Raw genomic sequence first — 121,896 nt, 5'->3', positions numbered from 1 at the left:
GGCCAAATATAACATACCGTTAATGGCAGCAGTAAAGCAAAACTATATGCAATTGACTTGCGGGCACGAGTGTTCAAATTAATACCTAACTTTTGAATACTTCATTTAAACAAAAGCAGATTCGTAGCAATATATTCACTGTTTCAGAATTACGTGTCGTGGGCTTTGGATCTATATTCGTATGCCAAAGAAGGTGCTTTGATTATTATTTTGTTTACAGTCCGTGTGTAAACATCAAATGTCCCGGGTATAGCATTTCTGTGCATGTGGAGAAGTGTGTGTGTTTTTAATGTAGTCGCCAAATTAGATTCCAGTGCACTGTGGACAAGAGAAAGTGAGGAGTTTCCACGGAGACAGGGGCTGATCTACATTCAGTTCACACGCACTGGTTGCTTGGTAGCCGCCTCAGTACAATTCGCTCCAATTGAAACAGGGCAGAATCCCATATCAGCCGCAGAAACCGGAATATTGGACTGATGTGCAATCAGTGACACACGCAGGGTAGCAAGCGTGCGATGAACTCGCAGCGAAACTCGGCTCTGGAACTAATAAAAACGTTTAACTCCTCTATTCCTAAAGCGGCAGCAAAACTTCTACCTGATTGTAAAACTGATATAGCAAGCTTATCAGTCATTGAATATCCAAGATCGATTGGACTCTGGTAAGTTTATTACTGTTTATTAATGGTTTAATGGTGAAAGATTTTCTTTTCTTTCCATCCCACCCCCCTCCCCCGCTAAGATAATCTTACAAAAGGAGGTAAGAATTTGAACAGCCGCTCGACTCTTAAACCGAGCAAAACTACTCGGTTATTTTGCATCTCAGGTACAGTATTTTGGTCAGTGGAGCGTTTTTCAACAAACATTGCAGAGGGCGCCAAAGAACTTCGGTAATGCAGTAATGATGTTTTCAGCAGATGAAGAAACACGCATCCTTTGGTTTAACAAATGCCCAGTATTTAAGAATAATTGCTGCTATATTGTAACGGCAGCAGTCGCCCCCTTTCAACGAATACCGTGGTAAGTTAAAAAGATCCATTTATAGCTTGGCTCCATTTCGCCTCACCCCTCCTCTGGATGCGATGGTGCCCATACAATCAAATCCACAATTCTAGGGTTAAACATACAATTTAAAAAAAAATGTCCCTGAAACGGCACACTGTTGATAGCAAACACATTTTAATACAGTTCACTGGGCATGGTTCACTACGAAAATTAATTACATGGGACTTATTTAAGCAACGTTAAAATTTCAGGGATTTAACTTAAAATGTCATCGAGGGCTGTATATTTATAAAAGAAAAAAAGCGTGCCACATCTTTAATTAAACGATGTATTAAAACACTTCAAAGCTGTCTATTTCTTTTAAGTTGGGATTTGGAAGTGCTTAAAGAACACGTGATGGCGGCCCCATCCTGGAGTTGTGTCCAATTATGCTCACAGCGCCATCCCAGAGTAACGATATTATTTTACAAATGGGCTAAGGTTTACTCGGTTCCTACCCACACTCTCAGGCGAAATGCAGCAGCAGCAGCAGCAGAGGAGCGTCGCGTAGATCTCTCTTCCCCCCCCCCCCCCAGCTCCCCCTCCCTCCCTCCTCCCAAGTTAGCAGTCAGACACGAGCAGTGCAGCGAAGTCCAGCTTAAGATCGGCCACCAGAAAAAAAGGCGATCGGAATAACGGTAAGAGACGGATAACCATGAGCGGACGTGGGGGGCGAGCCTCTCGATATAGAAATGTACCGTCCCGTCTATGTGTGTGTCTCTCTCAAAACGTTTAAAACGTTTTCGTCCGCTGGGGCGATCGGGAGGGAGCAGCCTTTTCTCTTTTTTTAAAACAAAAACAAAAGCAGCGACTTGAATTATTTGTAGAAAAACGAGAAGTGTGTGGAGAAGGGGAAGTGGGTGCGTTTTTACAGGACTGTGGCTGCGATGTGTGAATGGAATATGTGTGTCACGTCAGATGACTGCATTTTTTTATAGACTACAATTAAATGTTCTTTTTTTAATATAAAGCTTTACGAAGGTGGTGTGAAATGATCTGGAAGGGGGTGGAAGTCAACAAGTCTTATTCATTTAACTGACGAACCTGTCGCGAATACGAGGGACAAACTAGCATGTCCATGTATACGTTTTATTTGTCAAACCGATCTAGCGACAAAAGGACCACAGTTCCATTCAATTGATTATTTCGTTGTTATAGATTTCATGTTATGAAAATTACTGAGGTTTATATTTAACAGCAACGAATCCAGTCTGAATCCATTTACATTTTAGATCCAAGAACCATTATTTTAGATTACCAAAATAATATGAAATGCAATTTTGTGTGTGTAAATACATTGCTTCCATGGTGTCAGAGGATAACATCGTTGCAATGGCGATCACTCGCTAAGCAAGAGACTTGTCATGAGGAAATGACTTTACTGCTTTGATGAAACCTGTGGTTTTATGACTTTTATGACTGTTATGAAGGAATTTACTGTAAACGATTAACATCTTTTAGGTCGAGCACATCTGGAAATGTTATACCGATCGACTGGCTCGGTGCTGACGGGGGAAAAATTGCACAGTTCTTGGGGAAAATGCATATTGTAATGAAATTATCATAAATTCTGCACATGTGGATTATTGTCCAAATGTTGGGATTTAGGATGCAGTTTTTTTTTTTGCTCCGTAAAAAAATTACAACCAATAGCACAAATTCAATAGAATAGATTTCCAGCATAAATTGGCCCTGCGATACTCGTAGAGACTGCAGTGGATTTAATGCATATAGTAATTTCTTTCCTTTGTTTCCCCTGACGCATGCGCTTCACTGCAGGGTGGGGAACGCAGGCATCTCCATAAATCATTCTGTCATTTCTGCCCAGTCAGTAGGACAATAGGAATTCTTACCTGATTAAATTCCATAATTCCCACCAATGTATGGAACGATACATTATTTATTTACACTTAGTGGTCTTGTGGTTTCTACGTTTTTTTCTCCTAATTCCATAAACATTTAGCTGTGATCTATTTTTCTTCTAATGAGCAAAAAGAAGCCTGCAAGAATGATCAAGAGAAAAAAAAATGTTGAAACCACAAGACTTCAGCACAGGCAAGCCTGGAGATGTAGTCTGGCACCAACTGAGAATTCCAGGGTGCTTCAGGGAAAAGCTTGGCTGTAAATGTATTGCAAATGCAACAACTGTTTGAAACCATTTTGAATCAATGCTCACTTGTTACTGTACTATTATTTTAAAGCTATTGTTGATGGATCTATATGTGGAAAGAATATTAAAGCAACAATATTCATCCTAAAAATGTATTTTTTTCGATATTGCTGGTGCAAATAGGAATAGACTATAAAAGGTGTTGGCGATTGAGGAAGATGTCCCTGTCTTGTGTTGATTCCTCTACCTTCATCTGTAAGCATGTGACTTATCAGACTGAGACATTTCATTATCCACAAATCATTTTAAGGTTAGACACAAGTCAACTGACCATTCTCTAGGTATGTTGCGGCTGGTTATTGCTTTGAAAACATTGATCACATTAAAAAATGTTGCGATTTACCAGACATTCATTGCTGCTTTACAGAGGGAAGGTGAATACAATGACAGTATTCAATAAGATCTGCAATGTTATGCTTCAGTGCTGATACGGTATTTATGCAATGCAAATTATGCCATTGTTTTACATAAGAAAAAGAAAACTTTGTGATGACCCTCCTTTAAAAGCACAAGCATTCAGTCCTACTTTCATAAAAATAATGGGTAACTCATATGGCCTGATCTTCAGTTTTTTCTTCCTCCAACCTTGCAATGTTAGAGAAAAAAAAGTATGGAAATAAAAAAAAGTATTTGTTGGCTAAATTCTCTTCAGAAACTACGCTGTTCTGTGACAATTCGGTCATGTTGTAGACTACATAATAGTGTCGCAACCAGTGCAGTTTTCAATAATATTTGTTGCCTGTACGGTTTAGAGGCATTTTTTGCATGGTATATTATCCTTTATTGAGTTTCTGTATAGATGGAGAATAGGGTAAAGTGACACAATCAGCATTTTACCGTATTATGATCAGTACTTCAAATTATTTTTATGGCAGTTTGGAGTAAGAACTAAAATTTAGAAATTTGAAAACATTGCAAAAGTTTGTGGTTTTGCACCATAGAGGCCAGCATGATGCTATGTTTTGCGCAAGCATTTTCAGTGTGGGCAGATCCTGGCTATTGCAGGAACTGAACCTTTCTGAAAACTCCAGCATGGTCATGATGGCCCTTTAATTTGTTGCTAATTAAACTTCATAATATTAAAGAACATTTCTTAAAACTGTTTAAAATCTGTACTGTAAATTTGCCTGCTTAAATAGCTTCAAATTAAACATTCTGCACTAATGGCATTTAACATTTCGTGTAAAGGGCACAATTGACCTCTCATTGGGTGGAACCTATAGGTTATGGGTGAATGTTCACTTATAACCTTGATTTTCAAGTTGACTTGGATCAGGTGAGCAAGAAATAAGCAACGGCCTTGGCCTTGTGACACATGAGAAATTTTGTAGCAGACAGGAATGGCACTACAAAACCATGGTTTCATCTGCCAAAAAATAAAACTGTATGACTGCTGATGGATTAGAGGGTTCTGAGCAGCAAATAAAAAGTTGCCATAAATTAAATAAACGACAGGTGCTCACAAACTAAACTCAGTGACCCATGTCTAACGGTTGGGTTTGCATTAACAAATGAAGAAATATCCCACTGAACTCTGCAGAACCAGGTGTAGCAGATAGAAATGGCAGAAATGGTCCCAAGTCTACCTCAATGTCATCTGTACATGAACTCAATTGGCAACTGCAGCAAAGAGTATAACATAGCACAGTATAGTATAGCATAACAGTATAGCATAGTTGTTTATCTGCATCTCTAAGAAACCATTGATATTTTTTGTTACTGCCAACAATTCAGTAAGTTGTAGGGTCTGAAACCAGAGCATGCAATTTGTTTGTCTGCTTTCAATTCTCAAAATTCTGCTTCTGCCACTACAGTCTTGGCTAAGAGCTGTAGCTGTTAATCTTAACTGTTTGCAAGTTAGTAGGTTCAAATCATTCCATCCGCTACAACAATGGAGAGATATTGCTCGGCTGTCAGTGCTCCACATGACTATGACCGGAGCAGCGCCACATGAGTTACTAATGCTTAAATCAGACCTCCATATTTATGAGTAGAACACAAGAGCAGCTGTAGCTATACCTCAGCATTCTGAACCAATTTCTAATATATCAGAGGCAATGCTTCACACAGTGCTTCTGCCTGTCAAGCTATCTTCCAGACTGTGTTGTCACCAGGAGCTCTGCTCTTTGTACATAGCAGTTCAAATGTGCAGTTACCCATCATTGGCTGAACCAGGGTTCCTGGAGCATAGCGTATGGGAAATCTGTGACTTGCCAATTAATAACTCAGTACTTTTTAAATCTAACAGTGCTGTGAGCAGCACTACAGTCAGTTTCATGAGACATTTATCCTTGTTACAGTTGTCATCAGTTGTATCCTGTTATGTCATCCAACATACAAATCAAAATGCTTAGTAAATACATTTGGTTCCTTTTTTCCAACACTTCTGATTGGCAGTATAGGGAAGTTTTGGTCATTGGTTAACCCATGGTTTTAAAAATCTCTCGCTAATGCAACTAGGAGTTGGCAGTTTCAAGATTTAACAAGGTAAAAAATGCAAATGCTGGAAATTTGCTTGTAAATTCTGGAAATAGACATTGACCCAATTAACAAAAGCAAAATACTGCAGATGCTGGAAATCTGAAATAAAAACAGAAAATGCTGGAAGCACTCAGCAGGCCGGGCAGCATCTGTGGAGAGAGAAACATAGTTAACGTTTCAGGTTGATGACCTTTCCTCAGAACCCAATTAGCATCTGTGAAAAGAATAGATACGTTAATTTTTCAATTTTAGACCATTTGTCAGAAAAATAGATTCTTATCTGTGATATGTATGGAATTCAAAAATAACTTACTGCCTTTCTCTGTTGTCTTTCAACCAAGATAGCTTGAATTACAGCTTCTCTCAGAATAGTTATCTGTGATGCTCCGAATTAACCTGCTTTTCAGGTGAAATATGTACATAAACGTGAATAGGAATATATAAGAAATTACAAACCAATTGGCTACAATCGACCTGTTTAAGCTTTTGAATATTGTACTCCCTATATTGCTAACTGAATTACTCTGGTTTATGTTGTACATCACTGGCAATTAACTGGATAATAACAATTTAGTTCAATAATAAAAACAGAAAATGCTGGAAATACTCAGCAGGTCAGGCATCATCTGTGGAGAAAGAAACAGAGTTAACATTTCAGGTCGATGAACTTTCATCATAACGTTTCTGACTTTAGTTCAGTAGGTAGAGTATTAAGAAGTGAAAATATAGCACTCATGGAGCAGACAGTCAGCAATCAACCTTTGTAATTGCTAGTGAGGTTCGAAAGAAGCTGAACATTTTCCAGCAAAGCAAACTGGTAGGAACTTCTGAACAATGTTAGGATCCATTAATTTAAAACATGGCCAAATGGCATTCCACTAAATCACAAATAACGTCTCGAAGAATTACCTATTCTGTGCTGCTGCAAGATTTGCAAAAAAGAAAATCCAAAGGTTCAAAGACTGCACAAAAGAAACATTCCTTACTGAGATCTATGGGATTGTAATTACATTTCTCACTAAGTTATTAGCCTGCCATGATCACTTAGTGCAAAGGCATTTTGGACTACGTGTTTGAAACTGCTTCATTCCTGCCAACTTTTCCAATATCTACTTGAAATAGTGCTAATTTTGGTGTAGTAGGCATCCTCCTGCAAATGTATTACTAAAGTTAATCATTTAGCACTCTAATTTGTTTACTTAAGTTCATCTTAAAGCATCCCATTCGAAAAGGAATACAGCCAACTGGAAGTCAAGAATGCTTTAGCTGGAATATTAACTGTTTAAGGATTGCACTAGCATTTCTGCACTAAAGTTAATAAAGATTGACTTTTATTTAGTTTATTCACAAAATATGATAATTGAAGTCTCCCTAATTCCACTTTTATTTAGCAGAAAATCCTTATCAGATGTTGATGAAGTTAAAAAATACATTCTGAAATAAAAGGCGTTTTCAAAGGGTTACTTTGAATAAGTATATTCTGCGTATACTTTACATACATCAGACAATAATTGTCATGAACTCAGTTTTGCAAAGTAAATGCTTATGGCTAGTTAGTCCTGCAAGCTAACCAGATATTAAATTGGATGGTAGCCCAGTGTTATACTGGCATGTAGCATAAAATACTAACTGTAATCCTCAGATCCATTTAGTACTCCAATAATCCTATTAAATACAAAAAGAATTTTATGATTGAATTTCCATGTTCCGATACTTTTGGAATGATGACATTTTTTCTCTTGCATGTAATCTGTGCCTTAGCACACTTTCCAGTTTATTTAAAGTGGAACTTTGAATATCTTTTTAGTAAATCTAGAACAATTTTCCCACATTTCAAACTATTCCTAATTATTATAGTGTGGCCCAAAGGCATGCAAGATTACTTTCATAAGATCAAGTAACTTAGTTTGAATTGTTGAAATCACAATGTCAGTCCCAAGGTTACTTATGATTAAGTACCGCACTATCTTTCCCATAAACAGTAGCTTAATTATGTTCAGTTAATTAAATATTTCACTTACCTAAAATGGGGAGACAACATATTTGAAATCTTATATCACATGTGATAGTGCAGAGACCTGCAAGAAATGGTTTTTATTACAAATACTGAGGTTTTTTTTACAAATGGTCTTATAGCTACCTGGCTTTAATGATTTTATCCTTTTAGCTCTGTGAAATTCTTTGGAAATTTACATTCTTACTGTCTGTAAATTTATAACAAATATACAAAACCCTTGCTCAAATTATCAGAAAAAATGGTGATGGAATGGGGTCTCTGATCTTTCTTTCAGATGAAGGCCTTTTCTGTCTTTGCAGAGGTTGGGAAAATCAGTTGGTTGAGCACTGGACATAGGGCCAGCAGGTCTCGGGTTTGATTCTTAGCAAAGTTCACAGCCTTTCTTGCTTCCAAGGCGGATAAAATAAATACCGGGGGTGAAATTGGTCTTGGGCAGTACTGCAAAATGGGCGCTAGTGAACTGGCCAATGGAAATGAAGATCGGGTGGGGTGTAGAATGGGCTGCTGATTCGTTATCTACATTTTGTGCTACTGCCCAAGAGCAATTTCACCCTAACCATGTCTTAGAATGTGAAGGAAAAAAGGAGATTTCAAGGATTGAGCAGTGCTTGCCACATTGTTGCAGTACCTCCTGATTGTTTGGCAATGGGAATGAAGATCAACACTGCACCCAAAAGGCATTTCATGCCTAATAAAGATTGACCTTCACTGGAAATATTTTTTTGTCCAAAAAAAGTTTTGAGACTAAATTAATTTTGCTTACTTGTTTCCAATGAATGAAATGAATTGGGGGAGAAATTGGCCACAGTTCAGTATTATGTGGGAGATTGTAATTCATGAGGGAGCAATTAGGTTCAATATTGGAGCAGTGCCATAAGAACTGGATTTAAGATATAAAATAACCTGACCTACCAATCCTTCATACTAACTTTGAGTGCACAGAAGAAAAACATTCCATTATCCAGCAGATTATTATCCATCATCACAAACACATAATTCACAAGTAGCTTCTGAAAAAAAAGCATGCTGAAAGAAAATAAATAGTTAGTTGTCTGCTGTGGTTTCTTTACCAGACACTTGCTTTGGTCTGGAGAAATTCAGTGATTACATCCCTTAATGATGGGATGTCATCTTTTTCTGAAACTTAAAGGTGGATGGGTTTCTCTGTAAAAATGGTCCCAGGTTGAATGCATTGATTCATTTGCTTGTTTCAGGTAGCACCAATGTTTCTCCTTAATAACTAATTCTTTAAATTATGCAGTGTTATAAGTATTTTATTTGCTCTGTAGCAGGCACAATCAGGGAGTTGGTCACAAATCAAAAATCGTCATTAAAATTTGTTGAGGCAAGACTTCTTGCATTATCTTGTTGATAAATATGGAAATTAACCATTAAGGTAAGCATTAGATTTTCTGGCTTCATATATGCCCTAAATGTCTATTCACAGTGCTAGAAATCTAGTCTTAGTGCATGTATTCTTCTGTATTTAATGATTGGAACTAAGCAGCTATCAACTTCATGTCATTTTGGTCACTATCCAAAATATTAGGTTTAATAAGACATTAATAAGTTGGAAGCAAACACTCAATAATGTCTTCCACCCGGGAATTCCTTTCCCTCTTCTCCCTATGAGAAAACCTGTGTGCTTTCTCCTCTTCCTCCCCTCCATTTTACAGGTTTGGTAAGTAGGAGAAAAGCTAATGCTATTGTGGAGAGTGTAGCAAGCAAAATTTTTCCAGACCAAAGCAGAAGTCCACAATGCCACTATTGTAAAGCAGTATGTTGGTGAGTAAATTACTGACATTTTAGCTGATAGAAATTGCCTTTTTCCTTTTAAAATCTTTTTACATGTCAATGAGCATCTTCAGGATCTTATTCATAATAACTTGCAGTAATCAGGGATGTTCTGTATTCCACCAAAAAGATGACCAGTGATTGCATGAACTTCATCTGGCTGCCAAAATGCTAATTTCTCTCTTTCATACACAAATTGCATCTTGTCCTAAGAAATTGTTAATTTTCTACACCTATGTCACTTACTTCATTTTGCTGGTGATCCACATTCTGACAGCAATGCTACCAGCTGAGCAGGGAAAACTACTGTGTTGCTTAAAGTCAATAGAGAGAAGAATTAATAAATCATACCACTTACAATTTATATTTATTGTATATTGGCATGTGGGCCCTGGGAAGAAAGAAAAAGGTTGGGAGGAGTTTTTATGCATTGTACAAATGCGCTTCCTGATGGGTTGACCAAGAATTGCTAACTGCAGATATGGTTGGGGCAGGGGAGGGGTTTGGTAGGGAACTAAAACTTGCAATTACCTTTTTATTGTAACAACTGGGAAAATGTGACAACTTATCTATAGTATTGTAACATGGAATTTTGAGAACCGTGTGAAGTAAAATTTAGCTTTTATGATGGGATGAATTAATTCATGGATAATGAGCATATCTGATTGTAGAAATTAAAATAAACTCAAGAACTTGTACTGATGCAGCTAATTAATACTCTGGTTAGTTCTAGACACTAAACCCTGACACGCATCACAAATTAAAAAAAGTATTAAGTTTACAGAATGCTCACTAAATATGAAAAACGAGCAAGTGGAATTTAAAAGAAATGTATATTTACTATATTTGACCAAAGGGAAACAGTTCTATAACGCAGGGCCAGAAGTTCATCATTTACTGCACCAAAATTGCAGCCAGTGTTTGTTGCATTATAACATTTGACAAAGTAAGGATGCTTTGACGAAATTTTAACTCTTCTCAATCGCTTTGAGTGGGAAGATAGTTGAGAGGCTGAATATTTACATAGAATTAGTTAGAATATACAGCACAAAAACAGGCCATTCAGCCCAATGGGTCCATGCTATGTTTATACTCCACACGAGCCTCCTCCTACCCTTCCTCATCTAACCCCATCAACATATCTTTCTATTCCTTTCTCCTTCGTGTGTTTATCTAGCTTCCTTTTAAATGCATCTATGCTAGTCGTCTCAGCTATTCCTTGTGGTAGTGAGCTCTACATTCTAACCACTCTCTGGGTAAAGAAGTTTCTCCTGAATTCCTTATTGGATTTATTAGTGACTATCTTATATTTATGGCCCCTTGTTCTGATCTCCCCTGCAAGTTGAACCACCTTCTCCATATCTACCCTATCAAACTCTTTCATAATCTTAAATATCTGTATCAAGTCACCCCTCAGTCTTCTCGTTTCTAGAGAAAACAGCCCCAGCCTGTTCAATCTTTCCTGATAGGTATAGCCTCTCAGTTCTGGTATCATCCTAGTAAATCTTCAGTGCCTCCATCTCCTTTTTATAAATGGAGATCACAACTGTTCAGAGTACTCCCAATGTGGTCTAACTGAGGTTTTATACAAGTTTAACATAATTTCTCTGCTTTTCAATTCTATTCCTGTAGAAACGAACCCCAGTACTTTGTTTGCTTTTTTAAAAATGGGCTTATTAACCTGCATCGTTACTTTTAGTGATTTGTGTATCTGTACCCCCAGATCCCTCCACTCCTTTACCACATTTACACTCTTATTTTCCAAGGAGTGTGGCTTCCTTATTTTCCCTACCAAAATGTACCACCTCACACTTATCTATATTGAAATTGATTTGCCAATTACATGACCATTCTTCAAGCCTATTAATGTCTTCCTGTATTTTGTCGCAGTCCTACTCAGTGTTAACTATACCCCCCAATTTGGTGTCATCTGCAAATTTTGAAATTGTACTTCTGATTCGTGAGTCGAAATCATTTATGTAAATGGTGAACAACAGTGGTCCCAACACCGATCCTTGTGGAACACCACTTCCCACCTTTCGCCTGCCTGAGTAACTACCTTTAACCCCTACTCTGTTTTCTGTTTTGTAGCCAGATTGCTATCCATTCTGCTACTTGTCCCCTGACTCCACATGCTCTGACCTTAGTCTTGAGTCTACAATACGGTACCTTATCGAAGGCCTTATGAAAATCCAAATATATTCCATCCACTACATTACCCTTTCTGTTACTCCTTCAAAGAATTCAATAAGGTTGGTCAAGCATGACCTTCCCTAATGAAATCGATGCTGACTATTCTTTATTATATTTTCAGTTTCTAAATGTTTTTCTGTTACATCTTTGAGGAAGGATTCCATTATTTTTCCTACCACTGACATTAAGCTAATTGGTCTATAGTTTCCTGGACTTGTTCTATCTCCCTTTTTAATATAGGAATCACATTAGCTGTCCGCCAGTCCTCTGGCACAATTCCCTTTTCGATGAATATATATATATATATATATAAATAATAGTTCCTATGTTATCTCTTCCCTAACTTTTAATATGCGCGGATGCAATCCATCTCCGCGGACCAGGTGTTTTATCCTCTCTAAGTATGATTAGTTTATCAATTAACTCCCCCCTTTCTATCTTAAATGTCTTTATATCTTTTTTAAATCTCTTTTTCTAATGTCATGCCCACCATATTAGTCTCTCTGGTCAATACTGAGGCAAGGTAATTATTTAATATTTCTGCCATTTTGCCGACATTACCTCTGACTTTATCATGTGTACCCATTGTGGCCCTATCCTTATCCTGATTTTTAAAAATTATTTATGTGTCTTTAGAATACTTTAGAATTTCTTTTTATATTCCTTGATAATTTAATTTTGTAGTTTCTCTTTGCTATCCTAATTTTTTTTTTGACCTCTTGCCTAACCTTTTTGTATTCCATTTTGTCATCCTCTCCTTTGTTGTCTATATACATAGTGTATGCCTTTTTCTTCTGTTTCAATTTTGCCCTTATTTCTGTATTCATCCATGGTGTGTCTTTACTGGCTAGTTTGTTCTTGCTTTTAATGCGATATATTTCTCCTGGACTCTAAAAATTTGAACAATTTTGTTTTTTTATTCCACTTTGGTGCTCTCTGTCCCTCTTGTCGACTACTTCATTTTATAAAACCCGAAGAAGAGGAATACAGTCTCTCCTAAATCTTTACAAATTGTGGCTGTTTGATATCATTGCACGGAAAACCTATGCCCTGCTCTGCAAAATGCCCTCCTTGAAAGAGAAAAAAAGAGTGAAATTGCTCTAGTTGATAAATTTACTTTAAAAAAATCAGTGTTAATACACAGCAGGAAATCCTGTTTTATATTAACACCAAATTTGGCTAAACATTGACAAGAGAAATTTCACCTTAAAGTGATAGGTTCAGAAATTCATGGTAGATAAAATTAATTTCACATTTAGCTGGATTTGGTATATGGCACAGGAAGGCCAGAGAGAAGCAAAAAAGTTACATGGAACAAACTTGCCAATGACTAAGGCAAAACTTAAGAACTATATAGATGTAGGACTATGAAGTTATGGAACTTATGCTATGAATTGCGGTGGGGTCAGTGTTGGACTGGATCAGCAGGCATATGTACCAAGTCAGTAGCAATGGGCCACATGCAATTTTGGGGCTGTAATGTTTAAATTAATGATTCCATGTAACTGCTTTTTTCTAAAGATTGCTGATGGTGAAACTCTTTAATTTAGTTTGAGTTAATAATCAGTAACTGAGGAAGATTTTTGTTTTTAAATAGAAGAGTTTTTAATACATTGCGTTTTCTTCAGTAATTAGTGTGTTTTTGCTCTGCTTTAAGGTTTGGAACATTTTAGTTGATGTATATTTACCAAGCTATCTTTTGTAATTCATCTGCTGCAACAGCAAATTCCAGTGAAGCTTCTGTATAAAATCTTTGGCCCATGGGAACAGCAAAATAAAAATCCCCCTCATTTAAATACAGCCTATAGATGGAACTCGAGATTGATTTATGGAACTTGTTTATTCTTATTCTGGTCATATGACCAAAACTTTGCCTTGGACATGTCAGAACACGCTAGACATCTCATAAAATCTGATTTTACTGGAAAGTATTTTCTTCACTGTTGTCTCAAAATGTATTCAATTATTGAAGAGTGAGAATCCTTCTTTAATTAAAGGTATATTTTATATTTTAATTCCTTACCCTTTCTATCAGCCTCACTGTGCTATCTTTGGTCAGTGAACTATTCACAGCTCTCCCCCAACACTTTATAATTAGCTGCTGGGAGGTGTGCGAGAGTGACCCTGGTATCTCATCCATTGTTTTTCCTTTCTTTTTCTGTGGGGAGATGTCTTGTCTCTGCTCTGCACCTCTCACTAAAGAAATAACAGAGTTTGGTTACTCAGTGTATTGTAGCTCTTGACTCCTTAAATTTATAGTAATATTTTCTTCCAAAACTATCTTCGAGAAGATGGATTGTGATCTAAGGCATACATAAAAGGATTGCAATAAAGTTATGTTCTTTGTAAACATATATCCATGTAATTTGTAAACTGATAGAATTGTTTAAGGGGGTTCTACCTTACTTTTCTTGGTAGCTGCCTTTGACTTCTTGTCTAGTTTTACAGGTAATAGTTTTCCCCAGGGCAACTTGAAGAATTGAAAGGTATTTTCTTGTAGTTGATTAGACTACAAATTAGAATGGTGAATAAAGTATTCATAAAGGAGCTAAGCCCAGTACTATTGAAATGAACACTAGAATAACTTTCATTCTTCAGGTTAAAATGGGTGGAAAAGAGAATGTTGGGCGTGAATAGACAACAAAATGAAAAGCAAATCTAAAGTTTTCTATTAACACAGAAATACGATCAGTAGGATCCTTCTGTATAGAGTAATGCATAATGACTGTGAATGTTTCAGTGACAGCAAGATATCTGGATAAATAATTGGTTGTGCTATAGCAATCTATCATTGGTTTTGTTTGTTTGAGTAGATTTTGCAACTGTTTCTATGAATGTAACTGTTCTACATATTGAAGATGTACATTTATAACCTGTTTGAAAGGAAGAGCCCACTGGTTCTGTGGGGAAAACACTTTTCGGAGTAGCTCGTCAGTTAATGTGGGATTTGTAGTAGTGATATAACATTGGTGTTCTTATATTTCTGGAGATGGTATAGTTGATACATCAACCTTGTGACATGGGTTGGTAATTGGTTGGGAGGTAGGAAACAGAGAATAGGGATAAAAGGAATGTACTCTGTCAGAATGTGACAAGTGGTTTTCACCACTATTCTTATTGGGGCCTCAGCTTTTTACCGTATAGATCAATGACTTGGATGAAGGAAGAGAGAGTTGTATATCCAAGTTTGCAAATGACACTAAATTAGGAGGCACAGTAAGTTCTGTAGATGAGAGCAGGAAGTTAGAAAGGACATAGACAGTTTAAGTGAGCGTGCAAAACTGTGGCAGATGGAGTTCATTGTGGGAAAGTGTGAGGTCATTCACTTTGGATCCAAGAAAGACAAATCAGAATATTTTCTTAATGGCGAGAGACTAGAAACTGCGGAGGAGCAAAGGGATTTGCGTGTCTCTGTACACAAATCATGAAAAGCTGGTGGACAGGCACAAAAAGTAATCAAAAAGACTAATGGATTGTTGGCCTTTATCTCAAGGGGGCTGGAATACAAAGGGGAGGAAGTGATGTTTCAATTGTGTGGAGCCTTGATCAGACCCCTATCTGGAGTACTGTGTTCTTTTTTGGGCACCGCACCTCAGGAAGGATATACAGGCATCAGAGGGGGGACAGCGCAGATTCACCAGAGTTATACCAGGGCTTAAAGGGTTAAATTATGAGGAAAGGTTGCATAAACTTGGGTTGTATCCTCTTGAGTTTAGAAGGTTGAGGGGTGATCTAATTGAGATGTTTAAAATTACAAAAAGTATTCGATAGAGTAGATACAGAAAAGCTATTTCCTCTGGTGGGGGAATCCAGAACAAGGGGGCATAATCTTAAAATTACAGCCAGGCTATTCTGGGGGGGGGGAATAAGGAAATACATTTTCACACATAGGGTAGTGGAATTGTGGAATGCTCTCCCCCAAAAGGCTGTGGATGATGGGTCAATTGAAAGTTTAAAAACTGAGATCGACATTTTTATTACATAAGAGTATCAAGGCATATTTTATGGATCAAGGGTGGGTAAATGGAGTTAAGGTACAGACCGGCCATGATCTAATTGAATGGTGAACAAGGGGCTGAGTGGCCTTCTCCTGTTACATTGTTCCTATGAAGAGAGGGGACCTTGGCTGTCCTGGTAAGGTCATTGAAATTTTTTCTGCAGTGGGTTGCTGTGCTGGAGGCCATGGATGTGAATTCACCATCTTCCTTCATTGCACTTGCAATGCCACTTTGATTGGTTTCCTCTAACAATATTTTGGATTATCATTTCTCCACCGATGAAATTGAGAATATGGGAGCTCTGGAGCTGGAAGAGGCTGTAGAGGATATTGTGGCCACCTTTCATTGGTTCAGCAATGCCAGTTCAGCAGGGCCAGTTCCAGGCTGCAGTTGTAATGATGGCCTGTTCCTTTAAGTGGATGCAGCCATTTAAATGCTGCAACATCTTGTAATTCCCCACCCCCACCAGTGGTAAGCTCACAATGGCAGATGGTATTACCACTGGAGCCCAGCCAAAATAAACAAATGAGGCTAACTCTGGAAAATGGGACAGGCTCAGTGCCAGGTCATGGCTATCTTGCACTTGCAGTGGCAATATGTATCAGAGTATCCAGGCCATTGCTGAGAACTACTTAAAATGATGATAGGTCAAGACTACCTTGGACCACAGTTCCCAGCATGGGTACTCAGTGCACCACTTGAACAACTGCCATGTTACCTTGTCTAACAGTTTTTCATTTCTAGTATTTTTGTGTGATATCACATCAGAACTTAATCTGAAATCGATGAATGTGATTATCAAAAGGCATTAAAGCTCCAACTCTTTATTCGTTCATGGGTGTCACTGGCAGGGCCAGCATTTATTGCCCATCCCTAATTGCCCTTGAGAAGGTGGTGGTGAGCTGCCTTCTTTAACAACTGAGTAGCTTGCTAGGCCATTTTCAGAGGGCAATTAAGAATCAACTACATTGCTGTCAGTCTAGAGTCACATATAGGCCAGACCAGGTAAGGACAGCAGGTTGCCTTCCCTAAAGGACATTAGTGAACCAGATGGGTTTTTATGACAATCTGATAGCTTCATAGCTACCATTACTGATATTAGTTTTTTTTTAGTCCAGATTTTTATTATTTAATTAAATTTAAATTCCCCAGCTGCTATGGTGGGATTTGAACTCATAACTCATAGAATATTAGTCTATGACCTCTGGATTACTAGTCCAGTAACATAACCACTATGCTACCATACCCAGTATTCAGATAAACAACCACAATTGATGCACTGGTATTGTAAAGAAAGTTCATTCAAATGGTCTACATTTCACTAAAGTCAGCCAATTATTAGCTTAATTTTTTTAAAGTCATAAATGATTGAATCATATGAATGCTGTCCCTCACAATCTACTCTACATTTAAGTGTCTAGAACCCATTGATGATAGCTAAGTTGTTTGATATTTTCCAAAGAAGGTTTGATGGCAGTAAATTCCCATTTATTGTAATCACCTGATGAAATTAATTCAGCTGCAAAATATTGGCAGTTGAAAATCTGTACTTAAAATTCTGCTTCAGAGTCACAAATTTAATTTCTCAAAATCTGTGCTTTGTGGATGTGTAGGAAGTTGCATTCCTCAACCAACCAGGAACCTGTATGCATGATCAGTCCACAAGTCCAGAGGCACTTTCCAATTCTCGGTATATATAAAACCTACTGTCTTATAATGTTTTCACCAAAGCTCAAGAGTTTCAGTAATGTGCCAGCCCTAATTTATCAGATGATTCCTCACTATACAACTATTAGAATCCTTTCTTCCTTCTCCTTCCACTGGACAATAGGTAAGATTTTTTTTCAAAACGTTATAAAGAACTTGGCCACAGTCACTTACTGAATAACCATGATAACAATCAAGAATCTTTTTGGTTGGCCATGAATAGCTACACTTATTAAAGGTCAGAAACATCTAGGCCTGAAGTGGACAAATTGATTTCTTTACCTAGCCCAGTTTGAGACTACAGTTTGCTCAATGCTTACCCATATTGGAAAATTATTCCAAGAAAGTGACCTTGGACATGTAATATTTACAACCATTGACATGCTATAATTCAGGCAATCCACATGTAATTGGTTTCATTATCCATGTTGTAGTAACAGCACTGGTAAAAGCACTGACATATAATACTATGAAGTTATCTGGAAACTAAAATGATTCATATTCTAATCCAGATAATCTGAGTTATGGTATTCTTGTAGAAAAGCAACATCTGTAAACTTATTTATATATTCGGAGATTTATTCAACTTCCAAGATTCCATTTCCAAGACCCCTGAAATTTTGTTGAAAAAAAAGTTCGTGGAGAATATTTATATTTCATTTTGGTGGACCAGAGAGCTTTGTAATGTCAAGAGTTGCATAATTCACAGAAAAACAAAACAGAGGAAACTCATTAACAGGATGCCTAAAAAGCTGACCTGATATGGCTGTCATTTTGGAAAAATGCCTGGCTTCTTGAAATGAATGTCCTTGAACTGTATGAAAGCTCCTGTGTACTTCCAGTTCCAGCAGCTGCGATAACCCAGTGTGTCATTTTCTATGTAGATTTGATTTGTTTATCATGCAAAATTTGCTGATCTTAAATTTCAGGAAGATTGTCAGAAATATTTCCTGCATTCCTATTGCACTGATTAAACTCCATTGACCATTTGGAAAATAAAAAAGTAATGTATGGTTCCTTTTGCTTAGCCAGGCCATATTCCTTAAATTCCTTCTCTGTGATACTAGGAAAATAACTTTATTTTCTTGGAAGAGACAACAGGAACCTTTCTCTCGTAATTACAACTTTGCATAAATGTCTTTGAAAAAAATAATAAAGTGATTTTGGAAGAAGCAGCACTGACTACATCTATGGAGATGCCTTGGTCAGGGGCACAGGGGATAGTTGTGGGAATCAAAATTGAATTGTGAGAAAATGTGCCAGATTTCTTTTTAGCATGTGTTATAAAGAGTAGATGTGTCCAGATAGATCAGCATATTGCATTACCAGCTTTTTAAATTCTATTTTGCATTGCAGGTGTTTATCCAGTAATTTGGTCAACTGTATACTGTCTTAATAGATACACAAATGATTACATTGCTTCCTGATGTCTGGTTAGCCTTGCCCTATCATTTGGGATGCTACTTTCATTCTGGTGCTGCTGATATGAGACTAGAGACCCAAAATTCTTGGGGTGGGGGAAAGCACAAATTGGGCAGATCACCCACGCCGGAAAATGAGTTTCACCCAGACGCATCAGGGTGCGTGCACACTTCGGAAACCCGGAAATCCTGCTGGCAATTAAAACCAGCAGGATGACATTTAAAGGGGGAATTAAGTTCGTTTAAGTACTTAAATCAATTAAATTTGTGGGGATTGAGGCAGACAAACGACTTTATCTCTGTCTGAACGTGTCTCCTGCGGCCTCTGAAACACGCCATGGAAATGGAGGCGAGTTGCAGCCGGCAGCCATTTGGACATTCAAACCAGTGATTGACAAATGAGGATGAAAGGTGAGTTTTTGCAGCAGGGCAAGCAGTTCTCTCAGACAAACATTTAGCTGGGAGTTCTTAATGTTTAGACTCAGATTTCTTTGTTCACACTCAGAATTCTTCTGTTCAGACATATTTACCTGCATTTTGGACCCCCTCAAACTGACATCATCAGGATGGGGGCATGGCGCAATGGATGTATTCAGCATTACATCTGAGGAGGAGGCACATCTGCGCCAGGCACGGCATGCAGTTCTGGGAGTTGCAGCTCCACAAGACAGAGGTGCGCCACAGGGACCTGCAGAAGAGCAGAGAGGGGAACAACGGAGGGCCTGATGTCGCAGGAGGCACTACCCTTGTGAGAGGGTCTACAGGCAGAGGCTGAGCTTCCTGGACCTCTCTGAGGAGCAGTGCCTATGAAGGCCAAGATTGAATGGCCAGTTGGTCGCAGACATCTGCAGGCTCCTTCGTGCAGAGCTGCTCCCGACTGGGCCTGGTGGCTATGCATTGCCCGTTGCAGTTAAAGTCACCACTGCCCTCAACTTCTTCACTTCCGGATCCTTCCAGGGTGCCACCGTGGCATCACCAGGATCTCTCAGTCCTCTGCGCATAAATGTATATGACAGGTCACGGATGGCTTGTTTGCCAGGGCATCTCAATGCGACACCGACGACATCAGCCAGACAGAAAGGGCAGTGGGTTTCCATTCTCTGGCTGGCTTCCCACGGATACAGGATGCAATTGATTGTGCATACATAGCAATCCGAGCACCCACACATAAGCCAGGAATGTTCATCAACAGAAAGGGACATCACTCTATCAATACTCAGCTGGTTTGCGACCACCGGAAGAGGTTTCTGCAGCTGTGCGCCAAATTCCCGGGCAGCTGCCATGATTCCTTCGTTATGCGCGGATCCAACATCCTGGTCCTCTTCCACGCTCAAGATACACTTAAGTGATGGCTCCTTGGAGACAAGGGATACCCCCTACAGACGTGGCTCATGACACCCGTGAGGAACTCCACCAGTGAGGCACAGAAGCATTACAATGACAGTCACAGCACCACCAGGTCTGTCATAAAGCAATCCATAGGAATGCTGAAGATGCGCTTCAGGTGTCTGGATCGATCTGGGGGGCCCTTCAGTACTCACCGGCGAGGGTGTGCAGAATAATACTCATTCTGTGCTGTGTCCTGCGCAACATTGCTTAACAGAGACGGTTACCTGTGGATGAGGTCCCTTGTGCTCCAGAAGCAGCCACACCTGCCATTAACAATGAAGAAGGTGAGGAGGAAGAGGACGATGATGTGTGAACCATCGGCAGAGCAGCATCTAACCTGGCTGCTCGTCATGCCAGGGAGTCACTCATATTTGATAGATTCTCAGAGAGAGATCTGCAAAGTGACTACAGTCAAGTACTCAGACCACCTGTAATGACCACCACAACCCCACCCCCCCACCAGGTTGCACAAAACAGTCATACAACGACACATACACCCAATGCAAACGCACCCAATAGGTGACATCAAGTCTCGTCGTTCATGAGCAGCCACATGTAAGGGCGCTTTCACAAAAGGGACTCAAGAATGGGCAAGACGTGGCAGTGGTGCTGAGAATCATAACATTTAATGTGAATTTAACATAAACCAATATAAATGAAAAACATGGCAGTCTGTCAGACACCCTGTGCATACCCTTGGTGATTACAAAACTTCGACTTCCTCTTCCTACAGCTTCTTCCTAGAGTTTTGAGTGGAGTCTCCACTTCCACGTCCCCTTTCGCCATCATCCCTCTCTTAGGCCAGGCCCACATCACTCCTAACACTCTGCTGCACAACAGTTTGTAGGAAATGTGTGATGCCTTGTAAGGCTAGTGCTAATGTATCTGCCTGTCTAAGGCAGGAGAATGTAGTTTGCCCTGAGTCCACACAGTTATTGCCAGGGCCTGAATGGACTCATTTATGAGCCGGGCTTGAAGCTCAATGGAGGCTGCCATTCTCTCCATCGCAGACATTCCCGCACTTACCTGTGCCACCATTCCACTAATGCTGGAGTTGGACTCCTCCATCCTCTCCGCTATTGTGGAGAGTGTGCATGGCACATTTTCCACTCCCTCACAAAGTTGCTCCTGTTCCTCTATCATTCTCCTTCTCAAGGATGGTTCCCGGGGTTCAGCATCTATGCCGAGCTGAGTGGAGCTTGGAGAGGAGTGCGCCCACCGACGTGGTCTTTCCACCGCTGCCCCTGCCACCTGTGTCTGCTCGTGCTCACTTGTGTGTGTTGATTCACCAGGTGACAACGCAACTACCTCTTTAATAGGACCCACTGAGGTGTGAGTATCTGCGTTGGTGGATGGCTCGCTATGACATGACAGTGCACCCTCAGAGGCAGGGAGCTACTCTGAGGAATCGCCCTCAACCACGACTTCAGTCCGTGACGGCCCTGGAAGATAACATAGAGCAATATTAATAATGATCGCAGAAGTAATGTTGCGATGAGCATACTGAGGTGTGCAACAGGCCAATCATTGATAACATCAATCCATGTGTGTGAGAGATATTCAAGTTCTGTCACCAAACATTTGTTGAGTGCAAGTCTCAGCATCCCCCGCGGCCAGGCACTTCACCGTCCGGTTTATCTCCAACGCCTTCTCCTCCGCCTCTGTGAGGGCCACGATTTGTGGATGCCCCCCTCCAGTCCTCGCCCTCTCCCTTTCCCTTTCATTTTGCGCTCTCTTCTTCTACAAGGGGAGAAAGTACAGACGCGTGAGTGAGTGAGGGTGAAGTGGTCACCCAATGAATGCATTGCTTTGGGCCAGGATGACAATGAAGCAGATTCTTCAGAGGGTGACTATCAGACAGATTGATCATATTGGATCAGGATTGGGGTGAGTGGGCAAGGTGGGTGCACAAGTTGGGGGGGGTGAAGAAGTGCACAGAAAGTGAAGGTAACTGAGCCTTAAGTGGGTGTGAGAAGTGATGTGATGGCGTAGGCTTCGCAGGGCAGTGCGATGAGGGGTAATGTTCACCACAGAATGCACGTCAATCAGTAACTACTCACTTTTCCTGACCTGGTTAGGTCATTAAATCTCTTTCTGTATTGCAGCCACGATCTGGACACTGTGCTCCTGCTGCTGACCTGGTCTGCTACTCCTGCCATACCTTCTTTGTGACAGAAACAGGTCTCTTACTCTTGTCTGGTGGATAAAGCACCTCCGTTCTGCTTCTCACTGTGCCCAGCAATGTCTCCAGGGTGGTGTTGGAGAACCTAGCTGCTGGCTTGGCTCTGGAATGTTGCAGTCATTGTAGCCTCCTTTCTCCTTCAAATTGCATTGCTGGAGTGGCCCTTTAAATAGTGGGCTTTAAACGCGTCATGCGGGTGCGTAGTCCTTCTGCTGCGCAGCTTGAGGACGTGAAACCCAGAAGTTGAGTTAAGTAGCTTCAGGTGAGGCTCGATCACGCGGGAAACTGCATGATTCTTTTCTCTGGGTTTTCCATCTGATTATTGACCCCGCTGCTGAGATCCCACCGCTATATTAAAATCAGGCCCTTAGTATTAAACATCTAGGTTGTAAGGAAAGACTGGAGAAATTTGGGCTTTTCCTCCTTGAAAGGAAGTATGAGAGGTAATCTTATATAGATATATAAGATAGTTAACATTATGGAAAAGGTTAAGCTGGAAAATTACTTTCAAGTAAATTGTGTGAGTAAAATAAAGGGACACTGGTTCAAACTAGTAAAAGGTAAGTTTAGGATTGATATCTGGAAATTCTTTGCACAAAGAGTGATCAATACATGGAATGGACTTTCAGATAGGAGTAGTGGTGGCAAAAGCCTGGAAACATTTAAGAAACAGTTAGATGCTGCAATGGGAGGAGTTTCAGTTCTTTCTGGATGGATGAGCTAAGATAAGCTGAGTGGCCTTTCTCAACCGTCATTATCTTGTGATCTTGCAAACTTTAATAATGTTTTGAAGTGAAACTTCATATTAAGAGAGAGAATATTGTATAATCTAACATGACATTATCTTTCTTCCTTTTTGAAATTCCCAAAATTTGGACCATTGTAACAAAAATTTCTAAATACTCATCTATGCCAGTTGTGTCCACCCTGCGGGAACTTGAGCTCAGGGGCAATCTGGTCCATGAAGCCCAAGCAACGCAGTCCTATTTGTACTTATATTTCTTATTTTCTGTTTTGTCCTGTTTGAATTTTGTGATAAATGGAGTTTGGCAGTCACGATCAAATCACCACAAAACTGTCAGTAATTTAACACTAGCTATAACTGAGACTGGGTAGTATGGTAAATGAAAATGTCATACTTATGAAGTAAAGGCTATTCTGAGATTGGGGTTAAAGCATATTCAATGGGCAGTATAGCAAAAGCTTTGCTTATCACCCATCACGTGCTAAAGCTCACCTGATGCCTAATGCTGGCACTTGTTGGAAGAATGTTGCTTTCCCCAGCATCTATCTTTTCATCTAAATGAGCACAAAACTCAGCTGAAACCTCCTTTGTGCAAGCAGCTCTTAACTGTGATTCTGAGGGCAAAGGAACACATACACAGCTAATAACATCAGGAAAAATTTTCAGCACAAGTTTAAGGATTATTCCTTAAGTAGACCATAATTATTTAAACATCGCAGGGATAATTTTACGAAATTTTAAGACGGAAAATCATGAAGAGCATGCACCTAAATTCCCGATATTTGCTCTTGGCGAGCGAATCTCGCCACTGGAAGCCTGATTTCATAAAATCAGCCCTCACAAGTCAAACTCAAAGTGCTGGTGAAGTGAATCCATCAGTTTTTAAAAAAAACAAACAATCTATGGTATACACACTGTTCATGCTAAATGACCAACATTGCCTCTTCCTATACCTTCAAACCTCAATGTGGATCGTTGTCTTGTCCATAAGAACACTCAGAGAGTTGATATATGTTAATTCCCTTTGTTTCTGAGACCTGTACATTAGAAAGCGATGCATTCCATTGTGTATGTCTAGAAAAGGTCAGATTTAGTTGCTCTGTTGGCTTCGTTGGTAGTCAGTGCGTAGCTCAGCCTTAACTGATCTGTGGTGAGTGAGAAGACCTTAGATCTCCCAGCATTTGGGGGGATGTTAAAATTGGCTTTAATCTTCCTATGATAGGAGCGGAAATCATCCAGGGATCTCAGTCCAAGTGGCTGTTCAGTGACACTTGCTGGAAAGCGTGGCTGTCAGGTGTAGACTGGGCTGCGGTTGGCTGTGATGCTCTTTATGGTTTACTAGCCTGCCGACATCCATCACCGAGAATGGCCGTTTGGGTGAGGTACTAGAAGGTTGCTGGTTTCATGGGATCACATGACTTCAGGAGAGGAGGACCGAAAATTGGAAGAGGCGGGGGAATTTTTTTTAAAGAGAATACGCTGACATTGATAATGTAGAATTTGTGTTGTAACGCAACAGAGTAAACTTTATAGACCTCATAATGTAAAATTATGCTTTGAGTTTCCTCTAGTGCTGCTACAGTAAAAACCTTGTAATTCCTCTTTCCCAAAGCACTCCTATTAAGAAAACATCATCCAATATATCTCTACCAATCACAATCAGTATCAAACATGTTCAAGAACTGAAATTTATTAATGCCTCATAATGAGTCAACAGTATTGGAGCATTGAAGGTTTAAATAAAGTTTGCACTCCATCATAACAACACAGAAAACTGGTTCTTTAGTTTAAGGTTAGGACTCTTGCAACAAATGCAATGTGCCCTATTCAAAACCATTGTTGTGCTGAACAAGGATCATTCCTGTAAAACAACAAGTCTGGTCAAAATTATTTGAGAGATCAATGTGTCCAATATAGACATATAGGAGTACATTTGGGCTGAAATTACCCGAGGTCCCATTCCAACGGGGCCGTGCATGCAAGGGATGGCTTTTTGTAAATGAAGGGGGAGATTTTCACTAGGCATAAACGGGACATGAGTGACCTGAAAATCAGGGAAGAAAACTTACCGGCCAACGGCATCCAAAAAGGGGGCTGGCACAGGGCGGCCAGAGCATCCACCTGTTTCAGATGGCAGGCTCGTTTAATAAGCAAATTAGGGTCCTATGACGTACATAGAACCTGATTGCCATTTTGAGAGATAACTGAGTGGACTGTGCGCTGTGCATGCTCCGCCCAGTTTTACCCTGCGGTACAGTTGAAGAAATGTAAGGAATCTTACAACATCTCCGAAAGCTTGTGATTTTAAAATAAAATTGTTGGACTATAACCTGGTGTTGTAAGATTCCTTACATTTGTCCACCCCAGTCCATCACCGGCATCTCCACATTACAGTTGAAGAGGCCTACAGCACTACAGCTGAGGAGTGCTCCTCCGGGCCACCCGACACTGACCTGCAGCAGAGCGCACGTTTGGTGCCTGCCAGGGGCATGATAATGAGGCCCAGCCCTTGAAATGGATTGGGCCTCCTGCAGGCACTATCAGGCAGTCAAAAGATGAATTACTGTGCTGTCAAATCTTTACGATTCCTTTTTTCTTGGATGTCAATAGTATAATTCCAATGTAAGAACCAACTTGTTTTTTTAAATGACAATATGAAATCCTTCTATTTTGCTCACTTTTTCAGGTATCACAGGGCCATGTGTTGGCTGTGACTGAGAAGTAGGGTGGGTAGGTGACTTGCTTCTATGCCTTTACTAAAGAGTACTAACGAAGCTGTTTGGTCATTTGCCAGGAGGTGTATGATGGCAGTCGATGATGATTGTCTTACACTTCATCTCTGGCCTGCGGGGAGGGATTCAGGACCTCTTTCGAGTTGGTAGATTTGGAAACTTTGAATCAATGACTCCCACACTCTGTAACACCATACTTTGACAATTACACCATTATAGTGCGGTATACTCTTAGTTAATGTTATTGTTGCCTTTATATGGATGTTATGATAGCTGGCACTGATTTGGGAATCTGCTGTGTATTGTGTAGGTATCTATCCCCTTAAGCAGGGAGGAGACAGAATATTTCATACTATAATCAGAGTAATGAAACCTGCAGCACAAACTAATGAAGCTGCAAATTCTTACAACTAGCATTGCACAGATAACACTTTCAACAGAACAAATGTTGCAACATTTCCCGTTTGAGATGACACTGTAAGAATTAGAGATAGATTTCAGGGCTAGAACTGGAAACATCCTCCAGACACGATTGACCCCATACCTGCTGACTAAAGAGGAACCATAGAGTAAGTACAACAAATAGTAACGAGAATGCTGAGGGTTTAAATAAATTCTGGAAGCAAGAGGTCAGAGAGAAATTTTCCACGCTAGATATATTTGTGAGCTGTAGAGAGATCAAACATTGAGCCTGCCTGAGATTAGCAAAGGATTCTGAAACTGTACTTGAGAAAGTATTTTTGTGTGGATAGTGGTTGGGGAGGGGATGTGACGAACTGAACGACATTAGAAGTTTGCAACAGATTATGTATCCATGAAGACTTCTCATCTCAAGAGCAGTGACTGTTCAGTATGACTGGCACATACTGGAATCCATCAGCAGGATTGTACTTTGAGGGTATTTTATAGTTAGTTTCACTGATCTTTTACGGATTGAAATGTCTTGAGTGAATCACATTGAGGAATAAAACGTTGATATATAGGGATTTTATTGTGCAACTTTTGTTTAAAACCTTTTTTTTGTGGAAACACACAATTAGGCATAGCAACAGTTCAAGCTTACAACACAGAAGTTGTATTGTTGAAAGAAAAGGATTTGTTAAAATGTCAAAAATTCCATGGTATAAAAATGACTCCAATATCTGGTGCCTTGGCCCTAACTACAAGTTCTCTGCAGCCAGGAGCACGAGTTCCGAAAGCTATGTTGCCTACCCGGTGCCAGGGTTAAGGGCATCTTCTCCGGGCTGGAGAAGAACTTGGAGTGGGAGGGGGAGGATCCAGTTGTCGTGGTCCACGTAGGTACCAACTACATAGGTAGGACTAAGAAAAAGGTTCTGCTGAGAGAGTTTGAGCAGCTAGGGACTAAATTAAAAAGCAGAACCACAAAGGTAATAATCTCTGGATTATTACCTGAGCCACGAGCAAATTGGCATAGGGTCAATAGGATCAGGGAGATGAATGCGTGGCTCAAAGATTAGTGTGGGAGAAGTTGGTTTCAATTTGTGGGGCACTGGCACCAGTACTGGGGAAAGAGGGAGCTGTTCCGTTGGGACGGACTACACCTGAACCGTGCTGGGACCAGAGTTCTAGCGAATCAAATCAATAGGGAGGTAGATAGGGCTTTAAACTAAATAAGTGGGGGGGGAGGGGGAGGGTCCCAGTAGAGAGAAATCTAGAATGCTCAAGAGAAAAGACAAGGAAGCAGTGCAGGAAGGTGATTGGGGTAAGGATAAACAGATTGTGTCAGGAAGGGACAGAACGTACAAACAAAAGAGTGCACTAACAAATAGGGCCCGGATAAGAAAAAATGGTAAGAAGACAAATAGGGCCATAGTACAAAAAAATGTTAAGATGTCTAAAAATGTTAAAAAGACAAATCTAACCGCATTCTATCTGAATGCACGAAGCATTTGTAATAAGGTAGATGAATTAACAGCGCAAATAGATGTAAACGGATACGATATAATTGTGATTACAGAGACATGGCTGCAGGGTGACCAAGGCTGGAAGCTGAATATCCAAGGGTATTCGATATTTAGGAAGTTCAGGCAAAAAGGAAAAGGAGGTGGGGTGGCGTTGTTAGTAAAGGATGAAATCAGAGCAATAGTGAGAAAGGGTATTGGCTCAGAAAACCAAGATGTAGAATCAGTCTGGGTGGAGTTAAGAAGCACCAAGGGGCAGAAAACACTGGTGGGAGTTGTCTATAGGTTTCCAAACAGTAGTGGTAATGTAGGGAACGGCATCAAACAGGAAATTAGAGATGCATGTAACAGGGGTATTACAGTAGCCATGGGTGACTTTAGTCTACATATAGACTGGCCAAACCAAATTAGCAATAATACTGTGGAGGATGAATTCCTGGAGTGTGTACGAGATGGTTTTTTAGACCAGTACCTTGAGGAGCCAACTAAGGAACAGGCTATCCTAGATTGGGTATTGTACAAGGAGAAGGGGTTAATTAATAATCTTGTTGTGTGGGGTCCTTTAGGGTAAAGTGAACATAACATGGTAGAATTCTTCATGAAGATGGAAAGTGAAGTAGTCCAATCTGAAACTAGGGTCTTAAATCTAAACAAAGGAAACTACGAAGGTATGAGGAGTGAGTTGGCTATGATAGATTGGGGAGCTTCATTAAAAGGTGGATTGGCAATGGCTAACATTTAAGGAAGGATTGTACGAATTGTAACAGTTATACATTCCTTTCTGGCACAAAAATACAAAAGGTAAAGCGGCCCAACCATGGCTAACAAAAGAAATTAAGGATAGTATTAAATCCGAAGAGGAGTCATATAAAGTTGCCAGTAAAAGTAGCAAGCCTGAGGATTGGGAGCAGTTTAGAATTCAGCAAAAAAGGACCAAGAGATTGATTAAGAGGGGAAAAATAGAGTATGAGAGTAAACTTGCAAGGAACATAAAAGCGGACTGTAAAAGCTTCTACAAGTATGTAAAAAGAAAAAGATTAGTGAAGACAGATGTAGGTCCCTTACAGTCAGAAACGGGAGAATTTATAATGGGGAAGAAGGAAAGAGCAATTAAACAAATACTTTGGTTCTGTCTTCACAGTAGAGGACACAAATAACTTCCCAGAAATGCTAGGGAACCAAGGGTCTAGTGAAAAGGAGGAATTAAAGGAAATTAGTATTAGTAAAAAAAAGTGCTGGAGAAATTATTGGGACTGAAAGTCGATAAATCCCCAGGGCCTGATAATCTGCATCCCAGAGTACTAAAAGAGGTAGCCATGGAAATAGTGGATGCATTGGTTGTCAACTTCTAAAATTTTATAGATTATGGAACAGTTCCTGCAGATTCGAGGGTGGCAAATGTAACCCCACTATTTACAAAAAAGGAGGGAGAGAGAAAACAGGGAACTACAGATTGGAGAGCCTAACATCAGTAGTAGGGAAAATGCTAGAGTCTATTATAAAGAATGTGATAACAGGACACTTAGAAAATATCAACGGGATTAGACAAAGTTACCATGGATTTATGAAAGGGAAATCATTTTTGACAAACCTACTGGGGTTTTTTGAGGATGTAACTGGTAGAATAGGTAAGGAAGAACCAGTGGATGTGGTGTATTTGGATTTTAAGAAGGCCTTTGATAAAGTCCCACATAAGAAAAATTAAAGCACATGGATTTGTGGGTAATATACTGGCATGGATTGAAAATTGGTTAACAGACAGGGAACAGAGAGTAGGAATAAATGGGTTTTTATCGGGGTGGCAGGCAGTGACTAGTGGGGTACCGCAGGGATCAGTGCTTGGGCCCCAGCTATTCACAATATATATCAATGATTTGGATGAGGGGACCAAATGTAATATTTTCAAGTTTGCTGACGACACAAAACTAGGTGGGATCGTGAGTTGTGAGGAGGATGCAAAGAGGCTTCAAGGCGATTTAGACAAGTTGAGTGAGTGGGCAAATACATGGCAGATGTAGGATAACAGGGATAAACGGAAGGAAAAAGAGGAAGGCAGAGTATTATTTAAATAGTGATAGATTGGAAAATGTTGATGTACAAAGGGACCTGGGTGTCGTTGTACACCAGTCACTGAAAGAAAACATGCAGATGTGGCAAGCAGTTAGGAAGGCAAATGGTATGTTGGCCTTCATTGCAAGAGGATTTGAGTACCGGAGCAAGGATGTCTTACTGAAGTTATACAGGGCCTTGGTGAGACCACACCTGGAGTATTGTATGCAGTTTTGGTCTCCTTACCTTAGAAAGGATATACTTGCCATAGAGGGAGTGCAGCGAAGGTTCACCAGACTGATTTCTAGGATGGCAGGACTATCGTATGAGAAGAGAATGGTTTGACTATACCTGTATTCATTCGAGTTTAAAAGAATGAGAGGGGATCTCATTGAAACATATAAAATTCTGACAAGGCTAGACAGACTGGATGCAGGGAGGATGTTTCCCCTGGCTGGGGGTGTCTAGAACGAGGAGTCACAGTTTCAGGATACAGGGTAGGACATTTAGGACTGAGATGAGGAGAAATTTCTTGACTCAGAGGGTGGTGAAGCTGTGGAATTCACAGAAGGCTGTGGAGGCCAAGTCACTGAATATATTTAAGAAGGAGCTAGATAGATTTCTAGACACAAAAGGAATCAGGGGGTATGGAGAGAGAGCGGGAATATGGTATTGAGATAGAGGATCAGTCATGATCATATTGAATGGCGGAGCAGGCTCGAAGGGCCGAATGGCCTACTCCTGCTCCTATTTTCTATGTTTCTATGTTTGCAGAGATTCCATAAAGCCTTGAGCAGTATGTGCTGGGCCAACTAGATCATATAATAAGCTGCGCTTTGAGAAATTATTTTGCACTAGGTTATATCTCCAGTGGTAAGATGTTTAATTACCAATTAGTTCAGTCCCACAAGGAGTTTCATTTTATTTAATTTTTAATTATTTCTTTCTCCAGTCCTTGGGATTTTATTACCTTTTGTACATTTTTCAGTTTTATTCGAGCCTTACATAATCCACCTGCCAATTAGTGCAAGTGCGATTAGGCAAACTAGATGCAAACGAGATAAGAATGAATGAAGCCACAATTAATTTCCTACTCTAAGTTAATTGCCAAATTACGACAATCCTATTCAATTAGGAATTAAGAGTACACACCTGATATTTTAATTTTGGCACTTTTAAGAAATAGAATGTTCATTGAACGTCTTGTCCCAAATATTAAGGCATTTTAAAAGGAGCATTAAGTATTCGTACTACTGAAATTTCAGAAATAGCCTGCTTTGAAAACTCCCTGAAAATTCCCGATATCGACCACTGTATGATTTCCTTTGGTAATTTTTCGTGAGTGCATGAAATCCTTCTTTCTTCACACTTACTCCAGACACTTAAGCATATAATCTAGGCGGAGGTGCCGTATTTTGGATGAGACGTTAAACCAAGGCCCCGTCTGCACTTTCAGGTGGACATCATAATTCCCATGACACTATTCAAAGAAGAGCAGGGGAGCTCTCCTGGTGTCCTGGCCAACATCTATCCCTCAACCAACACCTAAAACAGATTATCTGGTCATTACCACATTGCTGTTTGCTGTGCGTAGATTGGCTGCCGTGTTTCCTACATTACAAGTGACTACACTTCATTGGCTATGAAGCACTTTGGGACGTTCCGAGGGCGCTATAAAAATGCAAGTCTTTTCTTTTGTTTCCTTACTTTTTAGGTCAGACACCATCTGTGTGCCAGAGGATGCATGGGTGGCCTGATCTTACTCCACTGCCTCTGATGCTTTGAATTTGCGACTAGAAGGCACATGGCAGCAAGCCAGGGAACAATTCTCCCTTCAATTTTACCTTCTTTGTGTGGGAACATCCTGCCCGCAGCAGCAAGGGTTAAATTGGAAACTCAGCAGCCTTGATGATTGAAACGTGCGCCCCCATTGTCGTTGGCACTCCAATGCCCCGTGCAGTAAAGAACTTTCTTCCCCTCAATTTGGCATTGTCAGTGGAAATTGCGAAAATAATACACTCTGCCAAGTATTTATTTATTTGTTGAGGCCTGTAAATCTTGCTATCTGCTTAGGCCAGCATTTTGCAGATGGTTGGGCTAAAGAGTTCAGTTGTGCTGGCGATGGGCAATGATTTGAAAGGTATCATGACTCGAATGGCAGCCTCTTAACTGCATTTGCACTCTACTTGAGCTGACAGCTCACTTGACCTAGATGGAAGAATTTATTCCTTTATACTCTACCCAATTTTCCTAAAGAATAATTTCTTTAATTGTGTTTAAAAATAAACTTCCTAGAAATGTAACAAAGAAGGGTGTAATAAAAATAGAAAATGTCAGAAGTACACTGCAGGGCCATCAGCAACTAACAAGGGAAAAGATAGGTTAACTTTTCGAATATAGCCCCTTTGTCAGAACAGTTCTGGTCGAAGGAATTGAAATATTAATCTATTTTCTCTTTACAGATGGTGATGGATCAGCTATGTATTTCCAACATTTTCTATTTTTAGTTCTAATTTCCAGCATTTGTAGTTTTTCAAATTATTTTAACTGAAAATTGCTGTTAGATATTACTAGTTAGCACAGTACTATGCTGCAGATGTTCTGAATATAATGACAATATATGGCAGTGGTTAAAGGGTATAGCATCAATAGTACAGTTGCTGTTTGTGACTTACTTTAGTAATCTTGGGATAGTTTGTTCACAAATTAATGTGATATGAGAAGGAGTGCATAAAGCATTCATAAAGAGGGATTGCCACACTTTTGGAGAAGGAAGAATCCAGAAAAGTATGTCATTTCTGAAACGTGGTATCACGTACAAACTGCACAATGAAGTTTCCAACATGAATGGCACAATTGTGTTGCATGTCTACAGTCAGTAATCCAAATGTTTTCCATACAGCTTTCTGTCTCACCAGCACTGAAGTTACCAGTGCTGGAGCTGCTAAGATTCCTGAGTGAGGCAGGCTCCGACCCATGCTCTGCTCATGGGAGACAAATTTCTAAAAGGCATTAGGCCCCTCATTAACACATGCAAAGGGCTTAACATCTGTTTGAGGCATCTGCCTGGGACGTCTAAAAAATGGGCCCCACGAGTTCATCAGAGAGGCCAACGCCTGTGAAGATTGGGCACATGCCGTCCCACTGCTAAATTGGTATGTTTTGCACCATTTTACGCCCAACAAATAGGCGCAATGCATATCAATTTCGACACCTATATGTCCAAAATCCCTTGATTAGATTAATCTTTATAGTCTCTGCAGAATACCTATTACATATGCTTCTTTGATGCTGGGATTTTCACATAAATTCAACATTGTTCAGGTAAAATAAACATAGACAAAGCTACGCAGATGACTATCATCTTGCTGTCATGTGATGAATTGGTGTCCACTTGTTGAAAAGCTTAAAAACAAGTTTAGAAACTTTTAAAGCTTGCAAGTTGTTGCTCAACTGTATTCTCTGTAATCTCTATCACAATCGTACAAGTAGAATGTTTCTTCATCATTGAGCTTTTATTTAGGCTTACCTAGCAAATATGATCATTTGTGCTTATTTTGACACTGGAGTGGCACTCTTGCCTCTGAGTCAGAAAGTCATGGGTTCAAGTCTCACTCCAAAGACTTGAGCACATAGATTAAGCTGACACATCATTGCAGTCATGAGGAAGTTCTGCACAGTCATAGAATCATAGAATCATAGAAGTTACAACATGGAAACAGGCCCTTCGGCCCAACATGTCCATGTCGCCCAGTTTATACCACTAAGCTAGTCCCAATTGCCTGCACTTGGCCCATATCCCTCTATACCCATCTTACCCATGTAACTGTCCAAATGCTTTTTAAAAGACAAAATTGTACCCGCCTCTACTACTGCCTCTGGCAGCTCGTTCCAGACACTCACCACCCTTTGAGTGAAAAAATTGCCCCTCTGGACCCTTTTGTATCTCTCCCCTCTCACCTTAAATCTGTGCCCCCTCGTTATAGACTCCCCTACCTTTGGGAAAAGATTTTGACTATCGACCTTATCTATGCCCCTCATTATTTTATAGACTTCTATAAGATCACCCCTTAACCTCCTACTCTCCAGGGAAAAAAGTCCCAGTCTGTGTCTTTTGGATGAGATGTTAAACCCAGGTCTTGTCTGCCCTCTCGGGTGGAATGTAAAAGATCCCATGTCACTATTTGAAGAGCAGGGCAGTTCGCCTGGTGTCCTGGGCAATATTTATCCCTCAACCATCATCACTAAAAAACAGATTATCTGGCCATAATCTCATTGCTGTTGGTGGGACCTTGTGCACAAATTGGCTGCTACATTTCCCTACACAACAGTGATAACACCTCAAAAAGTATTTCATTGCTGTAAAGCACTTTGGGACGTGCGGAGGCTGTGAAAGATGCCACATAAATACAAGTTCTTTTTCTTTCTTATTTAAATCTTTTCCAGCAAGATATTATGGATGACAAGCATGGTTTTAAAGGAAATAAAGCTGACAAGAATGACCTGGTATGTTATTAGGATTGCCAACTCTGGTTGAATGTATTCCTGGAGGTTTCATCACATGACCTCCTGCCTCCAACTGCTCCACCCCCACACTCCCACCATTGGTTGCCCAACACATCCATCCTCACGGTGCCCCACCTTCCCAGCCAATTGGAAAATGTTGTGGAGATGCCGGTGATGGACTGGGGTTGACAATTGTAAACAATTTTACAACACCAAGTTATAGTCCAGCAATTTTATTTTAAATTCACAAGCTTTCGGAGACTTCCTCCTTCCTCAGGTAAATGTTCAGGAGCTCCTCGAAGCCTACGCATTTATACATATAGAACAGCTCCGAAAGCTTGTGAATTTAAAATAAAATTGCTGGACTATAACTTGGTGTTGTAAAATTGTTTACAATTGGAAAATGAAAAGACTCTTCATTACCCAATTGGATGATTCTTGACTGTCAGTCAAACAGCCTTTTTTCCCCATCTCCAATATTTTTATAATAAACAGAAGTGTTCAAAGAAAATGGAAAGAACAGAATTTATTTCTACTGCCCCTATGATTTTTCTCTAGGGTTGCTAGCAGCAGTGACCTAGAGATTAATCTTCAATTTCTGGAGACTCCAGGCCAATCCCAGAGGGTTAGCAACCATACATGTTAAGTTATCAAAAATTGAAGTCAATGGAAATAAAAATCGGGAGAGATGTAAAACGGGCTGCCGATTCGCTATGTCCTATTTTACACTATTGCACAAAGTTTAAAAAGCGCTGCCATCGTGTTCTGGGGGGGAATTAGGAGAACTATTTTAAGTGTAAAGTGCTTGCACTGTCCCTTCCTAGTTTGACCTTTAGGTCATCCTCCTACTTGCACAGAGAATTTGCATGTTTTGTGCAGTTGCAGGCAGCCTGCTGGATTTAACATGACAGCTCAGGCCTCACAAGGAGCAGACAGCAGCTCTGCTTTTGTGTGCAACTCTTCCATTGGCGAGCAGTTCTCAGTGTATGGGAAGGATGCCAGTCCATACTCTTTACAAAGGAAGTGGGTCGCTGACAAACTTGTTGCGCACATTAGTGGAGTTGCTGCTTTTCAAATGTCAGGCCTAACATGGTGGATCTCCAATTGCCTGCCAGTGACAGCATAAAGTTTTGCTTTTAAAATTCCTGTGTAGCTTATTTTTTAAAACTCATTAGAATTAACTACCTGCAGGGAGTTGTTGCTACAGCAACAGTAATTCTCTCCTACCATCACTCTTCCTAGCACTGCAATGGGTGTACAGAGGGATGGGGACAAACAGATGTATATGTTCCTGGCTGTTAGGGAGACTTGTGTCTTGGCCAGCAGGAGTTAAACTTTAGATTAAACTTTGGAAATATCAAATTGTAAGTTACCAAATCCCCAAGAAACTGTTATGAATTAAAATTTCAGTATCAATTTTTTCTTGCTTGTGTTCACTAACGAGTCCAACAAACATCATGGGGAGAATTTTAACTCACCGGCAGGAAAGCCATCTAGTGAGTAACCAGCTCAGCGGGAGGTTCAACCAATTTTAACGGCCGCGCCTCATTAATATGCTGCTGGCCTACTTGCCAACCAAAGCAGCCAGAAAGTCATCGGTAAGTAGCTGCTCAGCATTAAAATTGGAAGTCTTGGAGGCCTCTGGCCGGGCTCAAGGTAAGCGTGGGAATTAATGGGGCACAGGGGTTCTGGGCCGGTCAGCAGAATGGCATGGAGGAAGAGACAAAGTGTGGGAGGCCTATACTTCCTGTGAGGGGCCCAGAGGAGCTCTCCTACTCCTCCTGGCCCGACAAAGGAAAGAAACTTACCTGGAGGGCCTCTTTTCCTGCTGATCCTCCTCCCTCTCAGGGAAGCAACAGCCTCATCCCTGCTCAAGCCAACATTGAGATAGCATCCTGGATCTGATGATATCATCGGGACCCAATCTGCATATTTAAAGAAGGACCCAGCCGGCTTTGGAGGGCTTCCTTGGAGCCTGCAATTTAAAATTGCAGTAGGCAGAATTGGGGCGGGTAAGTTTCCCACTCCATTTTAACTTTCTGTTGGGTGGGGTGAGTTAACATCCCCCCCCCCCCCCCGCCCCCACATGTTTGTTTAAGAACTGTAATTAATTTTAACCAGAACGTCAAATATTTTTGTCTATAAATTCAATTAGAATCATAGAATTTCAAAGCACAAAAGGAGGCCTCCAGTCCTTTGTGCCGCCTTGCCTCTTTGAAAGAGTTTATCCACTGAGTCCCTTTCCATTGCACTTTCCACACACCTTTTAAAATTTTTCTTTTTCAAGTATTTATCCACTTACATTTTAAAAGCTATTATGGATTCTGCTACCACCATTGTTTCTGGTAAGATATTCCATGTCCTAACAATCTTCTGTGAAAAAAAAATCTCCTAAACTCTCCCTTCATTGTTTTGGTGATCTTAAGTTTATGCCCTCTATTTTTAACTTCCTGACCAGTGGAAATAGTTTTTATTTTATGTACTTGATTAAGACCCTTTATAATTTTAAATCTCTATCCAGTCTCCTCTTTACCTTCTCTCTTCTAATGAAAGGTTTTTGCTGTTACTCACCTTATAACTAAAGCCTCTCATCTCTTGTATCATCTTAGTGAATCTCTTCTGCACCCTCTCCATGGCTTTGACATCCTTCCTAAAGTTGGGTGTCCAAAAACTGATAAGGACATTCTAACTTCAGCCTAATCAATGGTTTGTATAGGTTTAGCATTTCCTCTTTGCTCTTGTACTCTGTGCCCCTATTTATAAAACTTAGGACTCTATATGCTGTTTTCACAGCTTTATCAACTCGTCCTCCCACTTTTAAAGATTTGTGAATCTGAACCTCTAAGTCTCTTTACTCTTCTACTCCTTTTAGAGTTTTTCTATTTTGTGCATATTTTCTAACCTTACTCCTCCTTCCAAGATTTATCACTTCACATCTCTCAGTATTAAATTTCATCTGACATTTATCTGCTCAATCCACTAACCTGCCTTTGTCATCCCAAAGTCACTTTCAGTCCACTTCACAGTTAACCACATTTTCTGTTTTTGTATTGTCTGCAAATTTTGTCATTGTGCCCCCGATACCCAAGCCCAGATCATTTTATATAAATTGATAAGATCAGTGGTCTCAACACTGACCTCTGGGGGACACCACTATATGCATCATTCCAGTCTGAAAAACATTCATTAACCACTAATCCCTGTTTTTTGTCTTTTAATCAACTTCCTATCCATGTTGCCACGTTCCCTTTAATACCTTGCACCTTAATTTTATGAACAAGCCTACTATTTAGACAGTACCCTTTGAAAACCTGTATACACAACATCCATTGCATTTCCTTTATCAATACACTATTATTTCCTCAAAGAATTCTATTAAATTTATCAGACATGAATTGCCTTTTACAAATCCTTGCTGGTTGTCCTTAATTAACCCATGTCTTTACAAGTGAGTGTCCGTTTTACCCTTGTTATGGCTTTTAGAAACGTACCCACTATTGATGTTAAGCTGACTGGTCTATTATTACCTGATTTATCCTTTTCTGTATTTTTGCACAGAGGTATTACATTGGGAACCCTCCAATCTTTTAGCACGACTTCTGTATTCAAGGATACTTGCAAGATTGTGGTCAAAGCCTCTGCTATTTCATCTCTGACTTCTCTCAGCATTCTAGGATGCATACCATCAGAACATTATGCTTTTTCCACTTTTGAGTTCTACCATTTTTTTCAGTACTACTTTCTTATTTATAGTTATCTAATTGCTCCACTTTCTCTTCTTCATACCCTTTCAGTGTCACTACCACAGTTTTCTGTAAAAACCAAGACAAAGTACTTATTTAGTATCTCTACCATTCCTTCCTCCTCCATAAGATTTCCTTTTCCATTTCTAATCAGCATTATGCTCTCTCTAACTATTCTTTTACTTTTTAACTTTAGTCTGCTCACATTCAATATAATGACTCTGGTGGGACAATGGGATTAATACTTTGCTTCTCAGTAAAAATAAAAACATCTTAATTGCATTTTCATTTGGCAGTAGAATCACAATACTAGTTGAACTACGAACAATGCTAGTCAGGGTGAATCACGTCTTTATCTTTAGCTCCAGCCTAAGTACAGCAAGTTCCATATTCTATTCCATTTGAACTTTCAGCTGTACACTTAGGAATTGCTTTATCTCGATAATGTAAATAAATTTAGAGCACAATTTTTTTAACCAAAATAAAAATGACACATTCAGTTTTGGAGGAGTGAAATGTATAACTGGCCATCATTTTGTTTTCAAATTGGCCTTGGAATGTTAGTTTTCAAAATAGATTCTAATTACTCAGTGTCACATGGTGAGGTCACGTAACCCTGTAAGCACAATGTATCCTACATCAAAATGTAACCTTGGCTCAGTTGTCAAACTTTTTTTACTCTATCAGATTCCAGTCCTCAAACGCTAAGTGCACATGTACAAAAAGCAGTTCTTCAGTGCTTTTTACTTCTGCCTAGAAAACACACAAACCCGTTGCAATCCATTTTTTTTTGTTCTATTTGTGAGTTGACTTTTCAGTTGTAACTTCTTTCATACTACTGCCTTTACACAAGTACACTCTTGGTATCATTCTGAATATCCAGTTGTTACTTCCTCTTCAATCTTTATTTCCATTTATTCTCTGGACAAATTTCGACCAGTGTTGTAATATTGAGAGTGAAATTATACTTTAGGCTGAACTTGCACACTTGCTGCAAAATATAAGTTCATGCTTCATAATGAACTCCTCTACAGGATCTTATGATTCAAAAAATCTAATTTTGTTCATTTTATTCATGTGTCAGTTTTTAACTTCTTCCCCTTTCAGTTGAAAGTCTCCTTAGCTACATTAACTATTTGTTGTAATTAAAGGAATGCGTGTCAAGTGTCCTCAGTGTTTATTAAAGATTGGGTAATTATTTATGTAGAAAATGACAATCCTTCTTTAGCGAAGCTGTTTAAACTCTTATACATTGAGTGTTTTTTGGGAGCTTGAGGTTTTAGGCTTATTGATGGGTAGATTTTTAAATTTATTTCTAATTTTAGAATATAGTGGGGGGTGGGGGGGATTTTAACTCCTGGGTGGGAAAGCGGCCTAGCAGTGGGAGGTCCAACTGATTTTAATGGCTGGACCTCATTAACATGCTGGCTGACTTCCCGAGCAAAACAGTCGGGCTGCTCGAGGCCACTGGCTGGGCCCAAGGTAAATGCGGGGACTGGGTTTCCGGGCAGTCAGTGGTTTGGAATGGGGAGGGAGTCCGGGACAGGGGAGGCCTACATTTCTGTTGTGGAGCCTGCAGTAGCTCCACTCCTGCTCCTCCCGGTCCAACAAAAGAAATAAATACACTTACCTTGAGGGGACTCTTAGCCTGGTGATGAGCTTCCAGTCTGTTCCAGCTTGGTAGGAAAGCTACGGCCACTTCTTCGCTTAGGCCAATGTTAATATGGCAGTCGGGTCCCGCTGTCATCATCCCGATCTGCATATTTAAAGAAGGATCCCGCTTGCCTGGGGCAGGTGTCCTTGGCACTTGCAATTAAAAATTGCAGTCGGCGGGATTGGGGTGGGAGGCTGGTGGGTAAAGTCTTCCATTTTAGCTGTCCCCATGCCCAGTTGCCATTGGATGGATGACGTTAAAATTCCCCCAAACTGTCTAGTAGTCAAAGCCAAAATTAAATCCATCTAAGATGCTCTGTTATATGAGGCATACTTCAACTGAAAGAGTCCTAAATCTTTGTAACATAGCAGCTCAACTTTAATCATTGTTAATTATCATTTGATTCTAGCAAAGGATTAATGGCCAGGTTATAGAAGTTTTTGTTGTACACCAAAGATGCATTCACAGTAATTGCATAAATTCAATAATATACATTTCTTGCATATTTCCATACTATTCATTATTCGTGACAATTCGTTACAAGAATCCTACGATATAATCAAATAAATTCTGATATTCTACACAGACACCAAAGTTTATACAGTTTATGCTGAATCCTAAGAATGTGCTACAGCTGATATATCCCTCATTAGCTGGTATGGAATTAAATAATTTAATTACTAAATTCTTCATCTGATTCAGGTCTCATGGCTTGTGTGTATGATAAGCAATGATGCAGTGAATCATGATACCTTCCTGTCATATGATGTGATACAACAAATTTGTTTTGCAATCTGTTAAGCTAGTCACTGTTGTGTATTACAACATTGCTTCATAATATCAGGTTGGATTTCAAATCAAGCACTTTGAGATGTCCTTACATAGAATGTACAGCATGGAAACAGGCCATTCGGCCCAACAGGTCCATGCCGGTGTTTACGCTCCTCCCTCCCTACTTCATCTAACCCTATCAGCATATCCTTGTATTCCTTTCTCCCTCATTTGTTTATCTAGCTTTCCCTTAAATGCTTCTATGCTCGTCGCCACAACTACTCCTTTGGTAGTGGGTTCCACATTCTAACCACTCTTTGGATAAAGATGTTTCTCCTGAATTCCCAATTGGATTTATTAGTGACTATCTTAAAATATTTATAGTGACTATCTTATATTTATCTTGTATACCTTATCCTTCAGCTACAATAAGGTGCTATATAAATACAAGGATTCTCATATCTCTGCCATGCTTCCAAGAAACTCAGTTTCCTTTTTTTAACCAAATATTTTTCCCCTCAACAACTTAATTCTCCATAAAGCCCAAGTTTAATCTTAATTCCAACCATATGACAAATGGAAATAGTTTTGGCAAAAAATTATCTCTATTGTTATGAGATTTATTGTAACTCTTTTCAGAATTCCAGAGTTTACCATACTACAGATTAGAAAAAATTTCTGGCCCACCCTCCAGCCCCACATCAGCATTTTAACTGCCCTTTCTTTAAACTCCATGAACTGCGGGAATCCCATGCCAACCAACAGTAAAACAAAGGTACCTGCCCTGCTGAGGTGATGGAACTCAGATTAAAGGCCACAGAAAAAAATCTCAGTTCCCTGCAGCCAGTGTATGGGATCAATTACCTTAATAGATTTTTTTTTTTGTCGGGGCCTTGTGGAGGCCTATAACCGAACCCACACATGCTAAAAGTAGTTGCTGGTTCTGCTGGGCCTACTCCAGATTTGCTGTGTGGAATTTCCGGGGTAGCCTGGCAATGCCCCCAGGGTTGGCTGCATAGTGACAGGATAGGCCTATGAAGTGTCCTCCCCCCTCCCCCCAACTGGTACTTATTAGGGATCTTAAATGGGGCAGAGACCTGACGGATGTGGGTTTGGCCTGTCATCCCCATCCTTTATGTACTTTATGATGAGAAAAAAGAAATGATTTAGGTAGAAGTATTATTGTTAAAGAAAGCATTTTTTTTAACATTTAAACCAGAAGACTGAATGTCTTAAAACAAGCAAGCAAGCTACAGAGTAAATGGGAGGAGGAGGCAAGATTTCTTTAGAAACATCATAAACATAACAGCAAGGTTTTCCCTGATCACTAGTTCTGGTAAAATTGGAAGCATGTTCTTTTTCAATGCTTTTACTATTTTATTACAAATTCCATAGAAAATCTTCCTGCCATGTTTGTGATGTTGCAAAAACATAACTACCAGATGGAACTTTGTCCACTTGGTGTGTTGTGATGGAGAATATGGCCTAATTTACTAACCTATGAAAAAGGATAATAGCAGTTTATGGGAAATTCCAGCTGAAGGTACTGATCAGGGTGAATTAGAGAGCCCCCAAGATTGACTACTCATGTGATGAAAGTAAAGCTGGAGCAGATTATGAATGCCAACAGAACCCTTAAAATTGTCTTTCAACTCACTCCTAGGACATAGCAACATCCCCAGTAATATACTGTGTAACTCTTTAATATTACACATTTGTGGAAGCTCGTACACATTAGGGGACATTTCAAAAATACGCCATTTGCACTGTATACATTTCTACAATATTTACAAAAAGGATATTTTTGTTGGTAGAACCGTTCCTGTGAAAAGCTTGAATGCATTCTTATTGTGCATATAAAAAGTTCTGCAGTAATTCCTTTCTTATTATGCAGTGATAACGTGGAGTGTTGCTGTGGGGTAGAATGATACAGTAAAAGGGCAGTAAAACAATGTGATATATTATCATTTCTGGCCAGAACACCATATGATTGTGGGTGTTGCTGATTTTTCAGTGGTGAATTTATTAACATTTTCTACCATTTAGTGTATATAGTCTGTACATTTGTTTTTTTCCAAGTAACATTTGTATTGTTTTGCAGCCATTGATGAGCTGGTCATGTTTATTTTATTCCATTCTCCCCATAAGTTATTTCATATATTAGGGGTTCATGATGCATTAAAAAGTTTAACAACTGACACGAAAGGGCCTCTATTTACACATTGGAGGTTTTGGATAGCGTTAAGACCAAATGAGGAATTCAAATGCCAAAAGCTATGAGCAAAATGTGTGGAGTTCATTTAAATTCTCTGATCCCACTGTCCCACCTTGTGTTCTGCTCTGGGCACCAATTTTGCACCTAATTTATTTATTTTTCTCTCTCCTCTTGGCTGCTTATGCTCCAATTTCATAGAATTATAGAATCATAGAAGATTACAGCACAGAAGGAGGCCATTCGTTCCATCAAGTCCACGCCGGCTGTATGCAGGACCAATCCAGCTAGTCCCACTGCCCCGCCCTATCCCCGTAGCTCTGCACATTTTTTCGTTTCAAGTACTTATCCAGTTCCCTTTTGATCTGCCTCCGCCACCCCCTCAGGCAGTGCATTCCAGATCCTAACCACTCGCTGTGTAAAAGAGTTTTTCCTCATATCACCTTTGGTTCTTTTGCCAATCACCTTAAATCTATGCCCTCTGGTTCTTGACCCTCCGCCAATGGGAACAGTTTCTCTCTATCTACTCTGTCTAGACCCTTCAGGATTTTGAATACCTCTATCAAATCTCCTCTCAACCTTCTCTGTTCCAAGGAGAACAATCCCAGCCTCTCCAGTCTATCCACGTAATTTAAGTCCCTCATCCCTGGAATCATACTAGTAAATTTCCTCTGCACCCTCTCTAAAGCCTTCACACCCTTCCTAAAGTGCAGTGCTCAGAACTGGACACAATACTCCAGTTGTGGCCGAACTAGTGTTTTATAAAGGTTCATCATGACTTCCTTGATTTTGTACTCTATGCTTCTGTTTATAAAGCCCAGGACCCCGTATGCTTTTTTAACCGCTTTCTCAACCTGCCCTGTCACCTTCAATGATTTATGCACATACACCCCCCGATCCCTCTGTTCCTCCAACCCTTATAGAATTGTGCCCTCTAGTTTATATTGCCTCTCCCCATTTTTCCTACTGAAATGCATCAGCTTGCATTTTTCCGCGTTAAACTTCATCTGCCATGAGTCTGTCCATGCCGCCAGAGGGTCTTTATCCTCTTGAAGCATATGGCTGTCCTCCTCACTGTTCGTTGCCCTTCCAAGTTTTGTGCCATCTGCAAATTTTGAAATTGTGCGCTGTTCTCCCAAGTCCAAGTCATTAATATATATCAAGAAAAGCAGTAGTCCCAGCACTGACCCCTGGTGAACACCACTGCACACCTCCCTCCAGTCCGAAAAACAACCACTCACCACTACTCTCTGTTTCCTGTCAGTTAGCCAATTCTGTATCTATGTTGCTACTGCCCCCTTTATTCCATGGACCGCATTCTTAATAGCAAGCCTACCATGTGGCACTTTATCAAACACTTTTTGAAAATTCATATGCACCACATCAACTGCATTGCTCTCATCTACCCTCTCTGTTACCTCATCAAAAAACTCTACCCCCAAGTTGGTTAAACACGATTTGCCTTTAACAAATCCGTGCTGGCTTTCCCTAATCAATCCACATTCATCCAAGTGACTGTTAATTCTGTCCCGGATTATCGTTTCCAAAAGTTTCCCCACCACCGAGGTTAAACTGACTGGCCTATAGTTGCTTGGTTTATCCGTACACCGTTTTTTGAACAAGGGTGTAACATTTGCAATTCTCCAGTCCTCTGGCACCATCCCCATATCTAAGGATGTCTGGAAGATTATGGCCAGTACCTCCGCAATTTCCCCCCTTACTTCCCTCAGCATCCAAGGATGCATCCCATCCGGACCAGGTGACTTATATATTTTAAGTACAGCTAGCCTTTCTAGTACCTCTTCTTTCTCAATTTTTAGCCCATTCAGTATCTTAACTATATCTTCCTTTACCGAGGAAGCATCTTCTTCCTTGGTAAAGACCGATGCAAACTGCTCATTTAATACATCAGCCATGCCCACTGACTCCATGAGCAGATCTCCTTTATGATCCCTAATCGGCCCCACCCCTCCTCTTACTACCCGTTTTATTTTTTTTCTCCTCTTGTTCTTCCTGGGACATATACCATCTGCAGTTGTGAGGGTCAGCAAGCAATTGCTGTCAGACCTTTGCCAGTGCTGATCTGAAGCCAGCCACCTGGCGTTACACAATAGCAGACAAGGCATGACTTTGCCTGGTTCTCCCTCCATCCCCGTGGGGAGGCACCTGGCTCTAGCTCACTCCACAAGAACGATGGAGTGGAGATCAAACTTGTGTCCCACATTAATGCCCCAACAATGTGCCACATGCATAATGCATTTCTTAAAATTGCTATTAAATTAGTTGATTTCTTGGATCTGCCATTTTAAATGAATATCAGCAGATGCATATTTAAAGCATTTGACACAACTAAATACATTATATCACAACACTTAATAGTATTTCCAGGTACCTTTACTTAAGATTTCTTATTGCCTTCTATATCAAATGTTTGATTGCTCACAGGCCACTCATTCAACTCATTGTGGGTTCAAGTGGCAGCCATGGCATCTAGTCACTTGCCACAGGTGGGAAATTCAGTTGGTGGGCTTCCATTGCTGTCTAAGTTTATGAAATATGCTTGGAAAATCAAGCTATTTGTATGACCAACAACTTTTATCTGCAATTTGAATCCTGATTTCTTAAAAAAAAACCTATTGTTTCTTACTGATTTTAAATTTCTTGCTTTTGCTAACCCGCAATGTATTTTGGATAACGTCATGCTTCTGTATTTGGGCAGGATAACCCAAAGACAACATCCAAAGTTTATGTCCAAAATTGTATCCGAGTGTCATTTGCCAATGAAAATCATACTACTGAAAGCACTGCATGCATGTTAAAAGAAAATATATTATTAATTAATGTTTATGGAAATTTAGAGCATATTTTTCTGTTTGCTGATTTTAGCAAGGAAGGAGATAGAGCAGGTTTTCCTCTCCCGTTCCACGCGATTTTGGGTAGATCTGGAATTGATAGGATAGAAAATTAGGCAGGGCACCATTTCTCTGGCTCTCTATCGCCTGCTGTCACTTCTGTGATTTTCATCCGGCAGTGGTGGTGGGTGTTAACATACTTCTGCCCAAATATGGACAGACCTGTTACGATTAGTTGCAAATGCCTGGAATACATCATACACTGTATTTCCTGTCATTTGCCCCATAGCAAGAATAGGCGTTCAGAGCTCCTGGTGCACATCATTGCTGTGGCATACATATGGTGGGGATTTAAAATTTTATGGCTCAAAGGGAGTCTAATCGATCACTGTCAAATTCTAATTTCTGGGAAAGAAAATCTCTTTAGCTGCATCGGAGGAAGCCAGCCCTGTTTTGCTGAGGCATGCACCTGAGACTTGCCGCAGCTATTTCCCCACCTCCCCACCCACCCCACCATGTCTGGCTCCCTGCTGCAATCACAAATAATTAATGCAGAAATACAGGAGGCAAAGGAGATTGTTGTAAAGTAAATATTGAACTCCTGCAATTAATCAGATTAGCATACAGAACAACTTTCACTGCATTCCAAAAATAATTCATTGCGTGAAATGTTTTCAGACATTTTGATGTGATAAGCTGTTATATAAATGCAGATATTATTATTACAATTTATTAATGAACATGTAGATTTTGATGTGTCACCATGGTAGTGACAGATGTGGAAACAATCTGTTTGCCTCCATCACATCTATTCCCCTAATTCAGCAACCTTTCACTCTATGGCGATAATTTTAACTTTTATCACCAGGCGAAAAACAAGTGATAGCAAATCGGCAGCCCATTTTACAGCTTCGTGATTTCTTTTCTATGAATGTAGGTTGCACATGTGTAATAAGAGGTGGCAATTGCTTGTCTCTACACTGGTTTGAATATCAAAAACTTTGAAGAGACATAAAGAAACTGGTTGAAAGTTAATCAGTGGCGCACACAGAGGCCAATTCAAATCTGAAAAGTATACACTACTGCACTGTCCATTGTAGTAACAGCTAATCTCTTGTTAATTCAGTCAATTTTTCTTGAAAAAACATTGAATTATCCAGTAATTTGAATTAAGCAATTTTAATAAATCAGCAGAGAAGACGTTTTTGTATGATTTCAATGCAAATTAACAGATAATTTGAATTAAACAACTTTGAATTAAGATGAATAGACTGCAGCTATTTATTAAAAGCATTCATTTCTCCCCACCCTCATCCCTGTACAAACTCAGTTGGCAGATTGGGGATGTGCACACAATGCCAGATCAGTCAGCATCTGTGGAGAGAAGAAATAAATTACTGTTGGGAATTTCCTTGGAGCTGTCCCACTCTAGCGCCATAACTTTGGCGGAAGTACGGCAGAAATCGTGTTTACATGCTCCATCGGTGTTGGAGCTGGAGCAACTCCCAAGCAAATTCCTGGCTAAAATTTCAGGTGCATCAGAACTGAAAAAAATACAGATAAAGAACATTTAAAGAGGAACAGAAAAAAAGAGAAGGAAGCAGGAAAACAAAAGCACATATACACACATTTATGTTCACATGGAGAAGAGAAGTAGAATAACCTGTAAAGTTCTTAAATGGAAAAGAGGAGATGCTGAAATGACTAAAGTGATATTAATATTTGACAATAGGAAATATAGTAAAAGGAATCAAAGATTCTTGAGAGACGCAGGGATTGTGTAAATATCTGAGGTGATGGAAGTGAGGTAGAAATGTAAACAGGAAAAGCAGGCAAAGTAGAACAGAATCCAGGGGCCCAGAAGCCTAGGAGAAAAAAGAAAACTGGCCGACCAGCAGAGTGTTCCACACACACAACACCAACCCATCTCTCCTCCCCAAAACGTCAAAACACCACCCCACATCACCAGCATCTTCATCTGCAGAGGAAGCGGGAGAAAGTTAAGGTCTGAAGTTATTGAAGTCAGTATTAAGGACACGGGGCTACAAAGTGCCTAATATTAAGATAAGGTGCTTTTCCTCGAGTTTGCAGTAAGCTTCATTGGAACAGGGTGTGGGCGCTTGTGCCTGTGTGTTAGATTTTCCTCTCCCCCCTCCTTTGTTCTATTTCTTTTTAAATGCTGTTAATCTGTAATTTTTTCCAGATGAAAGGCCTCGACCTAAAATGTTCTGTTCACTCATATTGCCCAGATTTGGCACCACAGATGCTGATTGACACACTGTTATTAGAATTTTCTGTTTTTGTTTTAGATTTCCAGAATTTGCAGTTTTTTTGCTTTTCATTTATGTCTGGATACTCTGGTTTGTTGTCAAAACAGGTGGTATAGTAACACATTACCCAGCCAGTATAGGTTAAGAAATGGATTGTGGTTCTTCTCTTAACAACAACTTGCATTTTTATAGCGCCTTTAACGTAGTAAAACATCTCAAGGCACTACACAAGAGCTTTATCAAACAAAATTTGATGCCAAGCCACATAAGGAGATATTAAGACAGGTGACAAGAGGTAGGTTTTAAGGGGTGTCTTAAAAGAGGAGAGAGAGGTAGAAAGGCGGAGAGGTTTACAGAGGGAATTCTGGAGCTTAACGCCTAGGCAGCTGAAGGCACGGCCGGCAATGCTGGAGTGATGAAAATCAGGGATGTGCAAGAGGCCAGAATGGGAGGAGTGCAAAGATCTCGGAGGGTTGTAGGACTGGAGAAGGTTACAGAGATAAGGAGGGGTGAGGCCATGGAGGGATTTGAAAACAAGGATGAACATTTTAAAATCGTGATGTTGCTGGACCAGGAGCCAAAGTAGGTCAGCGAGCATGGGAGAGATGGGTGAACAGGATTTGGTGCGACTTAGGATATGGGTAGTAGAGTTTTGGATGAGCTCAAGTTTACGGAGGATGAAAGGTGGGAGGCCGGTCAGGAGAGCATTGCAATAGTCGAGTCTAGAGTAATAAAGACATGGCTGAGGGTTTCAGCAGCATCTGAGCTGAGGCAGGGCGGAGATGGGAGATGTTATGGAGGTGGAAGTAGGCGGTCTTGATGATGGAGAGCATATGGGGTACTAGAACATATTAGGTACACTCGTGGAACAGGGTTCCATTAAATGAGTGCCTTTTCCAAGCCTTTACGTGGTTCGTCCACATTGTCATCTCTGGCTGTGGCACAGGCATGGTTGGCAGAGGATTGGTTGGGGCGGGCCTGCTGCTGGCAGGGGGAGGAGTGTTGTAAAGCCTTGTAAGCCACCAAATGTTGGGTCTTGCCTTTTTAAGGGCTCGAACTGGGAAACCATCATTCATGTCTGGCCCTCGAGCCCTTGTTACCCATATTATCATGTGATGTTTGTTGGGATTTTTGACCTGGTTAGAATAGAGATACGGACCTAACTGAAGATACAGACATGTTATATGTTGCTGAATATCTGGATATTTGTTTCAAAAAGGCTTTTTATCTTTCGATTTTGAGGAATCTCATGAGGGTGTTATTCTTTTCCAGCCATGTCCCTCTTGCTCCTATAATGGAATCGAAGAATTTGACTCTGGTGCCATTGGTCAGTTCTTTAATTTGAAGCGGGAGATGTTGGTATTTTTTGCACTTCTCAGCCCAGACCTTCTCGAGCACCTTGTTATTGTCTTTGTACCTGATTGTGACGTTGACAACTGTCACCTCCTGATGGTGTCAGTGGCTAGTAAACTGAGTCTGAAATCAACTGTTTGACAAGGAACTAGTTGAATAGCTGACTGCAATTAATATTTGTAGTGTGTTTTTATTGTTACATAATTACTGGCAAATGCAGATTTAGTTTTAATATTTTCACCAATAATTGAATTATACTTAATGCAAGAATGCGTCAGTGGTGAGGTAACAGCATGATTTTTCTTTTGAGCGTAGATGTGAGAATTGAACATATATTTATTTAAAAGTTTGAGTTGTGTTTGTGGCAATTGCTTTGGTCGGTACTTTATCAAAGACGCATGCTTCAGGTATCTCTTTTGTGCTGATGATTAATATAAATTTTCAGTTTTATTCAGATGAGGGGTTTTGAAATAAAAGACTGCATTGAAAGTCAATCTAATTACACTTTTAAAAAATATTTTGGTTATCTACATGGTGACTTCAAAATAGCACTTCATTGATTTTGGTTAACCTAACTTGCTCAGACTTAACCTAAAGAAGATTGCCTCCTGGGTGTTTGTCTTAACGTGGCGCATTATTATTCCTTCAACACAAGCAATAGTACTCCATAAAAGATTGTAAACATAAAGAAAAAATGGTGGAACTTTGAAGAGAAAGAAAGAAAGGAAAGGTGGGGAGTGTCTGTAGACCACTCATCATCTGCTATCTCAAGGGGTTAAAAGGTATAAACGTCAATATGATAGCAGACTATTGCTCGGTTTTGTGTACAGTATAGTGATACAGTCATCACTGAAGCATACAGATGTAGTTATAAAATGACAGCTGTAATAAGCATAAGCCTCCTTTTCAATAAGAGCTGTACTGTGTAAATTTGCATAATTGCCAAGTCCTGTTTATATGGATTAAATGCTAGAAAGTACTGGATCAGTAGAAAGGAGATGCAAACTATGAAATTTTGAAAGGGAGAAGGCAAATAAATCATTTCCGCTGTTAATAAAATATTTGAGAGTAATAGGCAGAAGCCCTGCAATAATCAGGAGCCCATTAAAATGCCGTAGTGGTTTGACACTGGTAGATGGGCAATGGATCAACATGTTCTTTAAAGTCCTATTGTTGCAATAATTCTTAATTATTCTGTTCTGTAATGAGATTCTGCTGTCTGTATATTGGACTGTATTGGTATAATTTCTCCAGGAATAATTCTCTAAGATAAGAAGTTTTTACTGTCCTGAGTTTGTATTTGTGGTAGGCAGTGGATTGAATTTCATGGCGTCTGTAGAGTTCTCTGGTGTCATATTAGAGGTGTTCGTAAATGAGAAAGAGTTATATTTATATGGTGTCTTATGTCTTTCAGAAATGCCTCAAAGCATTTTACATGTAGCGGGATACTTTGAAATACAGCGACTTCTGTTTTCATCATAGTAGATACAGCATAGGAGGAGGCCATTCGGCCCATCGTGCCTATGCCAGCTTTTTGAAAGAGCTATCCAATTATATAGGCAAATTTTGTACACTAGATACTACAAATATCAGTGCGATAGAAGACAGGTTAATCTGTTTTTAGAGGAGACTGAGAGAACTCCCTGGCTTTCTTCAACTAGTGCCATAGGATGTTTAAAACTGAACCACTGGAAAAGGTTGACAGAACCTTGGTTTAATGTCCCACCTGAAGGATGGTATCTCCAATAATGCTGGACTCCCTCAGTACTGTACTGGAATGTCATTTTCAATTATGTATTCAAGTGTGGATTGAGCCCACAAGTTCCTGATTCAGAGGCTGACAACTGAACCAAGCTGAAACTTTTATAATGCAACGCAGTGAAGTCCTTCAAAGGAGGAAACTGCATGGGAATGAAATGCACAGATGCTTCAGAAGAGTTGCACAACTTCTTTTGCATATTATTCTGGCTAGAAGCCATTTGCAGTGAACCTCCGCAATGTCAAAAGTGGCCAACCATAACCCTGGTCAAGAAAGATATAGTCATTCTTAAAGTTCCAATTGAATTTATTGGAGGACTATTTTAGTTCAACTTTTATTTAAACTTGGTAAAACATACCTTGGTTTGATTGATTTTCAGGGTCTTTGCCCTTCTTCCTGTTGCAGATAGATTTTAAACAACTAACAGGATGTGTTCAGCTGTGCTTTGCTGCCAGCAAGAAATGACATTTGCAGAATACTTGCACTTCTGTATTATAGAGTTCAATTTGGAAACCTGGCAAGGCTATCCGATCTTGAGTAAAATACTCTCAAAACCTTGGAGTAAAACCAGCCACCCCATTAAAGCATTTGTGAAAAATGTCATTAATAGTGACAGTTGGGAGCTGCACCAAGAAGTTTCTACTAAGAAGTTTGGCAAACCAGTTCAGGAGATGATCCATGCCAATTAATTTATTGAAATGTTGTCAGCTTGGTTCATTTTGCAGCTGTTTTGGCTCTGGGTTGGAAGTTTGTGGATTTGAGGCCCAACTGAGATTTGAGCTCATAATCAAAGATCATACCCTATTGCAGTATAAAGGGAGTGCTGCATTATTAGAGATGGCACCCTTCACATGAGACATTCAACCAAGGCCTTTTTAGGTGGACATTAAATATCCTCTGGCAGTGTTGGAAGAAGAGCAGGGAATTCTTCCAGTATCTTGGTCAACTTTCCTCCCTCAACCAACAACAAAAAAAGCAGATTATTTGGTGATTCATCTCATTGCTCTGAGATGTTGCCGGTGCTGGGAAATCACCATCTATTCATTTTAATAGATGGAACTGGTCACAGAATCAACATCATTGAGTGTTCTTACACTCATATCACACACAGTGATTTCTAGCCAATGTTCTAACATTATCAATAATGATGTGATCTGTTACAAATGTTGGATCTATTTGCCAATGGTTATTATTTGTTGGATTTTTTTTATCGAAAAAATTGTTCTCCAATCAAATTAGCATTTCTGTTGCAAAGTGCTGTAATCTCATGACAGCGGGATATTGAAAAATGGTTGAGATAAAAAATGCAAATGCAGGAAATCTGAAATAAAAATCAGAAAATGCTGGAAATAGCATCTGAAAATAGATAAGACAAGTTAACGTTTTGGGTGTAAATCCATTATCTAAACTAATAAATGCTGATGAAGGGTCTACACCCATCTTCTATACTTTTGGATGCTGATGAATCATTTAAAAAAAAATGTCAGCATTATCTTTTTTATTTATTTAAAATAGTTGTATATATGAACAGAAGGATGGGCCAATTGAAAGTGATTTGTACATTTTTGTAAACTAATCTGAACTGGTCTGATTCAGTTTAACCTTCAGACCTACGAACTTGATTTTTTTTGGGGATCTTCTTTTGCAGTTATTCTGACATTAGGGGCTGAATTTCCCTCCTTCTACTGCCTCAGACCCACCTTGACACTGATCCAGTTTCCTGGATTGGGGTCATTGGGGTCGATTTTACAATGATGGCGGGTTGGCACCGGGGGGGGGTTGAAGGTGCGCGTGGCAAACCCGCATAATCTAAACTTATAGTTTCAGACGCGATCGCATGTTGATTGCTGATGATTAACATCCTCTCTAGGTTTCGCGCCCGGCAGCCAGGCTGATTGACAGGCTGTCTGCTGTCAGGAGCTGCATCGCGAGGTGGGGGCGAGAAAGAGAGAGAGCGAGACGTCATCCGGCGCTGGAATGGAAGACTTGGGGGGGGGGGCGCAGAGGGGAAGATCAGAGTATGGGGGGGGGAGAGGGGATGATTGGGGTGGGGGTGAGAGGGGAAGATCAGGTTATGTTACTGGACTAGTAATCCAGAGGCCTGGACTAATAATCCGAAGTCATGAGTTCAAATCCTGCCACGGCAGCTGGGGAATTTAAATTCAATTAATCAAATTCAATTAATTAAATAAAATCTGGAATTAAAATACTAGTATCAGTAATGGTGGCCATGAAACTACCGGATTGTCGTAAAAACCCATCTGGTTCACTACCTTACCTGGTCTGGTCCATATGTGACTCCAGACCCACAGCAATGTGGTTGATTCTTAATTACCCTCTGAAATGGCCTAGCAAGCCACTCAGTTGTAAAATCTCGCTTAAAAAAGTCACAATAAGAATAAAACTGGACGGACCACCCGGCATCGGACCACTAGGCACCGGACACGACAAAGGCAAACCAACCTCAGTCGACCCTGCAAAGTCCTCCTCACTAACATCTGGGGACTTGTGCCAAAATTGGGAGAGCTGTCCCACAGACTAGTCAAGCAACAGCCTGACATAGCCATACTCACAGAATAGTACTTTTCAGTCAATGTCCCAGACTCTTCCATCACCATCCCTGGGCATGTTCTGTCCCACCGGCAGGTCAGACCTACCAGAGGTGGCAGTACAGTGATATACAGTCAGGAGGGAGTGGCCCTGGGAGTCCTCAACATTGACTCTGGACCCCATGAAATCTCATGACATCAGGTCAAACATGGGCAAGGAAACCTCCTGCTGATTACCACCTACCGCCCTCCCTCAGCTGATGAATCAGTTCTCCTCCATGTTGAACACCACTTGGAGGAAGCACTGAGGGTAGCAAGGGCACAGAATATACTCTGGGTGGGGGACGTCAATGTCCATCACCAAGAGTGGCTCGGTAGAACCACTACTGACCGAGCTGGCCGAGTCCTAAAGGACATAGCTGCTAGACTGGGCCTGCGGCAGGTGGTGAGCGAAACAACACAAGGGAAAAACTTACTTGACCTCGTCCTCACCAATCTACCTGTCGCAAATGCATCTGTCCATGACAGTATTGGTAGGAGTGACCACCGCACAGTCATCGTGGAGATGAAGTCCCGTCTTCGCACGGAGGACACCATCCAATGTGTTGTGTGGCACTACCACCGTGCTAAATGGGATAGATTCAGAACAGATCTAGCAGCTCAAAACTGGGCATCCATGAGGTGCTGTGGGCCATCAGCAGCAGCAGAATTGTATTCCAACTCAAACTGTAACCTCATGGCCCAGCATATTCCTCACTCTACCATTACCAACAAGCCAGGGGATCAACGCTGGTTCAATGAGGAGTGTAGAAGAGCATGCCAGGAGCAGCACCAGGCGTACCTAAAAATGAGGTGCCAACCTGGTGAAGCTACAACTCAGGACTACATGCATGCTAAATAGCAGAAGCAACATGCTATAGACAGAGCTAAGCGATTCCACAACCAATGGATCAGATCAAAGCTCTGCAATCCTGCAACATCCAGTCGTGAATGGTGGTGGACAATTAAACAACTAACGGGAGGAGGACGCTCTGCAAACATCCCCATCCTCAATGATGGCGGAATCCAGCACGTGAGTGCAAAAGACAAGGCTGAAGCGTTTGCAACCATCTTCAGCGAGAAGTGCCGAGTAGATGATCCATCTCGGCCTCCTCCCGATATCCTCACCATCACAGAAGCCAGTCTCCAGCCAATTCGATTCACTCCACGTGATATCAAGAAACGGCTGAGTGCATTGGATACAGCAAAGGCTATGGGCCCCGACAACATCCCGGCTGTAGTGCTGAAGACTTATGCTCCAGAACTAGCTGCGCCTCCAGCCAAGCTGTTCCAGTTCAGCCACAACACTGGCATCTACCCGACAATGTGGAAAATTGCCCAGGTATGTCCTGTCCACAAACAGCAGGACAAATCCAATCCGGCCAATTACCGCCCCATCAGTCTACTCTCAATCATCAGCAAAGTGATGGAAGGTGTCGTCAACAGTGCTATCAAGCGGCACTTACTCACCAATAACCTGCTCACCGATGCTCAGTTTGGGTTCCGCCAGGACCACTCGGCTCCAGACCTCATTACAGCCTTGGTCCAAACATGGACAAAAGAGCTGAATTCCAGAAGTGAGGTGAGAGTGACTGCCGTTGACATCAAGGCAGCATTTGACCGAGTGTGGCACCAAGGAGCCCTAGTAAAATTGAAATCAATGGAAATCAGGGGGGAAACTCTCAAGTGGCTGGAGTCATTCCTAGCACAAAGGAAGATGGTAGTGGTTGTTGGAGGCCAATCATCTCAGCCCCAGGACATTGCTGCAGGAGTTCCTCAGGGCAGTGTCCTCGGCCCAACCATCTTCAGCTGCTTCATCAATGACCTTCCCTCCATCATAAGGTCAGAAATGGAGATGTTCGCAGATGATTGCACAGTGTTCAGTTCCATTCGCAACCCCTCAAATAATGAAGCAGTCCGAGCCCGCATGCAGCAAGACCTGGACAACATCCAGGCTTGGGCTCAAAAGTGGCAAGTAACATTCGCGCCAGACAAGTGCCAGGCAATGACTATCTCCAACAAGAGAGAGTCTAACCACCTCCCCTTGACATTCAACGGCATTGCCATCGCCGAATACCCAACAACAACATCCTGGGGGTCACCATTGACCAGAAACTTAACTGGACCAGCCATATAAATACTGTGGCTACAAGAGCAGGTCAGAGGCTGGGTATTCTGCGGCGAGTGACTCACCTCCTGACTCCCCAAAGCCTTTCCACCATCTACAAGGCACAAGTCAGGAATGTGATGGAATACTCTCCACTTGCCTGGATGAGTGCAGCTCCAACAACACTCAAGAAGCTCGACACCATCCAGGACAAAGCAGCCCGCCTGATTGGCACCCCATCCACCACCCTAAACATTCACTCCTTTCACCACCGGCGCACAGTGGCTGCAGTGTGTACCATCCACAGGATGCACTGCAGCAACTCACCAAGGCTTCATCGACAGCACTTCCCAAACCCGCGACCTCTTCCACCTGGAAGGACAAGAGCAGCAGGTACATGGGAACAACACCACCTGCACGTTCCCCTCCAAGTCACACATAATCCCGACTTGGAAATATATCGCCGTTCCTTCACCGTCGCTGGGTCAAAATCCTGGAACTCCCTTCCTAACAGCACTGTGGGAGAACCTTCACCCACACGGACTGCAGCGGTTCAAGAAGGCGGCTCACCACCACCTTCTCAAGGGCAATTAGGGATGGGCAATAAATGCCGGCCTCGCCAGCAACGCCCACATCCCATGAACGAATAAAAAGAAAGGGTATTTGGGGGAGAGGGGAAGATCGGGAGGACATCGGGGGGGTGAAGAGTGGGACATCGGAGAGGGAGACATCGGACATCGGAGCAGGGTTCCAAGGTAGGTTCATTTTGTGTTTTAACTTCCTGCTATAGTGTTTGATGTACTTTATTTAGTTTCTTTTTCCCTGATCTGGCCCTTCAGGCCTGGTTTGACCAGGCATGTATCAGCAGCAGTGGGAAAGCTGCCCAGCTAAGTTAAAAATCATTCTAATGACTTACTTTATCACAGGTAAAGTGCCTTAAGTACCGCAATGAGGTACATTTGGCTCTTTAACTGTCATCCCGCCAGTTTTAATTGCCGGCGAGACTTCGGTTTTCGGGTCGCCCGTGCGCACACAGGTGGATCCTTGGGAAACTCGGAAGTCAGCAGTTTGGAGCCAGCTTCCGAATCCGAACGGGATTTTCGCGATTTTTGGAGCCCCCAACCCACCCGCAATTGCCCCCTAAAATTGAGCCCAGTCTCTGCAGGGTTGGTTCCAGGAGGAAACATCAGAACGGAACTTATTACTGCTGAGGAACAAGATACTGCGGTGTTGCAGTGGGACACTCACTGCAGCAGCAAAAGAGGAGGGAGCCCAGTTAAAGGGGGAAGAACAGCCTTGATGAGGTGAAACTTGAAATAACGTTAGACCTCAAGGAAACCTTGTTGGCCCAGAGCAGAGGGGAGAGTTGCCTAATGCTTTTCATATCCATTCAATGAACAGTAACTACAGTTTAAAACTTTCTGTCAATACAGCATGTGCAAAATCTTTGCTAACACACCTCTGAATGGTCCATATGTTTAACCAATTAGATACTGACCCCACCCTCTGTGATGTGGGCATGCAATACATATATAAACAACAGTGCAAAGCAGCTGGCTGCTGCTTTCTGCAAATATTCTGTGTTCAGCTGTGGCAGGATGTGGGTGCTGACACAATTCCTTTTAACAGTTAGTCACATGTGCAGAGCCAATGTTGCACTAGAGTGATTGCGTTGGGCTTGACTCTGGCTGGCAAGCAACTTTCTTATGGCTTCGGTGGAGTTCTGAGAACAGAAACAGTGTGACTGCTTCCCTGTCACTGTGTGTGGCAGCATTACCTTCTAGATCCCACGTAGATTGTGGTGTTTTCCAAACGTGATTGCATTAGGGGTAAGGTGCTGACTTCCAAGTCCTGATCTGGGTGTGTCTTTTGGATGTGACTGTTGCTGTTTTACACTCATTAACGCCATAAATTATATTGGAGTGGAAAAACACAGTTTTTTTTACCGTGTTCTGATTAGGTTACAGTATCGGTAGATTTAGAAAGTTTCTCAAAGAATTTGAGGGAAGGAGAAAAGCAGAAAACTTGAGATGCACTGATCCCATATATGTGCGTGTGCTCGGTAATCCTGAAAACCACCAGTTTAACACTTCCAGTTCAAATCAGGTCACATATTGTCATTACATATTGTTTATAGTATAATGATGCTCTTTTTTGCTGAGCTGCAGCGTTTGATGTGCAATTGGGCAGCTTCTGCAGGTGTATTGGATTTACTACAAGGAGTCCGTCATCTTTAACTTCTGAGCCTATCTGAAGATAGTTTTATTGCTTTTCTCCTAATCGCGTTAGGTAATAGTGATAGACAGAGAGGGATCTGTGGTCATTTTTATATTCATGCTTTGACCGATCTAAAGTGGTGCATTTGTAAATGTTTCATATCTACTAAGGCCCATTTTTAAGAGTCTCAACTACACTTTACAGTTTAGTAGCCAATAGTTTTGCAAGGTAGCATTTGTGGCTTAAGAGCCACAGATTCTTGTTGGCCCAAGACCTTCAGATTGCTAAGAACAGATCCACTTCTTCATTTTGGTATTTTCAGTGTAGATGGTTGAATATTTTTAGTTGGAATATGTGGCTTAGCTGAAATAAAGTTCATGCGTTTTTGGCAATTCCATCCAAAAGGAACAAAATAGCTAAGTAATACTGAACACAGGTAATTCAAGCTCAAGCATAGCTGGCATTGCATTGCCGGCTCCTGGCCTTTGAAAAATATATGACTAAAATGCAGACTTCCCACTCAAATCATTTTTTACACTTCCTGGGTATTTGATAAAGTCAGACATACAAGATCTTCCAATAAATGCTTTAATTATTCAACACTAAAGCCATAACTTCAATGATATCAGTACTGTGTAATTTAATCATAAAACCCGGGGGCATTAAGTGTTTCTGTTCATGTCGCCTGTTGTGACTCAACTGGAAACTTTCTTCCTACTTGCTTTGTTCATGTGGGACTTAATTTTATTCCTGTTGGACCAAAGAATAACTGGAGAACATTAATCAGTATTTATCTGCCAGCTTTCTAAATAATTTTTCAGAAAATCTGCAATATTTTTTATTCGTTCATGGGATGTGGGCGTCGCTGGCGAGGCCGGCATTTATTGCCCATCCCTAATTGCCCTTGAGAAGGTGGTGGTGAGCCGCCTTCTTGAACCGCTGCAGTCCGTGTGGTGAAGGTTCTCCCACAGTGCTGTTAGGAAGGGAGTTCCAGGATTTTGACCCAGCGACGATGAAGGAACGGTGATATATGTCCAAGTCAGGATGGTGTGTGACTTGGAGGGGAACGTGCAGGTGGTGTTATTCCCATGTGCCTGCTGCCCTTGTCCTTCTAGGTGGTAGAGGTCATGGGTTTGGGAGGTGCTGTCGAAGAAGCCTTGGCGAGTTGCTGCAGTGCATCCTGTGGATGGTTCACAGTAGCCATGGTGTGCCGGTGGTGAAAGGAGTGAATGTTTAGGGTGGTGGATGGGCTGCTTTGTCCTGGATGGTGTCGAGCTTCTTGAGTGTTGTTGGAGCTGCACTCATCCAGGCAAGTGGAGAGTATTCCATCACACTCCTGACTTGTGCCTTTTAGATGGTGGAAAGGCTTTGGGGAGTCAGGAGGTGAGTCACTCGCTGCAGAATACCCAGCCTCTGACCTGCTCTTGTAGCCACAGTATTTATATGGCTGGTCCAGTTAAGTTTCTGGTCAATGGTGACCCCCAGGATGTTGATGGTGGGGTATTCGGCGATGGTAATGCCGTTGAATGTCAAGCCTGGCACTTGTCTGGCGCAAATGTTACTTGCCACTTATCAGCCCAAGCCTGGATGTTGTCCAGGTCTTGCTGCATGCGGGCACGAACTGCTTCATTATTTGAGGGGTTGAACACTGTGCAATCGTCAGCGAACATCCCCATTTCTGACCTTATGATGGAGGGAAGGTCATTGATGAAGCAGCTGAAGATGGTTGGGCCTAGGACACTGCCCTGAGGAACTCCTGCAGCAATGTATATTTTGACAAAATCTAGTCACTTTGCTGTTTAGTTATTTCTTCTTTCAAAGTTAGGAGCACAGAATGGGGCTTCCCCAATGCTTACTGTCTTATTGCCTTAGACCGCTGGGCCACAAAACCAGGAAGGTCCCAGGTTCATTCCCCAGCCTGCGTTAAGTCATTTGATCTTAGCTGGAACGGCAGTAGGGATGTTACGTTTAGCTACAGTAGACACTGAATTAGGGAGGGGAAAAAACATCAAGGTTTCAGGTCCTATGGCTATCCCGTGTCCCTTGCTGGTTGTGTGTTTTGGTGGTTGTCGGGTATAGTACCCCTTGTGATCTATTGAGATTTAATATCTCAGCTTACACATGAAAAATGGTCACTTGGATGAAGTAGCGAAAGGTGACTGGCACCAGTAGAACTGTTTTCCATTAAGGAGTCAATATATGTAGGGTAAGCGGAGGTTGGGAGAAAACTGGTGGTAAAAAGGAGGAGAAATAGAGTACAGAGTGATTGATTCAGTAATCAGCTGTATAGAAGCTGATCTTAGTGGCTTTATATGTTGGCTGTGGATTACATAGCCAGTCATCAATGGGACCAATAGTAAAAAAACTGCAGACGGAACCAATGTCAGAAATGTAGATTATTCAAAATTTTAGAAATGTTTAAGGGCTAGTAAAATGTCAACTGGATATTTTTGGGGGAGGGAGAAGTTGTGAGTGGTGAAATTGTGGATTTTTTTAATGCCCTTTTTTAGTATACTAGTCACTCTCCCATAGTGTTGCACATGGGCGTCAAGACCAAGTCTAGTCTTCAGGTGAAGCGGGGATAATTTGGACCCGTTTACACAGTTATAATTTAGTCCCCATTTTAAAGTCATAAATTTTGTTCTTATTTTATATAATACTTTGATTTTATATTATTATATATAGTTAACTAGAAAATGTTAGGACATTTTGGGAAAGAGGGAAGTAGAGTTGGTTGAAGAATAGGAGTTTCTTTGCAGTATAGGCTGAGAGATAGGAATTGCAAAAATGAGATGCTTCATTGTGACCATTAACAAGTGGGTGTAATTACAGCATAACATGTTTACACCAACAGTTTCCATTATTAATGTGAGCTTAAGAATTTATAATGGTAAAATGTTGACACCAAAATGAACAAAAACATGTCAGCAGGAAGTAAAGGAACTGCATGGAGATGTAAGATTTTTCATATATTATAATTGATCTTCAGTAGCATTGCACAGGGTAAACCTAATCTGATTAAATCTTTTGAAATTTATTCTCTAGCTTTTCTTCAATTAATTTTGAAAATTAACTGAGCAGAGAGCAGAAACTGAAGAAAAATATTACGTCAGTACGGTTGACTGAACAGTACTGATGCTTCCTGGGAAATTAAGTACAATGCACATCCTCGGACTGCACAATCCAAATTCAACTCACAGCATCACAGGCCTGTGCATAAATATCACGTCCAAACCCAGGCTTTTGGGAGGTGCTCACGCTTTCAAGTTAAACTTTAATGAAGGCATTAAAAGACACAACAAACGTTCAATTGATAAATTTATTCATATTATTGTGAAATATGAAATTCCAAACATTTTTGTTTAATACTCTTATTTTGGACATTATAAATTTCAGTTACTGTGGAAAAAATGATGGATTAAAAAATTTTTACAATAATATTTTTCATAAAGCATTTGAGCGATTTGTGGAGAAAAGCCACTGATGGCCACATTGTGCAATTTCAGGATGATTAATTTACATAGGCAACTACCATTATAAATGCAGATATAGAAATTTTTAGAAAAGTTGACACAGAAGTATGACAACAGGAAGTAAGGTTTTGTAGATAAGAAGAGCATGAAAACATAAAGGTCCTGAAAATCTGTTAGCCTGCAATCCCAGTAATTACACATGTAACCTCCACTGTTGTCCAGGGAGAACTTTTTGAGATCTGGAAGGGATTCCCTAATTAGTGTGTCATTGGTGAATGCCTGCACCACTAGCATGATCTCTAGGGTCCATCATGCTGAGAAGATTGGAAAGCCCTACCAAACATTGGCTTTAGTGGTCTGCCCCTGCCCCACTTTGAAACAAATTATAGGTGCCCCCACAGCCCCCTATGTAAAGGGGCCACTTTGGGAAAAAAAATGACTCCTAGATCTTCTGGGGTCCAGGCCATCTTACCAGGCTAATGATTGAGGAGGTACACCTGTTCTGACAAGGCATACATCCACTGACCTTACACTGGATCCCAGAGAAGGCTTGGAGTGTGGGGATTCATGACACATCGAATCCCTGTCCCTGGTCGCACCCTCCTTATGATGATTGCCATGTTTGGAGTGGGTGGAGGCTCTGCTCCAAAAAGCCTGTCGCAGATACTTCTGTACAAGACCGGAACAGTGTATATCCAGGTCCTGGCCTAATTTCTGGTCATTCTGGTGAACTCCTGTCAAAGTTACAGCAGGGGCATGCTGGAATGGCCATTCTTTGTTGAGCCAAGATTTTTAATAAGATAGTACTCAATCCCTTGCAGCCTTGCATATGGGGAATCAAACTGTAATCTTCAGAGGAAGCAAGGTTAGCGGATGGGGGGATAATTGGGCCAGAGAATGCAGACATAATTCTAACCCCATTTTAAATCCATATATTCTGCCCTTTATATTTCCATAAATTCTTATGTCCACATTTATAATTGAAACTGCCCATGTAAACTTGTCATGCTGGATTATACCCACCAATCAGTATCATTGCAACTTAATTTTAATTAATATGAATCTGACTGTAGCAGTTGGTTTACTGACTTTTATTATTTATTTCAGAGCTTATAAAATGGGAAACACTCTGATTAGGAAGAAGAAGAACTATAAACTTTCCGGTGACAAGGAGGCCGATAAGTTGGCTGAAGGAACAGCAGCAGAGGATGGAGAGGCAAAAAAGGAAAACCAGGAAGATCCCAAAACTTCTGAAGAGGGCACAGAAGGAAATGCCTCCCAGGGCAAAGATACCCAGGCTGCCAACAACACAACAGAGGCTAAGGAAGGGGATAAAGAAACAGTGAATAAGGAGGAAACTCAAAAGCCTGAAGCTGAAAATTCACAAGCTTCCACTGAAGCAAAAGCAGAGCCTCAGTCCATGGAACCTACTGCAGAAAAGCCAACGGAGCCAGCCCAGGCTGCCCCTGCTACTGGCTGCGCAGCGTCCGATTCCAGTAGTGAAGTGACATCCACTCAGCCCTCTGAAACTCCAGCACCTGTCCCTGAAAGCAAAACAGAAGAAAAGTGCCCCAGCAAGGTTGAAGTGGAGGCCAAACAGACTGAGGTCTCAGCTGCCCCTGTGACCCAAGAGGAAAGTAAAAAAGCCGAGCCCCAGAATTTGGACTCTGCCACAAGCACCACTGATGCCGCTTCTTCCAAGGAGACACCAGCAGCAGAAGCACCTAGCTCTACTACTACTGGCCCTGCAGCATCAGACAGTGCTACTCCAGCAGATGTTACAGCTTCGGAGGGTTCTTCAGCCATTACTGATCAAACTTTAGCAGTGCAAGAATAATGGATAGCCCCATTCGACAACCACTCGCAACCTGCATTAATTTCAACTGTACTAACAAACTTGATCCAACTGTCTTTTACCAGAAAACTCCCAAGAGGATATATCCCCATGCTATGAGAAATTCCATCAGGAAATTTCAAACCACACATCGAAAAATTCCTGGACTTAAATACAGATGTCTGAAAGTTAAGTGGGTGGAATAAAAATCTGTTCAACAGCTGTAAATGATGTACCTCGCAAGTACGTTAAGGATCAAAACCAACATAAAGGATAAAGGTTGTGACTCTGCCCGGTGATACTTAGTAGGGCTGTGCCAAAGCAATCAGATATTAAGATAACATCTTTGTTTGTTTTCCAGCCTGATTTTACACAGTGAGGTACTGCCAGCTTTCAGATATAAGCCACCATATTCCCTTTCTCATGACACACCAGATACAATAGATTTGTCTCAAAAGTATTTCAAACTAACATACACATCCCATTGTACGTAGCCTACCTAGATTTCTCTTGATCAGTTAATGCATGTCCGTTGTTGGGTGCACCTGTAGTTCTGTTTAACAGTAAGTGGAAAACAAGTCTGCGTTCATTGCAATTCCAGCTTCCCCTCCATTCAGTGTCACTAATGCCTCCACCACCACAGCACATATTGATAACGATGAGAATTGTAAAATGGATGCATTGAAATTATACGTGATTGTATTAATGGTGCAACAGTAATAAAAACCATGAAAAAAGAATCAAAGAGGTTTGAATTTATTTTTATTCAAACTCATTTATCCCTGTTGCTTGTTTGAAGGAACAGTATTCGGTATTTCAGAGACACTGAGAACAAATATTAAGATTTCTGTGCATCTTTACCTGCATGTTAAAGTATATGAAGGAATTATCAGTTTGTTAGCTTTCTGAGAAATATGGCAGCATTATGCACACAATTTTTTTTTTACCATTTACCATTTTTTCGCCACTTTACAAGATGAACTAAATTTAGAAAATAATCTGTGATTTAATGCACTGTAACTATGTTATAGTGAATAGGGTTTATGTTCCTCCTCTTCCCTCGCCCCATTGTATGGGCACTGTGCCTTCGAACCCCATCCATTTTGAACTTATGTGAACTGAGCTGAATTTCCAAGTTCAGATATTTTTCCTGGGCTGGTTGTAACCTGGTTGGGAATACCTCATGTTAATGGGTGGTCTCTTCGGATCAATGGAGGGAAGCTGATTGATGCTGCTGGTCTGAAAGACCTGCAGAAGAGCAAATTCCCACTGTGTTCCAGGCCCCTCCTGCTGCTGTAAGAAACAGATGTTCTCAAGCCCTGCTGTTCCTCCTTGCTGGCCCATAAGAACCTTTCTGGAGGTCTGAAGAGGCTGCTGGCAGCTCCCTTTCAGGTCCTCTGATTGGAAAGGGCTGGTGGTGACCTCTAACACCCATTTTGTCTGCATGCCCGTCTTCATACATGTCCACCTGGCAGAATCCCCCCCAAAAATGATGCAGAAGTTGTTATGACATCACTCCTATGTCATCTGCATTAAATTCAAATAGCCTTGCCCACAACTAGGGGTACCACAGGAAATGCAAAGGAACAGAGACCTGGCATCATGCTACAATTTGCTCTGCGTAACGTTGCAGAAGCAGACACACTTGGCGTGTTAGGCAGAGGAAAATTAGACCCAACATGTCACAGTAAACACGGTGTTTTTTTTTACAGACACTTCCCCTGTTCCTCATTCTCCCACCCTAAAGCATTTCACCTCTTCCCCAGTAGAAAGACTTGCATTTATACAGCACCTTTCATGACCTCAGGACGCCCAAGGTGCTTTAATTTTAAAAGTAATAAATCCCAAAATGCTAGTGACAGCTGAATTCCTGTTCAATAGGAAAGGGTTAAGTATAGTGTTATCCATCATTATCCATTCATAAACTTATTTGAAGGCTGGTAGCTTTTGATAGAGTGACATGTTTCCACATAACAATGCATATATCTGTTCAAAAAACTGTTTCTGTTCTTGGAGTCAATTTAACAGGAATTGATAGTCCTTCCACATCAGTGCCCATATATGCACAGAAACACATTAACCTTTTACTGTGGAGGTTGCCAAGGACATTCAATTCTCAGACATCTGTTTAACTTCTACAATCTACAAAGCTTTTTTTTGCTATTTTGAAGCTTTCAGTAAAATACAAAACCATGGGGCTTTTAAATTTGTAATATTCTAATAAGCTGCAGTTTCAGTACCAGCAAGGTTTAGTGCACAAATTCTACCACAGCCCTAAACTGTTTAACAATCCAGTACTGGATGCCAGTTAGGCACATTTGCTGATTCATCAAACATACAACGCGTTGGAAAGGCATTTGATTTCTTTTCATTCTTGTATATTGGACTTTTTTTTTAACTTTGCAGTCTATTTTATAATTTAAAATGCAGCAATGAGCGTTTTTTGTTTCTGGATGTTGCAAGCCAAGTTACTTTTCTATTTGGCCTCACCATATTTATTAACAGGTACCAATCAGGACTGCTAGATACCACCTTCAGTTCCTATAGGCAAGTGAGTATTGTACATTTTTATTTGGAATAGGGCACAAATTCATCCAATGCTAACTGCTAGAGCTTGGGAAACTATAATGAGCAAGTAGTCCTAAGTGGGTAAAACACAATGAAACGCATGACATAAGGGCACTTTGTTTCTCTATACATGGCACACTGCTTGTGGTGTAACTTAAATGAAAGGAATCTTACAACACCAGGTTATAGTCCAACAAATTTATTTTAAAATGTTGGACTATAACCTGGTGTTGTAAGATTCCTTACATTTGTCCACCCCAGTCCATCACCGGCATCTCCACATCATAACTTAAATGACACTAAGGTAAGCTACATTTATCAAATTACCTTTAATTTAAATGTGTCCCTTTTTATATATATCCCTTACTCTCCTTACAGATCCTCTGATTAGATTGGGCAAACTGTCTGTTCTCACTCCTTGCCAATGCTACTTTTGGGCTGCCTATAAGAACTGTGTGACCGGGGTCCAGGGTAACTCATTTTCCTTTTACAATCCTCTCAGTTGAGTGTTAAGCGTCCCTTTGGTAGTACATTGGAACTTGCCATATTTAGAAGCTCAGGAGCATACCTACACCCTACCACTAAATGGCACATTGACGCACCACTGCTGTGCACCACCAAGCTGCCATTCATCTAGCAGTGCTGAAAGCCAGTTGAAGAAATTGCAAATTATGTGCCCTATTATTACAGATGTTAAGGAAGAATTAGACTGACATTTTTACTAGCCCAATTCACTTTTAATTCTTAAGGGAACCAGCAATGAATGGCCTGTTTCTACTAATAATGATTGACAAAAAAAACTGGTAACTTGAGTTTTTAAATTTTAGTTTGATTACTAAGGTTACACAAGCCTTTGAATGTTCAATTAAAAAAATGTACATTTGTCCGTATCTAACATGTTGCTATGTTACCAGCATCATGGATAGAACTTTCAATCATCCACCTTGATGTTACATGGCCTTCCCCTCCGCTTAGTGGTATGCCATGATATCTATTGGCAACCTTCTCTTGTTACCCACCCTCTTGTCCTTTCCCACCCTCTTTACATCTCACTTATAAGTATGTTATCATGAATTCTTATTATGTGGTTTCACCAGTACTTATATATTTAGCATTGCTACAATATACACAATGTGCAAAACACTTTGGAGGTGGGAGTTACTAGTTCAAGCATTGGATTTATCCATTCTGGCACAGCATCCTTCCTCTGTTCCTATTTCTTCACTTTTAGTTTGGTCTCTGGGCAAATGTTGTAGCCAGCTTTCGAAAAGTTTTTAGAAGTGTAATTTAAGCCTATTCCCTTTTACCTTTTAACCTTCGCCAGAGGAATTGTTCAAAGGAAGGATAATTCTGGTTCAGGATATGATCCCTCATAGACACCCAGCAGGGATTATTTTTTAACAAAAGAAACCCTTCTCTCACTATCATCCTGTAGAGTTGATCTATGCTGCATATCATCTACTTTAGTTTTCCCTGGTCCTGTCCCTGTGTTTACTGCTGTGTCATAATCATTACTCTTCTGATGTTTACCAGACTTTTCTCCAGTCTCTACCAAATTGCAATGCCTCTTCTTTGCACTTCCATCTCCAGAATCTCATCCTCTCCACACTCCTCTTCTCATTAGCATCTAGTTGTGCTATGCATATAAGCTGCAAATGATTTTATTTAAACAAAAATCTTCATTGCATATTTTCCCTAGAGCAGGATGTTGAGTTTGGACTCGGTTAGTCCTCTTTTATCGAGGAACAATGCACTCTGTTTGGTTTTCTCTAGAGTTGTGTTCCATGGTATGATTGGGGATTTCCGCTGCAGACAGCCTCAGTAGTGCCTGTTCTAATTTAAAGCCAGTACCAGAGGCAGCTAGATTCATATTCCACTACATGCTTTCAGGGGAATGCTTACTTACTTTTAAAAAAAAATTTAACGTGTAAAACTGCTCTTGTTTTCTATTCATGCACTGTGTCATTGATGAAAACTAATATTGCAGTAGTAAAGATATTTCAATCATTTTACCTGCGCTGTCCTTATTGCCCTTTTTTCTCCTACTATCTTATTCCTATTGTCTCTGTCCTCTTTTTAACTTTAATTTTACTCTTACTATTCATTTTAGTACTCATTTTACTGATTAAAATTTTTTTCCTACTTTTTCAAATTTTCAAATATTTCATTTACCTCTTTACTTCCAGCACACTCTTACACCGTCAACTTTGCAAGTGGGAGCAATGTTGCCAGTTGTTTGCTTAAAAGCTGGATAGAAAGGCACCACTAAACTGCCTTTAATTTTCAACCCTGCCAACCTTTGATGCGTTCTTCAGTGTCAAAAATCAGGAAGGAGGCTGCCAACAAGCATACTTTTTAATCTAAATTTTACAGTAATGATAGATTTTAAAGATGCAATTTAATTCATATTTTAAAATGTAGATCACTTTGAGTTACAAGTATTTAAAAAAAAACTTTTCAGACCCGGTGTAACCAAATACTCCCAAATTGAAGTGCTGTGTCAAGAAAAGACTGAGCTGACTCTGTAGCACATCATTCCTCCTCTTGAGAAAGATGCATTCATTTTTTGAAGGTGAAACTGGTCTTGGGTGGTAGGAAATCGACAGCCCATTTGACATATTGCCTGATTTTCTTTTCAAAATCAATCAGGGTGTAAAATGAGGCTGCTGATTCGCTATCACCGTTTTGCGCTATTCACAACACCAATTTCACCCCAAGGCGCTTCACAGGAGCGTTATCAAACAAAATTTGACACTGAGCTACCTAAGGAGATACTAGGACAGGTGACCAAAAGCTTGATCAAAGAGGTAGGTTTTAAGGTGCGTCTTAAAGGAGGAGCAAGCAGTAAAGAGGCAGGGCGGCTTAGAGAGGGAATTCCAGAGCTTAAGGCTTAGGCAGCTGAAGGCATGGCCACCAATGGTGGAGCGATGAAAATAAGAAATGCGCACAAGGCCAGAATTGGAGGAGTGCAGAGATCTTGGAGGCTTGTAGGGCTGGAGGAGGTTACAGCGATAGAGAGGGGCGAGGCAATGGAGGGATTTGAAATTAAGGATGAGAAGTTTAAAACTGAGGCATTGCCGGGCCGGGGGCCAATGTAGGTCAGTGAGCACAGGGGTGGTGGGTAAACGAGACTTGGTGCGAGTTAGGATACAGGCAGCAGAGATTTGGATGAGATCAAGTTTACGAAGGGTGCAAGGTAGGAGGTCGACCAGGAGAGCATCAGAATAGTCGAATCTAGAGGTAACAAAGGCATGGATAAGGGTTTCAGAAGCAGATGAGCTGAGGCAGGAGCGGAGACGGTGATGTTACTGAGGTGGAAGTAGACAGTCTCGGTGATGGAACGGATATGGGGCCAGAAGCTCAGCTGAAAGGGATAAAAATGACTACTAATGTAGATAGAGTGTGTGTTAATAAACTGTGGGCGGGGAGGGAATTATGTAGGGGAAGGTATCCAAGAAGGCTGGAAATACTTGAGTGGGATAATTGATTAATAATAATTGATTATTTTGCTGGTTCTCAGTTTGCAATCTCATTTTTAATATTTGCTTTAACCCTATGGATGAGCAGGTTTTAAGAGTGGGCATAGGGTCTTCAAAGAGATGTCACCATAGTATCTGAGAGCTTTGTCATTCATTTTAAGTACGATGATTGCAGCTAATAGAGAGGAGAGAATTCCTTCTCATCAGTCTAGGCTGAACTAAAGCCCACGTCCTAGGACCTATTTTTGCATTATTTCCACTAATTGCAAAGATCTAGAAAAGTCTATCACTTAGCTTATTGAAGGTTCAGATCGATACCAAGCCTTCTACTAAGACTTAGAGGCCTAGAAATTCGATGGTGCTGCGCATGTTTTTCAGGAGTAAAATGAACGACTAAGGATCCAATATGGTGGACGACATGTGTACACTACCTGCCATATTGGGTAGGGCTGCTCAGTAGGCATCCAGGGTGCACATTAGTTCATTGCATATGCGAATCAGGGGCCTATTTCAAGCCTCTTTGCAAATTGGTCTGCAAATAACCACAACAAGTGTTGTGTTGAAGCTTCTCCCGGCTCCACGTTAAAACAGCAGGCCGCTGCTGATTTGGGCGTAATTCAGTTTGTAGACTAAGATGTCAGCGCCATCCTTAAATTATCTCGGGCTCACAGAAAGGCAAATAATTTTGACCAACCATCTATATGAAGGTTCACCAGTTGGGCTTATCAATTATCCTCAGCCTCATTTGTAGATTTTAGGTGGTTTGTTCGGGATTTCACTTCTTCCTTTTTTGTGTTAATCTTTAACTCTTTGAAGGTGATAAATTTTTGATTACTTATCTGAAGTTTATTGCAAGTGGGATTGGCCCCTGCTAATTTTTTGCCACTGCCTTCTGCACCAATCTAATTCTATGATTTTTCACAGACTAAAAACAGGGGGAATTTTCTAATATATTGAACATTGAGGGAATTTCAATTTTATAAAGAAAATGTCAATAAAGGTGCACATAATGTTCTGACAGTTTTACTTGCTACTGCCTCAGGATTCTGTTCTCTTAAGTACATGCTGATAGCTGTTTTTTAAAGGCTTTTAACCAGACTACAGCTCTCAGAATGCATATGAAGTTCACTACTGAACAATGATAGACTGCAGGATTCTCAGGTACACTTATTCGAAAATGTCCTGAGGTAAATTGAAACACATTGACCACTTTATTCTAATATCTATTTGTAAAAAAAACACTAACACATTGTTGTTGATTCTGAATTGTTAATGGCTATGTAAAATATGGTAAAAATTGCATTTATTGTGCATCCTCATACCATAGAGATCACAAAATGAATACAAATGAGGAAGGCTATTCGTCCCAATTTAACTCATCCTTCCAGAAGAAGCCTAACAATACCCCCATCACAACAACAACAACTTGCATTTATATAGCGCCTTTAACGTAATAAAATGTCCAAGGACTTCACAGGAGCCATTATCAAACAAAATTTAACACCGAGCCAAATAAGGAGATATTAAGACAGATGACCAAAAGCTTGGTCAAGAGGTAGGTTTTAAAGAGCATCTTAAGGATGTAGGGCTGGAGGAGGTTACAGAGATAAGGTGGGGTGAGACCATTATGGGATTTGAAAACAAGGATGAGAATTTTAAAATTGAGGCATTCCCGGATTGGGGGCCAATGTAGGTTAGCAAGCACAGGGGTGATGAATGAACGAGACTTGGTGCTAGTTAGGATATGGGCAGCAGAGTTTTGGATGAGCTCAAGTTTATGGAGGTGCAAGAAGGGAGAAGCCAGCCAGGAGAGCAGTGGAATAGTCAAGTCTAGAGGTAACAAAAGGCATGGATGAGGGTATCAGCAGCAGAGGCAGAGGTGGAGGCGGAGATGGGAGATGTAACAGAGGTGGAAGTAGGCTGTCTTGGAGCGGATATGTGGTTGGAAGCTCATCTCAGGGTCAAATAGGATGCTGAGGTTGCAAATTGTCTGGTTCAGCCTCAGACAGTGGCCAGGAAGAGGGATCGAGTCGGTTGCTAGGGAATGGAGTTTGTGGTGGAGTTTCCAACGCTTTGACAGACCGTTGCTTCTTATCTGCGTTTATTTAGTAAACAAAGTAGAGGACAATGAGATTTTGTTGCTAGAAATTAACCCGTATCATTTATAAATATTAACCAGCTTTCTCAGTACTTTCAAATGCATCTTTATCTCCCTCATGCTAATCAATCGTGTCAGTCAAATTGCAACAGGAAGTGGCGATATTGCTGAACCCACAGGCTGTCTTTGTGAGCACTGAGCCATATTTTGTCACTGTAGGTACAGAGGAGAAAAAGAGAGACTAAAATTATTCTGTTAAAGCTTGAAGTCAAATTTATGGTCTAAACTAATGTTGCTATCTTGTTCATCTGGAATTATTGAAATTTGTACTACACCTGCTTAGTATTCATTGCATTGGCCGATAGGTCTTCTATGTCTCAAGCATCCGATACAAGTATTATTTAGGCAAATGTTTTGTTGCAGCTCATAACTTGTCACTCAGAATGTGGCAGTTTCACTGTCTTGGCAACTTACTGTGCAAAATTGTGGTAGCTCGGGAGCAAACCCGAGCAAATTTGTAGATGTTACTGTTGCAGTTCAAATTTTTTCCAATAACATGTTTGCTAACAGCTTACTAACAGTCTCCATAAGTAGACAATGGAGTCAATTTTTATCTTCACTACGTGGGCGATAATCTGGCGGAGCGGATCGCCTGCCCGTTATAGAACCACCCAATTTTCATTCTGTTGATTTCAGATTACCGCCCAGGTGGTGAGGAAAATGCACCCCAAAGTCCCTTATGACCTGAAACCTCTCGGCTACATTGAGCTAATGAATCTCAGGTACAACAATTAACCCTGACCAAAGTAAATTACTTAGTGGAATTAATGTTGGATTCCCACTACATTTCCTGTCAGTTCAAAAAGCATAAAATATCAACTACTAGATTCACTTTATGCAGGCTAAAACTACTAATTACATTTATTAACAATTAGATGATTTACAGAAGCAAAGATAAAGACAAAATATTATATGTGTGTGTGATCGTTTGTGATACATATGACAGGCTGACAGTTTAAAAGTGTCTATTGTTCTTCAAGCTCCTTCAGGAAAACTCTTTAATTGACACAGAGGGTGATTTACATCTTGCTACCATCTAGTTGGTGCACAAAAATGGGGCAATAGAAGAACCAGATTGGAGCTGCTGCTAGTCCTGCTGAATTACTGCTGCTTTGATGTCCATTACGATTTTCAGGCGGAATTGAATCCTGCCAGTCAGACCCCCCCCCCCCCCACCTCATCGGAAACAGGTGGGAATCTTATGCAGACAAGGAAATGGGAGTCAAGTGATGTAATTTAGACCCCAATGACATTTTTGTCTCTGTCCACCTGACTGTCGTCAGTTCCTGCTCCTGCTCACCAACCATGGATGGTACAAGTTGGGAGGTGGCCAGTTCCAGCGATACTTAATGGGATTCTCAGCTGCTGTCAGGTAAAACATGGATGAAGCTTTTGGAGACATTTTTCGGGCAGTCGCTTGTAAGTTTTCCATTGTAACAGATTTGAAAGCACCACGTAGTTGCTGCTGTAGGTTTTGCACTCATGTTTATTCTTGCTCCACTGTGTTGCTTCTTTCCCCTTTAAGGTGCTACTGCAGGTTCTGGACAGATGGCCGCACTGGCCAATTTCCTGTGTTCAAATTGGTGAACTGTCTATTGGGAGTGCGTTTCATTTTGGCAGCTTGCTGACCACATAATAATGAGGACCAACCAAGAAAATCGCACAGGTCTCATGCTGTCTCCTCTGGGTGGCTGCTACTCATACCTTGCCCTCTGTTCGCCTGTTTAGTACACGCAGACGAAAACCACCCCCGCAGTCTGTTGTGGTAATATGGAAGCCACCTCCTTACAGAGATTGATGCACTGCCATTATATTAGCAACATGACAGAACTAAAACTAGAAGCCAGCACTAGGACATTTATCCATCTATCTCCTTTGAAGGTTGTCTTCAAGCTTGCAAACCCCACATGATTTACAGATAATTGCTTGCTGTATTGACACATGGTCACAATGGTCCAATGAAATCAAACAACATGCTATGGTCTTGGGATGCATCAAAGTAAATGTCATCTTCTTTAACGGCTTTGCCATATGTTCTAGTGTAGAACTGAAGATAGCCTGTTCATGTCACAAAAGGATTAGAAGAATGTGGTTAATGTAGGAATAAGAATATTGATACGATGTCTGGATCACCTTTGATATGTGGTGATAAAATAGGCGAATAGATGCTAGTCAGTTTGAATGAAGTGCAATCCATTGGCCTCAGGATGGTCATACTGAAAGTAATGGATGATATATCAGTGTTGGTTGTCTTGTCTACTTTCACTGGCATCTTATTTTCATTTTCTAAGTACATTGCACAGAATGAAAGAGTCAGATTGATGGATTATTTTTACTCACGTTTGTTCTTTCTTTCAAATTTCAGTTTTGATTCCTATTATAAGACAGAATCCTCAGATATGATATTTACTTATTTAAACATCTGACCTATATGCATGTGACTCCTATGTTCCAGTCGCACTCAAAAGCTGACTGTTGAGAATCAGTATTGTTGAATGTCACCAATCATTGCGTGAAGATGCAGCAATCTTAATCCTCTACTAGATAATTGCATCCATCTTGGTATTTTGACACAGGCAGCATGGTAAGCCCTGTCGAAAAAAATTACTATGATAATATACACACATTAGTTTTATATTGTCAATAATTTTGTGGACAGCTATAATCAACTATAATTACTCTACTTGTGGAATCTGTGGGCATTTAAAATACTCTTTTCAAGCTTCTGAATCATTCCAGTTTAAATGAGAATGGAAGTCAATCTAGCCATCTGAAATCCCCCAACCATCGCACGAGAGCATTTTGTGAAAAGAAAGCACCATGCATTCCAGAGCCATGAACCATCAAGTTGACACATTGGCATACACTTCATGGGCTGTGGTAAAAGAATTAGCCGATCAGCTGAAGAAAAATGTCAATTTGATTTCCCTGAGCTTAGTCATTTATATCCAATGCAATTATTTATAGAAAGAAAATGTCATAGATTCACTATTAGTTTCTGAAGAATCAAGTTTTATCAATGATACTTAACAATTGCTATAAGATGTAAGGATAATTTTGTTCAGGAAGCTCCAGAATATCGATGATTTTGGACAAATCCACCTTGGGGGAGGGTGAGATGACCTGCCATTTGCCACAGTCTTACTTGATGTCTAAGGAAAAAGGAAAATACTGCAGATTCTGGAAATATGAAACGAAAACAGAAAAAGCTGAAAGCACGCAACAGATCAATCAGCACAGATAGTCGATGTTTCAGTTCCATACCTCCTTCAGATCTGTAAAATAAGAGGCAGATAGCTATATTAATAGGATCAGAATAAAAGGACACACACACACAAAATATATATTATATATGTATAAAACATACTGAGAAGAAATATCAGAGGAATGATGTAAAATCATCTCAGTTAAGTAATAGAAATATTAAGGAAATAAAAGAGATTAAATAAAACATGTCCTTTACTTCTTTACTGTCTTTTATTTCCACTATGCTTCATTTTATTAATTATCTATATTCCCCTCTTTTTATAATCCTATTAATTTCTTATTTAAACTAGGAAGGAGGAGCTATTAGAGAAGGGAGAAATAGATGAGGTCATATGCAGAAAACAATTTAGCAAGAAGGATATCGATTAGAGGAATGAAATCAAATGGATTAGATATAAACAGGGAAAAGACTGAGGTGAAGGTAGGGCGTAGGTTCAACAAAAAAATCGTGGGAAAAGAAGGGCTCAAAAAAGCAAAACAGAAAGGTTAAAATGCGTGCATTGCAATGAACAGAGTGTGGGAAATAAACTGGAGGAACTGGAAGCAATTATTTAACAGGAAGATCTGAACTTAATAGCATTAACAGAAACCTTGCTGCAAACTTGACAAGAATGGAAAATAAACATATAAGGATCTAACATACTTAGGAGGCTTCCTCCTTCCTCAGGTAAATGTCAGGAACTTCTCGACGCCTACGCATTTATAAATCACAGAACAATACATGGTGATTACAGACAGTCTTTGCAACTGCCCGTTGCCAAGGCAATCACAGTGTTCAGACAGAGAGGTGTTACCTACAGAGCCCCCGAATATACAGTCAACAAAAAAAAACAAACAGAAAAAAAAACAGACCTCTCGAAGCAGGCCGACACACGGTTCCTTCAGTGTGGCTGCCCTGCCCTGTACCCTTTGTCCCTCGCAGCCTGCGACCGCTGGCTGGGGACCTCTGTCCTCAGATCGATCCCTGACTTGAGGGGCTGCCCTTTTAAACTGGGGAGCCGGTGACCACGGTTTCTTTGGCTGTTCCTGACATTTACCTGAGGAAGGAGGAAGCCTCCGAAAGCTTGTAAATTTCAAATAAAATCGTTGGACTATAACTTGGTGTTGTAAAATTGTTTACAATTGTCAACCCCAGTCCATCACCGGCATCTCCACATCATACTTAGAAGGAGTGGAAAAGATAAGAAAGGTGGTGGAGTGGCAATATTGGTTAAAGAAGGAATAGATACTGTAGAGAAGGTTGTTGACAAGAAAGGGGTATAGGCAATGCTATCCTTGCCCTGATTTGAAGCTGCAGTTGTGGCTGCAGCAGTTGACAGTTTTCAGTGACTACCTCCTTTGTGAACACTGGTCCTCGCTGAAGTTGAGGTAAGAGGTAAGAGAAATGCTCCCTGAAGACCTTCCATGGATATGGCCGCCTGCTGAGTGCCCTACTCTTTTTGCTCCTCCTCCCTCATCTAGCAGCTTATCCTGCGCTGTGTGGCCTCTCTTCACTCTCCCAATCATGTTCAATTCCCAGAGAAAGCCTTACCAGGCCACCCATATCTGGAAGCAATTTCTTTCACAAGAATATTTTAAATGGCACTAAAAGAACTAGAAAACCAGCCAGACCACTTCCTGTAGAGTATTAAAACTTGAGCCAAGTCTAGAAAACTTTCAATCATGGCTACAATTGCACCTGCAGCCAGAAGAAAAATCCAGCAATTCAACTGTAAATACTGCATAATCCCTTTAAAGAGCACTGGTGGGGGTCCATCATGCCGTTAAAGTCATGTTTAGCCTTGCTAGTTTAAGATAGGGCATTGGCTGGTGTGTGGAATTCCAAAATGGCAGCAGTGGCTTCAAATCAACATTGCACACTGATTCGCGTCATGATCTGCCTACTCTGCATGCTGCCGGTGGACGTCAGGCGCACACGCAAACCCCCTTCCCAAGATGGCGTTCTGCGCACTTCCCATCGGAACTGGGCACTCCATCTCGGACCCCATTATGAACCTTAGCTGGCTGTGTAGCACCTAAAAAATGGATGTTACATGGCCCAATTTAACCCCCATAGAATATAAAAGCCATGAGGTGAGGATGAACCTTTATGAAACCTTAATAAGACCTCATTTAGAATATTGTGTTCAGTATTGGGTACCACACTATAGGAAATACTTTGGGGCTTTTAGAGGGGGTACATCACAGATTCAATAGGCTGCCGCCTGCTATGAGGAAATATAAATATGAAGAAAAGCTTGATAAATTTGGTCTTTTTTGTTAGAATAATGCAGATTATGGGGTGATATAACAGAAGTGTTTAAAATTATGGAAGGATGGGATAGGTTTTTTAAAAAAAAAATTCTCAGGATGTGGCCATTGCTGGTAAGGCTGGCTGTCACGCTGGCAGTGACCCTCAGGTAAGTCTTGGGGTGGAGAGGGGAAGAGAATGGCAAGAGGGCAATTGCGGCCGGCAGCCCTCAGGAGTGCTGTAGAGCCAGTAAGAGCACTCCTGCTCTTCCTGGCTCCGCATGAAGGTAAGTTATATTTCAAAAACTTTCAAAGACTTATCTTCTTGTTGACTGCCGCTGGTTAGGCCGTAGCAAGCACTTGAAAACCCGAGCGGAGTGTTCCTGGCACATATGCCACTCTCTGCTGGTGAATTTTGCTGAGGGTTCCTTAAACTGGCATTAGGCCCTCATTAACATAAGCAACAGGCCTAATACCTGTTCCAAGCGGCTGCCAGGGATGACTGAAAAGTTGCTTTTACCAATATGGCGGCCCCCATAATGCAGGTGAAGATCAGGTGTGGGACATTGCGTCTCCAAATTGGTGCCTTTTGCTTCATTTTCCACCTGGAAAACAGGTGCATCGAGGACCAATTTCTCCACTGTATTCTCCCATTACTCTATCGTGTAAAAGAACCTTTGGAACAGATGCCTCTTAACCTAGAGCACAAGCATACATTTTTCAACTCAATTTCACCCATGCAAAGTTATAGCCTTTATTTTACTTATAAGTTAGCTGGTCTGTAGCAGACGTATTGGTTGGCTGGGCAATAGATTTTGGCATGTGAACATTTCATGACAACAGGACAGAGAATGGTAGTGTGGTGAGATAATATTTGGCTTTGATCACACTTAGTAAATAAAAGATTGCTCTTGGAACACTGGAATCTGGCACTGACGGAAACAGAGGGCTAATCATAACAGCCACAGATGCTAATAAACTTAGGCCAAGCCAAATTTTAGCCTTGTGTCTTGTTGTTAAAATGTCTCTGCAACAGTTCTTTTTAATCAAAAGAAAAGCCTACGCACAACATTCTTTCTTAATAAGTTTAGTTTCATAAGTAATATTTTCTGGTTTATCTTAGTAAATTTATTATTAGATGTAGTGCTGCTTATTGTGGAAGTCAGGAATTTAAAATCGCATTTTCTCTCATAATTTTACTCCACTTTACCTTCCCATAGCCCTTGTTCAACACATGGTCCTAGAAATTGGTTCACGCCCAAATTCAGGTGGAAACCCAGCAGTGGCAACGCCACGTGAAATTGGTCCTCTTGTGTCACTAGGATGCAACCGGGAGGGAGGTGGGGGAGGTCGGGGAGGTTGGGGTGAGTGGTGGCCAAGTGTCTTGCAGTTTCAATGTGGAGCCCAGAGAAGCACAACTGACTCCACATTCAGGTAAGTAAAAATGTACTTACCTTTTTGGTGGCATCTTTAAGGACCCGAGTTTGGTTGCTTTAGGCCTGAGAAAGCTGACCACAGCATGAACAGCGAATGCAACTCCAGGGCACCCTAACCAATTTTAATGCAGAAAAATGCAAAGTGATACATTTCGGTAGGAAGTACGAGGAGAGGCAATATAAACTAAAGGAGACAACTCTAAAAGGGGTCCAGGAACAGAGAGGCCTGGGGGTATATGTGCACAAATCATTGAAGGTGGCAGGGCAGTTGAGAAAGCGGTTAAAAAAGCATACGGGATTCTGGGCTTTGTAAATAGAGGCATAGAGTACAAAAGTATGGAAGTCATGATGAACCTTTATAAAACACTGGTTCGGCCACAACTGGAGTATTGTGTTCAGTTGGGCACCGCACTTCAGGAAAGATGTGAAGGCCTTAGAAAGGGTACAGAAGAGATTTACTAGAATGATTCCAGGGATGAAGGACTTTAGTTATGTGGATAGACTGGAGAAGCTGGGGTTGTTCTCCTTAGAACAGAGATGGTTGCAGAGGAGATTTGATAGAGGTATCCAAAATCATGAAGGGTCTAGACAGAGTATATAGAGAGAAACTGTTCCCATTGGCAGGAGGATCAAGGACCAGAGGACATAGATTTAAGGTGATTGATAAAAGAACCAAAGGTTGCATGAAGAAAAACTTTTTTACACAGCGAGTGGTTAGGATCTGGAATGCACTGCCAGAGGGGGTGGTGGAAGCAGATTCAATTATGGCCTTCAAAAGGGAACTGGATAAGGACTTGAAAGGAAAAAATTTGCAGGGTTACGGGGAAAGGGCGGGGGAGTGGGACTAGCTGGATTGCTCTTGCATTGAACTGGCACGGAATGATGGGCCAAATGGCCTCCTTCCATGCTGTAACCTTTCTATGATTCTATGATTTGGCATGCAGCACTCTCCCAGCGTGGTCTGAGTGTGTGCACACTTCATGCCATGTTTGACTCTTCATTGCTTGTTTTTCACCCTAAAAACGGGCGCAGTATGATCCAATTGCTAGACCATGTTCTCTAGTTGCGAGGATAAAAGGGACACAGATTATTTCATGCAATCTCACCACACACACACTGTCATTAAATCAGCTAAGGAGAAATAGATCTCATCCAAAATAAATCAATTCAAAAAATAGATAAACCTCAATATCAGAATAGTGAGCAGATTCTGGTATCAAGTATATGACGTCTAACTTATAACTCCACTGCTATTGTAAAACGGCAAAAAAATCAACATTACATTTTAGTATCCTTGTTCAGTCAGAGACATAGGTAATATAGAAACAGCAGAGGAATAATGTGTAAACAGAACATCTGAGCAAACAGCTGGAAAGTGAAGATCTGGAAACAAGTGTTGATTTATTTTGAAGGTTTATTTTACCTGGTCATGTGAATGCTTTAACTGTCATAAAGGCAGCTCCCAGTGTTCAAAAATGTATGATTTTGATGAGCTTAAAGTTTAACTTAGTGATATATTCCTAAGGTTTAAGATCTGTGTATGATGGCACAGTTGTAATATCTCATTGGTTTGCCAAGTTGTGAACAATCTGTATGGAACACCTCTCAAACTTTGGTGCATTTCAATAGTTATGAAAATTGTTTGGAAAAGTGTATAGGAGGCTCCCTCGATAGCTCGATTGGTTAATGTAGTGAATAGCTAAGGAATACATTCTTGGTTGGATGCCCATTAACAGGTGAATTAGCTGTCAGGGCAGGATTAGGGCACTACAATTAGCCTCAGTTCCCCTGAGTTAGGGAGGGGAAAATCATCCCGGCATCATGCCTCTAATCACGATCATTGCTGGAAATGTATATGTGTGCACATTGGCTATGGACAGGTTCAGGCTTGGCTGTGATGTTCTCTGTAATCCAATAGCCTTCCAGCGCTCACGCTATTACAGGAAAAGTCACCCTATGGCTCAGGTTACCAGAGAGTCTTTTGCACTCATCGGGGGATCATTTGGAATTCTCTCAAAATCTGGAATTCTCTCCACCAAAAGGCTGTGGATACTGGGACAATTGGAGCTTGCGAGACTGAGATTGATAGATTTTTTTGTTAGTCAAGGGTATCAAGCGATATGGAGCAAAGGTGGATAAATGGAGTTGAGATGCAGATCAGCTATGATCTAATTGAATGGTGGAGCAGGCTTGAGGGACTGAATGGCCTACTCCTGCTCCTATGTTACGTTCCTAATTTTAACTTTGGTCATGGTGTGAAACGGGGGATATCGAATTGGCCGCCCATTTTCCTTTCCATTGACGTCATCTGACATCACCCATTTTACACCTTTGCCCAAAGGTAAAATTACCCCAATGGAACCTGACACCAACCAGGAGATAATGCAAGAACTGGTGACAAAAGATAGAAGAATTGATTTCTGGGAGAGGATAAGTAGTCCTAATTTGAATATGTAGCTCAATTGTATCAACATGGAGACGAATTTGTTGAATGAATTGCTGTGATAAAAGCATCTAGCCTAATTGCTTTAAGCATAATTCAAATCAGCACAATCAAAAGCATGTTCAGTGTAATCATCGTCTACACCTTTAAATATTAATAAAGGGATGAATTCTTTTAAACATTTGTCCTCTGTATATTGTCATATTTTACCGATTCAAAATGTCTCCAAGTCACACATAATACCAGAGATTGCAATTGCACAGTAGGCCTGTCGGCCATTGGAACATCATAGCGTGGCTATGTGCAACAAATCGATTTCTGTTTTAATGTTTCGCTCTTCTAGTTGGTGCTCATTGATCTGTGTGATCTTTAAGCATAATGATAACCTTATCACCAATGAAAAGGCTTCAGCAATAATGATGTGGTGAATCTTATTGCATTCATCACCACTGAAGAATAAATCTGAGAAAAGTAGATTATTTCTATTCTCTAATGCCAATTAAACATCTTTTTTAAAAATTCGTTCATGGGATGTGGGCATTGCTGGCGAGGCCGGCATTTATTGCCCATTCCTAATTGCCCTTGAGAAGGTGGTGGTGAGCCGCCTTCTTGAACCACTGCAGTCCGTGTGGTGAAGGTTCTCCCACAGTCCTGTGAGGAAGGGAGCTCCAGGATTTTGACCCAGCGACGATGAAGGAACGGCGATATATTTCCAAGTCGGGATGGTGTGTGACTTGGAGAGGAACGTGCAGGTGGTGTTGTTCCCATGTACCTGCTGCTCTTGTCCTTCTAGGTGGTAGAGGTCGTGGGTTTGGGAGGTGCTTTCGAAGAAGCCTTGGGGAGTTGCTGCAGTGCATCCTGTGGATGGCCGGTGGTGAAAGGAGTGAATGTTTAGGGTGGTGGATGGGGTGCCAATCAAGCGGGCTGCTTTGTCCTGGATGGTGTCGAGCTTCTTGAGTGTTGTTGGAGCTGCACTCATCCAGGCAAGTGGAGAGTATTCCATCACACTCCTGACTTGTGTCTTGTAGATGGTGGAAAGGCTTTGGGGTGTCAGGAGGTGAGTCACTCGCCGCAGAATACCCAGCCTCTGACCTGCTCTTGTAGCCATAGTATTTATATGGCTGGTCCAGTTAAGTTTCTGGTCAATGGTAACCCCCAGAATGTTGATGGTGAGGGATTCGGCAATGGTAATGCCGTTGAATGTCAAGGGGAGGTAGTTAGACTCTCTCTTGTTGGAGATGGTCATTGCCTGGCACTTGTCTGGCGCGAATGTTACTTGCCACTTATGAGCCCAAGCCTGGATGTTGTCCAGATCTTGCTGCTTGCGGGCTCGGACTGCTTCATTATTTGAGGGGTTGCGAATGGAACTGAACACTGTGCAATCATCAGCGAACATCCCCATTTCTGACCTTATGATGGAGGGAAGGTCATTGATGAAGCAGCTGAAGATGGTTGGGCCGAGGACACTGCCCTGAGGAACTCCTGCAGCAATGTCCTGGGGCTGAGATGATTGGCCTCCAACAACCACTATCATCTTTGTGCTAGGTATGACGATGAATATTTCACGCTGTCTTCCATAAATTAATAGATTGTGGAATAGGTTAATAGACTGTGGAACTCGCTACCACAAGGAGTAGTTCAGTCAAATAGCATAGATGCATTTAAGGGGAAGCTCGTTAAGCACATGAGGGAGAAAGGAATAGAAGGATATGCTGATTGGGTTAGATGAATAGAGGTGGGAGGAGGCTCGTGTGGAGCATAAACACCGGCGAGGATCTGATGGGCCATTCTATGTAATTCTATATAAAATTTAACAAGATGGTTAATGGGCCTATGCACCAGATTAATATCCTGAAGGTAAAATATAATTATTACATTAATAGGTACTTCTGTCCTTCAGCTGGACAGGCATCATTTTTCACTGATATTTTACTATGAATTTTTAATTGGTACATTAACTGTATGAGACACCCTACCATTACAAATCTTTCTTTGTTATATTTTGTTTCTGCACTGGCTGTGTCAGTAATACTGGAGATTATGTCTTCCGTGCTAGAAAATTGAAGGTTTGTTGTCCAAGATGAGTCAAAGCAAAAAAAATACATTCTCCAGTGAGGTCCTGGTGGGGCTCACAGACTGTGTTTCTCAGTAATGTCTTAAAGCTCTTAATCAATAGTTTCTTGAGGGATTTTGCGAGGCCATTTTAAACAATATAAGGTTATAAGGTTTAGTTTCTTCAGGTTCGCCTCCGCACCGCTCTAGAACTTAAAACAAAGGAAATAAATTATCCTTTCACCTGTTATAAAAAAAAGGATACTGTCATTCCCAGGTCTCTGTGTGAATAACTGTAAATGAATGTGTTGTCCTTATTTTCCCCCAATTCCCCAACAACTCTTTTCTCCTTCCTCTTCTCCTTATGATGGTAACTCATGCTGAGGTACAGTTGCAGGAAATCCTCCAAAAACTAGCCAAAGTGGCCATTCCTCATGAGTAAGCCTGGACAGTGAGTGTTGGGAGGCCATTTCACTACTGAGAGAATCACCAACAGGCCCAAACCTATCCTCACCTGACATCTACACACACACACACATTTTTCAGGAGTGGTCACAGAATAACAGGCAGGACCAGGACTTCTGGCTGACTTTTCTCATCCCTAGGCCAACCTCATTGCTGAAAACCCTCAGCTCAGCACAGACAATGAATAAAAGCTGAGACCTTCCTAAAATGTATGTCTTAATCCTCACTAAACAATTAAAGCAATCTTTTATTGTGGGTTGGAGCATATCTTTGGTCTATTGTTATCTCATGCTAAAAAGATGCAGGTGTGTTAAAGCTTCCATTCAACATTGGCATTTAATTCTAAGTTTTACATGTTACCACTTTTGCTTCAGTATATTCAATATTTTTTTCCAGTCTGTGATCCAGTAACCATGCATACCTAAAACTATTTTAGGTTGCATTTTATTATATAAACAGAAGTGTTATACTATTGATAATTTCTGGATTACATAGTATTTTGTCAGAACTATATCAGAGTCTCGTAGAACATTTCAGCAATGGTACTGACCAATTTGTAAAGAAATACAAAGTGGTCAGTACTTTTATCTGTGTATTTTTCCTTTGTGAAAATTCTGTAGTAGTGTTGCATATATAATAATTGATAAAATTACAACAATAAATATGTTTTTAAATTTTATAGTGCTGGATAACAAAAATAATTCCACACATCATATACATTTTTCTCAAGATTTCCCAACAGCAATATATTAACAGATACAAAACCACAAATTCTGGTGTAAAATTTATCATCTAGTTGTTAATAATACCATTATGTCAGGTTGAAAACATCCTCGATATATAAATGTGTATTATGATAATTGATATTGTTTCTGCAGGAAAAACAGGCATTCCGACTTACAGCTCTTGTATGGGCCTTATATTCCTAGGATTTAAGATATCTTGAAGTCTTTGTTTGAAGTGAATGATTCAAAATCATAGGTAAAGATGCAGTTTATAAACGCTGCCTGTCTCTGAGTTTGGTTCTTGTAGCTCCAGCATGAACTAAGGACATCAAAAGGAACTAGTTGTAGAGATATGAAAGAATGTAATAAATCCTTTCTGAGGTGCCAGCCAACGGTGACAGCGGGATGATTAAATCGTAAACTTTTGGCTGTCTTTCTCCTCCATGTGATGCCTATTTCACTTTGTTTTCATATTAATAAATGGGAGCCGAATTGACAAATTAAAATGGGCCCAATTCAGTTTCTCCATAGCACCCTGAACCCTGCAAGGTAAAAGAAACATGCACAAACTGGTGATTTTCAAAAATATAAGCTGCCGCATTCATGACGCTTTCAGATTATCATGCAATGTTTAGTGATTTCAGAATGTATTTGAGGACGCCGAAAAACATGACTGCCAACAGACCACACTCCTCTCCCTTCAGTCCGACATCTGAATAAAGGTATTCCAGCTAGCTCCTGCATCCACTTCCTGTCTGAAAACCTTTCTTCCTGTTATCCTGATTTTTGGTAATGCTCTTATGCCAACATTTAACATTCAATCTGCCGATTTAAACGTTTTATAATGACTTGTTGATGAACTAACCGAATCACTCAAAATACATTTTGAAAAACATTTAATTTGCCATTTTTTTTCTCACGAACTAATATTTCTGATATACAAAGTGAAGGGGTCAATTTTAACCCACCCCATCAGGTGGGAACAGGGATGGGAAACCTTTAAAATGGAACATTCTGCCTTATAAGCCCATTTTCGCTGGAACCCTGTTGGCCACCATTTTAACTGTTCACTGCTGTTAGGTGGCTGAGGCAGTCAACAAAAGGAGGCAGGAGCCTCATAAATTTATGCAAATAGGGGTCGCATTATGTAAGTGGGATCTCGATTGAATTTTAACCGCGGCCTGAGTGGGGAAACCACTATGGCTATTCCCACCAAGTGACAGCAGGACAGCAGCTGTCGGGAGGACGAAGAGGCCCTCGAAGGGAAGTGAAAAACTTCCCTTTATGGGGCCAAAAGGAGCAAGAGTGATCCTCTGGGCCCCAGAAGGAAAGATGTGGCCTCCTCTGTCCCGGACTGCCCCCACCTCACTCCCATGATTCCCTCCCAAATCCCCTCTGTGCGACTTCTCTGCCTTCCTTTGGAGGCTTCCAGCGAGCTCTGGCCAGCCGAATTTGCTCGCCCGCTCGCTGGCCAGATGCCACTTACTGTACGTTTCAGGAAGGCCGCTGACTGATGGCATACGGATGAAGTTAAAATACCTCAGGCCTCAAACTTAGGCCTGCAGCACCCCTGCCAGCCTGATACCAACTGGATGTTAAAATTGACCTCACAAAGTTTTAAACAGAATAGAACCTTCAAATAATTACACAATAACATTATTAACTTTATCTATTGAACTGTCTTTTGTGTCTTTTAATACCTTTAATGGACAGAAAGTCAGACAAGCTTTGTCACAGGAAATCACCATCCATCCGATCTTCCTTCATGTGTTGTCTCGGTGATCCAATACGTCCTGGTGTAGTAACAGGAGAAATCTGCTTCGAAAAGTTCAATTCTAATTTGCATGAAGGAAATCAATCAATGGCACCCCATTGCATCACATTAACAGTAAAATCAGTGATATGATGTAGCAATGGGTTGATTGTACCAAATGACACAGAAATATTATAAAATCACAACACATTGTAAACGGTTCCAAACATTTTACAAAGTCTTGTAGCTCAACCTTCAGAGCTTTGGTGAATTTATGCTCATTCATTATTTTTATAGAATAAAATGATTTAATGGTTTTCTCTGGAAACTTCTTGAACAAGTCTATTACCCTTTGGGGGAAAAGCTCAGTGTGACTTCTTTCTGACTCCTAGCTTCAGTTTCCTGTTATTTGTATTTTTCATTTCTGTGACAAATCACTTGGACCAACTTTGTTAACTCCCTTCACCATTTTGAAAACCTATAACCCTATTCACCATAAAGATTTCCCTGTTATATGGCAATACATCAGCTTATCTACCTATCAAGAGAATACCTTAAATGTATTGCGTGAAAACTTAAGAGTCAAATACTTGTTGGTTAAGCATTTATATTCCATGTTTGTAATACAAATTATGTTCATTGGCAAGTTCCTGTGAATGGCAAAATAAATTAGGCTAAGTTTATTTTGTCATTATGACAGTCACTTAATAAATGGGCCTTTGTCGGCCAGAGAACAAAAATAAAAGAATCATTTTGAAGAAAAAAATCACTCTTGAGCCTGTTCAATTTTCAGGAATTTAAGAGTCTTTTGAGCTTAATTTCCAGAAAGCAGGGTGAATTCTTTTTAGGAATGTTAATCAGAAAAGTGACTGTAGAGTCATTCTAAGAGGAGGGTATAATTGTCACTCTGGAAAACAAAGTGGTCGGCCTCTTGACTGCCAACTGCCAGGTCATGCATTTGAGTCTCAGCAATACTTATTGTTTGAATTTGTGGCAAGCGGCCATGCAGATAAATGCTGACCATGTCCGAAATCCCAATATTGCTGGTTGGGCCAGGATGTGAGTCCCATCAGCAATTGGAGTACGGTGGAATGTATGGCCCATGCAAGATTTAAATGCCTGCTACAGTTTAATGGGCCCAGGTGATTGGAAGAAAAACAGAAATGGCATTAGGTAGAGGATAGATGCCATTCTTAGGGCTGGAGGTGAGAGATAAGCTAATACTACGGCCCCATACTGTGGTAGGAGTTGACAGTGGAACTCAGTGACATTCCCATAAGTCCAACGATTCCCCTACAATGGAGGAAGATGTTTAATGACCTGACACAGGCAACAAAGGTAAGTGACTTGCTAACTACAGGCCACGACTGCCTGGTGAGACCTTCAGACTGAAGGCATCACTCCCTGGTCTCTGTCACGGCACTATGAGGTTTAACTGAGCACATTTTGCTCCATGCACCATTATGTTTCTCACATGCATCCCTCCACTTAACCTCCCCTCACATCTTGCCACTCATGTTAGTCCTTTGAAGCTTACCTCCCACGTTCAAATTCCTTACAGGTCTTTGGAGATGAAGAGATTGAAGATCTTGTGCCCACAGTCAGTTCATGATGACCAATTGCAGAAATGATATACTCTGATCATCAAAACAGATTATAGCAGGAAAAAAAGTTTGCCTGAAACTCCAAAATAAGGTGACAAGGACATCATCCAGTGATAACAAACCTTTGATAACTCTTGTTTATGTTTTTCATCCTCAGAACCAGCAAGCAAAGATGGGGCACATGACTGAAGTGAAGATGTGATACCAGGCCTGTCTATATCTGGCACCGATTGCAGAAAATCACCCATCACTTTCACCCTCACTGCACTCAAGTGGGGATCACCAAATAGTATCGATCAGGAAATAGCACTGGTTGAATCACTGATGTTGTTGAGTGGAGGGTAAGGAGATATCAGTTCCTGGCTCCAGAGGAAGTGGATGAAGATCTTGTGGGTCCAAAACTCTGCTGCCTGCATCCTAAACCAAATCGGTATCAGACTTGGCTCAGTGGCAGCGCTCTTATCTCTGAGTCAGAGGCAGTAGCTTCTTTCCTTTTTCTTTCTAAAGATTGGGCACATTAAACTGGAGCCATGGAGATTGTGACTGGGCGGACAAAGCACAAGCAGGTGCCAGAGCTTCCTGCTGTCATGGGCAGGCTGCAACATTTAACATTCAATCTGCTGATTTAAACGTTTTATAATGACTTGTTGGTGAACTAATCGAATCACTCAAAATACATTTGAAAAAAATTTAATTAGCCATTTTTTTCTCTCTAACTGACATTTCTTATATACAAATTGATGGGGTCAATTTTAACCCATCCCGTCTGGTGGGAACAGGGATAGGAGATCTTTAAAATGGAGCATTCTGCCTTATCAGCCCACTTTCGCTGGAACCCTGTTGGCCACAATTTTAACTGCTCACTGCTATTAGGTGGTTGAGGCACTCAACGAAAGTCGGCAGGAGCCTCATTTTTTTTTTGATTCGTTCATGGGATGTGGGCATCGCTGGCAAAGACAGCATTTATTGCCCATCCCTAATTGTCCTTGAGAAGGCGGTGGTGAGCCGCCTTCTTGAACCGCTGCAGTCCGTGTGGTGAAGGCTCTCCCACCGTTCCCGCTGTTAGGAAGGGAGTTCCAAGATTTTGACCCAGCGACGATGAAGGAACGGCGATATATTTCCAAGTGGGGTTGGTGTGTGACTTGGAGGGGAACGTGCAGGTGGTGTTGTTCCCATGTACCTGCTGCTCTTGTCCTTCTTGGTGGTAGAGGTCACGGGTTTGGGACGTGCTGTCGAAGAAGCCTTAGCGAGTTGCTGCAGTGCATCCTGTGGATTTTACACACCGCAGCCACTGTGTGCCGGTGTTGAAGGGAGTGAATGTTTAGGGTGGTGGATGGGGTGCCAATCAAGTCGGCTGCTTTGTCCTGGATGGTGTCGAGCTTCTTGAGTGTTGTTGGCGCTGCACTCATTCAGGCAAGTGGAGAGTATTCCATCACACTCCTGACTTGTGCCTTGTAGATGGTGGAAAGGCTTTGGGGAGTCAGGAGGTGAGTCACTTGCCGCAGAATACCCAGCCTCTGACCTGCTCTTGCAGCCACAGTATTTATATTGCTGGTCCAGTTAAGTTTCTGGTCAATGGTGACCTCCAGGATATTGATGGTGGGGGATTCGGCAATGGTAATGCCGTTGAATGTCAAGGGGAGGTGGTTAGACTCTCTCTTGTTGGAGATGGTCATTGCCTGGCGCGAATGTTACTTGCCACTTATCAGCCCAAGCCTGGATGTTGTTCAGGTCTTGCCACATGCGGGCTCGGACTGCTTCATTAATTGAGGGGTTGCGAATGGAACTGAACACTGTGCAATCATCAGCGAACATCCCCATTTCTGACCTTATGATGGAGGGAAGGTCATTGATGAAGCAGCTGAAAATGCTTGGGCCGAGGACACTGCCCTGCAGAACTCCTGCAGCAATGTCCTGGGGCTGAGATGATTGGCCTCCAACAACCACTACCATCTTCCTTTGTGCTAGGTATGACTCGAGCCACTGGAGAGTTTTCCCCCTGATTCCCATCAACTTCAATTTTACTAGGGCTCCTTGGTGCCACACTCGGTCAAATGCTGCCTTGATGTCAAGGGCAGTCACTCTCACCTCACCTCTGGAATTCATCTCTTTTGTCCATGTTTGGAACCCTGGTGGAACTCTGGTGGAACCCAAACTGAGCATCGGTGAGCAGGTTATTGGTGAGTAAGTGCCGCTTGATAGCACTGTCGACAACACCTTCCATCACTTTGCTGATGATTGAGAGTAGACTGATGGGGCCGTAATTGGCCGGATTGGATTTGTCCTGCTTTTTGTGGACAGGACATACCTGAGCAATTTTCCACATTGTCGGGTAGATGCCAGTGTTGTAGCTGAACTGGAACAGCTTGGCTAGAGGCGCAGCTAGTTCTGGAGCACAAGTCTTCAGCACTAGAGCCGGGATGTTGTCGGAGTCCATAGCCTTTGCTGTATCCAGTGCACTCAGCCGTTTCTTGATATCACATGGAGTGAATCGAATTGGCTGAAGACTGGCTTCTGTGATGGTGGGGACATCGGGAGGAGGCCGAGATGGATCATCCACTCGGCACTTCTGGTTGAAGAAGGTTGCAAACGCTTCAGCCTTGTCTTTTGCATTCACATGCTGGACTCCGCCATCATTGAGGATGGGGATGTTTACAGAGTCTCCTCCTCCCATTAGTTGTTTAATTGTCCACCACCATTCATGACTGGATGTGGCAGGACTGCAGATCTTTGATCTGATCCGTTGGTTGTGGAATCGCTAAGCTCTGTCTCTTGCATGCTGCTTCCGCTGTTTAGCATGCATGTAGTCCTGAGTTGTAGCTTCACCAGGTTGGCACCTCATTTTTAGGTACGCCTGGTGCTGCTCCTGGCATGCTCTTCTACACTCCACATTGAAACAGGTTTGATCCCTTGGCTTGTTGGTAATTGTAGATTGAGGAATATGCTGGGCCATGAGGCTACAGATTGTGCTGGAATACAATTCTGCTGCTGCTGATGGCCCACAGCGCCTCATGGATGCCCAGTTTTGCGCTGCTTGATCTGTTCTAAATCCATCCCATTTAGCACGGTGGTGGTGAATTTATGCAAATAGGAGTTGCATTATGTCAGTGGGATCCCGATTGTATTTTAACTGTGGCCGGAGTGGGGAAACCACCATGTCTTTCCTGCTAAGTGACAGCAGGATGGCAGCTGTCGAGAGGACAAAGAGACCCTTGAAGGTAAGTGAAAAACTTTCCTTTGTGGGGCCAGAAGGAGCAAGAGTGATCCTCTGGGCCCCACAAGGAAAGTCATGGCCTCCTCTGTCCCGGACTGCCCCCACCTCACTCCCATGATTCCCTCCCAAATCCCCTCTGTGCGACTTCTCTGCCTTCCTTTGGAGGCTTTCAGTGACCTTTGGCCACCCGAATTTGCTCGCCCGCTCGCCGGCCAGCTGCCACTTACTGTACGTTTCAGGAAGGCCGCTGACCGCTGGCATACCGATGAAGTTAAAATACCTCAGGCCTCAAACTTAGGCCTGCAGCACCCCTGCCAGCCTGATACCCACTGGACGTTAAAATTGACCTCGCAAAGTTTTAAACAGAATAGAACATTCAAATAATTTCACAATAACATTATTAACTTAATCTATTGAACTGTTTTTTGTGTCTTTTAATACCTTTAATGGACAGAAATTCAGACAAGCTTTGTCACCAGCAAATCACCATCCATCCAATCTTCCTACATGTGTTGTCTCGGTGATCCAATACGTCCTGGTGTAGTAACAGGAGAAATCTGCTTCGAAAAGTTCAATTCTAATTTGCATGAAGGAAATCAATCAATGGCACCCCATTGCATCACATTAACAGTAAAATCAGTGATATGATGTAGCAATGGGTTGATTGTACCAAATGTCACAGAAACATTATAAAACCACAACACATTGTAAACGGTTCCAAACATTTTACAAAGTCTTGCAGCTCAACCTTCAGAGCTTTGGTGAATTTATGCTCATTCATTATTTTTATAGAATAAAATGATTGAATGGTTTTCTCTGGTAACTTCATGAACAGTTCTATTACCCTTTGGGGGAGAAGCTCAGTGTGACTTCTTTCTTACTCCTAGCTTCAGTTTCCTGTTATTTGTATTTTTCATTTCTGTGAAAAATCACTTGGACCAACTTTGTTAACTCCCTTCACCATTTTGAAAACCTATAACCCTATTCACCATAAAGATTTCCCTGTTATATGGCAATACATCAGCTTATCTACCCATCAAGAGAATACCTTAAATGTATTGCGTGAAAATTTAAGAGTCAAATACTTGTTGGTTAAGCATTTATATTCCATGTTTGTAATACAAATTATGTTCATTGGCAAGTTCCTGTGAATGGCAAAATAAATTAGGCTGGGTTTATTTTGTCATTATGACAGTCACTTAATAAACGGGCCTTTGTCGGCTAGAGAACAAAAATAAAAGAATCATTTTGAAGAGAAAAATCTCTCTAGAGCCTGTACAATTTTCAGGAATTTAAGAGTCTTTTGAGCTAAATTTCCAGAAAGCAGGGTGAATTCTTTTTAGGAATGTTAATCAGAAAAGTGACTGTAGAGTCATTCTAAGAGGAGGGTATAATTGTCACTCTGGAAAACAAATTGGTCGGCCTCTTGACTGCCAACTGCCAGGTCATGCATTTGAGTCTCAGCAATACTTATTGTTTGAATTTGTGGCAAGCGGCCATGCAGATAAATGCTGACCAAGTCCGAAATCCCAATATTGCTGGTTGGGCCAGGATGTGAGTCCCATCAGCAATTGGAGTACGGTGGAATGTATGGCCCATGCAAGATTTAAATGGTGCAGGTGATTGGAAGAAAAACAGAAATGGCATTAGGTAGAGGATAGATGCCATTCTTAGGGCTGGAGGTGAGAGATAAGCCAATACTACTGCCTCATGCTGTGGTAGGAGTTGACAGTGGAACTCAGTGGCATTCCCATAAGTCCAAGGATTCCCCTACAATGGAGGAAGATGTTTAATGACCTGACACAGGCAACAAAGGTAAGTGACTTACTAACTACAGGCCACGACTGCCTGGTGAGAACTTCAGATTGAAGGCATCACTCCCTGGTCTTAGTCACGGCACTATGAGGTTTAACAGAGCATATTATGCTCCATGCACCATTATGTTTCTCACATGCATCCCTCCACTTAACCTACCGTCACATCTTACCACTCATGTTAGTCCTTTGAAGCTTACCTCCCACATTCAAATTCCTTACAGGTCTTTGGAGATGAAGAGGTTGAAGATCTTGTGCCCACAGTCAGTTCATGATGACCAACTGTATAAATGATATACTCTGATCATCAAAACAGATTATAGCAGGAAAAAATGTTTGCTTGAAACTCTAAAATAAGGTGACAAGGACATCATCCAGTGATAACAAACCTTTGATAACTCTTGTTTATGTTTTTCATCCTCAGAACCAGCAAGCAAAGATGGGGCACATGACTGAAGTGAAGATGTGATACCAGGCCTGTCTATATCTGGCACCGATTGCTGAAAATCACCCATCACTTTCACCCTCACTGCACTCAAGTGGGGATCACCAAATAGTATCGATCAGGAAATAGCACTGGTTGAATCACTGATGTTGTTGAGTGGAGGGTAAGGAGATATCAGTTCCTGGCTCCAGAGGAAGTGGATGAAGATCTTGTGGGTCCAAAACTCTGCTGCCTGCATCCTAAACCAAATCGGTATCAGACTTGGCTCAGTGGCAGCGCTCTTATCTCTGAGTCAGAGGCAGTAGCTTCTTTCCTTTTTCTTTCTAAAGATTGGGCACATTAAACTGGAGCCATGGAGATTGTGACTGGACGGACAAAGCACAAGCAGGTGCCAGAGCTTCCTGCTGTCATGGGCAGGCTGCAACATTTAACATTCAATCTGCCGATTTAAACGTTTTTTAATGACTTGTTGGTGAACTAATCGAATCACTCAAAATACATTTGAAAAAAATTTAATTTGCCATTTTTTTCTCTCCAACTGACATTTCTTATATACAAAGTGAAGGGGTCAATTTTAACCCACCCCATCTGGTGGGAACAGGGATAGGAAATCTTTAAAATGGAGCATTCTGCATTTTTAGCCCATTTTTGCTGGAACTCTGTTGGCCACAATTTTAACTGCTCACTGCTGTTCAATGGTTGAGGCACCAAACAAAAGTAGGCAGGAGCCTAATTTTTTTTTTGATTCGTTCATGGGATGTGGGCTTCGCTGGCGAAGCCAGCATTTATTGCCCATCCCTAATTGCCCTTGAGAAGGTGGTGGTGAGCTGCCTTCTTGAACCGCTGCAGTCCGTGTGGTGAAGGTTCTCCCACAGTTCCCGCTGTTAGGATGGGAGTTCCAGGATTTTGACCCAGCGATGATGAAGGAACGGCCATATATTTCCAAGTCGGGATAGTGTGTGACTTGGAAGGGAAGGTGCAGGTGGTGTTGTTCCCATGTGCCTGCTGCTCTTGTCCTTCTTGGTAGTTGAGGTCGCGGGTTTGGGACGTGCTGTCGAAGAAGCCTTGGCGAGTTGCTGCAGTGTATCCTATGGATGATACACACTGCAGCCGCTGTGTGCCGGTGGTGAAGGGAGTGAATGTTTAGGGTGGTGGATGGGGTGCCAATCAAGTGGGCTGCTTTGTCCTGGATCGTGTCGAGCTTCTTGAGTGTTGTTGGAGCTGCACTCATCCAGGCAAGTGGAGAGCATTCCATCACACTCCTGACTTTTGCCTTGTAGATGGTGGAAAGGCTTTGGGGAGTCAGGAGGTGAGTCACTTGCCACAGAATACCGAGCCTCTGACCTGCTCTTATAGCCATAGTATTTATATGGCTGGTCCAGTCAAGTTTCTGGTCAATGGTGACCCCCAGGATGTTGATGGTGGGGGATTCGGCGATGGTAATGCCGTTGAATGTCAAAGGGTGGTGGTTAGATTCTTTTTTGTTGGAGATGGTCATTGCCTGGCATTTGTCTGGCGCGAATGTTACTTGCCACTTATCAGCCCAAGCCTGGATGTTGTTCAGGTCTTGCTACATGCGGGCTCGGAATACTTCATTATTTGAGGGGTTGCGAATGGACCTGAACACTGTGCAATCATCAGCGAAGATCCCCATTTCTGACCTTATGATGGAGGGAAGATCTTTGATGAAGCAGCTGAAGATGGTTGGGCCTCGGACACTGCCCTGAGGAACTCCTGCAGCAATGCCCTGGGGCTGAGATGATTTGCCTCCAACAACCACTACCATCTTCCTTTGTGCTAGGTATGACTCCAGCCACTGGAGAGTTCTCCCCCGATTCCCATTGACTTCAATTTTACGAGGACTCCTTGGTGCCACACTGGTCAAATGCTGCCTTGATGTCAAGGGCAGTCACTCTCACCTCACCTCTGGAATTCAGCACTTTTGTCCATGTTTGGACCAAGGCTGTAATGAGGCCTGGAGCCGAGTGGTCCTGGCGGAACCCAAACTGAGCATCGGTGAGCAGGTTATTGGTGAGTAAGTACTGCTCGATAACACTGTCGACAACACCTTCCATCACTTTGCTGATGATTGAGAGTAGATTGATGGGGCCGTAATTGGCCGGATTGGATTTGTCCTTCTTTTTGTGGACAGGACATACCTGGGTAATTTTCCACATTGTCGGGTAGATGCCAGTGTTGTAGCTGAACTGGAACAGCTTGGCTAGAGGCGCAGCTAGTTCTGGAGCACAAGTCTTCAGCACTAGAGCAGAGATGTTGTCTGGGCCCATAGCCTTTGCTGTATCCAGTGCACTCAGCCGTTTATTGATATCACATGGAGTGAATCGAATTGGCTGAAGACTGGCTTCTGTGATGGTGGGGACATCGGGAGGAGGCCGAGATGGATCATCCACTCGGCACTTCTGGTTGAAGAAGGTTGCAATCGCTTCAGCCTTGTCTTTTGCATTCACGTGCTGGACTCCGCCATCATTGAGGATGGGGATGTTTACAGAGTCTCCTCCTCCCATTAGTTGTTTAATTGTCCACCACCATTCATGACTGGATTTGGCAAGATTGCAGAGCTTTCATCTGATCCGTTTGTTGTGGAATCGCTTAGCTCTGTCTATAGCATGCTGCTTCCGCTGTTTAGCATGCATGTAGTCCTGAGTTGTAGCTTCACCAGGTTGGCACCTCATTTTTAGGTACGCCTGGTGTTGCTCCTGGCATGCTCTTCTACACTCCTCATTGAAACAGGTTTGATCCCCTGGTTTGTTGGTAATGGTAGAGTGAGGAATATGCCAGGCCATGAGGTTACAGATTGTGCTGGAATACAATTCTGCTGCTGCTGATGGCCCACAGTGCCTCATGGATGCCCAGTTTTGGGCTGCTCGATCTGTTCTGAATCTATTCCATTCAGCACGGTGGTGGTGAATTTATGCAAATAGGAGTTGCATTATGTCAGTGGGATCCCGATTGTATTTCAACTGTGGCCGGAGTGGGGAAACCACCATGTCTTTCCTGCTAAGTGACAGCAGGATGGCAGCTGTCGAGAGGACAAAGAGACCCTCGAAGGTAAGTGAAAAACTTTCCATTGTGGGGCCAGAAGGAGCAAGACTGATCCTCTGGGCCCCACAAGGAAAGTCATGGCCTCCTCTGTCCCGGACTGCCCCCACCTCACTCCCATGATTCCCTCCCAAATCCCCTCTGTGCGACTTCTCTGCCATCCTTTGGAGGCTTTCAGTGACCTTTGGCCACCCGAATTTGCTCGCCCGCAGTGGCAGCGCTCTTATCTCTGAGTCAGAGGCAGCAGCTTCTTTCCTTTTTCTTTCTCAAGATTGGGCACATTAAACTGGAGCCATGGAGATTGTGACTGGGCGGACAAAGCTCAAGCAGGTGCCAGAGCTTCCTGCTGTCATGGGCAGGCTGCAACATTTAACATTCAATCTGCCGATTTAAACGTTTTATAATGACTTGTTGGTGAACTAATCGAATCATTCAAAATACATTTGAAAATAATTTAATTTGCCATATTTTTCTCACTAACTGACATTTCTTATATACAAAGTGAAGGGATCAATTTTAACCCACCCCGTCTGGTGGGAACAGGGATAGGAGATCTTTAAAATGGAGCATTCTGCCTTATCAGCCCACTTTCGCTGGAACCCTGTTGGCCACAATTTTAACTGCTCACTGCTGTTCAATGGTTGAGGCACCAAACAAAAGTAGGCAGGAGCCTAATTTTTTTTTTGATTCGTTCATGGGATGTGGGCTTCGCTGGCGAAGCCAGCATTTATTGCCCATCCCTAATTGCCCTTGAGAAGGTGGTGGTGAGCTGCCTTCTTGAACCGCTGCGGTCCGTGTGGTGAAGGTTCTCCCACAGTGCCCGCTGTTCGGATGGGAGTTCCAGGATTTTGACCCAGCGATGATGAAGGAACGGCCATATATTTCCAAGTCGGGATAGTGTGTGACTTGGAAGGGAAGGTGCAGGTGGTGTTGTTCCCATGTGCCTGCTGCTCTTGTCCTTCTTGGTGGTTGAGGTTGCGGGTTTGGGACGTGCTGTCGAAGAAGCCTTGGCGAGTTGCTGCAGTGTATCCTATGGATGATACACACTGCAGCCACTGTGCGCCGGTGGTGAAGGGAGTGAATGTTTAGGGTGGTGGATGGGGTGCCAATCAGGTGGGCTGCTTTGTCCTGGATCGTGTCGAGCTTCTTGAGTGTTGTTGGAGCTGCACTCATCCAGGCAAGTGGAGAATATTCCATCACACTCCTGACTTTTGCCTTGTAGATGGTGGAAAGGCTTTGGGGAGTCAGGAGGTGAGTTAATTGCCACAGAATACCAAGCCTCTGACCTGCTCTTATAGCCACAGTATTTATATGGCTGGTCCAGTCAAGTTTCTGGTCAATGGTGACCCCCAGGATGTTGATGGTGGGGGATTCGGCGATGGTAATGCCGTTGAATGTCAAAGGGTGGTGGTTAGATTCTTTTTTGTTGGAGATGGTCATTGCCTGGCATTTGTCTGGCGCGAATGTTACTTGCCACTTATCAGCCCAAACCTGGATGTTGTTCAGGTCTTGCTACATGCGGGCTCGGAATACTTCATTATTTGAGGGGTTGCGAATGGAACTGAACACTGTGCAATCATCAGCGAAGATCCCCATTTCTGACCTTATGATGGAGGGAAGATCTTTGATGAAGCAGCTGAAGATGGTTGGGCCTCGGACACTGCCCTGAGGAACTCCTGCAGCAATGCCCTGGGGCTGAGATGATTTGCCTCCAACAACCACTACCATCTTCCTTTGTGCTAGGTATGACTCCAGCCACTGGAGAGTTCTCCCCCGATTCCCATTGACTTCAATTTTACGAGGACTCCTTGGTGCCACACTGGTCAAATGCTGCCTTGATGTCAAGGGCAGTCACTCTCACCTCACCTCTGGAATTCAGCACTTTTGTCCATGTTTGGACCAAGGCTGTAATGAGGCCTGGAGCCGAGTGGTCCTGGCGGAACCCAAACTGAGCTTCGTGAGCAGGTTATTGGTGAGTAAGTACCGCTCGATAACACTGTCGACGACACATTCCATCACTTTGCTGATGATTGAGAGTAGACTGTTGAGGCGGTAATTGGCCGGATTGGATTTGTCCTGCTTTTTGTGGACAGGACATACCTGGGCAGTTTTCCACATTGTCGGGTAGATGCCAGTGTTGTAGCTGAACTGGAACAGCTTGGCTAGAGGCGCAGCTAGTTCTGGAGCACAAGTCTTCAGCACTAGAGCCGGGATGTTGTCGGAGCCCATAGCCTTTGCTGTATCCAGTGTATTCGGCCGTTACTTGATATCACGTAGAGTGAATCGAATTGGCTGAAGACTGGCTTCTGTGATGGTGGGGATATCGGGAGGAGGCCGAGATGGATCATCCACTCGGCACTTCTGGTTGAAGATGGTTGCAAACGCTTCAGCCTTGTCTTTTGCATTCACGTGCTGGACTCCGCCATCATTGAGGATGGGGATATTTACAGAGTCTCCTCCTCCCATTAGTTGTTTCATTGTCCACCACCATTCAAGACTGGATGTGGCAGGACTGCAGATCTTTGATCTGATCCGTTGGTTGTGGAATCGCTTGACTCTGTCTAAAGCATGTTGCTTCCGTTGTTTCGCATGCATGTAGTCCTGAGTTGTAGCTTCACCAGGTTGGCACCTCATTTTTAGGTACACCTGGTGCTGCTCCTGGCATGCTCTTCTACACTCCTCATTGAACCAGGGTTGATCCCCTGGCTTGTTGGTAATGGTAGAGTGAGGAATATGCCGGGCCATGAGGTTACAGATTGTGCTGGAATACAATTCTGCTGCTATTGATGGCCCACAGCACCTCATGGATGCCCAGTTTTGCGCTGCTCGATCTGTTCTAAATCCATCCCATTTAGCACGGTGGTGGTGAATTTATGCAAATAGGAGTTGCATTATGTCAGTGGGATCCCGATTGTATTTTAACTGTGGCCGGAGTGGGGAAACCACCATGTCTTTCCTGCTAAGTGACAGCAGGATGGCAGCTGTCGAGAGGACAAAGAGACCCTTGAAGGTAAGTGAAAAACTTTCCTTTATGGGGCCAGAAGGAGCAAGACTGATCCTCTGGGCCCCACAAGGAAAGTCATGGCCTCCTCTGTCCCGGACTGCCCCCACCTCACTCCCATGATTCCCTCCCAAATCCCCTCTGTGCGACTTCTCTGCCTTCCTTTGGTGGCTTTCAGTGACCTTTGGCCACCCGAATTTGCTCGCCCACTCGCCGGCCAGCTGCCACTTACTGTACGTTTCAGGAAGGCCGCTGACCGCTGGCATACAGATGAAGTTAAATTACCTCAGGCCTCAAACTTAGGCCTGCAGCACCCCTGCCAGCCTGATACCCACTGGACGTTAAAATTGACCTCGCAAAGTTTCAAACAGAATAGAACATTCAAATAATTTCACAATTACATTATTAACTTAATCTATTGAACTGTTTTTTGTCTCTTTTAATACCTTTAATGGACAGAAAGTCAGACAAGCTTTGCCACCAGCAAATCACCATCCATCCGATCTTCCTTCATGTGTTGTCTCGGTGATCCAATACGTCCTGGTGTAGTAACAGGAGAAATCTGCTTCGAAAAGTTCAATTCTAATTTGCATGAAGGAAATCAATCAATGGCACCCCATTGCATCACATTAACAGTAAAATCAGTGATATGATGTAGCAATGGGTTGATTGTACCAAATGTCATAGAAATATTATAAAATCACAACACATTGTAAACGGTTCCAAACATTTTACAAAGTCTTGTAGCTCAACCTTCAGAGCTTTGGTGAATTTATGCTCATTCATTATTTTTATAGAATAAAATGATTTAATGGTTTTCTCTGGTAACTTCTTGAACAAGTCTATTACCCTTTGGGGGAGAAGCTCAGTGTGACTTCTTTCTTACTCCTAGCTTCAGTTTCCTGTTATTTGTATTTTTCATTTCTGTGACAAATCACTTGGACCAACTTCGTTAACTCCCTTCACCATTTTGAAAACCTATAACCCTATTCACCATAAAGATTTCCCTGTTATATGGCAATACATCAGCTTATCTACCCATCAAGAGAATACCTTAAATGTGTTGCGTGAAAATTTAAGAGTCAAATACTTGTTGGTTAAGCATTTATATTCCATGTTTGTAATACAAATTATGTTCATTGGCAAGTTCCTGTGAATGGCAAAATAAATTAGGCTAAGTTTATTTTGTCATTATGACAGTCACTTAATAAATGGGCCTTTGTCGGCCAGAGAACAAAAATAAAAGAATCAATTTGAAAAAAAAATCACTCTTGAGCCTGTTCAATTTTCAGGAATTTAAGAGTCTTTTGAGCTTAATTTCCAGAAAGCAGGGTGAATTCTTTTTAGGAATGTTAATCAGAAAAGTGACTGTAGAGTCATTCTAAGAGGAGGGTATAATTGTCACTCTAGAAAACAAAGTGGTCGGCCTCTTGACTGCCAACTGCCAGGTCATGCATTTGAGTCTCAGCAATACTTATTGTTTGAATTTGTGGCAAGCGGCCATGCAGATAAATGCTGACAATGTCCGAAATCCCAATATTGCTGGTTGGGCCAGGATGTGAGTCCCATCAGCAATTGGAGTACGGTGGAATGTATGGCCCATGCAAGATTTAAATGCCTGCTACAGTTTAATGGGCCAAGGTGATTGGAAGAAAAACAGAAATGGCTTTAGGTAGAGGATAGATGCCATTCTTAGGGCTGGAGGTGAGAGATAAGCCAATACTACTGCCCCATGCTGTGGTAGGAGTTGACAGTGGAACTCAGTGGCATTTCCATAAGTCCAAGGATTCCCCTACAATGTTGGAAGATGTTTAATGACCTGACATAGGCAATAAAGGGAAGTGACTTGCTAACTACAGGCCACGACTGCCTGGCGAGACCTTTAGACTGAAGGCATCACTCCCTGGTCTCAGTCACGACACTATGAAGTTTAACAGAGCACATTTTGCTCCATGCACCATTATGTTTCTCACATGCATCCCTCCACTTAACCTCCCCTCACATCTTGCCACTCATGTTAGTCCTTTGAAGCTTACCTCCCACGTTCAAATTCCTTACAGGTCTTTGGAGATGAAGAGGTTGAAGATCTTGTGCCCACAGTCAGTTCATGATGACCAACTGCATATATGATATACTCTGATCATCAAAACAGATTATAGCAGGAAAAAATGTTTGCCTGAAACTCCAAAATTAGGTGACAAGGACATCATCCAGTGATAACAAACCTTTGATAACTCTTGTTTATGTTTTTCATCCTCAGAACCAGCAAGCAAAGATGGGGCACATGACTGAAGTGAAGATGTGATACCAGGCCTGTCTATATCTGGCACCGATTGCAGAAAATCACCCATCACTTTCACCCTCACTGCACTCAAGTGGGGATCACCAAATAGTATCGATAAGGAAATAGCACTGGTTGAATCACTGATGTTGTTGAGTGGAGGGTAAGGAGATATCAGTTCCTGGCTCCAGAGGAAGTGGATGAAGATCTTGTGGGTCCAAAACTCTGCTGCCTGCATCCTAAACCAAATCGGTATCAGACTTGGCTCAGTGGCAGCGCTCTTATCTCTGAGTCAGAGGCAGTAGCTTCTTTCCTTTTTCTTTTTAAAGATTGGGCACATTAAACTGGAGCCATGGAGATTGTGACTGGGCAGACAAAGCACAAGCAGGTGCCAGAGCTTCCTGCTGTCATGGGCAGGCTGCAACATTTAACATTCAATCTGCCGATTTAAATGTTTTATAATGACTTGTTGGTGAACTAATCGAATCACTCAAAATACATTTGAAAATAATTTAATTTGCCATTTTTTTCTCACTAACTGACATTTCTGATATCCAAAGTGAAGGGGTCAATTTTAACCCACCCCATCTGGTGGGAACAGGGATGGGAGACCTTTAAAATGGAGCATTCTGCCGTTTTAGCCCAATTTCGCTGGAACTCTGTTGGCCACAATTTTAACTGCTCACTGCTGTTCGATGGTTGAGGCACCAAACAAAAGTAGGAAGGAGCCGAATTTTTTTTTTGATTCGTTCATGGGATGTGGGCTTCGCTGGCGAAGCCAGCATTTATTGCCCATCCCTAATTGCCCTTGAGAAGGTGGTGGTGAGCTGACTTCTTGAACCGCTGCAGTCCGTGTGGTGAAGGTTCTCCCACAGTTCCCGCTGTTAGGATGGGAGTTCCAGGATCTTGACCCAGCGATGATGAAGGAAAGGCCATATATTTCCAAGTCGGGATGGTGTGTGACTTGGAAGGGAATGTGCAGGTGGTGTTGTTCCCATGTGCCTGCTGCTCTTGTCCTTCTTGGTGGTAGAGGTCGCGGGTATGGGACATGCTGTCGTAGAAGCCTTGGCGAGTTGCTGCAGTGTATCCTATGGAGGGGACACACTGCAGCCACTGTGCGCCGGTGGTGAAGGGAGTGAATGTTTAGGGTGGTGGATGGGGTGCCAATCAAGTGGGCTGCTTTGTCCTGGATCGTGTCGAGCTTCTTGAGTGTTGTTGGAGCTGCACTCATCCAGGCAAGTGGAGAATATTCCATCACACTCCTGACTTTTGCCTTGTAGATGGTGGAAAGGCTTTGGGGAGTCAGGAGGTGAGTTACTTGCCACAGAATTCCGAGCCTCTGACCTGCTCTTATAGCCACAGTATTTATATGGCTGGTCCAGTCAAGTTTCTGGTCAATGGTGACCCCCAGGATGTTGATGGTGGGGGATTTGGCGATGGTAATGCCGTTGAATGTCATGGGGAGGTGGTTAGACTCTTTCTTGTTGGAGATGGTCATTGCCTGGCATTTGTTTGGCGCGAATGTTACTTGCCACTTATCAGCCCAAGCCTGGATGTTGTTCAGGTCTTGCCACATGCGGGCTCGGAATACTTCATTATTTGAGGGGTTGCGAATGGAACTGAACACTGTGCAATCATCAGCGAAGATCCCCATTTCTGACCTTATGATGGAGGGAAGGTCATTGATGAAGCAGCTGAAGATGGTTGGGCCTAGGACACTGCCCTGAGTAACTCCTTCAGCAATGCCCTGGGGCTGAGATGATTTGCCTCCAACAACCACTACCATCTTCCTTTGTGCTAGGTATGACTCCAGCCACTGGAGAGTTCTCCCCCGATTCCCATTGACTTCAAATTTACGAGGACTCCTTGGTGCCACACTGGTCAAATGCTGCCTTGATGTCAAGGGCAGTCACTCTCACCTCACCTCTGGAATTCAGCACTTTTGTCCATGTTTGGACCAAGGCTGTAATGAGGCCTGGAGCCGAGTGGTCCTGGCGGAACCCAAACTGAGCATCGGTAAGCAGGTTATTGGTGAGTAAGTATCGCTCGATAGCACTGTCGACGACACCTTCCATCACTTTGCTGATGATTGAGAGTAGACTGATGAGGCGGTCATTGGCCGGATTGGATTTGTCCTGCTGTTTGTGGACAGGACATACCTGGGCAATTTTCCACATTGTCGGGTAGATGCCAGTGTTGTAGCTGAACTGGAACAGCTTGGCTAGAGACGCAGCTGGTTCTGAAGCACAAGTCTTCAGCACTAGAGCCGGGATGTGGTCGGGGCCCATAGCCTTTGCTGTATCCAGTGCACTCAGCCGTTTCTTGATATCACGTGGAGTGAATCGAATTGGCTGAAGACTGGCTTCTGTGATGGTGGGGATATCGGGAGGAGGCCGAGATGGATCATTCAATCGGCACTTCTGGTTGAAGATGGTTGCAAACGCTTCAGCCTTGTCTTTTGCATTCACGTGCTGGACTCCGCCATCATTGAGGATGGGGATATTTACAGAGTCTCCTCCTGCCATTAGTTGTTTAATTGTCCACCACCATTCACGACTGGATGTGGCAGGACTGCAGATCTTTGATCTGATCCGTTGGTTGTGGAATCGCTTGACTCTGTCTAAAGGATGTTGCTTCCGTTGTTTCGCATGCATGTAGTCCTGAGTTGTAGTTTCACCAGGCTGGCACCTTATTTTTAGGTATGCCTGGTGCTGCTCCTGGCATGCTCTTCTACACTCCACATTGAACCAGGGTTGATCCCCTGGCTTGTTGGTAATGGTAGATGAGGAATATGCCGGGCCATGAGGTTACAGATTGTGCTGGAAAACAATTCTGCTGCTGCTGATGGCCCACAGCGCCTCATGGATGCCCAGCTTTGAGCTGCTTGATCTGTTCTAAATCCATCCCATTTAGCACGGTGGTGGTGAATTTATGCAAATAGGAGTTGCATTATGTCAGTGGGATCCCGATTGTATTTTAACTGTGGCCGGAGTGGGGAAACCACCATGTCTTTCCTGCTAAGTGACAGCAGGATGGCAGCTGTCGAGAGGACAAAGAGACCCTCGAAGGTAATTGGAAAACTTTCCTTTGTGGGGCCAGAAGGAGCAAGAGTGATCCTCTGGGCCCCACAAGGAAAGTCATGGCCTCCTCTGTCCCGGACTGCCCCCACCTCACTCCCATGATTCCCTCCCAAATCCCCTCTGTGCGACTTCTCTGCCTTCCTTTGGTGGCTTTCAGTGACCTTTGGCCACCCGAATTTGCTCGCCCACTTGCCGGCCAGCTGCCACTTACTGTACGTTTCAGGAAGGCCGCTGACCGCTGGCATACAGATGAAGTTAAATTACCTCAGGCCTCAAACTTAGGCCTGCAGCACCCCTGCCAGCCTGATACCCACTGGACGTTAAAATTGACCTCGCAAAGTTTCAAACAGAATAGAACATTCAAATAATTTCACAATAACATTATTAACTTAATCTATTGAACTGTTTTTTGTGTCTTTTAATACCTTTAATGGACAGAAAGTTAAACATACTTTGTCATCAGCAAATCACCATCCACCTGATCTTCCTTCATGTGTTGTCTCGGTGATCCAATACGTCCTGGTGTAGTAACAGGAGAAATCTGCTTCGAAAAGTTCAATTCTAATTTGCATGAAGGAAATCAATCAATGGCACCCCATTGCATCACATTAACAGTAAAATCAGTGATATGATGTAGCTATGGGTTGATTGTACCAAATGTCATAGAAATATTATAAAATCACAACACATTGTAAACGGTTCCAAACATTTTACAAAGTCTTGTAGCTCAACCTTCAGAGCTTTGGTGAATTTATGCTCATTCATTATTTTTATAGAATAAAATGATTTAATGGTTTTCTCTGGTAACTTCTTGAACAAGTCTATTACCCTTTGGGGGAGAAGCTCAGTGTGACTTCTTTCTTACTCCTAGCTTCAGTTTCCTGTTATTTGTATTTTTCATTTCTGTGACAAATCACTTGGACCAACTTTGTTAACTCCCTTCACCATTTTGAAAACCTATAACCCTATTCACCATAAAGATTTCCCTGTTATATGGCAATACATCAGCTTATCTACCCATCAAGAGAATACCTTAAATGTGTTGCGTGAAAATTTAAGAGTCAAATACTTGTTGGTTAAGCATTTATATTCCATGTTTGTAATACAAATTATGTTCATTGGCAAGTTCCTGTGAATGGCAAAATAAATTAGGCTAAGTTTATTTTGTCATTATGACAGTCACTTAATAAATGGGCCTTTGTCGGCCAGAGAACAAAAATAAAAGAATCAATTTGAAAAAAAAATCACTCTTGAGCCTGTTCAATTTTCAGGAATTTAAGAGTCTTTTGAGCTTAATTCCAGAAAGCAGGGTGAATTCTTTTTAGGAATGTTAATCAGAAAAGTGACTGTAGAGTCATTCTAAGAGGAGGGTATAATTGTCACTCTAGAAAACAAAGTGGTCGGCCTCTTGACTGCCAACTGCCAGGTCATGCATTTGAGTCTCAGCAATACTTATTGTTTGAATTTGTGGCAAGCGGCCATGCAGATAAATGCTGACAATGTCCGAAATCCCAATATTGCTGGTTGGGCCAGGATGTGAGTCCCATCAGCAATTGGAGTACGGTGGAATGTATGGCCCATGCAAGATTTAAATGCCTGCTACAGTTTAATGGGCCCAGGTGATTGGAAGAAAAACAGAAATGGCTTTAGGTAGAGGATAGATGCCATTCTTAGGGCTGGAGGTGAGAGATAAGCCAATACTACTGCCCCATGCTGTGGTAGGAGTTGACAGTGGAACTCAGTGGCATTTCCATAAGTCCAAGGATTCCCCTACAATGTTGGAAGATGTTTAATGACCTGACATAGGCAACAAAGGTAAGTGACTTGCTAACTACAGGCCACGACTGCCTGGCGAGACCTTTAGACTGAAGGCATCACTCCCTGGTCTCAGTCACGACACTATGAAGTTTAACAGAGCACATTTTGCTCCATGCACCATTATGTTTCTCACATGCATCCCTCCACTTAACCTCCCCTCACATCTTGCCACTCATGTTAGTCCTTTGAAGCTTACCTCCCACGTTCAAATTCCTTACAGGTCTTTGGAGATGAAGAGGTTGAAGATCTTGTGCCCACAGTCAGTTCATGATGACCAACTGCATATATGATATACTCTGATCATCAAAACAGATTATAGCAGGAAAAAATGTTTGCCTGAAACTCCAAAATTAGGTGACAAGGACATCATCCAGTGATAACAAACCTTTGATAACTCTTGTTTATGTTTTTCATCCTCAGAACCAGCAAGCAAAGATGGGGCACATGACTGAAGTGAAGATGTGATACCAGGCCTGTCTATATCTGGCACCGATTGCTGAAAATCACCCATCACTTTCACCCTCACTGCACTCAAGTGGGGATCACCAAATAGTATCGATAAGGAAATAGCACTGGTTGAATCACTGATGTTGTTGAGTGGAGGGTAAGGAGATATCAGTTCCTGGCTCCAGAGGAAGTGGATGAAGATCTTGTGGGTCCAAAACTCTGCTGCCTGCATCCTAAACCAAATCGGTATCAGTCTTGGCTCAGTGGCAGCGCTCTTATCTCTGAGTCAGAGGCAGTAGCTTCTTTCCTTTTTCTTTTTAAAGATTGGGCACATTAAACTGGAGCCATGGAGATTGTGACTGGGCGGACAAAGCACAAGCAGGTGCCAGAGCTTCCTGCTGTCATGGGCAGGCTGCAACATTTAACATTCAATCTGCCGATTTAAACGTTTTATAATGACTTGTTGGTGAACTAATCGAATCACTCAAAATACATTTGAAAATAATTTAATTAACCATTTTTTTCTCACGAACTGACATTTCTGATATCCAAAGTGAAGGGGTCAATTTTAACCCACCCCGTCTGGTGGGAACAGGGATGGGAGACCTTTAAAATGGAGCATTCTGCCGTTTTAGCCCAATTTCGCTGGAACCCTGTTGGCCACAATTTTAACTGCTCACTGCTGTTCGATGGTTGAGGCACCAAACAAAAGTAGGCAGGAGCCTAATTTTTTTTTGATTCGTTCATGGGATGTGGGCTTCTCTGGCGAAGCCAGCATTTATTGCCCATCCCTAATTGCCCTTGAGAAGGTGGTGGTGAGCTGACTTCTTGAACCGCTGCAGTCCGTGTGGTGAAGGTTCTCCCACAGTTCCCGCTGTTAGGATGGGAGTTCCAGGATCTTGACCCAGCGATGATGAAGGAAAGGCCATATATTTCCAAGTCGGGATGGTGTGTGACTTGGAAGGGAACGTGCAGGTGGTGTTGTTCCCATGTGCCTGCTGCTCTTGTCCTTCTTGGTGGTAGAGGTCGCGGGTTTGGGACATGCTGTCGAAGAAGCCTTGGCGAGTTGCTGCAGTGTATCCTATGGAGGGTACACACTGCAGCCACTGTGCGCCGGTGGTGAAGGGAGTGAATGTTTAGGGTGGTGGATGGGGTGCCAATCAAGTGGGCTGCTTTGTCCTGGATCGTGTCGAGCTTCTTGAGTGTTGTTGGAGCTGCACTCATCCAGGCAAGTGGAGAATATTCCATCACACTCCTGACTTTTGCCTTGTAGATGGTGGAAAGGCTTTGGGGAGTCAGGAGGTGAGTTACTTGCCACAGAATTCCGAGCCTCTGACCTGCTCTTGTAGCCACAGTATTTATATGGCTGGTCCAGTAAAGTTTCTGGTCAATGGTGACCCCCAGGATGTTGATGGTGGGGGATTTGGCGATGGTAATGCCGTTGAATGTCATGGGGAGGTGGTTAGACTCTTTCTTGTTGGAGATGGTCATTGCCTGGCATTTGTTTGGCGCGAATGTTACTTGCCACTTATCAGCCCAAGCCTGGATGTTGTTCAGGTCTTGCCACATGCGGGCTCGGAATACTTCATTATTTGAGGGGTTGCGAATGGAACTGAACACTGTGCAATCATCAGCGAAGATCCCCATTTCTGACCTTATGATGGAGGGAAGGTCATTGATGAAGCAGCTGAAGATGGTTGGGCCTAGGACACTGCCCTGAGGAACTCCTGCAGCAATGCCCTGGGGCTGAGATGATTTGCCTCCAACAACCACTACCATCTTCCTTTGTGCTAGGTATGACTCCAGCCACTGGAGAGTTCTCCCCCGATTCCCATTGACTTCAATTTTACGAGGACTCCTTGGTGCCACACTGGTCAAATGCTGCCTTGATGTCAAGGGCAGTCACTCTCACCTCACCTCTGGAATTCAGCACTTTTGTCCATGTTTGGACCAAGGCTGTAATGAGGCCTGGAGCCGAGTGGTCCTGGCGGAACCCAAACTGAGCATCGGTAAGCAGGTTATTGGTGAGTAAGTATCGCTCGATAGCATTGTCGACGACACCTTCCATCACTTTGCTGATGATTGAGAGTAGACTGATGAGGCGGTCATTGGCCGGATTGGATTTGTCCTGCTGTTTGTGGACAGGACATACCTGGGCAATTTTCCACATTGTCGGGTAGATGCCAGTGTTGTAGCTGAACTGGAACAGCTTGGCTAGAGACGCAGCTGGTTCTGAAGCACAAGTCTTCAGCACTAGAGCCGGGATGTGGTCGGGGCCCATAGCCTTTGCTGTATCCAGTGCACTCAGCCGTTTCTTGATATCACGTGGAGTGAATCGAATTGGCTGAAGACTGGCTTCTGTGATGGTGGGGATATCGGGAGGAGGCCGAGATGGATCATTCAATCGGCACTTCTGGTTGAAGATGGTTGCAAACGCTTCAGCCTTGTCCTTTGCATTCACGTGCTGGACTCCGCCATCATTGAGGATGGGGATGTTTGCAGAGCCTCCTCCTCCCATTAGTTGTTTAATTGTCCACCACCATTCACGACTGGATGTGGCAGGACTGCAGATCTTTGATCTGATCCGTTGGTTGTGGAATCGCTTGACTCTGTCTAAAGCATGTTGCTTCCGTTGTTTCGCATGCATGTAGTCCTGAGTTGTAGCTTCACCAGGTTGGCACCTTATTTTTAGGTACGCCTGGTGCTGCTCCTGGCATTCTCTTCTACACTCCTCATTGAACCAGGGTTGATCCCCTGGCTTGTTGGTAATGGTAGAGTGAGGAATATGCCGGGCCATGAGGTTACAGATTGTGCTGGAATACAATTCTGCTGCTATTGATGGCCCACAGCACCTCATGGATGCCCAGTTTTGCGCTGCTCGATCTGTTCTAAATCCATCCCATTTAGCACGGTGGTGGTGAATTTATGCAAATAGGAGTTGCATTATGTCAGTGGGATCCCGATTGTATTTTAACTGTGGCCGGAGTGGGGAAACCACCATGTCTTTCCTGCTAAGTGACAGCAGGATGGCAGCTGTCGAGAGGACAAAGAGACCCTCGAAGGTAATTGGAAAACTTTCCTTTGTGGGGCCAGAAGGAGCAAGAGTGATCCTCTGGGCCCCACAAGGAAAGTCATGGCCTCCTCTGTCCCGGACTGCCCCCACCTCACTCCCATGATTCCCTCCCAAATCCCCTCTGTGCGACTTCTCTGCCTTCATTTGGAGGCTTTCAGTGACCTTTGGCCACCTGAATTTGCTCGCCCGCTCGCCGGCCAGCTGCCACTTACTGTACGTTTCAGGAAGGCCGCTGACCGCTGGCATACCGATGAAGGTAAAATATCTCGGGCCTCAAACTTAGGCCTGCAGCACCCCTGCCAGCCTGATACCCACTGGACGTTAAAATTGACCTCGCAAAGTTTTAAACATAATAGAACCTTCAAATAATTTCACAATAACATTATTAACTTAATCTATTGAACTGTTTTTTGTGTCTTTTAATACCTTTAATGGACAGAAAGTCAGACAAGCTTTGCCACCAGCAAATCACCATCCATCCGATCTTCCTTCATGTGTTGTCTCGGTGATCCAATACGTCCTGGTGTAGTAACAGGAGAAATCTGCTTCGAAAAGTTCAATTCTAATTTGCATGAAGGAAATCAATCAATGGCACCCCATTGCATCACATTAACAGTAAAATCAGTGATATGTTGTAGCAATGGGTTGATTGTACCAAATGTCATGGAAACATTATAAAACCACAACACATTGTAAACGGTTCCAAACATTTTACAAATTCTTGCAGCTCAACCTTCAGAGCTTTGGTGAATTTATGCTCATTCATTATTTTTATAGAATAAAATGATTTATTGGTTTTCTCTGGTAACTTCTTGAACAAGTCTATTACCCTTTGGGGGAAAAGCTCAGTGTGACTTCTTTCTTACTCCTAGCTTCAGTTTCCTGTTATTTGTATTTTTCATCTCAGTGACAAATCACTTGGACCAACTTTGTTAACTCCCTTCACCATTTTGAAAACCTATAACCCTATTCACCATAAAGATTTCCCTGTTATATGGCAATACATCAGCTTATCTACCCATCAAGAGAATACCTTAAATGTGTTGCGTGAAAATTTAAGAGTCAAATACTTGTTGGTTAAGCATTTATATTCCATGTTTGTAATACAAATTATGTTCATTGGCAAGTTCCTGTGAATGGCAAAATAAATTAGGCTAAGTTTATTTTGTCATTATGACAGTCACTTAATAAATGGGCCTTTGTCGGCCAGAGAACAAAAATAAAAGAATCAATTTGAAAAAAAAATCACTCTTGAGCCTGTTCAATTTTCAGGAATTTAAGAGTCTTTTGAGCTTAATTCCAGAAAGCAGGGTGAATTCTTTTTAGGAATGTTAATCAGAAAAGTGACTGTAGAGTCATTCTAAGAGGAGGGTATAATTGTCACTCTAGAAAACAAAGTGGTCGGCCTCTTGACTGCCAACTGCCAGGTCATGCATTTGAGTCTCAGCAATACTTATTGTTTGAATTTGTGGCAAGCGGCCATGCAGATAAATGCTGACAATGTCCGAAATCCCAATATTGCTGGTTGGGCCAGGATGTGAGTCCCATCAGCAATTGGAGTACGGTGGAATGTATGGCCCATGCAAGATTTAAATGCCTGCTACAGTTTAATGGGCCCAGGTGATTGGAAGAAAAACAGAAATGGCTTTAGGTAGAGGATAGATGCCATTCTTAGGGCTGGAGGTGAGAGATAAGCCAATACTACTGCCCCATGCTGTGGTAGGAGTTGACAGTGGAACTCAGTGGCATTTCCATAAGTCCAAGGATTCCCCTACAATGTTGGAAGATGTTTAATGACCTGACATAGGCAACAAAGGTAAGTGACTTGCTAACTACAGGCCACGACTGCCTGGCGAGACCTTTAGACTGAAGGCATCACTCCCTGGTCTCAGTCACGACACTATGAAGTTTAACAGAGCACATTTTGCTCCATGCACCATTATGTTTCTCACATGCATCCCTCCACTTAACCTCCCCTCACATCTTGCCACTCATGTTAGTCCTTTGAAGCTTACCTCCCACGTTCAAATTCCTTACAGGTCTTTGGAGATGAAGAGGTTGAAGATCTTGTGCCCACAGTCAGTTCATGATGACCAACTGCATATATGATATACTCTGATCATCAAAACAGATTATAGCAGGAAAAAATGTTTGCCTGAAACTCCAAAATTAGGTGACAAGGACATCATCCAGTGATAACAAACCTTTGATAACTCTTGTTTATGTTTTTCATCCTCAGAACCAGCAAGCAAAGATGGGGCACATGACTGAAGTGAAGATGTGATACCAGGCCTGTCTATATCTGGCACCGATTGCTGAAAATCACCCATCACTTTCACCCTCACTGCACTCAAGTGGGGATCACCAAATAGTATCGATAAGGAAATAGCACTGGTTGAATCACTGATGTTGTTGAGTGGAGGGTAAGGAGATATCAGTTCCTGGCTCCAGAGGAAGTGGATGAAGATCTTGTGGGTCCAAAACTCTGCTGCCTGCATCCTAAACCAAATCGGTATCAGTCTTGGCTCAGTGGCAGCGCTCTTATCTCTGAGTCAGAGGCAGTAGCTTCTTTCCTTTTTCTTTTTAAAGATTGGGCACATTAAACTGGAGCCATGGAGATTGTGACTGGGCGGACAAAGCACAAGCAGGTGCCAGAGCTTCCTGCTGTCATGGGCAGGCTGCAACATTTAACATTCAATCTGCCGATTTAAACGTTTTATAATGACTTGTTGGTGAACTAATCGAATCACTCAAAATACATTTGAAAATAATTTAATTAACCATTTTTTTCTCACGAACTGACATTTCTGATATCCAAAGTGAAGGGGTCAATTTTAACCCACCCCGTCTGGTGGGAACAGGGATGGGAGACCTTTAAAATGGAGCATTCTGCCGTTTTAGCCCAATTTCGCTGGAACCCTGTTGGCCACAATTTTAACTGCTCACTGCTGTTCGATGGTTGAGGCACCAAACAAAAGTAGGCAGGAGCCTAATTTTTTTTTGATTCGTTCATGGGATGTGGGCTTCTCTGGCGAAGCCAGCATTTATTGCCCATCCCTAATTGCCCTTGAGAAGGTGGTGGTGAGCTGACTTCTTGAACCGCTGCAGTCCGTGTGGTGAAGGTTCTCCCACAGTTCCCGCTGTTAGGATGGGAGTTCCAGGATCTTGACCCAGCGATGATGAAGGAAAGGCCATATATTTCCAAGTCGGGATGGTGTGTGACTTGGAAGGGAACGTGCAGGTGGTGTTGTTCCCATGTGCCTGCTGCTCTTGTCCTTCTTGGTGGTAGAGGTCGCGGGTTTGGGACATGCTGTCGAAGAAGCCTTGGCGAGTTGCTGCAGTGTATCCTATGGAGGGTACACACTGCAGCCACTGTGCGCCGGTGGTGAAGGGAGTGAATGTTTAGGGTGGTGGATGGGGTGCCAATCAAGTGGGCTGCTTTGTCCTGGATCGTGTCGAGCTTCTTGAGTGTTGTTGGAGCTGCACTCATCCAGGCAAGTGGAGAATATTCCATCACACTCCTGACTTTTGCCTTGTAGATGGTGGAAAGGCTTTGGGGAGTCAGGAGGTGAGTTACTTGCCACAGAATTCCGAGCCTCTGACCTGCTCTTGTAGCCACAGTATTTATATGGCTGGTCCAGTAAAGTTTCTGGTCAATGGTGACCCCCAGGATGTTGATGGTGGGGGATTTGGCGATGGTAATGCCGTTGAATGTCATGGGGAGGTGGTTAGACTCTTTCTTGTTGGAGATGGTCATTGCCTGGCATTTGTTTGGCGCGAATGTTACTTGCCACTTATCAGCCCAAGCCTGGATGTTGTTCAGGTCTTGCCACATGCGGGCTCGGAATACTTCATTATTTGAGGGGTTGCGAATGGAACTGAACACTGTGCAATCATCAGCGAAGATCCCCATTTCTGACCTTATGATGGAGGGAAGGTCATTGATGAAGCAGCTGAAGATGGTTGGGCCTAGGACACTGCCCTGAGGAACTCCTGCAGCAATGCCCTGGGGCTGAGATGATTTGCCTCCAACAACCACTACCATCTTCCTTTGTGCTAGGTATGACTCCAGCCACTGGAGAGTTCTCCCCCGATTCCCATTGACTTCAATTTTACGAGGACTCCTTGGTGCCACACTGGTCAAATGCTGCCTTGATGTCAAGGGCAGTCACTCTCACCTCACCTCTGGAATTCAGCACTTTTGTCCATGTTTGGACCAAGGCTGTAATGAGGCCTGGAGCCGAGTGGTCCTGGCGGAACCCAAACTGAGCATCGGTAAGCAGGTTATTGGTGAGTAAGTATCGCTCGATAGCATTGTCGACGACACCTTCCATCACTTTGCTGATGATTGAGAGTAGACTGATGAGGCGGTCATTGGCCGGATTGGATTTGTCCTGCTGTTTGTGGACAGGACATACCTGGGCAATTTTCCACATTGTCGGGTAGATGCCAGTGTTGTAGCTGAACTGGAACAGCTTGGCTAGAGACGCAGCTGGTTCTGAAGCACAAGTCTTCAGCACTAGAGCCGGGATGTGGTCGGGGCCCATAGCCTTTGCTGTATCCAGTGCACTCAGCCGTTTCTTGATATCACGTGGAGTGAATCGAATTGGCTGAAGACTGGCTTCTGTGATGGTGGGGATATCGGGAGGAGGCCGAGATGGATCATTCAATCGGCACTTCTGGTTGAAGATGGTTGCAAACGCTTCAGCCTTGTCCTTTGCATTCACGTGCTGGACTCCGCCATCATTGAGGATGGGGATGTTTGCAGAGCCTCCTCCTCCCATTAGTTGTTTAATTGTCCACCACCATTCACGACTGGATGTGGCAGGACTGCAGATCTTTGATCTGATCCGTTGGTTGTGGAATCGCTTGACTCTGTCTAAAGCATGTTGCTTCCGTTGTTTCGCATGCATGTAGTCCTGAGTTGTAGCTTCACCAGGTTGGCACCTTATTTTTAGGTACGCCTGGTGCTGCTCCTGGCATTCTCTTCTACACTCCTCATTGAACCAGGGTTGATCCCCTGGCTTGTTGGTAATGGTAGAGTGAGGAATATGCCGGGCCATGAGGTTACAGATTGTGCTGGAATACAATTCTGCTGCTATTGATGGCCCACAGCACCTCATGGATGCCCAGTTTTGCGCTGCTCGATCTGTTCTAAATCCATCCCATTTAGCACGGTGGTGGTGAATTTATGCAAATAGGAGTTGCATTATGTCAGTGGGATCCCGATTGTATTTTAACTGTGGCCGGAGTGGGGAAACCACCATGTCTTTCCTGCTAAGTGACAGCAGGATGGCAGCTGTCGAGAGGACAAAGAGACCCTTGAAGGTAATTGGAAAACTTTCCTTTGTGGGGCCAGAAGGAGCAAGAGTGATCCTCTGGGCCCCACAAGGAAAGTCATGGCCTCCTCTGTCCCGGACTGCCCCCACCTCACTCCCATGATTCCCTCCCAAATCCCCTCTGTGCGACTTCTCTGCCTTCATTTGGAGGCTTTCAGTGACCTTTGGCCACCTGAATTTGCTCGCCCGCTCGCCGGCCAGCTGCCACTTACTGTACGTTTCAGGAAGGCCGCTGACCGCTGGCATACCGATGAAGGTAAAATATCTCGGGCCTCAAACTTAGGCCTGCAGCACCCCTGCCAGCCTGATACCCACTGGACGTTAAAATTGACCTCGCAAAGTTTTAAACATAATAGAACCTTCAAATAATTTCACAATAACATTATTAACTTAATCTATTGAACTGTTTTTTGTGTCTTTTAATACCTTTAATGGACAGAAAGTCAGACAAGCTTTGCCACCAGCAAATCACCATCCATCCGATCTTCCTTCATGTGTTGTCTCGGTGATCCAATACGTCCTGGTGTAGTAACAGGAGAAATCTGCTTCGAAAAGTTCAATTCTAATTTGCATGAAGGAAATCAATCAATGGCACCCCATTGCATCACATTAACAGTAAAATCAGTGATATGTTGTAGCAATGGGTTGATTGTACCAAATGTCATGGAAACATTATAAAACCACAACACATTGTAAACGGTTCCAAACATTTTACAAATTCTTGCAGCTCAACCTTCAGAGCTTTGGTGAATTTATGCTCATTCATTATTTTTATAGAATAAAATGATTTATTGGTTTTCTCTGGTAACTTCTTGAACAAGTCTATTACCCTTTGGGGGAAAAGCTCAGTGTGACTTCTTTCTTACTCCTAGCTTCAGTTTCCTGTTATTTGTATTTTTCATCTCAGTGACAAATCACTTGGACCAACTTTGTTAACTCCCTTCACCTTTTTGAAAACCTATAACCCTATTCACCATAAAGATTTCCCTGTTATATGGCAATACATCAGCTTATTTACCAGCAAGAGAATACCTTAAATGTATTGCGTGAAAATTTAAGAGTCAAATACTTGTTGGTTAAGCATTTATATTCCATGTTTGTAATACAAATTATGTTCATTGGCAAGTTCCTGTGAATGGCAAAATAAATTAGGCTAAGTTTATTTTGTCATTATGACAGTCACTTAATAAATGGGCCTTTGTCGGCTAGAGAACAAAATTAAAAGAATCATTTTTTAAAAAAAAATCACTCTTGAGCCTGTTCAATTTTCAGGAATTTAAGAGTCTTTTGAGCTTAATTTCCAGAAAGCAGGGTGAATTCTTTTTAGGAATGTTAATCAGAAAAGTGACTGTAGAGTCATTCTAAGAGGAGGGTATAATTGTCACTCTAGAAAACAAAGTGGTCGGCCTCTTGACTGCCAACTGCCAGGTCATGCATTTGAGTCTCAGCAATACTTATTGTTTGAATTTGTGGCAACCAGCCATGCAGATAAATGCTGACAATGTCCGTAATCCCAATATTGCTGGTTGGGCCAGGATGTGAGTCCCATCAGCAATTGGAGTACGGTGGAATGTATGGCCCATGCAAGATATAAATGCCTGCTACAGTTTAATGGGCCCAGGTGACTGGAAGAAAAACAGAAATGGCATTAGGTAGAGGATAGATGCCATTCTTAGGGCTGGAGTTAAGAGTTAAGCTAATACTACTGCCCCATACTGTGGTAGGAGTTGACAGTGGAACTCAGTGGCATTCCCATAAGTCCAAGGATTCCCCTACAATGTTGGAAGATGTTTAATGACCTGACACAGGGAACAAAGGTAAGTGACTTGCTAACTGCAGGCCACGACTGCCTGGCGAGACCTTCAGACTGAAGGCATCACTCCCTGGTCTCAGTCACGGCACTATGAGGTTTAACTGAGCATATTTTGCTCCATGCACCATTATGTTTCTCACATGCATCCCTCCACTTAACCTCCCCTCACATCTTGCCACTCATGTTAGTCCTTTGAAGCTTTCCTCCCACATTCAAATTCCTTACAGGTCTTTGGAGATGAAGAGGTTGAAGATCTTGTGCCCACAGTCAGTTCATGATGACCAACTGCATAAATGATATACTCTGATCATCAAAACAGATTATAGCAGGAAAAAATATTTGCCTGAAACTCCAAAATAAGGTGACAAGGACATCATCCAGTGATAACAAACCTTTGATAACTCTTGTTTATGTTTTTCATCCTCAGAACCAGCAAGCAAAGATGGGGCACATGACTGAAGTGAAGATGTGATACCAGGCCTGTCTATATCTGGCACCGATTGCTGAAAATCACCCATCACTTTCACCCTCACTGCACTGAAGTGGGGATCACCAAATAGTATCGATCAGGAAATAGCACTGGTTGAATCACTGATGTTGTTGAGTGGAGGGTAAGGAGATATCAGTTCCTGGCTCCAGAGGAAGTGGATGAAGATCTTGTGGGTCCAAAACTCTGCTGCCTGCATCCTAAACCAAATCGGTATCAGACTTGGCTCAGTGGCAGCGCTCTTATCTCTGAGTCAGAGGCAGTAGCTTCTTTCCTTTTTCTTTCTAAAGATTGGGCACATTAAACTGGAGCCATGGAGATTGTGGCTGGGCGGACAAAGCACAAGCAGGTGCCAGAGCTTCCTGCTGTCATGGGCAGGCTGCAACATTTAACATTAAATCTGCCGATTTAAACGTTTTACAATGACTTGTTGGTGAACTAATCGAATCACTCAAAATACATTTGAAAATAATTTAATTTGCCAATTTTTTTCTCACTAACTGACATCTCTTATATCCAAAGTGAAGGGGTCAATTTTAACCCACCCCGTCTGGTGGGAACAGGGATGGGAGACCTTTAAAATGGAGCATTCTGCCTTATCAGCCCAATTTCGCTGGAATCCTGTTGGCCACAATTTTAACTGCTCACTGCTGTGAGGTGGCTGAGGCAGTCAACAAAAGTAGGCCGCAGCCTCATAAATTTATGCAAATAGGGGTCGCATTATGTCAATGAGATCTCGATTGTATTTTAATTGTGGCTGGAGTGGGGAAACCGCCATGGCTTTCCTGCCAAGTGACAGCAGGATGGCAGCTGTCGGGAGGACGAAGAGGCCCTCGAAGGTAAGTGAAAGACTTTCCTTTCCGGGGCCAGAAGGATCATGAGTGATCCTCTGGGCCCCACAAGGAAAGTCGTGGCCTCCTCTGTCCCGGACTGCCCCCATCTCACTCCCATGATTCCCTCCCAAGTCCCCTCTGTGCGACTTCAATGCCTTCCTTTGGAAGCTTTCTGTGACCTCTGGCCACCCGAATTTGCTCGCCCGCTTGCCGGCCAGATGCCACTTACTGTACGTATCAGGAAGGCCACTGACCAGTGGCATACGGATGAAGTTAAAATATCTCGGGCCTCAAATTAGGCCTGCAGCACCCCAACAAAGTTTTAAACAGAATAGAACCTTCAAATAATTTCACAATAACATTATTAACTTAATCTATTGAACTGTTTTTTTGTGTCTTTTATTACCTTTAATGGACAGAAAGTTAAACATACTTTGTCATCAGCAAATCACCATCCACCTGATCTTCCTTCATGTGTTGTCTCGGTGATCCAATACATCCTGGTGTAGTAACAGGAGAAATCTGCTTCGAAAAGTTCAATTCTAATTTGCATGAAGGAAATCAATCAATGGCACCCCATTGCATCACATTAACAGTGAAATCAGTGATATGATGTAGCAATGGGTTGATTGTACCAAATGTCACAGAAATGTTACAGAACCACAACACATTGTAAACGGTTCCAAACATTTCACAAACTGTTGTAACTCAACCTTCAGAGCTTTGGTGAATTTATGCTCATTCATTATTTTTATAGAATAAAATGATTTAATGGTTTTCTCTGGTAACTTCTTGAACAAGTCTATTACCCTTTGGGGGAGAAGCTCAGTGTGACTTCTTTCTTACTCCTCGCTTCAGTTTCCTGTTATTTGTATTTTTCATTTCTGTGACAAATCACTTGGACCAACTTTGTTAACTCCCTTCACCATTTTGAAAACCTATAACCCTATTCACCATAAAGATTTCCCTGTTATATGGCAATACATCAGCTTATCCACCTAGCAAGAGAATACCTTAAATATATTGCGTGAAAATTTAAGAGTCAAATACATGTTGGTTAAGCATTTATATTCCATGTTTAAAGAAATTATGTTCATTGGCAAGTTCCTGTGAATGGCAAAATAAATTAGGCTGAGTTCATTTTGTCATTATGACAGTCACTTAATAAATGGGCCTTTGTTGGCTGGAGAACAAAAATAAAGAATCAATTTGAAAAAAAAATCACTCTTGAGCCTGTTCAATTTTCAGGAATTTAAGAGTCTTTTGAGCTTAATTCCAGAAAGCAGGGTGAATTCTTTTTAGGAATGTTAATCAGAAAAGTGACTGTAGAGTCTTTCTAAGAGGAGGGTATATTTGTCACTCTGGAAAACAAAGTGGTCGGCCTCTTGACTGCCAACTGCCAGGTCATGCATTTGAATCTCAGCAATACTTATTGTTTGAATTTGTGGCAAGCAGCCATGCAGATATACGCTGACCATGTCCGAAATCCCAATATTGCTGGTTGGGCCAGGATGTGAGTTTCATCAGCAATTGGAGTACGGTGGAATGTATGGCCCATGCAAGATTTAAATGCCTGCTACAGTTTAATGGGCCCTGTTGATTGGAAGAAAAACAGAAATGGCATTAGGTAGAGGATAGATGCCCTTCTTAGGGCTGGAGTTAAGAGATAAGCCAATACTACTGCCCCATGCTGTGGTAGGAGTTGACAGTGGAACTCAGTGACATTCCCATAAGTCCAAGGATTCCCCTACAATGGAGGAAGATGTTTAATGACCTGACAAAGGCAACAAAGGTAAGTGACTTGCTAACTACAGGCCACGACTGCCTGGCGAGACCTTCAGACTGAAAGCATCACTCCCTGGTCTTAGTCACGGACTATGAGGTTTAACAGAGCATATTATGCTCCATGCACCATTATGTTTCTCACATGCATCCCTCCACTTAACCTACCGTCACATCTTACCACTCATGTTAGTCCTTTGAAGCTTACCTCCCACATTCAAATTCCTTACAGGTCTTTGGAGATGAAGAGATTGAAGATCTTGTGCCCACAGTCAGTTCATGATGACCAACTGCATAAATGATATACTCTGATCATCAAAACAGATTATAGCAGGAAAAAAGGTTTGCTTGAAACTCCAAAATAAGGTGACAAGGACATCATCCAATGATAGCAAACCTTTGATAACTCTTGTTTATGTTTTTCATCCTCAGAACCAGCAAGCAAAGATGGGGCACATGACTGAAGTGAAGATGTGATACCAGGCCTGTCTATATCTGGCACCGATTGCTGAAAATCACCCATCACTTTCACCCTCACTGCACTCAAGTGGGGATCACCAAATAGTATCGATAAGGAAATAGCACTGGTTGAATCACTGATGTTGCTGAGTGGAGGGTAAGGAGATATCAGTTCCTGGCTCCAGAGGAAGTGGATGAAGATCTTGTGGGTCCAAAACTCTGCTGCCTGCATCCTAAACCAAATCGATATCAGACTTGGCTCAGTGGCAGCGCTCTTATCTCTGAGTCAGAGGCAGTAGCTTCTTTCCTTTTTCTTTCTAAAGATTGGGCACATTAAACTGGAGCCATGGAGATTGTGGCTGGGCGGACAAAGCACAAGCAGGTGCCAGAGCTTCCTGCTGTCATGGGCGGGCTGCACCAGAGAAGTGCCTAAAATTTCATTTATGCCTGCTTGTCCTATGTTAATGAGGTACCCTCCTGCTTACCTTGTACAATTCAGTGGAGTCTGTACTGGATCGCACTAGCAGGTGCAATCCTGCTGGGAATTGCCACCCCATGGATTTTTGCCCTAGTTTGTAAATATAATTTCCACACTTATATATTGTAATACATCTGATGATGTTACTAATATATTTGCGATATGAAATTACAAATACCTTCTGGTTTTCCTGTGGCTCTGTTTGGGTCGAACTTGTATGAGTGGACAGCCAGGTGTCATCCATTGCTATATTAGGGTTAGTAAACACAGCAATCGATGACACAAGTCCCACTTGTGAACAAAGTCCACATTCGTTCCATTATTTTTTAACTTTCGATTGAAGGTCGCAACGGAAACTTACTTTCTTTCTCTCACAGATGCTGATTGGCCTGTTGTCCAATTCCAGCCTTTTCTGTTCCATTATTTTCTCAGCTGCTTTTAAAATTAAAAGATTTGTGTGGCCTTTGCTGTCAGTTTTAGAATACAAAAATTGTGCAACGGCTGGTCAACAGAAATGGGATGAACAGATGGGATAAACAGCATTAATTCATCCCTCTGTTTGTTTCAGAATCCAAAAATGAATGGCAGCAGAGAGTGAGATATTTTTAGCATAATATGGCTACTGTTTTTCTTCATCCATTTCATAAATACCAAAGCCAGTCAAATAATTTTTTTGTTCATTTTCTGTTGTGTTGATAAGGGCTGTAGTAAATGCCTGTGTCATATGTGATATATAGCTTCAAATATTACTAGGATACAATAAATGCAGGACTTAGCAAATCACACATCTGTTCCAGTAATTCAGAATCCTTTCATGTTGAATGCAAGACTAACAGTGTCATTGTTGAGGTATTGTGCCAACTTCTTTCTATGCTTTTTATTAAACAACAGAATTCTGGAAATATTAGTTCTAAACTTACAGCCAAACTTTGCTTTTCTTGAATGAAACCTCTTCTAGAAATTATTTAGCATCTTTAGCTACTATTAAGGGTTAATTGAAACTGAGAGAGGGTTAAATGTACTCTGAACAGCTGCCAACATACTGTTTAGTATATTGATCTCACTGCTCATTCACTGCCAAGTTGATGCTTGTATTATTTACTATTATGAT

The 121,896-nt window shown here is 42.1% G+C and overlaps 1 protein-coding gene across 3 annotated transcripts; it reads left to right on the top strand.

Moving 5' to 3' along the window:
* Positions 1-461: 461 nt before the first annotated feature.
* On the top strand, positions 462-63,927 carry LOC137339266 (brain acid soluble protein 1 homolog). 3 transcript variants are annotated; one of them, XM_068001884.1, is made up of 2 exons: positions 462-661; positions 62,456-63,927. In XM_068001884.1, exon 2 carries the CDS (start codon positions 62,466-62,468, stop codon positions 63,183-63,185), a length of 720 nt encoding a protein of 239 aa, XP_067857985.1. In that variant the 5' UTR covers positions 462-661; positions 62,456-62,465; the 3' UTR covers positions 63,186-63,927. The 3 variants fall into 3 exon arrangements, with proteins under 3 accessions (XP_067857985.1, XP_067857984.1, XP_067857986.1); XM_068001883.1 differs by lacking the exon at positions 462-661 and adding an exon at positions 1,511-1,681; XM_068001885.1 differs by lacking the exon at positions 462-661 and adding an exon at positions 57,340-57,487.
* Positions 63,928-121,896: the final 57,969 nt, after the last annotated feature.

Source organism: Heptranchias perlo, chromosome 2 (assembly GCF_035084215.1).
Source record: "Heptranchias perlo isolate sHepPer1 chromosome 2, sHepPer1.hap1, whole genome shotgun sequence".
In the NCBI taxonomy this organism is placed as follows: domain Eukaryota; kingdom Metazoa; phylum Chordata; class Chondrichthyes; order Hexanchiformes; family Hexanchidae; genus Heptranchias; species Heptranchias perlo.
Note: the sequence above shows the minus strand (reverse complement) of the source record. Positions and strands in the feature narration are given on the sequence as shown.

Excerpts from the sequence above, each read along its gene's own strand:
- LOC137339266 (XM_068001884.1), top strand. The coding sequence starts at position 62,466 with ATGGGAAACACTCTGATTAGGAAGAAGAAGAACTATAAACTTTCCGGT.